Genomic DNA, 121,896 nt, shown 5'->3' with positions numbered 1-121,896 from the left:
TGTGAGGTATCTGATTGTGATCTGTCAATCACCTCAAAAGAGTATCCACACATTTCAACATTGCAGGAGTCACAGCTGTGTGCGCCCAGCTGGCATGTGGGAGTTTGTACAGGTTTGCACAACTTTGTTGCAATGATGACAGATACCTCGCCCAACAGCTCACCATGCTTTTATTCACTGCCAGGTCTCCATAGAGATTTTGCAAGCACCTGCGAGTGTCTACAATGCTATGGCATTCCACCTAAAGAAACTCAATGACAGATCTTTGCTTGGAAAGCACCTCCATTACAGACACCATTTTGAAGGCTATGTATAGCACCATCACCTATTTAAACTTCATGAAACTATAGGAGCTGAAGCGGAAATATTCAACCTTATCTCACAACAAATTCCATATTTCTTCAACTGAAACTGGCTGAGAAAAAAAATGTGTTGCATTACTTATTGAATGTGCTCGTACTACTTCAAACAGCAATGACATCTAAATGGATGCTGCCATGTGGAGTCAAATTTGAGCATATGCATAAGATTAGGATCCATACAATATTTATTTTTACTGAATAGGAGTTTTCGCACACATTAAGGGCTGCAAAAAGGTAATCATGGGCTTTGAAATATTTTACAGATGTTTGGAACAGTGAACTTACATTCAAGAGAACTCTTAATTTTGTCATTTCTGTAATGTAGAGAATTGTTCAGTGAAAAACACTGTGTGTCTGAATATCATTTCAAATGTAATTTGTCATTTGTGACAAGATCATGTCACTGTGTAGAAGAATCCTCTGCTATGTACTGATAGACGTTCCCACATCACTGGCTGCCTGGAGTTATGCTTAACCACATGACTGCCTATATAGTAGGATGTAGTTCAGGCAGCAAGAAGGTTCTGCCTGCATTTCACACACTGATTAACGGCTTGTTATCTAAATGCAAATAAATCAAATATGAGACTACTTATACATCAATCCCCCTACGAAAACATTATCTTGCAGATTCCTGGGAAGAGTCGAGGAGGAGGTTGCTTTATTGCCTTTATATATTTCTCAACAAATTAAGTTATATGAAAAGGGTGACTGAAGATTTGCAAAGGCACACAAAGCTCTTAGGGAAGTTCTTAATGGGTTAGTATCAGTATCAGGCTTCACCTAGAGTAGTCATGGCCATGACAGGATAAGCTATTTATTTTGTTGTATATATTGAAATTCAGTAGCTACAAGTGTCATAAGAAATGTAATTTCATAATTAAATTATTTCAAAAAAATGATTACTCTGACTAATCCTGAAATAACACTATTATTGACAACGGTTTGGGCTGTTCTTGCTCAAATGGCCCAAAGGTACTTCGCAATATGACAGCTCTCTACTAGCGATTTTTATCTTGGCTTAAATTCCTGGCAGCAGAAACTAAACACATGAAAGGGGCAGAAGAGGAGGGGAAGTATGAGGAAAATATGTAACACCCGGAAAAATGCGTAAAGCAATACAAATTTCAATGTAACTAAACATTTTGAAGAAAACTATGACAAATAAGATACAGGCAAGTGCATATAGATCTTAAGTTTACAGCATATTATTTATGCAAAGAAAATTTCTGAATTGCAGGTGCTCATAATCTACATGTGAAAAAAATGTACATGACATGTTTATAATTATTTTATTAACTGTTTCACAGTTTGTTACATAATTGCATTTTCTGTCATTTACATCACTTCTTGTGTTTTATTTTCCACTTAAATCACTTCTGTAGCTCATTGAAGCTGCAGCATAACATATTTCATTGAATATGATACCATTCAGTCTCAAGGAAAGTTCCAGGAAAGGAATAACAATTTTTAATCTATCACAGTGTGAAGCACTGATGTATCTTAGCTGAAACTTCAGACATTACAGCTGACACATAAAGGCATAAAAATGATGTCTTCACAAAAAGTCTTTAATATGTAACCATGCAGGAGTATAAATATAAAAATGAAAGATGACAAAAATTAATGTAACATGCACTCCCTACACAGTACAAACAATGCAACAGGCACTGCTAGGAAGCTTTCCATTAAAGAGCATCGGTTTTACTCATTACTCTGGACCCACTGTCAGTCTCTGCAAAAGAGCAGTCAGCAAGTATTCTACACATCAGATATGAAGTACCGTCTCATCTGTGTCAGAATTCAACACCTCTCGCAATCAGCACTTCAATGATCTAATGCCACTTCTACTTACTTCTACACTGTAACATGACAATGAGACACTTCTACATAACATGCCTAATGTGTCTGAATGCACAAGACAAAATGTTTCAGTGCAGTGGACACCACCATCCTAAATGATATTAGTCTCATATAGTAACTGTTGCCAAGAGCACTGTTATATCATCTGGCTTCCCACCTGAAAATAAGACAGTTACATACGTAATTCAGAAATACCTTAACATTCAGGAGGAAAAACAAATATACAGAACAGAATTATATAAAACATAGTGAAAGAGGTTTATATTGTAGATTGTATAATGCAGTTTATGGACAGAAATAATTAATAGCTCTTTTACCAACGAAACCTATAAAACACTTTTGTATTACATGTATGTAAGTCATCAACAGTTACATAAAAAAGAATTAAAACTTATCCTTTAAACACACACACACAGTACAGTGTACATAACTTCCTCCCCTTCCATTCCCACAACGTCACCAAGGTGAAAACCTAAATGGCTCAGACGTTTCAACTGATCACCTTCAATTTAAGACTAGTGAAATTATGTACTAAGTAATCACCTGGAATGACCATGGCTAGGTTAGTCTTTGATAGAATAATTGATGGCAAATCTGCCTATCCCTTATTTAATTCTTAATAATACAGTCACTATGCAGTATTTGGATGTCAAAATTAAAACACTGCTGCACACTGTGCATCAAATGTCATTTGACTAGTTCAAGAAAGTAAACTAATCATAAATGTCATTCAAACTGTGAAGATAATTGCTATTATTTTATCTGAAAATGAATGGTGATTTCAATGACAATGGAAACTTGCAGCTGGCACTATTCAGCTCAGAAGACAACTATGCTGAACAGTCTGAATTACAGAGTCAGGACTAACTTGGACAAGGAGCACCTTGACTCCAAGATGAACAACACAGGAAAATTAAAGAAATGCTGTGATCTATTAAAATATAATCTCAAGCTGAGAATGCTATGGATTTATAATATTCTTGTGAGAGTAGCAACAGTTACGTGAGTTAAAGGACTATTGTTGATCACTGTGCTTAACATCAGCATCACCTGAAGTAAAGGAATTTTGAAAAATATGCTGTGCCTGTTACATAAAAAAAGCTTCGCATTTTATCCAAATTAGATGCTGCAAGTTTATTGAGCCCTGGGCTCCATAGATCTGAATCAATCGAAGTATTAAATTAGAACAATTTATGCCACAAGTGCTTTGTCTCCTAAGACTGGCAGCCTAAAAAACTTTACTTTTGTTTAGCATTGTTCATAGTTAAGTTACTGAACAAAGTGTTGAACGGGGCTTAATTTCAGTATTAAACGGAAGGAGGTTATCAAGAATAAACAAGAGCAAGAGCCTCTTGCAAAAAACAACATGGGAATAATTGGTGTATTACTTCACTAAAAATGCAGTAACTTTAATTTGCAGGGAGGCATTATGAACTGATGTTTTGAGCGAGGTTTTTGTTCGAAACATACAGCAATTTTCAAGTTGGTGGTTAGATAGATTGCAATCTAAAAGTACAGCTTAAGTAGCTGTGAGTGAAACAGTGATATTTAAATACAATCTCAATCATCCATATTTCTGGTGCTTCGTTGAGCTGGGACCTGACAATGGAGCTAAGATTTAACTGCACATTCTGCTCCATATTAAGTTCTATATATGTACATGTCGCATATCAAGTTTAATATACATGGTATGTGTAAAAATTTCGGTGAATGCTATCAGACAGCAAACAAAACGTAAGATACAAACAAATGTTCTTTATTGCCCTTCAAAATAGTTTCCACGCAGTACAACACACTTTTGACAGCACTCTTACAGCTTCTGGAAACTATCAGCAAAGGCCTCCTGTGGAATCGATCACAGAATGGCTGTCACATGATGTCTGATGGCATTCACGTCCACACAACGTTCACCTTTCATGGCCACCTTCAAGTAGGCAAACAGGAAGACGTCTGCAGGAGCCAAATAAGGGGAGTACAGAGGGTGTTCAAGAACAGTTACCACCTTCTGCACCATGTATTGGCACACACAGCTCATACAGCGTGTAGGGCACATTGTTGTGGACTAGCATCCATTTTCCAGTCCTTTGCAACTATGGCCAAACCTGCCAGATATGCTGTAGCAATCTGTTCAAAACAAACCGGTAAAATGCAGCATTAATGGCTTGAGTTGCAGGAATAACTTCCTTGTGGATGATGCAGTTATTGCCAAAGAAGGTGATCAACAGTGTTTTCACCTTGTATTTTTGCAGACAGCTTTCTTTGGTTACGGGGAGGATGGTGAACACCATGACATCGATTGCCATTTTTATTCTGGATCGAACTGATAGCACCATGTGTCACATTCTTGACAATGGTGTTCAGAACCAATGAATCCTGGTCACACATGAAAGTGTTTTTTTTTTTGTTTTCTTGTTTTTTTTTTGTTTTAGGGAGCAAAAACAACCAGAGTCATATGCGCCCATGTGAAAACTATAGAACACGTAGACAGAGAGGAGTTAAAAACTGACTACATCTCAATCCCAATTAATGTAAGAGAAGACAGCTAAAAACAGGGACATGGAGAAAAGTCTATCAAAATCCACCATAAAGAAACGGAGGTCCAGACTAAAATTTGAATGGCCTTAACCATACTTCTAGGATAGATGAAAAGTGAAACACAGTCAATAGCCTGTGTGTCCTTTGCTAAAATGGCCGATAACTCAGACAGCAAACTAAAGTGGGGATTCTGTCCGGAAATGGCAGACAGTTAAAACTTGGGCGCAATGTGTAAAAACTGGTGGAGAAGTGCCACTTAACAAATGATTGCTCAAAAGGCAGTGCTCAATATGCAATCTAGTTAAAATGACCTCCATGTGGTGAGAGGGCTGAGAGGAGGCCATCCAAGCCGCTGGGAAGGACTTAATAACCTGAAGCTTATTCCCATGAAGGGAGGACCAGTGGTGATGGTAAAGTGATGCTGCCTCCTGACAGATGGCAACACCGAGATCATCGGAGGTTATATAAGAACTAGTGGGCTGAGGTACAAGGACTGCAGCCTTGGCAGCAGGGTCAGCAGTCTTGTTTCCTGTTGGACTGACATGACCAAGAACCCACATAAACAACACAGTGGCTCCACCAAGAGTGAGCAAGTGACTGTTTTCCTGGACCCATTGCACTAAGGGATGACCAGTGTACAGAGGATTTGAAGTGTGCTGAGGGAGTTTGAGCATATGACAACTCTACTGCGTGGCCCTATACAGGGTGAAGAGATCTACTGTAAATATTGAGCACTTTGACCGAAGCCAATGCTTGAAAATTCTGCGCCAATGACTCGACACCACAGTCAGTCAGAGCCATTGGTGTACACAAAGGTACTGTCGTGAAGTTCCATGTGAAACTGAAGGTGATAGAGCAAGGCTAGAGTAGTGTCCTTAGGAAGGACACAAAGGTCAAGGTGAACACGGGCTGCCGCATGAAGCCAAGGTGGTAAAGGGTTCACACCCACCAGGAAAGATGCAGGGAGTGAAAAGTTAAGCTGCTGTAGCAAGAGCCAAAAAAAGAACTCCAGGAGCTAACAGAAGAGGGACATGCCCCACACTGGCGATCAAAGGTGTCATCGAAGGAGGAGGCACAGCATGGGTGGCCACGCATGGCTGACAAACCGCATGCATACCTCTGAGGAGAAAGTCACAGTGGTAGGACAGCAGTAACAGTACCAGTGACCAAACAGATGCCACAATGGTAGATAGTATCGAGACATCATAAGAGGGATGGACACGCAGATGCATAAACAAAGCACCCATAATGTAGTTTCAAACAGACAAGGGACAAGTAAAAACGGAGGGGAGTGGTTCAATCTGCATCCCATGAAGTGCCATTGAGGACACAGGACATCGAGGGATCACGTACAGCGAGACATACACAGAAAAATGGTTGGTAGTGCACTCAAGCAACTTGGAGGCCGGCTGGGTGAATATATCACATGGTGACACCGTCAGAGAGGATCTTCAAGTCAGTGAAGGAGAAGACTCTTTGCCTTCTTGGAGCATTTCCACTTGGCAGAGGAATACTCAGATGTTGGTTGGCTGAAGGGAAGTAGGAAGTCTTCACGGGAGTATTCCTTCTGTCCTTTCTGGCCTGCCGGTTGTGTAGCTGGTGACTTCACCCATTGAGAAGAGAAATTAACGGCTTGTTGCACAGCTGGACGAGGGGACAGTGATGGTACCTTCACAATTTCACAACCTCAGAGCTGAACTTGAGGTCACATGACTGCATGGCCATGTCCCTTATAGAGTGAGACATAGCACAAACAGTACTGTAAGTACCAAACAGTAGAATGCAGGGTTTGCAACTAGCAATAACTTGCAAGTGACTGGGTACGGAACTTTTTTCTTTTATCCAATCTCCTGGACAGCCCTCTTGTCAAGATACACGGAACAATCTCTAGCAGAGGTGGCATTGTCACCATTGAAGTTGATACATAGGGGAGGAGGAGGCTGACAATCGCCCTCATGTGCATCACTACCACAGGTTACACATTGGCCAGGTGTCAATAAAACATTTGAGTGTGGTTGAAACGATGACACTGGTAGCAGTGCATCAGGATCAGAATGTACAGTCTGACTTTGGTAACTTGATAGCCTGCTTTGATCTTTGATGGAAGCACCACACACTGAAAGGTGAGGAAAAGGATACGTTTGGGAACTACGGAGGAATCTACCTTCAACAGATGGATGGCAATGACCCCCTGATCAGAGAGGTATGTTTGGATTTTGGCCTCAGTCCGTCAGCCTGTCGAGCAGCCTAGTGTAAATAACACCATTGGAAGAATTCAGAGTTCTATGAGCCTCAACACAAACAGGATAGCTGTGGAGAAGCGTATCAACAAGCAGTAGTTGTGCTTGGGAATCAGAAGTAGTTTCCAAATGCAAAGTGCCATTCTACAAACAAGAGCAAGATTTCACAGTGCCGGCAATTGCATCAATGCACGTGGAAGTGAAATCACCATCAGTTTTCATCCGTTTTGCTTTCTCCTTGTCTGCGAGCTTGTGCAGCACAAATCGGGAGCACATCTTCCGCTTACCTAAATCATTGCGAACGATGTGTATCAAGACCTTGCTTATGCCCAATTCTTCCACAATCAATCTCAGAGTGCGTCACTGATCTTTGTCGCACTTTCTCTATATTTTCTGGGGTTCTGCTTGTCAATGGCAGACCTGAATGTGGCTCATCCTTAGTTGTTTCCTTCCCTTCACAGAACTGTTTAAACCATTCGTAGACAATTTTTCTGCTCATGGATTCCCTCCCGTACATCTGCATTAACATTCCGTGTGTGTGTGTGTGTGTGTGTGTGTGTGTGTGTGTGTGTGTGTGTGTGTGTGTGTGTGTGTGTGTGTTCAGTCTTCCCCAATTTGTAGCCGAACTTTATGTTTACATGTTGCTCCATTGCACTGTGACACTTCCTCTCACACTGACCATGTTCAACTGGTCACAGTCTGTTTACACAGCCAGACACATGCAGTGCATGCCATGTATTGATTCTCCTAAAGTCTCTGAAGACCAATGCGCATGCACGCACAGATGTGCCAAGTTGCCGTTCAGATACAACACCATTCACCGAAATTTTTAGACACAAGATGTATGTATCTGTCATTAATTGAATATTAATTTTATATTTCAAGAAATTGCATGGGAACTATAATTCTGGATTTTTTGCTACAAACGTATGAACTACATATGTGTTAATCAAATTAAAATCTTATGAGAGACCAAAGGCATGAAATGTTCTTAAAAAGTAATTTCATATCAATTATATTATCCCGGATTTACTCAGTTTTTAAATGATCCCCTAACAAGTGTAAAACACACCTCAAGTTTTAAGCAGTTTTTTCAAATCACTATTAAACTGATTTAGCGCAAGAAGAGAACTGTTTCAATAATGCACCTTTCCTTCTCTCCCACACACTGTTAAATTCATAATTTCATAACAGCCTCGTCCATCCAACCCTTGTCATGTACGTTAACACCACCACCTGATTTTGGCTCTGTTTTGCACTTGAGAATTATCACTCGAGTACATTTAGTGGACAACAGTCCAGTGCATTTTTTCGTGTTCACTTGTTTTTATAGTTATAGCACCTTTCATGGAAACAGGTTTGTTACTAAGCCCATCAAGTGTCAGAAGTTTCATCCATACTCACTATTTGACTTAGTTCCAAACGAGTTTTCTTTCAGTGTTGAATAATAAAGAGATGAAAATATAATATTATGGTTTTAGTTTGCATGCTAAGTCCACGATGCTTCATAAACCTGTAGCACCAAACAACTCCATATTTAAAGTCTGGTAAGCTCCACTGTAGCACTAGCTTATGAGCATTTGTTTCAATCATTTTTGTATCAATTCCAATGCCATTTTGATGGTGTCCTTGAATCAATTTCATTACATTATCTTCTAGTTTTGGCCATTTTGCATTCAGTCGTCCTCTTTTTCAGTTCTTCTTTAATAACCTGCCAATTGTAAATGTTTTTTTTTTCTGTTGGTGGAGAGCCAAAATGCTGCTCTGTTGCCATTTCTTTTGCATGTGCCATTACTTTCCATTCATAGCTTGTGTAATACATTTTATTTTCTTCCATTACAAAAATAGCTACTAACAAAAATATTGTACTATTATTGATAACAGAAATCACTTTCAATTCAGTTCACTAGCACCACACACTGAAATGGCTACACCGTGTTCTGGGTTTGTGATGGTGGGGCAGGAGATAGACGGCGTTAGCAAGCTTGTGAATCCCTACAACTCATGTCATTGCATTGGTGCACTGGTGCTGCCAGTTGAATCCAGTGTTGCCAGATAGATAGACAGATGTTTCACACAGCATCAAATATATGGCCATTTCTAAGACTGGCCGTAATTTTAAATCAAACACTGGACATTTTATATTAATTTTGAGTACAAGATGCACCTGAATTTTGGAGGCAATTTTTTGAAGAAAAAAGCTCATTTTATAGTCTGTAAAATAGCACATACCAAATCTCTATAACAGCACTGCAAGGCACTGGGTATATCAAGAATAACATATTTCCTCCACATTTTCTAGATTTAAAACAGCTAGACCTCTTGACAGAATCCTAGAGAAGGATTATGACATCAAAGAAAACCAAATACAAATACAAAGCTTTAGGAAAGAGTCTTAATAAAGCATTTGAAGCAACAGAACTGGAAATTTTGACTAATGCAATTCCTCGAGCAGTTCATTGTAACTGTGTTTTCAGGAGTACTGGTCATTGAGAAACAATAGTATCAGTTGGAGAGGAATTCAAGACAAAAAGTATTCATTCCATTTACTATAATCATTTGGACACTGTTTTTGATAGGAGTGAGACTTAAGAGGAAGCCATGAAATGACATTATAATACCTTTTCTGATATTTACAGGAATTGTTGCATTATTTTTGACGTAGGTACACCACTTTGCTATAATGTTAGTCCACCTGTTTTGTAGGTTGTAATCAAAATGTCTGACCCAAAAAATGTTCTTTCAAGAATCTAAAATGAAAAATATGATGCCACCATGCTCATGTCATATGATGGCTGTTGCAACCCTTTAAATTTCTGCAAAACATAGTTTATTCTCAGTAAGTTCAGCTGTATGAATGTGGGTATTTCTTGTCATAGAGGAGCAGTATTCTTTGTTAGGGAAGTCCCTGGCATTTTGATCTGGAAGTTACCTGGAGACTGCCATCTCACGTCACAGTGGCAAGCACAGATTAGTGTCTTCTCCTGGAAGTACCTCGCTGTAGACAATTAGCTTAACTTTCCAGTAGAAACAGTGTGTTTGTTTATCTTTTGACTGGAGCAGATTGGTCCTTTCATTCCACAGACTACACCACAAAGTACTCAAGAGCACTTTCCTACCATAATCTGATTGGGAAAACACCTCTTTCACAAGCACAGTCATTTCAAGTGCTTCCAAAATGTTATCTTCTAAGTACAACTGTGATTGTTCAACAGCCACCTTGATCCTTATTGGCTAACTACTTCCCCCAAAAGTAAAGGTCATCGTAGATCATACTGTATGCAGATTCATAATTCTGCAGCAGTTTCATGAACAATGGCATCTGTTTGTGCAGAGCCACCGATTTATCTGATCTTTGGTTCATTGGTTGTTGGAGTTAAAGGGACCAAACAGCGATGCCATTTGTCCATTCATCCTTTATGTGTCAAACCAGGAATAACCCTCAAAAGAAGCATACAAAAGGCAAATCCTGGGAAGCCCAACTGTAAGCAAGATACAATACGAGAAAGATAAAATCAGGGAGAAGTAGGAGGAGAGGGGCGGGGTGCGGTGGGGGAGGGAGGGGGGGGGAGAGAGAGAGAGAGAGAGAGAGAGAGAGAGAGAGAGAGAGAGAGAGAGAGAGAGAGAGAGATGGGGGGGAGGAGGGGAGAGGGTAAGGTGGGAGAGTCTCTCTGCCCAGAATGCAGTTGGAGTACCCCAGAACACGGTATGTGGTGGGAGAGACACCCTCTGCATCTGACCAGTACCACCTCACCAGCCATTACCCCACGATAACGAGCAGCATAGATGAGATGATTGAATTGTGAAAAGATAAAACATTTAAAAATGGTGAACATAAAAGGACAAGCAGAATAAAAAGGTATGATGGGTAGGGGCTAGGACAGACTGCTGAGGAGCCAGAGCAGGTGGTCCAAGCCTTCAGGCAGTCAATGAGGCCAAAGTGCCCCACCTCACAGATGAGCAGAAATCACCACAATGGGAGAAATGTAAAACCAGGTCAGCCGCTTTGGCATCGCCTGCCAGCACCAGAAGCAGTGCATCAGGAAGGTTAATACATTGCTACAAAGCAGCCAAATTTGGAGAGTCCAGCAGGATGTGGGCCACTGTCAGGTGGGCACCACATCGGCAATAAGGTGGGTCCTCACGTCAGAAAATGTGATTGTGGGTAAACCAAGTGTGGCTAATGTGCAACCGACAAAGGACGGGAGATACCCTGTGAGACTTGAAGAGGAAAGGCTGCCATGTGGTTGGGGCCTCCTTTATTGCTCCCAGTTTGGGAAGTCAAGGGCAAACCTTTTCAAGTTCCAGACATCCAACAATTGATGGCATAGAGCCAACAGAAGTCCAGTTCTAGGATTCCTATTTCCAAAATCAGCATCCTGGTAGCCAACTTTGGCAAGTGATCGGCATGTTCATCCCCTCAGATCCCAACATATCCAGGGCTCCAAACAATCCAACTTGATGGAGGTCACAAGGAAGATCCTGGATAACTGTGACTAATGAGTGAGAAGGGTAGCACTGGTCTATATCCTGAATTCTCCTCAGGGACTCGATGCAGATAAGAAGCATTTTCCCAGTGCAAGAGTGAGCATGGCCTGGGCTTGTCTGATGACTACCAATTCAGCAGTGAAGACACTGAATCCATTTGGCAAGAAGCACAGTTCACTGCACCTTGCACATGTGAATGCATAGCCGGTTTGTACACCGATCTTTGAGCCATTGGTGTACACAATTTCTGAACCTAGAAATACATTTACATTGAGAACAGCCAGACACCATGGGGTCAACTGAATCTTTCAGGCCAAAGGATAAATCAAGACAGATCCAAGGTCAGGGTACACGTCATGGCGGTGTATGCGATTGCTCTCTGACAAGGTGTGCCACGGAGAGAAGGTAGAGTTCAGAGCAGAGACACTACAGCCTAACTCCAATTGTGACTCCAGTTATGGGTCTCTGTTATGGGAGGTTGAGCTTCCTACTAGGGAAAAGGACAATTGTTTGTGTGCCTATTAAAGGAGGTGCGAATGCGTATGGCATAACTCAGTAGCTGTTGCTGGCACCTGAGCCGCGAGTAGGCTCTTCACGGGGCTAGTTCAAAAGGCTCTTGTTGCACGTCTGAGTCCATAATGGATTATCAGGTCCAGTGACTGCAATGCTGAGGGCAATGCCAAACCATATGCGAGACTAACATAATCGAGATGGGACAGTATTGGGACTTTGTAAAGCTGCAGAGAATCTGGTCTTTCATAATCTTAGTTTGAATGCACACTTTTCTTCCAGTCTGCTGTTGGTCACTTAGACTATGTCTTCAGTTTTTGATCCTTTCCACCCACAGACTTCTGTATTTCTTAACCTACTGTAAGCATTCCTGTAAAGTTCATACTGTTTCACCATCTCAGTGATGTGGTAGGATGCACCAAATTTTACAGTCTTCTATGCAGAAGCACCTAATGAACCAACACTCCACTGGTGTAAGTAAGACATTTCCAAGTCAGCTGTAGTGAAGTTCCTGATATTTCCAGTCTTTTCCTCATAATCTGGCATTCTCTGTAAAACTTTCTTTTTCTTGTGTAAGACAATATCAACACATATTTATGACTTATGTCAGGTGGTGTTCTAAATGTTTGCTCTCACATCTTGAGGATGATAGTCTAACCCAATAATCTCATTTCACCTTCAAGCACTGCCAGTCACTTAGTTTAGACTGTAGAATGACATTTCTTGTTTCATCATGACAGATGATCTAATCTCATCTGAATATTTTGGGACGAGGAGGTGGAAGTATTAAACTGCATGTAATCTTATTTATGTGTGAGTTAAATGGGCATAAACGTCAGTACAGGTTTGGCTGATGTGGATGCTCATTTCCAGGAAAAATTTATGAGCTCTGGAGATGAGGCAGTTGAGGTACAGTTGATAGAACTAATTTAGGCATTAAAGTTAAACTCCTCTGCTTTCTTAAACAACAGCCCAGACTGCAAATAATGGCAGCAATACCTCCGCTAAAATAAGGAAATGGAATGCATGTTCTGAAAGGTGAGTGAAACACTATTGTTAACTAATTAATTTTCAAATCTGCAGTGTAGGAGTAGTTGTATCAACAGAAAAGCATATCAAAAATCATCCTCTATTATCATCTAATACACTTAACTTACCAATTGCTTCAATACCATTGTGGCGTGCATTCTGGGCAAATGGTGACAAGAAATTACTATCAAATGCTAGTGCACGGGCCATGAGAGCAATGGAATTTGCAACACCCTGAATCTTCAGTGGGTCACTTTCTCCTTGGATCTTGCACAACTCTGCCAGCAGTAACTGGTCAGGCACATTGTCAAAAACGCCATCTGTTGCCAATAGGATGACATCGCCATCTTCAACAGGAAAATTGGATGTATCTGCAGCTTCAGGCCTGGAAGGAGGAGAGAGAGTAATAAGTACTGTAAAATACTGGAATGATTAATAACTGAAACATCCTGGCAGATTAAAACTGTGTCCTAGTATAGAATACTAACTCTAAACCTTTGCATTTCATGGGCAGATTCTCTACTGCTCACACACCACTCTCATAGAAGTAAGTTGTGAACTGCATCTGGATAGCTCAGTTGGTAGAGCATTTGCCAGCAACAGGCACAGCTCTCTGGCTTGAAACACTTTTGGTATACAATTTCAGTCTGCCAAGAAGGCTCAGCTCCAATGCAAACTGAAAACTAATAATTGCTAGTATTTTCTTCCTCTGTCATCCTTTGCTATCACTTATCGATTCACACCGTTTTCCTGGATCGAGGTGTCCAACAAGGCAGAACCCATACACACCTTGACAACTTGGTCTGTTAAAAATTCCTGAAGGAAACAGGGCAGTCTGCCATGGAAACCCCACCTTTAAAAAGTACATAGGATACCAGTTCTCCAGCAGGTGTCGTAGGTCTTCTCCAAATCTAAAAACATGGCCACTGTCTGGGATTTCAGCAGAAAACCATTCATGTCATAGGTGGACAAAGTAACGAGATAGTAAACTGCAGAATGCTGCACTCTAAATCCATACTGTGCATTAATTAGTTAATTGCACGACACAAGCCACCATACTAGCTGGGCATGAATCATATGTTCCACCACCTTGCAAACACAACTGGTGAGAGAGATGAGGCGGTAGCTAGAAGGAAGGTTTTTGTCCATACTGGGCTTAGGTATGTGTATAATGGTGGATTCGCGCCAAAGCCCGGAAAAAGTGCCCTCTGCCCAGATGTGGTTGTCCCTGTTAAGCAGAAAATGCTTGTCCACAAGAGAAAGGTTCTGCAACATCTGAATGCGGACAGTGTCTGACCCTGGGGTGGAGGATCGGAATACATTGAGAGCATGATCTAGCTCCCTCATAGTAAAGGCAGCATTGTAGCACTCACAATTCAGAGAAGACAACAGTATCACCCGAGCCTCCTCCTTGTTTCCGATGGAAGAAGGTACGGTCATAGTGGGGAGAGCTCAGAACTTCCACAAAATGGTGGCCCACGGTGCAGGAGATAGCAATAGGGTCCATCGTAACAGTCTGCTACCTGTAAGACCGAAATTGGCGAATGGATCTTAGTCCCAGATAGCCAATGGAAGATGGCCCACACAACACAGGAAGGGGTGAAACTGTTTAAAGAACTAGTGAATGAAATTAAGCTAGCTTTTTTGTTATCCCAAAGAACATGACGGCACTTTGCACACGCCTGTTTAGGATGTCTGTTAAAAACGAGGAGAGCACATTTTGGTGCACGAATTGCATTGCGTCACACTTCTGTCCACCAAGGGACTGGGACATGATGTGGTAAAGAGGATGTGCAAGGAATGGAATGTTCCTCAGCAGTAAGCAGAACGTATGTGAGGTATTCCAGCTGGTCATCACAACTGGGTAAATCTTGTGCTTCGAAAGTCACCAGGGAGGAGTAAAACTGCCAGTCAGCATTAGGCCGGTATTAAACTATCAAATTTCTTTGTTAAAATTGATATGTCAAATATTTATGTCAAAGAAGTTTGATAGTGTAATAGGGCACTTTGTCAAATATCGTCTGTTGTCAAATAAATTGATCAAATCTTAGGGCCTTGCTGTAGTTTTGGTCATAAAAGTCGCTTGTCTTCTGTTCACTGCAATGTGACATGTTACCTCATGGAGCACTAGCATTTTAACAGTTTCGAAAACTTCAAAATTAATAGAGATGTATGAAGCTGATGAGGCGCTTTACAACATGAGGCACCTTTAATAAAAAAAAAAAAAAAAAAAATAGATTTAGAAGATTGAAGACCTAACCTAACCTAACCTAACCCAAACCTCTCCTGTAGCAAGGAATCTGGGTGTTACAGTAAGCCTGTCTTCTGCAGATATAGCAGTTCTTAAGTGAGTATTGTGCTTTGTGATACGAGGACACACTTCACTGAGCAAATACTGAAATGTATGCTCATCCATTCTTAAGTAATTTATGTACAACTTTATGTCCTCCACTACAAGCTCACGTAACAAGTTTTTTTGAATGCTTTTATCGTCTTGTTGTAAAACACAAGGCTTCACCAAGGTATGTTTAATTTTTCCCCCCGCTTCTCTTCCACATGTACACACAGTGCAATTGAGGTACATGCAACTGCTGCGATTAATAACAAGTTGTTGTTGTCACCCATCGTGAACTTTGACGAAAAAAAATGATGACAGTGTAATACCCCTTTTTGCACCATGTCAAAGATCTTTGTCAAATAAATTTGATGAATATTTGATCATATCTTCGATCAAGTCTTTCACAAAGAAATTTGACAGTGTAATACCAGCCTTAGTTAGCTGCCATTTGGGTGTGCACAGAGGTGGTGTAGGTATCATCAAACGGATAGCACATGGGAAATGTTTGCTCGAGTAGGCATCAGAAAGAACAGACCACTCAAGATGATGGGCAAGCTGGGCAGTGCAGAAGGAGAGATCCAAATGGGAATAGATGTGTGAGGAGTCAGAAAGGAAAGTGGGTGCTCCAGTGTTAAGGCAGAAGAGGTTGAGTTGATTAAGAAGATCAGCCAAGAAGGCATCTCTGACAGCACAGGTTCTGGGAGAACCAGAAAGGGGATGATGCACATTAAAGTCACTGAGTAGCAGAAATGGGGGGATATATATGCCCAATTAGCTGAAGGAAGTCTCCTCTGGTGACATCGAATGCCTGAGGGACATAAATGATAGAGAGGGAAAAAGTCAGGTGTGGAAGGACAAGGCAAACTGCAACAGATTGAAAAGGAGAGATGGGTTGACTGGTTGTCATCCCATATGAGCAGTATGATGCCCCCATGAAGTGGGATGCCAACCTCAAAGGGAAGATCATGAAGAGGAAGAGATGTAGGGGTGTCATCTCAGCGACTGCCAAGTGACATCCTGTGAAGAGCCACTACTACAGGACACAGAAACAGGAGGATCCTGCTCCATGAGGTCCACACAAGCATCTGCTTGCTTCTGCAGTTGGTCTGTGGAGTCCAATGCTGAAAAAAGGTTGATAGTGTGCACCACCGAGATGGAGGCCAGCCAGGCTAAGATATCATGTGGCGACCCCATCGAAGAGTATATTTGAGTCTGTGAAGGAGATCATTTGCCTTTGGTGGACTTAGAGCGATTCCAGTTAGAGGAAGACTCTGGTGTTGGTTGGCTGGAGTGACATAGGAAGTCATTGCGGGAGTACTCCTATCCTTTCCAGCCAACCAGTTTTGTAGCTGGTGGCTTCGCCTTTTGAGACGAGAGAGTTAGGCTTCTTGCACAGTTGCAGGGGGAGATGACAGTATTACCTTGATACTGAGCGGTTTCACAACCTCAGAGCTGAATCTGAAGTTTTATGTCAGCATGGCCTTGTCCTTCAAGGAGTGAGGGGTAACAAGAACAGAACTATAGGTGCCGGACAGGAGCATGCAGAGTTCATGACTAGCTAGCCAATAACTTGTGAGTGACTGGGTAAGGCACTTTTTCATTTACCTGCATCTCTTTGACAGCCCACTCATCAAGATACATGGGACAATCCCGAAACGAGGCAGCATGGCCGCCATTGCAGTTGATACAGCAGGGAGGAGGCGGCAGAATCGTCATCACACGCATCCCTACCACAGGTTACGCATCCCTGCCACAGGTTACACATTTGGCTGTGTGTCGACAAGGCGTTGGAGTGTGGTTGAAACTATGATACTGGTAGCAGTGCATTGGGTTCAGAATGTATGGCTGGACTGAATTTCATAGCCTGCTTTGATCTTGGAAGGAAGCACCACTATATCAAAGGTGAGAGAAAGAGTGCAGGTGGGCACTAAGGAGGAATCTACCTTTCTCGTTACCTGGTGGATGGCAATGGCACCATAAGCAGAGAGGCAAGATTGGCTTTTGGCTTCGGTTAGACCGCCGAACAGCCATGTGTAAATAACATTATGGGAAGAATTCAAAGTTATATGGGCCTCGACACAAACAGGGTAGCCGTAGATAAGTGAGGAGGCAATCAGTCATTATGCTTGAGAATCAGAACTAGTCTCCGAAAGCAAAGTGCCATTCCATAAACAAGGGCAGGAATTCACAACAGGGCCAGCAATTGCATCAACACCTTTGTGAATAATAACCAGCTTCACCATGGCAAAGGACTGACCATCTTCAGTATGCAACACAATCAGGAACAACAGTGCAACGGGAAGGGTCTAGATTATTCTCTCATTGCAGAAAATCCCCATGATTTCCAATGTGTCTGATGACATGCTCCTTCTTTGAAGGGCTCGCACCCGCCTTAGGTGATTGTTCACACCTCACAAACACCTGACAGAGGGACCAATCGACAATATGGGAAAGTTGCAGCTTTGGCAATCACCCCTCCCTGGGCCTGGCCTGTAACACGGTGTAAGTGCTAACCCTACCTGTTGACCTGGGGCTGGGAATTGCGCATTACCCAGTCACTTGTTTTTTCGTCAGACACGTGGGTCGGCCTTCACGAGCACACAGGAGAGAAGGGAAACAAAGGTAGGGAAAGGAATCAAAAAACAATGATGAAACTGTCTTACATCATTGACAGACAATGTGGAACATTCCCTATTACACCCCATATATGTTCCCCAAGAGAGGGGAAAAAGAATAGCAAGAGGATAGACATGCAGTGTGGAAGGGAAAGATGCTGCAAAGGCTGGGGCCCCATAGTAGCCAAGCATGAAGCCACCAAAGAGTGACGAGCCCCCTGGGTGGCTGTTCTTTCATATTAACATAGGGTGGTGGTGGTGTGTTAAAAAGGGACTAAACTACTGGCTCATCAGTCCCTCCATGTCACGAGATGAACACGTAAAAAGCTAAAAAGCAAAAGAAGCTGGGACTTGGCTGCTCCAACTACACTCCTGGAAATTGAAATAAGAACACCGTGAATTCATTGTCCCAGGAAGGGGAAACTTTATTGACACACTCCTGGGGCCATATACATCACATGATCACACTGACAGAACCACAGGCACATAGACACAGGCAACAGAGCATGCACAATGTCAGCACTAGTACAGTGTATATCCACCTTTTGCAGCAATGCAGGCTGCTATTCTCCCATGGAGACGACCGTAGAGCTGCTGGATGTAGTCCTGTGGAACGGCTTGCCATGCCATTTCCACCTGGCGCCTCAGTTGGACCAGCGTTCGTGCTGGATGTGCAGACCGCGTGAGACGACGCTTCATCCAGTCCCAAACATGCTCAATGGGGGGACAGATCTGGAGATCTTGCTGGCCAAGGTAGTTGACTTACACCTTCTAGAGCACGTTGGGTGGCACGGGATACATGCGGACGTGCATTGTCCTGTTGGAACAGCAAGTTCCCTTGCCGGTCTAGGAATGGTAGAACGATGGGTTCGATGACGGTTTGGATGTACCGTGCACTATTCAGTATCCCCTCGACGATCACCAGAGGTGTACGGCCAGTGTAGGAGATCGCTCCCCACACCATGATGCCGGGTGTTGGCCCTGTGTGCCTCTGTCGTATGCAGTCATGATTGTGGCGCTCACCTGCACGGCGCCAAACACGCATACGACCATCATTGGCACCAAGGCAGAAGCGACTCATCGCTGAAGACGACACGTCTCCATTTGTCCCTCCATTCACGCCTGTCGCGACACCAATGGAGGCGGGCTGCACGGTGTTGGGGCGTGAGCAGAAGACGGCCTAACGGTGTGCGGGACCGTAGCCCAGCTTCATGGAGACGGTTGCAAAGGATCCTACGGTCTTGGCGTGCATCCGTGCGTCACTGCGGTCCGGTCCCAGGTCGACGGGCACGTGCACCTTCCGTCGACCACTGGCGACAACATCGATGTACAGTGGAGACCTCACGCCCCACGTGTTGAGCAATTCGGCGGTACGTCGACCCGGCCTCCCGCATGCCCGCTATACGCCCTCGCTCAAAGTCCGTCAACTGCACATACGGTTCACGTCCACGCTGTCGCGGCATGCTACCAGTGTTAAAGACTGCGATGGAGCTCCTTATGCCACGGCAAACTGGCTGACACTGACAGCGGCGGTGCACAAATGCTGCACTGACAGCGGCGGTGCACAAATGCTGCGCGGCTAGCGCCATTCGACGGCCAACACCGCGGTTCCTGGTGTGTCCGCTGTGCCGTGCGTGTGATCATTGCTTGTACAGCCCTCTCGCAGTGTCCGGAGCAAGTATGGCGGGTCTGACACACCGGTGTCAATGTGTTCTTTTTTCCATTTCCAGGAGTGTATATAAGTAAGTCAAAGAGTTTAAAAAAGTGCATGACAATAGCTGTAATACGATTGGTAGAAGATAATTGATATAATCAAGGCAGTATCATGCACAAGAGGGTCTAAAGGCAAAACAAGGTGACGGTGGGGGGGGGGGGGGGTGTCAGAATGTTACCAGCAGTCACATGGGGGGGGTACCCACCACAGAGTGAGGCTCTCCCCCCACAACCACCCCTGACACAAAGTGGGAGAAGAGTTATAGTTTAGTGTCAAATCCGCTGTTTCTCTCAGGAAATACCACACTTTGGTAGTGGCTGTCTTGTCATCTGCAAGCACCTCAGGGAGAAAGGTAAGCAAGCTGGGAACGTGCCATAGCTTGGCCAGCAGGGCACAGTCAACAAGAGCATGTGCTATTCTCAGTAGACTACCACAACTGCAATGAGCAGGATTCTACCAACACAGAAGGACCTCTGTGGTTAGCCTCATGTGGCCGAAGTCTAGTCAGCATGACACAATGGCACCTTTCCGAGAGGCCTGGAAGATGTATGCCACACCTTACTAGATGTCTTAATTGCTCTTAACTTGTTTTGGTTCCTAGTAGCCTGCCATTCCAATTCCCAGAGCCTCAAAATACTGTGTCAAAGTTGTAATCTTAAATCTGTGCTCAGTATTCTGATGTCAAGATGTTCTCCTGTAGTTGCATCTTTCGCTAGATTGGTGGTGAGTTCATTTCTTGAAATGAAATGCATATTTGGCTCAGTGCCCAGATGAAGGTCACTGACTTTCCAGGGATGTAGAGGTCAACCAGGTCCCAGATGTTGGCGACCAAAAGATTTTTGAGATAACACAGGGATATTCCTTTTAAGCAATTCAGGAAATGGCTACAGATCGGACAGTTTGTCGTGGCCAGGTATCTGACATACCACAAAGCCTGAGATATGGCAACCAACTCTGCAGTGTATACACTGCAGGCACTCGGCAGAGAGTGCTGCTCGTGTCCTATTGCATGTGCAAAAGCATAACGAATCTTGTCATTGACTTTCGATCCATCGTTTAGATGCATACTGAATTAGAATAATCATGGAGGATTGAACAAAACAAGTGTCAGAAGGGTAGAATCAGCATCCTGCTTGGAACAAAAAAAGGTCTATTTGTATCGTAGGACAGGGTACAAGTGGGGTGTGTTGAGAGGGAGCCCTAGGAACAGAGTAAAGGAGGCTGTTTGAGGTCCTTCAGTAGAGTATCAAGTCAGATCCCAGTTGTCTACCCAGTTTTAGGCAATGCACAAACAGTTTGAAATGTTCGTCATGGAACAGAGTTGAGTGACATACAGTGTAATTAGCCAGATACTGTTGTTATCTAAACCGCAGTGATGGGGCACCAGCTTACACCAGGTGGCTCTTAACAGGGCTTGTATGGAAGGCTCCTGTTGGCAACCTCATGTTAGTGTGGTGAATACGATCCAGCAGGCTCAGCACCGATGGTGCTGCTGACCCAGAGGCAACGCATCCATGGTCCAGAGCAGGATAAAATCAGTGCTTTGTAATCTCTGAAGAATTATACAGTCCGCGTCCCACAAGGAGTTACTAATGAAACTGTGAGAATTTAGCTTCTTCACGCAAGTTGTCTTGAACCAGCGGACATGTGGCAACCAAGTTAGGTTGTTGACTAAAAAAATACCAAAGAATTGAAAAGTTTCAGTGACTTCAAGGAACTGGTCACCAAGATAAATTTCTGGGTGTGAGTGGTCGGAAAACATGGAAAAGTTGGAGAGATAGGAAATTCTGGATCAAAATGGGTAAACTGCCCCGGAAACGTCACTCATGCAGTGCAGATAGTATGCCAAGACACCAGGTGGTATCATTATGCCTTCTGTAGGTCAAAGAACGCAGAAATCAGATGTTTGTGATGGGTGAAGCTTTGCACACTGCACATTCCAGACAATCCATATGTTCTGTGGTGGACTGGAAAGCCTGAAAGCCACTTTGGAATCGTGATATATGCCCTTCAGCTTCAAAGTACCAACAAAGATGGCAGTCAACCATACATTCATATATCTTACACAGCCCATTCATCAGAAAGACTGGCCAGTACTTAGTTAAAATATGTGGGTACTTTCCCAGTTTCAGGACAGAAACAATAATATCTTCTCACCACTGAGAAGGAAATTCTCCTTCCCGCCAAATACGATTGAAAAGCCTGAGGGTATGTTTCATGCTGTTGGCACAAAAATGTTTCAGAACTTGATTGAGGATTTTGTAGGGTCCATGGGCCGTATCTCGAAACTCTGCCAAAGCACTACGAAACACCTTCACTAAGAGGAACACTGTATGACAGGATAACAGGCAGCACTCAGTGAGGATGGTAATCACTGCAAGTGGACACTTCAGTGAAGTGTGGCGCATAACATTAGACAAGTACCATGGGATCGGTTCAGATATTACTATTGACACGGATGTGAGGAACCCATCATGGGTGGTGGATGGCCATGTATTTGGAGGAGTTTAGTCCATACTTGGAATGATGGGGTGTGAAATTGCATAGATGATACATATTACTCCCAACACTCCTGCTTCCTTTCCTTTATTAAAAATCACACTTTCACCCGGAGTCCCTTGAATGCTGTTAAATAATCCAGAGATGGACAGTGCTTGTGCCACTCAACTGCCCTGTGGTTTTCCCCAACAGCTGCAGCTATATCTTCAGACCACCACAGCACCAGCGGTCGTTGGAATGAGCTGGAGGAATACGGCATCATTGCTGCAGCAGCACGAATAATATTATCAACAATATCCTGTACAACTTTGTCAATATCTGTCACATGAATAGCTGCAAATGTGGCTGCAGTGAAGAAAACCTGTCAGTCAGCTAGAAAGCTGCAACCAACACAGCACATGTTCCAGATTTCTGTGAGTGAAGAGGGGGAGAACCATACGAAAATGATCACTGTCACAAAGATTGTCATGGACACACCACTGAATCGGGGATAAGATATTCAGGCTGCAAACTGAGAGATCAATAGTTGAGTATCTTCCATGGGCTGCACTGAAATGTGTTGTAGCTGCAGTGTCGAGTCAGCAGACATCCACTTCTGAAAGGTCTCTCTTTGAGACATAGTGTCACTCCTCCACAGAGGATTATGAGCATTAAAATCCCTCAGTACGATGACTGAGGAGGTAGCTATTCCAGTAACTCTGGAAACTGATGGTAATGGAAAGGTCCGCCTGGGGATGGGTACACATTAAAGACTGCCACCCAAATTGACCAGCAGACACTAATGACCACGGCCTCTAGCTCAATGGTAAGGGGCACCTGCTCACTGAAAATATCAGAGCGTATGAGGGAACAATCCCCACCACACGTTCTCTCAACAGTAACATGACTGGTACAGTAGGGTTTGTAGTTTTTCAGAGCAGCGAGATGTGTTGCCATAAATCATGTTTCCTGAAGTGCTATGTGCCAGTTACGAAATAAGTAGCCCTTAAATGACAGTTAGGTCAGATGGTGACAGTAGCTGCTACTGAAGGGGCTTTGGAGTCAGGTCTGATAAATTGGCAAATGAAAAAGATGGGTGTGATTACTCCTCTGACAGGTCACAGTCCACCTTATTGTGTGATACAACATCAAGGTGCAGGGTTGGGGAGCAGAACATCAGAAACCTCTGAAAGCTCATCAGGTCAGGTCAAAGGCTGATAGTTTTCTTGGACTTTGAAGGATTAGTACCTCATGAATTCGTGCCACAGGTACAAACTGTTAATCAATGATACTATTGGGGCGTGTTGCAATACATGCGAGAAAACGTGAGAACGGTTGGCCTGAAATGGGGTGAGACAATTCACGGCTCTTATATCATGATAAAGCAACCATACATTCATCCCCTTGGCACATGACTATTGCACAAAAAACGTGCAGCCTCATTCTTCATACTCTCCAGACCTAGTACATAATAGTACATGAGAAGCACACACTTGAGTGGCCCTTACTTACACAAATTCATTTGAATATTTTGATATCAGTATTTTCTATGGTACACAATGTCCATAGCTAATTTATCTCAATATTAAGTTATGGTCAACTGAAGTGCCTCACTCATGCATAAACACCTCTGGATTACAAAATTTAAGTATGTTATGTAATAAGGAGGGCTACAACCACTATAAATATTTGTTATTTCATCTCAGTCAGAGATCACCAGACAGCTAAATAAAAAACTTTTATTGACTTCTAGATTATCTAGAAGCTTCTAACTGATAGTTACCTGTCAGAGAGGACAAGCCCAGTGTGGCCAGGTGGTGGCATTGACAGCTGGAAAGGTGTATTGAAGTAGTGCTGCTGTTCTTCAGATCTGTGCACCACCTGTCCACGGCGTACGACAACGAACCCAGAGTCTCCAATGTTCGCTGTGTATGCCATGTGTGTCTCACGATTCAGCACAACCACGCATGCTGTGGTACTACCTGCAACACGTTTGAGAATATTTTACCCATGTCTGATAAGACAATTATTGTCAGACTTTTGTTCCTGTTCCCACTGGGAAACATATTATATATACTGAAAATCTATATTGACTTAAGTTTATATACGGCACTGCATTTGTATATCTTTTCACTAATTATAAAACACAAATACTATTAAGGATACTAGCTGAAAATTAAACCCAATTAGCTTGGTCATTTTCATTTATTTTCTGAATTCCAACTAACAATCTCAAGTGTGTATCATTAGCTTATTCAAATTATTGTTATAAACTGGATTTGATGTTCTGCTTTTAGGTAAAATGAAGAATAAGTTTTGTGGCTATACAACACCCATACATGCTACATATATGTCTCTGTGCAAGAAACAAGAGTAAGTTCCTCTGCAACAATGGAATGTTTTCCCTAGTGCCTCATTGATTGATATTCAACATATTATATGCCAATCTTACCAGCCCTTTAAAGCCAAATGCCAAGTCAGTTGAAATAAGTAGAATTTTTGTACAAATACTGACTTGCCTTTTCAGGTTACTATTTCCATTCAATATGGCCGTAGGACAAAGGAAAGAACTTGAAAAGGAAATGATCAATGAGAAGATTGTTTCAGCATATAGAAAAATCAAAACAACTTTCATTGAACTTAATACCAAGTAGTATGAATGCAAGAGGAATTCTAGTGTCAAGCACAGAAGAGAGAGTGAGTAAATGAAAAGCATACACAATTTGCTACCAAGGGACTATTCAAGTTGCTTCCTGTCTGGAGACATAGAAGCAGACTTTTTGAGAAGTATAATGCACAAAATCTCAAAGGTAACAAGGGCAGATAGATCAAGAACGAAGTGCTCAGATTAAAGAGGATCCAAGGTAACTATTTTGTCTTCCACCCCTACTGTTCAAGTCAATGCACTGAAGAAGCAATGACTAAAATAAAGATTCAAGTGTGGGATTAAAATTCAGAGTGAAAGTGTATCAATTATCAGAGTCGATGACATTTATATCCTCAGTGAAATTAAGACTTGTAGGACTTGCTGAATGGAATGAACAGATTAATGGGTGTGGAATACTGATGAGGGTAAAAGTTATGAGTAGTAGCAGAAATGATATTTAATTACTATCAAAAACAGTCTCTATCACAATTTATTATTACAGTGACCGGTTTCAACCACTACTGTGGTCATCTTCAGACCTACAAGTCATATACAAAGCTTTAGTTAGAGGGCTATGTACACTAAAGAAAATACATGAAGTTACAAAGCTATAAAACAAAGAATTACCAATGGTAAGAACCTCCTTCTGATAGTAAATCACTACAGGAGAAACCAGTGCACATCTTAATATATATATTAGAGGCTCCACCAACTTCGAACGGGATGATGTCATTGCTAACCAATGGGTTATAGGTTGAATAACAATGTAAAATTTCTTAGTTAAAAGAACATTGTCAAGAAATGAAAATAAACACACACTAAACTCAGCTTGTTCGAAAGCTATTGTCAATTAAGAAGCTTTAAAAATATTTAAACATGTACGATATATGAACTTTGCTTTGACAGTACATGAGTTGCCCTCTCAAGGCCTGTTAGTGAAGCATTTGGAGCCACTGGTTGCCATGGTGAAGTTGGACGCTGTTCCAAAGACGTGGCAGCAGGCTTCTTTCCACTGAAGTTGATGTTAAGTTAATAGGCAAACTAGTGGTTACCATGGTTAGGATAACTGCCAGTCCAAAGATGAGGCACCAGGCTTCTTTCTAACAAAGTTGTTGCGAAAGTGGAACGGTGAGGACTGTCACGTCAGATGATGTATCATTGAGCAGCAACATGTCTTTATTGAAATGATTTTCAATAAGTAGGCTGCAATAATCGTTAACTGACATGTGCAGTACATGCTGCACAGATACGATTTACTGGTGTAATAAGAGACTTTCATTTACATAGATTAATTCTTACAGATCAATACTAAGAAGAAGGAGGGAAAAAAAAGGAAAGAAAAAAAAAAGAAAAAAAGAGTCAAGAGGGAACAGTAGTTGTGCAAATTTATGAAATACTGTCTATGAAGTTCATATGTAGATTCCACTTTTTTATTGTTAATGAAAATGAAAGGAATTTAAAATTATAATACTACAAGCCATAGTGTCAAAAATAAAGGAATGTGAATTAGCAACATGCAGTCTTGAAGCATATAAGCAAACATTATAAAAACATATAGCCAGTCATAAATAATGTTTGGCGAAATAAAATTACGAAGTAAAGATAAAATATTTCCTAAAGGTCTTGATAATTTTAAAAACGAGGGACATATAAGTGAACATTCTAAAGCAGATCGTCAAAAAGCTCATAGAAATGATTGTCTTTGAATTCAAGTTGCTCATTTAAAACAGATAATAGTTTACTTCTGTGAAGTGAACAGATTTCAGTTTCTTCTAAAGTATTTAGCATTACTCCTTTAGGCACAGTATGTAATATTTTCAAATTGTTAGAAATGCAACCCTCAGAATGACTGTACCCATCAAGATGTTTACCAAATATTGATTTGGTACGTGCAGTACCAGTAGTATGTTCCTTAAAGTGTTGGAAAGTTATGGCCAGTTTGGCCAATATACTGTTTCTCACAGTCATTACATAGTATTTTGTAAACACCTGACTTTTGGTATATATTTGATTCCCCAATTGTGTGTTTCGGTTCATCTGTAGTGGGTTATTGGTTTTGAATGCAATTGTCACACTTGTATTCTTAAATAATTTATTTATTTTATCTGAAATAGGTCCCATGTATTCATTTTAGTAAATCTCTTCTTGGAATTTATAAAAGCATCGTTTGTTTGTTGCATTTTTTGATATAACAGATCTGATGGGCATTGTTTGATTATTAAATAATTTACATCCAAAACTTGTATTTACAGTGGAACACAAAAGCAACAATAGTATTAATTTCCTGGACCTCACAACTGCAAACAGGAATGGAAAACAATTTCTATTTATAGAAAACCCACATCAACCGACATGATAATAAATGATTCATCATGCCATCCATTAAAATACAAAATGGCATTTTTTAAAACAATGATACATAGGATACTGAAATTACCTCTTCAACCCGATGCAATCCAAAAGGAAATTGATACCTTGAAACAGATAGCAGTTGCTAACAATTATAATGCCCATCAAGTTGATCTGTTATATCAAAATACAACATACAAATGACACTGTTATAAATTCCAAGAAGAGATTTACTAAAATGACATACTTGGGACTTATTTCAGAAGTTATTAAAGATGTCATTAAAGAAGACGATGAATGTTATTGTTATTTTGGATTTCAGGGTGATGTAACTCCACATCATAATTTGTACACGGGTCCAGAAGGTGCACTTTGAAGAGAAAACAGCTGAACTGCTGAGAGCATTCTCTTGCTGGGAGCCATCCACATGAACAACGATAAAACTGTGGATTGCACTTAAGTGAAGAAAACAGTTGTAAAAACATAATCTGGAATATAAATTTTCTTGTACTGCATCACATTTAAAATTATACTGAGCCTCTGTAGATGCCAATGCATCAATTTATTTCATCCCTGGCTGTTTATTTGGAGGTCTGATACATCCAGATCCTTGAGATGGTCAGTAGTACATATTCTGAATGGCTTGGTCACTTGAGGTAGGAGATACGGGCTGATCCATAAACCAAGCTGCCCTAGTGTAAATGTGATCTGAAAAATGCCTTATAAAACTGTAAAGACATTTTGAACATACAACGATTTGAAGCCCTTTGTTCACAGCAATTTCAAGTGTGGAAGCCAGGCTAATTTTGAGTCAAATAATAGCCTCAAAAGCACACACTGCAGTTAAAATGTAAAATATTGCCCCCAATCGTGAGCTATGGCTAGTTAAACCTTTGGTGAGCATGGTTAAAATTGAAACACTTAAGTTTCTATGCTGAGAACCGAAAATCAGTTACATTGGCACAAGCTTCCAGCCTCTTGACAGTCAGCCGAAATTGCCTCACTGTTGTATGTCATCATCTCCAGTACAATTAAACTGTCAAGGGCAAAACAGTAGCACCTGAAACTGCACTGTGAGTGGCACAGGTTACCTCAGGATTCAGAAGCCAGACGAGGCATCATCTGACCCCGCATTGGAGTGTCTTACCGATGTAACTGGCATGGGCTACACTCTGATAACTGGTATGGTTGGCAAGATCCTTGCCTGGCTTCCATAATGGAATTAATATTGCCTCCTTCCAAGTCGTGGGGCACTGTCCACCAAACCAGATCTGATTAAAACAAGATAAAAGTTTTGCTTTGGCTTCAGGATGCAAATGATGCATGATGAATCTCATCAGGTCCTGGAGCAGTGTCTTTGGCCAAAGACAGCCAATTTGAGTTCCCAGATGGAGAATGTAAGATTGTAGACCTCATCACATGGGTTACACAAGAAGAAGTGGAACCACCTACTATCTCTCTGGTTCTACAAAACACTTGCAATGCAGGAGTTTGTCTGCTAAAAACAGAGCCATGTCTTTAGGTGCATCCACCAAGACTCCATTTCTCAATATGACCATAAGTGAGGTGTACCGCCCTTGCCTGAAATCCACCTTACTGAGTCCCAAACAGACTGATTAACCGAAGTTGTATATTCCTTCCAGGAGTTCCCCTTCTGCTCATTTATCACTTGCCTTACTTGTGCTCTCACAGATCAGAAACCATAAAGGTTTTCTCTGATTGGATGATGTTTTAATTTCCACAAAGCTGTGCATCAGGTTATGATTACCAAGTGGTATTAACTATTCCATCAAGGGACAGACTGTCATCTGAGGTGGTTGCTATATTATGGAATGGAATCTGCAGCAACCTATTTGATGTCACAGCTGATGTGGTCCTCCATCTCCTGGGCACAATTGTGTTGAAACTTCCTGGCAGAATGAAACTGTGTGCCGGACCGAGACTCGAACTCTGGACCTTTGCCTTTCGCAGGCAAGTGCTCTACCAACTGAGCTATCCAAGCACGACTCATGCCCCATCCTCACAGCTTTACTTCTGCCAGTACCTCACCTCCTTCCTTCCAAACTTTACAGAAGCTCTCCTGCAAACCTTGCAGAACTAGCACCCCTGAAAGAAAGGATATTGCGGAGACATGGCTTAGCCACAGCCTGGGGGATGTTTCCAGAATCAGATTTTCACTCTGTAGCAGAGTGTGCGCTGAAATGTTGGTCTCCACTTACATAGATGAGAAATGGCCATCATAATAAAACAAGAGAAATCAGAGTATGCACAGGAATATTTAAGTGTTCATTTTTCCCATGCCCTGTTTGAGTGTGGAACGGAAGAGAAATAGCTTGAAGGTGCTTTGATGAACCCTCTGCTAGGCACTTAATTGTGAACTGCATAGTGATCATGTAGATGTATAAATAGACTTCAGTTCACCTGAGAAAATCATGGTCACATCTGCAACAATATGTGTTCACAAGAATAAGTAACTGACAAGTAATTTTTATGAAACTTCAGCTGTCAGCCATCTGTGTCCATGGAATCCTGCAAATCAGTGAGAAGGAGATTTAAAGAATAGAAGAAGTGTAGAGTAAGCACTCACCAAGCACAGGCCGCTTGTCTTCGAGCAGCTCATAGTACGAGCTGGCAAGCAGCGCCGCTGGCTCAGATGGCGCAAACCTGCCGTTGCAGACAAGCCGCTCACAGGCACACATCAGTGACGATGAGAACTCTCCCGGATCGATTCCATAATGCCTCCAACCACCAACACCGTCCGCCACACCTGTGACATAACGGACAACCCAGACAGTCAAGTATACGTTGTGACACACACTGTGGAAGAGAAATTAAAATCTGACTACATAAGTGCAATCGTGCATCCCTCTTATATTTTCTTGTCATGTAAAATATCACATCCAGGAAAAATGTAAGAAAGCTATCATCAGCCTTTAAAAGAGGCCATCTGGAATTATTCAGATTCAAAACCATTAAAAGTCCATGTTTGCCCCTGATAAATGAATTCCTACACAATCCATACTTGTGAAAGTCTATTGTCAATATCCGAGCCATTGACGACTTAGCATCAGATCAGGTGAAGAATGTGTGTGACATATATTGAACTCAAGTACATAATCATGTCAGCAATGTGAATCTGGTCCAGCACCAAAGGAGTCACAAAAAACACTAATATCTTAACTACTATACAGCTTGGAATGTTTGCTGCTAAGTCACACCACCACCACCACCACCACCACCACCACCACCACCACCACCACCACCACCAATGGAATAAATGTTCTAGTAAATATGATATTTTAATTTGTGGTCCATAAAGGTGCACAGACAGCTGTAACTCAAAAATATTAATTATAAGTAAATGACTCAACATATTAAAAATCAGTGCCACAAACTAAACAAGTCTGATAACTCTGAATGAAAGAAAATACAAGGGACTGGTAACCTCGCAGACTACCTGTGAAGGTAGGAAGGGCATTACTACAAGATTATCTTATTTAGAAGAAAACTACATTAGTACCTGAAATTAGATAATCAAGGAATTGTTAAGAACCCTACAGCTAGAGTGATATTAAGGGAATATCGAGTGTTAATGTGAAGAGAAACATAGATTATGATAGGTGCCAATTTGCATTGTTGATTGTTATAAGAGTGTGGTATCTATTAAGCAATATGTTGACAGGAAACTTGCCAAAATAATCCCTCAATATAATGAATACTCAGACTTGAGAACACTATCTGGGCAATTAGCTGAAAAAGTCTGCTATCTCAACTCCTGAAGTTCTAAATTTTGCAATTATACTATGTTAGGTTGAAATTGACACATACAAAAATATTTATTCGCAGATGAATGCCACATATACTAAAACACAAAGTGCAACACATTATTCTATAACATTGTCAAGCAACGACAGCAACTAGTACATTGGCAGCCTCTTCTCATGTGCTAATATGCTAAAGCACAGTGTAAATATATCACTAAAATTATGTCATTTCACTTTGAATGAGAGCCAAAAATTGCACTATAATTGTGCCATTTTCCTGTAAATGCATATTGGTATGCAAATAAAACAGAAGAAAACTTGTGTAGTGCTCTTTCTGTGATAACTAGAAACCAGTGTCGAGCACTGAAATGACAGTCAGCTGCACTATTATCAACCCAGAGGAGCAACACAGCTATCTGTTTTCTACTGCACATGCTCTGATGTAATATCATCCCTTCTGCCACTCCAAGTGCTACATTGCTCTCAGCACCAGGTCAGTATTTTTCTTTGAAACTGCATGTAGCGTGTGGTGCAAGTGTAGGTATGAGAACTCTTTAAGGGTAGCTGTCATGACTTGTCCTACATCAGAATGTACTGTTTATTTACTATATGATTACCAGGACTAAAAACTCTACTCTAGCACTTTGGGTGAGGCGTCTAAGGTAGAGTCTTAAATTTTGGACCTGGGTTCAATTCCTGCTAATACTTTTTTCCCCATTTTATTTTATTCCTCACAATCATAAAATTTAAAAATAACTGTTCAATTTATGGACATAAAATTAATATATTCAATTTAGTTAGAATTACTACACTTTTAAATCAAAAAGTAATTGATTGGATGCTGGTAAAACAAGTCAGAATATGAGAAAATTTCGAATGAAAGTGTTTTCTGCACATGACCTGCTAAAGAGGCCCTTTTCCAGTAGATCTTTGCAGAACAAAGTGCGATTTAAAGTGTTAGGCAAATGTACTTGAAACGTGAATCTAACAAAAGAGCGTGGGACTAGGCACACCGATCTGGGTTACGTAACACTGAAAATTTCGAACATTTTGATCAGCTTCTTAAATGTTCTGAACCAATCCACAAGTCTGAATAATCAAACACTCACAGAAATCTGGAAGATGATTTATCCCTAACTATCAAAGAAACTGAAGAAGCTTAACACCTTATAAAGCCAGATGAGAAGAGACTATTACAGCAAAACTTCTGAAATGGTCCCAACCAAAAATTAAAAAATGAACTAAAAATCTTTGAGAAATCTTGGAAAACAGAAAACCTCCAGGAGAGTACCAAGTGGTACTGATACATTCACTGCATAAGAAATATGATGACAAGGTGTAAATAATAACAACAGTGAAATTTGTTACGAGTTTTATATAACCTATGTTCTCAAATTACACTAAACAGGATAGAAAAGCAACACTGGAGACTAATTTACGTATCAAGAAATTTTTGGAAAGGAAGATCATGGGCTGAACAAATGTTTCATCTTAAGCCAATAATTTGCCACAGATTAGTGAATTCAAAAGTTCAATATTTTTCTCCCGAAATTGTGTGTAGTGTAACAGATTTTTTTTTTAAAGGAACTGTTATCGTGATTTCATTATAGACGAGTGGTCCAAAGCATAGAATGTTAATTTATGGATCCAGGTTTTATTCCCGCAGATACTAACGCATTTTATTTCATTCCTTGCAAAGTTAAGTTGTTGACCTTAAAATTTCAATATAAGATGTAGTCAAAACATGACGGTATTTACTTTTTTTTAAATAGAATTTACTTGTATTCACCAACATCAATTTTGTCTCCCTCCGATACAATACACTTGAGCCAGTGCTTTTTCCAATCTTGGAAGCACTTCTGGAAATTACTTTTCGTTATGGCGTTCAGCTCCTTCGGCAATTCTGTTTTTATCCCATCGAAGGTGGCAGAACGACGTCCTTTCAGGGTTCTCTTCAGCCTCGGGAATAGAAAGATTCCCGAAAAGGGGGGGGGGGGGGTGCACGTCCTGCAAATACGATGGCTGGAGCAACACAACGGTCATATTCTTTGGGGGAAAAAAAAAAAAAAAAGACACATTGCTGTGTGAGTGGGAGCGTTATAGTGATGCAATTACCAAGAGTGGTTTTGCCAAAATTCTGGATTGCTTCACTCAAACGGCGCATAATTTCCAGATATTATCCTCTATCGACCATACGACCATAACGCAAAAAAAAAAGTGAGAAGAATCTTCATATGTGATAGAACTTGTCGAACTTTTTTTCGATCTTGGTTCTTCATGCAGTTTCCATTGGGACGACTGGATCTTTGTTTCGACATCTTTTCCTTATACCGATGTTTCGTCGCCTTTTATAATCTTTATAAGTTCTGGGTCATTATCGACATCAATCACCAATTCCTGAGTGTTGTCCACGCGACGTCGTTTCTGGGCGAAATTCTAAGAGTTCGGAAGAAACTTTGCTGCGACACGTTTCATGGCAAAACACCTGAAAAAAATTTGCTTGGCATGAGGCAGGGGAAATGCCGACGTCATCTGCAACATCTCTGATGGAGATTCGGCAATTTTCCAGAACCATTTTCTTTATACTCCCACAATGTCGTCAGTAATTTATGTGCTAGAGCATCCAGGGCGGCCGCCATCGTCTTCAATATCATCTCGACTCTTTGAAACGTTTATATCACTCGTAATCTCTGACTTATTCATGATGGACTCGCCAAAAATCAAAGTTTTCGAATTCGGTGCTGCACTTTATTCTCTTTTTCAAGGGAAATTCTGTAGGAAACGGCATAGGTTTCGAAAAAGACGATCGTGTGAAACCCAGCTCGGATCGTGTGAAACCCAGCTCGCGCTATTCGTCCACGAGGCTCACAGGGCCATAGACACGGGTTCCCAGGTAGATACAGTGCTTCTTGACTTCCGCAAGACGTTCGATACAGTTCCCCCACAGTCGTTTAATGAACAAAGTAAGAGCATATCGACTATCAGACCATTTGTGTGATTGGATTGAAGAGTTCCTAGATAACAGAACGCAACATGTCATTATCAATGGAGAGAAGTCTTCCGAAGTAAGAGTGATTTCAGGTTTGCGGCAGGGGAGTGTCGTAGGACCGTTTCTATTCACAATATACATGAATGACCTGGTGGATGACATCCGAAGTTCACTGAGGCTTTTTGCAGATGATGCTGTGGTGTATCGAGAGGTTGCAACAATGGAAAATTGTACTGAAATGCAGGAGGATCTGCAGCGAATTGACGCATGGTGCAGGGAATGGTAATTGAATCTCAATGTAGCAAGTGTAATGTGCTGCTAATACATATAAAGATAGATCCCTTATCATTTAGCTACAATATAGCAGGTCAGCAACTGGAAGCAGTTAATTCCATAAATTAACTGGGAGTACGCATTAGGAGTGATTTAAAATGCAATGATCATATTAAGTTGATCGTCGGTAAAGCAGATGCCAGCCAGATTCATTGGAAGAATCCTAAGGAAATGCAATCCGAAAACAAAGGAAGTAGTTTATAGTACGCTTGTTCGCCCAATGCTTGAATACTGCTCAGCAGTGTGGGGTCCGTACCAGATAGTGTTGATAGAAGAGAGAGAGATGATCCAACGGAGAGCAGCGCGCTTCGTTACAGGATCATTTAGTAAACGCGAAAGCGTTACGGAGATGAACTCCAGTGGAAGACTCTTGAGGAGAGACGCTCAGTAGCTCGGTACGGGCTTTTGTTGAAGTTTCGAGAGCAAACCTTCACCGAGGAGTCGAGCAGTATATTGCTCCCTCCTACGTATATCTCGCGAAGAGACCATGAGGATAAAATAAGAGAGATTAGAGCCCACACACAGGCATACCGACAATCCTTCTTTCCATGAACAATACGAGACTGTAACAGAAGGGAGAACAGATAGAGTTACGCAAGGCACCATCCGCCACACACCGTCAGGTGACTTGCGGATTATGGATGTAGATGTAGAATGCAAGTTCTCTGGATCCATCTTATTCGGAAGAGAAAAAAAATTGCCCGAACACTCGAAAACAAGTACAACCTTTCCGACTGTCAACAATAAACTAAAGACTCAAAACAGGTGAAGATGCAAACATATCAGAAACACGTGTACCAATAAGAGATTTTTCCGAAAATCGGATATATAAAAACCTCGAAATTGAAGAAAAAATTCCGTTGCTTTTTGATCACACCTCGTATATTTAAAGTTACATTTACGTACGTAACATGAATAAATGAAATTTAGTTACGATTATTACCCTTAAAGTCAAAAGTCCACAGGCTATCGTATTTTAACACGTTGGCGTCGCGAGTAGAGGGCTCTTTGTTGCGAGAGCGCGGCCGCTACTTGGCTCCCGGCGTCGGCACCGGCCGGCGCTCGCGCTGGCACGGCGCCCTGCGTCACGAGGCGGCGTCCCACGCGTCGTCACGCGGTCCGACCGACGCCAACAGACGCGCGTGCTCCCTCACGTGACTGGCACGGCGCCCGTGATCTAACAGCGCCGCGTCCACTTAGGTGGTGCGCTCCCCTTATGCCTCGTGTTCGAAGTGAACCGCCCTCTATTCCCCGACAATTGCAGCGCAAATACACTACTGGCCATTAAAATTACTACACCATGAAGATGAGTTGCTACAGACGCGAAATTTAACAGACAGTAAGAATATGCTGTGATATGCAAATAGTTAGCTTTTCAGAGCATTCACACAAGGTTGGTGCCAGTGGAGACACCTACAACGTTCTGACATGAGGAAAGTTTCCAACCGTTTTCTCATACACAAACAGCAGTTGACCGGCGTTGCGTGGTGAAGCGTTGTTGTGATGCCTTGTATAAGGATGAGAAACGCGTAAAAACACGTTTCCGACTTTGATAAAGATAGGATTGTAGCCTATCGCGATTGCGGTTTATCGTATCGCAACATTGCTGCTCGCGTTGGTCGAGATCCAATGACAGTTAGCAGAATATGGATTCAGTGGGTTCAGGAGGGTAATACGGAACGCCGTGCTGGATACCAACGGCGTCGTATCACTAGCAGTCGAGATGACAGGCATCTTATCCGCATGGCTGTAACGGATCGTGCAGCCTCGTCTCGATCCCTGAGTCAACAGATGGGGAAGTTTGCAAGACAACAACCATCTGCACGAACAGTTCGACAACGTTTGCAGCAGCATGGACTATCAGCTCTGAGACCATGACTGCGGCTACCCTTGACGCTGCATCACAGACAGGAGCGCCTGCGATGGTGTACTCAACGACGAACCTGGGTGCACGAATGGCAAAACCTCATTTTTTCGGATGAATCCAGGTTCTGTTTACGATATCATGATGGTCGCATCCGTGTTTGGCGACATCGCGGTGTACGCACATTGGAAGCGTGTATTCGTCATGGCCATACTGGCGTATCACCGGGCGTGATGGTATGAGGTGCCATTGGTTACACGTCTCGGTAACCTCTTGTTCGCATTGACGGCACTTTGAGCAGTGGACGTTACATTTCAGATATGTTACGACCCGTGGCTCTACCCTTCATTCGATCCCTGCGAAACCCTACATTTCAGCAGGATAATGCACGACTGTATGTTGCAGGTCCTGTACGAGCCTTTCTGGATGCAGAAAATGTTTGACTGCTGCACTGGCCAGTACATTCTCCAGATCGCTCACCAACTGAAAACGTCTGGTCAATGGCAACTGGCTCGTCACAATACGCCAGTCACTACTGTCGATAAACTGTACTATCGTGTTTAAGCTGCATGGGCAGCTGTACCTATACACGCCATCCCAAGCTCTTTAACTCAATGCCCAGGCATATCAAGGCCGTTATTACGGCCAGAGGCCGTTGTTCTGGGTACTGATTTCTCAGGATCTATGCACCCAAATTGCGTGAAAATGTAATCACATGTCAGTTCTAGTATAAAATATTTGTCCAATGAATAGCCGTTTATTATCTGCATTTCTTCTTGATGTAGCTATTTTAATGGCCAGTAGTGTATTTTCTGAATTTAACATTTTACTACCGTCTGCGTTATTTTTTTGTTTGTCCCATGATAAGCCTTATTTCCTCAATAAACAGTTTCCCTAGCGTTACTAACTGTTCGAGCGAATAGAAACAAATTTTAATGCTTGTTTTGCAGTTTGATTTAAGTTAACAGTTAGGGAGAAAAATGTCGTTACTTTCTTCTGGCCAGAATTCTAATTGACTAGAACTGTCTTCAGTGATGACACTCGCTTAGAACCGAGCCCCGATGACCAGAGAAATCGTGTCTGGAGACGCGCTAGACGGTGGTCAGATACCAAGCTGACAGTCTCCCGCCATACGGCCACGCCACCAGGAGTGGTGCTCTGGGGTGCCATTTCATTTCACCGCACGACCCCTTAGGTTTTTATCTGCGGCGTCCTTGGAGCACAGCGGTACGTCGTTGATATACTACGACCCGTTTTGTTGGCGTTCATGGCAAGCCATCCTGGGCTTACATTTCAGCAAGATAATGCACCCCCGCACACGGAGAGTGTTTATACTGCTTGTCTTCGTGCTTGCCAAACCCTACCCTGGTCAGCAAGGTCGCCGGACCTCTCCCCAACTGAGACTGTTTTGAGCATTAATGGCAGAGCCCCATGACTAGCTCAGGATTTTAACGACCTACACACCAGATTATACAGCATTTGGCACGATATCCCTCAGGAAGACATCCAACAATAATCAATATCAGGCCGAATAACTGCTTGGAAATGGACCCTAGGTGGACCAATGCATTACTGACTTGCTCTTCTCTTGAGTAAATGACTCAATTTTTCTGACATTTTAATCATTTGTTTATCTGTACATGCACATTCTAGTTTTCGATATTCATCCCATTCGGATAATTCCTTAGTGTGTGCCTTTTTTCGTCTTATAGAATGCATGTCATTGCAATGAAATGGACGTACTATTATTAAAATCTTACGCGTATGAGCGCGCACGGCGTGGGGAGGTTGTGGGAGTACGGGCGGGGAAGAGGGCAAAACTGGGGCTACGGAGTTATTTCTCAAGTCTGACAGCATGGGCAGTTCTATCGTGTAAACGCTATAGGCTAATGTTCAGATCATGTCTCAGAAACGAATCTGACGACTGGCGCTAGTCTGTAATACGTCTTTCGAACAGGAACAGCAACATTCTCTAATCACGAAGCAGTTACCTGTTCCTGCAATAAAACAAAAAAAGTAAATATCGAACAAGATAGCGTTACAATCAATAATCAAGATAACACAATAGACTATTACTTGTACCTTAAATCGGGACGACTTGCGAGTTGCGATATTAGGCCCTCTTAAGAGGATCAAAAGCTTAATTTCCAAAACTTGGTAAATAATGAAACTTCGACAAAAAGTCATTGCGGTCTAAGGACTATTCTATCTAGCTATTGATGGTTTAAGGCGCTGCGCAACGTAACTTTACTTTACTTTGGAGAATATATACTTCATTAAAAAACTCAATCTAGATTAAGTTTATCTCTTCCTTCTAGTACTATTACATGTCTCATACTTTTAACAGAATCCCCTTCTCCTCTAATACTATTACTTTAAAATTTCATTTCGCCGACGCAGAAACAGTTCCTTGTATTGGACTATCCTCTGACCTATTTTTCTATGTAACACTTGTTTCTTACTTTGTTACAAGTTTCTCTCCTCCGTAGAACTACACTGATACGATACGTCTCTTCAGATACCAATCTTGTTCAACAAAATTATTGACGCGCATATTTCAAGTACAGCCAGGTGTGACATTTGAAAATCAAAACTACATTTCCATACACTACAGCGGTTCGGGCTATATAAGCAGGGGAACACAGCAACAGAAACTTTTACCAAAGTAGAGGTTGAAAATACCGCTTCAGCTGTAAATTTCTTTATTTTCACACGACCGATTTTGGACTGTTATAATCCTATCCTCAGGTGTCGTACTGGGAATAGCAAAAGACGGGAGATAATTTTGACACGCCACGACACACAAGAAACAAACAAAAAATCCCTAAAAAGTTTTCAAGACTTTAAAAAACATTTTGAAATCGCTGGTCGGGCTAGGTGCTGTGAAACCTATGTCAATGCGCAAGTGGCGCCAGGGAGTACTACGGACGACTGCATGGGCAAGGAATATATCCAAATGATATCACGACACTTAACGCTGCGCTGTGGTCCCCGAGCGCCGCGTGTACTATGCGCGGTGTGCTGCCTACGAGCGCAGAACAGGGAGCAGCGGATGCGAACGAGGAGGCAAATTAGTAAACCAGAGTGGCAAAAGTGCTGCCATCTACTGAAGATAAGAACGCGGGGCCACTAGCCCGGCAGTTCACAATTTGAGTTTAGTGGTTTACATTTAAACTGAAGAGAAGCAAAAAAAATACATAGAAAAGTACATAATATAAGTCAAAAGTGCATTGTGCGTAGTAAAGAAGAGTATTGAACAGGTCGGGACAGAACTGTGGTAAAACTGAGTGGAGGGTGTGATATAAAATTATTATATAAACCATAAGGCGCAATGAACTTTCCTTTTACACGAGTGGCAAACAAGTTTTAAATTTAGTGGGGATACAAGTGGCAACGTGGAACAATGCGCCAGTCATCAGTTAAAAGAACATGCACATGTACCACTCCTATTTACCAGCTCTCGTTACTGATCAACAAGGAAAGAAGCGAAACCTTACCGTCTATACTGTCAGAAAGTAATATATCAATTAATAGCTAGCAGCGATAGCATTAAAAGGACACATTAAAAGTCGGGTCATTTTAAAACTGCTAACCAACAGTCGACAACTAATCGAGGCTTACATTAGATAAGACCTGAAACGCACTTTACATAATGAAAGAAAGGGATTTTTTTTTAATTAGTGAGGGCACAGATAATGCCACAGTACTATAATGCGCCATAGTCATAGGATAAAATGCAAACATGCAACTTTTATAACGAGACAACAATTTTACATCTATGTAAAATGAACTGAGTGGACCTTGCGGACCTCACCATAAGAAACAGGCATATGCCGTACATCTGTTACGCCTATTTAAGGCCACAAAGAAAAATGACCCGATAAAAAATATTGTACACGTACGGCGTACAATAATCAGGAACCAGAAAGAGAAGGAAATGAGGCTGGACGCTGCTTCAGAAAAGAAAAGGTTATTCAGCAGGACTGCGTGCTTAAGCGCAGTTTGCTCGTTGAAAATGCCAGGTGGGTCACGGCAAATGCTGCGGATGATTTCTATTTCTTCTAAAATGTTTAAAACCGAGCCCTTACGTTGAATATGTAGAATCCTGCAATGTGTGTTTAATTTGAAATGGAATGTTTATGATCCTTCAGGTGTTATTGAGAGCGGATTTGAAATTGCTAAGATCCTGATGTTCTCTGAACTATATGTTAAAGGAACGGCCAGTTTGGCCTATGTATGGGGAAGGGCACTCACTCCACTGGATGCGATAGACGCCCGATTGTGCGTAACAATTGTTTTCTCTGGTTTCGTGATGCTTCAATAGGTGCCCGACCTCATGCGGGGTGTAGAAGGCGGGTATACCCCTCTTCCTAAGCCCTTTGCCAATCCTGTTAAATAACACCTACACATGGGATACCGAAAAAAAAGTGTTATTATTAGAAGATGACAGGGTAATCCCGTACAGATCGTTGGAAGTGCCTTTCGATTGCATTTGCTGTTGAACATCAACATCATTTGGCTGACAGCCATTAACATGTGCTATGAATTTAATGGTATCCAACTCGCACTGGTGATTTTCTTTTGAGAGAGGGACTCTGTCCGCACGGTAAAGCATAGCACGAAGAGCTGCCACTTTTTGCTGCTTTGGGTGAACTGACGAGCAATGAATAATAGAACTAGTCGTAATTGGTTTTCTGTCCGCCCACGGTAGCTGAGTGGTCAGCGTGACAGACTGTCAATCCTTAGGGCCCGGGTTCGATTCCCGGCTGGGTCGGAGATTTTCTCCGCTCAGGGACTGGGTGTTGTGTTGTCCCAATCATCATCATTTCATCCCCATCGACGCGCAGGTCGCCGAAGTGACGTCAAATCGAAAGACCTGCACCAGGCGGACGGTCTACCCGACGGGAGGCCCTAGCCACACGACATTTCATTTCAATTGGTTTTCTAAACATGTTGAAGTGAGCATTTCCATATCTAAAAATGGGAGTGTAAGGCCAGAGTGGTACTCAATGGTACACTGAATCTTGGCGTGCATTTTGTTAAAGTTGTGTTGAAAAAGTTGCAGCTGGGCGTCGGTCCCATTATAGAAAAGTATGATGCCATCGACGTATCTTTTGTAGCATACTACTCTTTGAAGATGTTGTGGGTGGGAAAAAAAAAAACGTATGTTCAATGTGATTTTTGTAAATATTAGATACTATACTAGCAATGAGGGATCCCATATATGGTGTCTTTGAAGACAAAGTAATTATGGCCCAGGACAATTCTGAGCAAATATAGGAATTCGGTAATTTTTTGTGAAGCTAGACGAGAGAACATCCGTAAGTTTCATTGAATAAAAACAATCACCTCTTTAATGGGAATATTGGTGTACATGCATACGATGCCGAAACTTGCTAGATTCGTATCACTGGTTACAGTTACATGTTTGAGGTGGGTAATTAACTCATCTCCGTTCTTAGTGACATGATTATCATGGAAAAAATAATGCTTACTGAGGACACTTTGCAATTCCTTAGCCATAAGTAATCTGGGGCATTAATAGCGTTATGACTGGCCTTACAGGAGCTTGTGGCTTATGAAGTTTCACGACCACCCTGAAAGTTGGCGTTTTCGGATTCTTCGGTATTAAAGTTTTTTTTTTTTTTTAATGGGGTGAAATCGCATCTGTTGCTTTAAATGTCTTCTTAATTTCCGCGATGAAATTAGCTGAGGGGTTAAATGAGTATTTTTTGAACTTAGGGCTGGAGAGGAAGTCCTGTGCTTTTCGTACGTAGTCAGCCTCGTATAGGGCTACTGATGTGTGGCCTTTGTCTCCCCGCACAATTATGGCTTGGTTCTCATGAAACTTCCTGTTAATGTCGCTCAAAATGGATTGGTCCCGTGCGTGGGATTCCTCCTCCTCGTGAGGACCCCAATGTCTCTGATTTTTATGATTTACTGTGCCAAGTTCTAGTGCAATGGCTTTATTCAATTTTTGACAGACTGCGTATTTTGTGGCGTTGTCTGATTTAGCCTCCTCCAGGGCAACGATGGCATGGGTCACCAACGAAGAGGCCCAATGTTGATTAAATGGGGACCCGAGACTGGGTTAGCCGCCTTTTATTTAGAAAACACATTTCCTCGCGATTAAAAACGATGCTAGTTTGGTTCTCAACAGAATGGCAAAAATTAAAATTACATTCAGTAGCTACTTCTAAAGCAGAGTCAAATCTCACACCTAATCTTTCCAGCTTCCTGGCATGAGAACTAGTAATATTATCCTTCATACAATCAACGCGATACATAATATGCGCATATGCGTCGTCAAAAATAAAATGCGTCAGTTCATTAGAAAATTTAGGATGCGTTACATAGACTTTCTTATTTAAGACTATCTTTTTCTGAATACAAACGTCTAATTTCTTTAATTACAGCAGTTTTCATGAGCTGCTGAATGTTAACATGGTGAGCTACCAGTAATGCAATTGAACAGTTTTCTGATAAAATTGGGGGGATCACGTTATATGCCAGACACATTTTATTAAAATTAATGGCGTAAATTCAGAAATTAGTAATATATTCCAATTGCCCTGCGCGACATTTTACTACAAAGAATCCTGTTAGAAGAACATCCGCAACTTAAGTATTATAGCAGAAGTTGGAAATACCGCTTCAGTTATAAATTTCTTTATTTTCACACGACCGGTTCCGTACTGTTATAAGCCCATCCTCTGGTGTCTTACTGGAAATAGCAAAAGACTTTTACCAAAGTGGTTCACATAAGATCATAACACTGAACTTCTCAATCCTTAGACCGCCAGCTGGCTTCTAGTAGCTATCCCACAGAAGCCGCTGCTGGCGTTGAGTATTTTTGTTCTCTAATTGAAGATGTGTCGACACTACACCTGCAACACGTTTAAGTCTGAGCAGCAGCTCTTGGGAGGATATTATACGATCCACGTTCAACACAGACCAGAAAGAATCCAAGGCAGTTTGAAAAATTAAAGAGTGAAAACGTATTAATGAGCGTATGCTGCGGTGACAATCTTTTCAGGGCTTCATACATTCCGAACACTGCATTACTATTTACGAATTTCACCACATATTATACGCAGACTGGTGACTAAAGACGAAAAAAATATTCCATTTCTTCCTTCATGCGAATGTAAACTCATAACAGCGTTCACAAGCTTGATGTTCACAGCGGAAGGTCGTTTGCATTAGGTCACGGTAGAGTGAAACTCTATACACATTTCCTTGGTAGTTGAAGGCCGAAAATATTTAATGTACGAACAAATACATCGATTGTAACATTTCTCACAATGGCTCAAATGGCTCTGAGCACTATGGGACTTAACATCTGAGGTCATCAGTGCCCTAGAAATTAGAACTACTGAAACCTAACTAACCTAAGGACATCACACACATCCATGCCCGAGGCAGGATTCGAACCTGCGACCGCAGCGGTCTCACGGTTCCAGACTGAAGAGCCTAGAACCGCTCCGCCACTTCGGTCTCTCATGCGCCTTTGTGATTAGGTTAAATGATTAGGACAACACAAAAATTCAGTCTCTGATTGAAGAAAACCTCCGATCCAGTCGGGGATCAAACCTGGGACCGAGCGATCTGGTGTCAGTGACGCTAACTACTACAGTGGTGTAAAGGCACGTGGTTAAATGTGGAAAAAACATGATTATTCACATATTTGGTACTGCACGCATTTTCCTCGCACAGCTTACAACAAAGCTAAACAAAAAACATTTCTCATTTTACCATTAGCACTGATACTTAAGAAATTTAGAGAAACTATACAATCTTAGGGGGGTGGAAATTTATGTAAAGGCGCTGAAGAATTATTGTTAGAATAACCCAACGCAAACGGTAGAGAGATCACAACTATGACCGTGTATCTAGTAGTTCCTCCATTGTTCTTAGCAACTGCAAAATTCCTCTTAGGTATTAATTGTATAGGGCAGCGGAGTGATCTCTTCTTCCGTAACTGAGGTCCACTCCATTCGACTTTAAGTTTAGAGACCGGCCACAGTCTCAAACTGTCGTGCACAGCGATAAACAGGTCGTGCTGGAATACCCCATAGATCCTCTATAGAATTTAACGCCGGACTTCTCGATGACCAGCTCAGAAGTCGAATTCCTTTATCTTGCAACCACAACTTTGTTTTGACGACATGTGAATCTCTGCGCTATCATACTCACACAGTAAATTATCATCGTCAAATTCCTCATACATTCGAACCAATTCAATTTCCAGAATTCCTATATAACCATCGGACTTCACTTTGGAGTGCAACCATGCTATGTTGGTCTTGCCTTTAGTACAAAATGCTGCCCAGATAGTAACGTTGTCCCCGCCACAGTTTCTACTCATTCGAACGTGTTATTCTGTGCATAGATCATGCCAGGAATACTGAAAGCCATCTGGCCCATCCAAATTCAACTACTAATCATCAATGAAAATTAGTTTGTTCGACTCTTAGTGTCCACGACGTATGTTCTTCCGCAAACTTCGGTCGAGCCTCCTTACGCGCTTTGTTTAAAAGTGGCTTATGAAGCAGTTTCTTGAGCGCCAGCTTCGTATCTTGAGCCAGTATTTGCCTGGTGTGTCTGTCAAGCAGCCACTCTTTGAGAGGAACACTATCTGTTGACTTTTGCTTTACGCAGAATCAAACGCGCATCTTACTCTGGCAATTTTCGTGTCCGGCCGTTTTTGCCATACTGTGTACCCTATCTGACAAAATTATCAGTAACATTGCTGGAACGCCCATATTTTAGCCATCTTGCTATTATACAGGCCCATTTCTTTGTACGCTTTAAGTTTGCTTGCTCGTAACCCGACAGAAGCTTTCCATGCAGCATTATCAGAGTAATTGCTGTACGCCGTTAGCAGACAACATACTGTAACCGTAGCGACATGTAGCGAACCTGCCTTTATACCAATTTCCCTCCTTCCTACCCGAAAGACTGCCTTTTTCCAATTTTTAAGTACTCGGCCTAATTCTAATGGTGAAGTGAGAATGTATTTTGTTTTGCTTGGTTGTAAACTGTACGGGAAAATGCGTGCAATACCAACACATAAATAAACATGATTTTTCCACAAATAACCACGTGCTTAGGTATAGATATAGCTTTGTACGACTTTTCGGATAACACTTTAAAGCCTTTCATGTGACTCGCTTTCTCAGACGAAACTAACATAATTGATGTACAACTCCAGCATCTGGAATGGCACTTCGCGCATGGGAATAAATCACTGTAACGCACGTTTAGCAGTAGGCAATTTTTCTTCTGAATAGTTTAACTTGCTGATGTAAATTTGAGATCGATCTACAGGTAGCCGACTTTGATCAATGTGGCGGAAGAAATTTTCATCGCTAGAAATTAGTATACGATAAAATGTAGCAAATTATGTCACATACAAATTGTAGTTTCCTCGGCCGGTCTCAGTGAGTGATGGCACAGGCTACTTTATTTTGGCCCGATCACCAAATTTGAATATTTTTGTTTTGAAGACACCATGACGAGTTTGGAGAGGCGGTGACTATGACCGCCAGTGTCCTCCTCGCCCCCTCGCCTTCTCTTTGAACAGTTACATTATATACAGTAGCCTTACTCCGCAAAGGTGCGCACCGACGAAGAAAGCAGTTTATGCACGCTTCTGAATTATTATCCAGCAGTACTTTCCAGCATTTCTCCTAAATTTGATGGATAACATTCCACCTCGCTGCATTTAAAATATTTTACTTGCACTAGTTTAGTGCACTGCCCATTCTCAAGTGGATCCATAGTAACAGATGTGGACACATTGTCTTCGTTTCATTAAAAAACCGCGTTCCATCCATATTGGTGCACAGCACGGTCGCCAATGGCCACCATTTTTAATGTTTACCACAGATCAAGCTGTAGAGTGTGTTTGGAAATTCCCGTTACAAACTTCTAGGGCCTGCAAATGGTTCAAATGGCTCTGAGCACTATGGGACTTAACAGCTGAGGTCATCAGTCCCCTCAACTTAGAACTACTTAAACCTAACTAACCTAATGACATCTCACACATCCATGCCCGATGCAGGATTCGAACCTGCGACCGTAACGGTCGCGCGGTTCCAGAGTGAAGCGCCTAGAGCCTTTCGGCCACACGGCCGGCTAGGGCTTGCATAACAGAGTGAGCATATAATACTTCGAATAACAACACATGTTCAGTAACATAGCGTTACCGTGCTACATCCGTCTGAAAACACGTTTCGTAGGTAGGTTTGCAACAGGGTAGTCATGGTTGGCGGTGGTTACGTTGGATTGGCTTATGTCATCTGAGGTCTATTGGTACTGTAACCTGTTTCGAACCTCAGTCACGTGTCTGTGAATGTTCAACAACATGGCCGAGTACCGTTTGCCGAAGACACAGACATGATCCTTCGGAATGGCGAAGCTCACGGTAATGAAAGAACTGCACGACGCCTTTATCAAGATAGTTCTTCACATCGTCCAACTCCATTGCATACCCTTTTGGCAACAATTATGCAACGGCGTGACTGGGGTGCTCCAAGGAGACGCAGCACACCCGAATTAGAAGAGCCTGTACCGCATCACGTTGAAAAGAACCTGTCAACGAGCACATGAGCAATTTCTGTGGCTACTGATGAGTGGAGATGTAAAACCAGTGATGTGATCGTTAACGCTTAATCAGTAACTTGTAAAAGTGATCGTATTAGCAAAAAGGTTTTAAATGGTTGTGGAACGGAAACCGAACGTTTCCGGACATTAGCTCAAATTCAAAATTCACTCCCCTCTACAAGTCCTAGAAGTTTGTAACGGGAATTTCCGAACACCCTGTATACACTTGTGGTTCATGGCACTGCCATATATGTATGACTGCATGGGAAAATCTTAACTCGAGTTACAGGGATCTGTGGTAAACACATCAAGAATATGACTGCTGACCACCGTTCTGTGCACAAATAGTGCATGCCACACGATTATTTAATGTAACGACGACGAGGTATCCACATGTGTTACTATAGATGCATAGGGAATGAGCAGTGCCTGAAACTAGCAGTGCAAGTAAAATATTTTAAACACAGCCCTGGTGGAATAATGTTGTTCTTCAAATTCAATGAGGTTGGGCCCACCCAGAAGGAAATGAATAATTCTAAACCCCTACCTAGACTACATTGTCACTACAGTGAGTAAAAAAAAGTATGACAATCTGTAAGTTATTTTTTACCTTTCCGCATTCAAGCCAGCATCTCTTCAGCTAATCGTTCTTAGTCTTTGACGTGGAGTTCTGAACTATTTTATTCGTTGAGTAGCAGTGTGTCATTCTTTAGAGGCCTGCGTCAGCGACGCCACCTAAAGCCTAGGGCCTTCTGGCCTCGGGCTGCAGCTTCTTTAGACCGGACTCTGCTGCCTCCGGGTCACAGCAGCGACTGTGGCCGCTGCTGCGTGAACACAGGCGGCGCCATCCCCACCAGATAGCACACAGCCAGCTTGCCTGCCTGCCCGCCCGCCCCCAGTATTACTGCATCACGGGCGTCGCCTTGCGCAACGAACAGCGCGCCACGCTAAGCCACACAAGTTAGCTGGTGCGCGTGCAGACGCAAATAAACATCCTCCATCGCACCGTCAGCGGCTACTGCGAGTGCATCTGGCTCCGCGGATGGGCAATCGGTTGATTACGCATTACGCATTATGAGCCAATTTCGGACAGTGTGGTACTGAAGTACTGTGCTACTTCACCTCTGCAGTATGTCAGAAACTGTTGGACACGCTAAGGAGACACCTTAAAGGTAAAAATATAGTGGACTAACCAGGAAATAACTGCGGCAGTTTAGTCAACTGCATACCGCTAACTGGAACGTTTTTAAGCAATGGTCGTCAAACTGCGGCGCGAACCAAATGTTCGTGCGAAACGCACTTCTCAAACGCGTTTTATGCTACAGCAATATGCATCTAGTAGCAAACAGTCGAATCCAAAAATATCAGCTACCGTTAAGAGTCCGGAGTGGTGTTCTCCTGCTCAGCAACAAACGAAAATACTTACAGTGACTGTAACATTTTAAGATGTGCTTCATTTTAACTGACGTTATTAGGTATAGTTGTCCGCTTCTCTCATGGGAAGAGAGGTAGACTTAGCATGGCCACTGCGGGGTTAAAGGATATGAGGTGTGTGTGTGTGTGTGTGTGTGTGTGTGTGTGTGTGTGTTGGAGTAATGTTTTCTAGTTTGTCTTTCAGTACTGGCAACTTACGGGCGTGCGTGACTCGTACCGATCAGAAGCTATGTTATAAATTTCAGACGGAAGTAAAGTGGTTTCGTGAATGCGCATTATAAAGCATCTTCAAATGTGGTACACATTTCCAGCAAGGAAGACGAAATTAAATTAAGGCTGTTGTAATACAACGCAATGGCTAGAAGAAAAGTGACATTCAAATCATTTGGTAAATGTCTGTGGTCGGGTCTCACATTGCATAATGCATTTAAATGTAAGCATAATTACTGTTAATAACCAATTAATCATCCACTCACACAACAGCAACAGGCAATTACAGCGCGACTAATTTAGGGTCGTTGAGGGACGCGGCAGTCTCGAACAGTTGACACGAAGTGATCCGCGTGGTGCTGACTTAACGATCTGTACTTCCGGCGGCCTTACTATATCTAGTCTATAGGAGACCTATAACATACAAACTTATGTAGGTTACCAGTTAGTAATAAGATCGATACATGTACGGCTCGAGGTGCCGCCACACAATGTCAGCAAGAAAGCTCGACGACCACTGGTTTCAATAAATCAGCCCACAAGCTTTCCTTACTGCGGTGTGCACTGACTTTGGATCAGTGTAGAAGTGCATGGCGTCACTGCACTGAGGGGCACTCGCCTTTATTTATTCAATTGTTTTTCTTCAGTATGCAGTTTATTCACTGCGAACAGGAGCTCCTATGTTGCAGACAGCTCGATTTGGTCATTTTCAAGGCGAATCAGTATGGAGTGTCATGTATATGGAACTGAACACTTACATTTTACTCCCCGACTTTAATCGAGGATCTACTGAGGCAGAAGCCACGAAAAGAATTTGTGGTGTTTACAGGAGGGACGCCTTTGCTAAGAGGACGGCGCGGACATGATTTTCTTGTTTCCGAGAAGGAAATTTCGAATTGGGCAATGAACTACGTTCTGAATACATCTTTTTGATGAAAACCTAAATCAGTTGGTTCACAACAATCCCCACCAAACAACGCGGGAGTTAGGAAAACTTATGGAATGTGATCATATCACACAAGTATTGTGCCCCCTTTTACATTCATTAGGTACGGTGCAAAAATTGGATGCATAGATATTACCAGTATAGTACCCACATTTACTTCGCTGACTTTTCCGTTTGACTTTTAGTCAAAACCAATTCCTTGAGAACACATACAACACACCCTGTTAAGGATGTTTGGTGCATATCCTCAAAAAAATCATGTTGTGCGTTTGGTGAACCAAACCGGCATTCTTCATTATGGATTGCTACCAAGAAATGAATGCAGCGTATACTGAACAGCTACGACGACTCAGTGTTGCAACTGAAAATAAAACAGTTAGTAAACGTATTGTTACCCTACGATATGCACACCCACATAAGGCCAGAATCAACACACATGTGATTGCTCAACTTTGTTAGGAACCACGTCCTCATCCTCCAGATTCACCAGACTTAGTCCCTTCTGGCCTCTCTCTAACAACATTCAGAACAAGCGTTTCATGATTAACCTTTCCTTGGCATATGGATAACACAGTTCAACTCTCAACCATAACAGTTCCGCAAGAGAGACACTGAACTTTTATCTGAACGCTGGCAGGTGGTCACTGACAAAGATGGTGATTATGTCACTGAGTGAACTGTGAGAGTTATGATGTGGTGCGTCAATCTTGTTATTGTGTTGCAATGTAATATACTGTAATAAAAGAAAGGCGTTGTAAAAAGGGTACAAACTTCTGCATCGATCCAATACTTAATGTGTGTCCATTCAATAGATATTTTACTGCGCCAGTGTACGTTTTGAAGTAATAATTTCACCATCACAGCTTCAATTGTTACGAACGAAGTTTAAGAACACTGGTAATTGCAAATTGTGAAATTGTGGAACATATAAGGCGATTCATCTGCCCCTACCTTTCAGTTTTTTGTAACCCGCAGTGCCTTCAAATACTATGTGCAAGATTTTCATATTCTGTCACATGCTAAATGCAAATTATTAGTCCAGCAGAAAAAATAAACTGGACTTACTTTGGAGGAAATCTAAAGTAATTGCATTTTTTACTGGCATACGTTTTTACTAGATGCTGTAGTTATTTACGAAAAACGGAAAAACGTACAAAAGTGACCTTCAAACATGTTCTTGAGTAACAAACTGTGGCCTCCAGCGAAAACATACAAGGACAAAATTTAACTAGATTAAATTTACTACAGAAAGGTACTGTTCATTTTTCTGTGGGGCTAATAGTTTACACAGAGTAAGCGAGAAAATGTGATACCCTTGTGTGTGGTATTTGAAGACACTGCAGGTTGCATAAAACACAACAGTAGGGCAGGTGACTCACCCTGTGTAAGAATTACAGTTTCTGGCGAACTGCCATAGCAATGAAAGTCGTCACATAATGACCGAGGCGCCGATATCATTCCGTAATTTCGAAATGTGTGTGCGCGCGCGTGAAAGAGAGAGAGAGAGAGAGAGAGAGAGAGAGAGAGAGAGAGAGAGAGGAGGGGGCGGGGCGTGAGGGGGGGCGACTGAACGACGAGGTTATCAACGCAATGGGGTAGTAAAGACGTTGTTGGAAGGACAATAGACACTATGACTTCCACTTTGTTTACAGTGGCTGTTTTGCCAAGAATGGTCACTATAGCTACCAAGAAGTTAATTTATGTCTTTCAGCTGCGCTGTTATTTTGCCAGTAACATGATTAAATATTTTACTTAGTTTTCAGGATATACTAAAATGAATTTAACATTCTCGGTTCCAAGAGACATCCCTATTATAGATAGACTGCTATATTTATAATTTTTATCACAACGAGACAAAGTCGATGTCGACATCATGCAGTACGGAGAGCGCAATATTAAACACGGGAGCACATTGCACTATAATTTCGACAACTAACACTGCCGGTAGCTGTTTCTTCTGGTGTCGTTCCTCCATGTTCCCCTGTAGTGAAGATTACTTTGATGTATTCTTTAAACGTCGAGCTTTCTGCCCATCTTTATAATCACAAAAAGATATATGAAGTTGGCCGAATTCTACTACTAGTAGGAAGCAGTGGGAGTACGACATTAATAAGATTTTGAGTTTACAAAACTTCCTGAAGCATTTTATCTCGTTCAAGCACTACTACTAAATCTCACGTTCAGTCCTTTGTATCTGAATTATCCATTGCAAGGTACCAACATTTAAACTCATTAATTCTGCCTCATTGAACAAAACGTTCTTTTATTGTGTATTACGACATCAGCAACAACAAAGTCCATAACAAAGTTAAACACTCTTTTACAGTACAAGTAACACTGTGTGTATCAGTAGGTTATGGGCGAATGAAAAATGCGCCCTGAAATGAACTAGATAAACACTTGAAGCAATGACGGCATGAGGGTGGATGGGTCGCATTATATATATCACACAACACATTCAAGCACTTCCGCACTTAACGGACATTAGTAGGAGCATATTACGGATGACTGCTCCTGAATAAATCAGATTCATCCAATCTCCGCAGAATGACAAGTTTCAGACGGCTTTGAAACTAATACGTTCAACCAGCGAACTGGTTCACTGAAGTAGAGCAAAGCATCCACGAGAACACACACGATCAACACTTGGGTCAACCGCTATGTCTTGCCACTAGACGACGAAAGTGGGTTTGTAAGTCTAACACTAACCTCCTAAGTAGTTAGTATAGTTAGCAGTGCACTGTGAATGGCTACTCGCAACAGTTGTGTTTAGTCTTCTGTCACTAGAGTTCGTGTGAACATACGCCCGGAAAACCCGGATTGTTAGGGTTTTTCATCATAACATACAGTGTCCCAAAAAATTGTTTCCGGAAGCTCAAAAATTCCAGGAATTAAATTTATATTTTGTGTAATTTTACATGTTTTTAGAGACTTCGCTCGATTAAATGGAATAGACGGGATACATAATTAAACTATCAGTATTGGCACTCAAACACTATTATGAGCGGTACTGCGCCTGGAGTGCAGTTGTATTGTTGTAGCAGTTCAGTTCAGAACTTGCAACTTGATGCGAGTTATAAAAATCTGTCCGATAGTCGCGTCACTTAGCACTGTCATTGTCAGAATAGTGTAGTATAGTTAATGTAGTGTAGTGGCTGATGCTATGTCACACAAACTGTACCAGTGGCTTCCCGTATTATTCGTTCACAGATATCGTAATAATTGCAAAATACTTGTTTGCAACACCAGCCCATAATGCCAAGGCAGAAAGGACATTTTCGTTCACAGTTATTCATCGGACTGATGAAACGTACAGAATGGAGATGGACCCTTTCGAAGCAATGCTGCACGTCTTTTACAACTATGAAATCGACTGTGTACGTCTCAAGGAACAAATAGACAACCAAGAACGATGAAAGAAGTGAAAAATATCCTGTTCTCCGAGGACAATTAGCCCATCTACAAACGGTCAGAAGTATTTAAAGCCTGTGTCAATTTTATTTTATTAAAAGTTCGAATGCCTATAATTTTAGAAATCATAAATTTGTTTTTAGTATGTATGTTAAATAATGTTAGTTAAAGACAATTTAGGAATCACATTAAATTTGTTTTCATCCTTTTTCCGACCAGTAAATAGGTAGTCACTGTGTTAACAAAATGTATTAACAAAACAATATTAAAAATTAAAATACCTGGGTACATTTGAGGGCAGGCTCCATTGGAACCTGGATGCTTGTCATGGATTTCTCCGAAAATGATTTGGTCATCATAAATACAAAGCAATATCACTGATCGTGACACATTCTTCTTGGCTTAGGAAATATTTCTGCATTTTTTCGAGATAAGTTTTCTGCAGGAACAAAGGTTTGTGTAATATCCACACTTACATACGTAGTTACAAAATTTATTTTGTGTCACAAATATCTGGTTATTTATCGGTTTCCTGTATCGCTTTAACAATAATGTAAGAATTACACTGCGTCTTTTAGCATCATTAGGCAGCAATGGATGACGAGACTATCACTTAGTTGATAATGCTCTTTTACTCTGACAGAGTACACGCCGACTTGATCATTTGTAACAACTGTATGACGGACCGAGACTAAGGACACCTTCCTTTCGAGGGCACTTTTCTTTCCTGTACAGTTAGGCAAATACACAATACAGCATAGAGCAAACATACATGTCAGTTAGTCGCAGACTTTTCTCAATTTTTTTGTGAAACATCTTTGCACTTCCGAGCGGGGAAGAGTTGGCGGAAATGTGAAGTTTCTAGCTCTAGTCGTTCTATGGCTGTGCTACACGACTTAGTTACTAAAAAAGGGTGCTCCTCGCAAAAAGCAGGTTTTTTAGTTTGAGTCCACGACTAGTAAATTTTTGTCAATCTAAAACTGAAATTAACCATCCCATTATCGTGCTTACTAACTAGTTTTGAACATGCACAACGTACTTCTGTCAAAGCAATCAGCATACACCGATGGAAAGAGTTACACCACGAAGCACAAGTTCGATGTTTATCCAGCTTTCTAGAGATGTTTATTAAACAATTCAACTCTCATTCCATTCGGAATGATGTCCATCACCAACATCTGAGTGAACCCGACACGCATGAACACACATTTGCCTTCATTGTAGCATGGAAGAAAACACCACTCTCCATATGTTATATCGAGGAATTTCTTGCTGTGCTTGAAACACAGGCAGCCAATGTTCATAAAGATTGCTGGCTGAAGATTCATATCTGTCTTACCATCGCACTCCAGACACCATGTGTGACAAAAAGGGACCGAGCACGCACGCATCTGTGGTGTGAACTGCAATGGAGGGTCTTCCATTATCCTCCTGTAATATGCCATTTGGTAACCTGGTCATGAACGGTACAATAATATTACCATTTTCACCAGATATGGTAATTCTTGAAAGGCGGTTGAATGTTAGCATATCAGTCCTGTTGTCATATCTAGTAAGCAATCGCACGAAGGCTCCAGGGGTTGAACAGGCGCAGATCTCGACAAACTTTGCTTCTGATTACCTTTCACCAGGTCTTCCACGTACACATTGGCGTCGATCTGACCGACACAGACAAAAGTGAGACTCTTAGCTGATCATACCAGTGAGTGCCGCAGCTGACTGGCTCTACTCCGAGCAAAGTCTCTGTTGCCCTAGTATGGCGTTAACTGTCAACGACGAACAATATTCGAGAGCTCCACCCAGCTCCCACTTCTCTTTTCGTCACAGTTCGTAGCGACACACTGCCTGTAACTTCTACTCTGACTGTCGCCATCCTTCTATTCATCAGAACCAGAAGAACAATCCTACAAACTTTTCGTGATGGGCTATTGGTTAAGCGTATGGACTCACAGAAGGCAAAATGAAAGGACAGCACAGGGTCTGTAGTGAGCACAGAAAAATTTACTCCTGCGCCTGACAGGCGCTTACATAACAACAAAGAAAGGTCCATAATGGTGCTCATAAAGGGCGAATATGATACGGTAAAGGAGATGGTGGACACAAGAACGACCTCGAACATGGAAGTAATAGCTTGCACTGACAGACAATGGAAAGACTGTGGCACAGGGCAGAAACTGAGAAGATAACATACCATTCCTTCCTAACAAAGGAAAGATTACTGAAAATACGACTACGCATCACACAGTTGTGATGATAATCAGCACCCGAGATCACATCCTCTGGAAATGTGCCATTAGGCAAGGTGTTACAGACCTGTACAGCCAAATGAGAAATGACGTAAGGAATGAGGAACTGTGGTATAAGTGACATCGGTACCAGCTGAAAGTATCAGCTTAATGAACTACAAGCCTATGTGGTTGAAAAACAACCTAGAAGAGGCCATACAGTACGACAACGAGACGCACCAAGGCAGAACGTCCACCTACAGCAACCTTCGAGAAACAGTGAGGAGATGAGCCTTGGGGGAGGACCAGAGACTAACAGCAATTTCCCAATCTCTATCTGTTGTATCTGTATCTTAGAAAGCCAGGCGCTAAATATCCAAACAAATGAGAAAATTAGGTTTCTGATACGAAATAGTGTACTATAGAATACTAAAAATATAAAGTGCAAAATTTGTGATCCAGCAATGTAGCATGATGCAGCAGGCAAGTACCTTCTGGATTCCAGATGAATATTTCTCTCTGTGACAGATAGGCAAGCGGCAGCATATAGACTTTCTTTTTAAAACCAATTTTTTTCTTTTTATTCAAGTATTTTATGTAGATTTTCCGCCCATAAACACTATTATACTAACACATTTGAAATTATGTTAAATATTAGGTGCTATATTCATGCCAATTCATGTGCGACATTTGGTGTTTTTTGCATCCAGATAACAGACTAAAAGAAAGAGCAAATATATAAATACAGATCTTCAGATAAGAACTGTGCCGATGCTTCTAGCCACACTGCTGTCCTACCTAGTCACCAGCCGGTCAGCTGCCACCTGTATTTGCGATATGCCAGCATGATGCCCCATATCTCAAAGAAGGTGATTAGTTCTACACGCACGTTTCCTGGGCATGCTGTATTGCCATCTCCTGGCGAAAAACATCGGTAAACGTCAGACACACCCAACAGCCATCCTTCATCTAAACGAATGGCTCTTTCTGCACTGTAAATAATTTCGCATAACGATGTAATTTTAACCAATATATCCTGCGGGCATGGAAATCCTCGAGTATCAGTTTGGTGGTGTTAGGTCAAGGTGTTCATGGTGTAACGCTTCTCATTTCCAGCAGTGTACCTTAGGTCATTTCAGAGCTCTTAGTCGTGCAATGACACTGGGTAAAGAAAGAGACACAGCAAACTACTGATGACTGGGAACATTATTCGGGGACGCGACTTGTTTCGCTAAAAGTGCAATGAAATTCGGCATTATGTGCATCACACTACACAGCGTGAATTCGTGGAGAACAGCATCTGATTCGTGGTGCAGGCTGTAAATGAAGACGTGAATTTCTAGACATTGTTTTAAAATCTGGAAAACAGGCCATCTAGTCGAAATAATAGTTAACAAATCTAAGCGCCGTAAATCTCAACAACACCACATATCTACCCGAATTCAGTCTTGCAACTGTAACTGATGCGCATAGAGAGTGCTGACGAGCAGTGACATTATACCTGACAGCAACTGAAAACCTAAGGATTTACGAAGTGTCAAACGTTAAATAAGGTACCCTGCAAACCTAAGATGATATAATAATTATTTAAAAAAAGAATCTTTCACTTTTTTCTTCGTACAGGTGCAGTAGGTCATACTCGATGTGTCCAAACATACGTTTATATCTGAGTGGATTAATAGTCTGCTGTGGGTTGTGCCGGTACACGGAGGGTCTACTATTCCACTATATTTTTAACTTACAGAGAAGATATTCAAGTTTTTCTTTTCAATAATCTGTACCTGGGAACAGACCGATATACGGGGTGATTCCGTGATGTTACAAAATTTCAGGGGTCATGGAGAAGGTTAAATGCATCAATTTGAAGTAAAGAACCCTGTTCGGAAACGACCTAGTCGAAAGTTATAAGTGAAAATCGTTGTCATGGCTCTGAAGGTGGAATGTGTGTACCGGAGCTGTTGCTGCTAAAAATGTACAGTACACAACTTTCAGAGTTGATAGTATGGACCAAAGAAGAAAAATATGGGCTCTAAAATGCATACCTTAAGAGCTATGGGCACTTGTCCATTACAAGAGATGTGTCTCGCAGTAGCGAATATGAACAAGTGCTTATAGCTCTTAAGGTATGCACTTTAGAGCCCTTCCTTACTGGATATTTCTTCTTGTTTTGGTCCATCATATCCATTTCTCGAAAAATATTCATGGTTGTTTTTCTGTAGAAAAATGTAAATGTTCAATGGCCTTGCTGGTTGGGATATTCTACATGCGTCTTCAGCCAATCCTCTTCTCGTCTTGCTCAATGACACCTTTCCTTGCGGATGTCGGAGAGACCTCTGAAAGTGGTCTGGCCCTCAACAACAACGGCATCTGTACATGTATCCCACTGTCACAGGTATCAGAACAATTTTCGCTTTTAACTTTCGATTGGGCAGCTCCCGGACCAGGGTCTCTTCTCAAATTGGTACATTTACCCTTCTCCATTATCCCTGAAAGTTTTTAAAATCACGGAGTCACCCTGTATCAATCAAGAATAAGTAGCAAGCGTTGTAAGAATTCAAAAACTTACTGTAACAAACTGAACTGTTCTTTGTTTGCCACAGTTACGGCGACTGACGAAGTTGAAAATTGCAGGAATAGCGTGCGGTAAGCGTAGTGTGGTGCGCCTGTTATAATTCTCCCGCGGTGGCGTACATTCCCACAATTTCTCTCCCACGAACGTACTTTCACTGCAATGTTTACTCCTCACACTTAAATCTCTTACAACTTTTATTTCATAACGATGTAAGACTGTGATAACGCAACGTGGTAATCCGAGTACTTCTGATTATTCACTGACTCTTAGTTACTGACCAACAGGAGCTACCGATGTAGGAACAGAGTCTTATTTTCACGTAGCCTTGTGCATATGTAAGCGCGTTACAGAGAACACACGAACTCAAGAGCTACATGCACGTTACGAGAATATTGCAACGACGACCAAACTTACGTGACCGATAACAGACGCCTCAAGCGCCAGTACATAAAAAGCAACGAACTGACAAACTTATGAAGTATGTTGAGTTAGCTGTTAGCATTGCGCAGCCTCCAGTAACTTGGCACCTGATTTTCCACGCTGCAGACGCTTTCATTACCACTGGGCTTCCAGCAATACGTTCCGCAATAATAATCGAGTTACAAATGAACGTTTTTATACGTTCACGCATGATGAACAGTCGACAAAAAAGAGACTTGTCTTTTTCTTTTAAAAACTTCCGGGAATTTGAGTTTTTAATATCGGTAGCTCGTTAAGAAAGAGACAAGTACTTATTCACACATGCACGCGTCTGCAGAACTTCAACTCCCGCTGTGGTATGAAAGCTGTGTGATGGATTGTACTAGCTGCGATAACCTAGGTTTTCGCCAGAAACACAGGGTATAGACAAGCATCCGATACTTTCTGGATAACACTTTCGCTCCCAAGGGAATGGAGTGGAGTTAGCTCTGGGCTTCAACCAGAAGCACACAAATTGATGAGACCAAACACTTTGCTCATCGCTTCCTGTAGTGCTGATCGAGTCTTGTCCGTAAAACATGGAATGACAAACAGCACATAAAATTGAGAGTCTGGTTTACGCTAGGCCTGAGCGCAGATTTTGGCGTCAGTCGGTGAGAGTTGCCACTTGCTGTAACTGTTCATTATAAACCATCACCTATCAGCCAGCAAGTGGAACCGGCTTGAACTAGCTCCACTTTGGTGAACAGGACTGCCGGCCCAATTCGCTGTCTTATTTCAGGCTGGCAGTGCTCCGTACATCAGGAGCAACAATTTCAATCCACACATGGACAAGTTCACTCTTCGTAACAACATTATACAACTATAATTGCATAGGCTTCCGCTGCCAGAGTCAGTCGACATAAAAGTTTTCTGGATATGGTACCGCGTCATGATGTACAAAACTACTGCTGCTGGAGAAAAACCAACGTTTCGGCCACGCGGCCTTCTTCTAGGTCTAATGGTGAGTTCTATGCAATATCCTTTATATTCTGTTGTTACTATTCACTGCGCATGCCATTACGTCAATTTTAAACAGGTAGTTAGTTTCATTGGTCACTTAAGGAAAAAGGAGAGTGAACTTCATTAGCCTCCCTCCACCGCAATAACCTATTTTAATAAAGTTCCCTCTCCTCCTTCCTTGAGTGACCAATGAAGCTAACTACCTGTTTAAAATTATGACGTAATGGCATGCGCAGTGAACAGTAACAACATAATATAAAGGGCACTGCATAGGTAGAACACACCATTAGACCCAGAAGAAGACCGCTGCAACCGAGGCAGAAACGTTGGTTTTTCTCCAGCGGCAGTAGTGTTTTACATCATGACGCGGTACCATACCCAGAAAACTTTTATGTCGATTATGCAACTAGCATTATGATAGCTGCTCTAACTTAAGTGGGAAAGGTGTTATCCCACATACTGACGGCGGAACGGAAATAGCTAATAAAATTAAGCTAGTACACAATGTTACCAAGCATTCCAACAGTCACAGTAAAAGAAAATTACTTCTACAATAACACACTTCAAACCAAAAAAGCAAAGAATAATTTCTGGAAATCAGGAAACAATTGCATCTAGATCTGAACTTTTCAAGTTTGTTCTTCCGCACTGACTGAATTTCTATTAAAAGTATTTAATACCAGAAAACTTTCTGTTGTCCTGAACCCCAAAGAAACGTTTTACAGCCTTGCATATTTAGTTAATATTTAACCAGTTAGATAGTGTCCTCTGTTAATTATGAGAGGGTGGAACAGATTGCATCGCGTAAATAGGCACAGGATGAAATTTGCAGCAGAGAGCTACCGAAAAAATCTTCGAATATGGAAAAGCAATCAATGACCCGAAGGATCACACCACAGAGTTTTACAAGAGGTGGCCCAATTGGATACTGTATCTTCTTGACTAACTTCGACCGAAAGGCGGAGTAATCTAGTAACTTATTGGAGCAGTTATAGTTTGTACATACCACAGCCCAAGCTGATATTTTCACACGCACAGAGCAATATGAGTGTCAGAAAAAATGCTGTGTACACGCATGCATTCAACAACCAACTTTTGCGTTTCCCGAAATCGCTTAAGGCAAATGTCGCAAAGTTGCTTCGAAAAGACACATCCGATTTCCTTCCTTATCATTCCGTAATCCGAGCTTGTGCTCCATTAATAATGACCTCGTTGTCGATGGGACGTTAAATTCTACGTCTTCTTTCCTGAGCTACAGTCAATCTCGCTCTGAAAATAAATACAGGAAGTTGGAAATGCCGGACTGCATCAGTCACAACAGCGTATGTAGCTAATGAGACACTTTTGCATTAGACTCGACCTGTGCATAACCGGTTCATATCCCTGAGGTGGAAGAAAGGTTAACGCTAGAATTAGGCTGGAGAGGGAGATACAGGATATACGGTGGCTGACAGACAGCATCACAATGATCTAGGTTTAATTCCACATTTTGCAATATTAAATGGAATGAGGCTATGAGACTACTGTTGATTCGACTATTAGCTGAAGGAGTCACGTTCAGTGGCTCCTTCGGAGTAATCCAAGGGTTAGGGATATGTAGACACAAAACTTTATCTCATCAATGCCATCATCACAATATCGCTGCCCTCTCCACTAAGCAGCGGCACGAAAGACAACTCACACGTCGTGATGGAAAGGTGCCAAAGTGACACACGAGAGAAGGCCTTTCCTTCTAACATTGCAGAACCTAACTTCTGCAGTTTTCCAGACAATAAAAGAAGGAAACTTTACTTCCGAAAAATAAATAGCGACAAACTGGTTAAGTCTCATCTAAAAAAAAAACCGCATCCTCTGCTTTTTTCAAGAGCTACTGGTTTAGCGCTAAAATTGAAGGATGAGAATGTTTTCTCTGTTTTTGCTGAATAATCATGAGAGCATCTTAAAGCACTTCAATGAATGTTAAAAGTGTAAAACACGTTTATTTTTTGTTGAACCAAACGAATCACGATCTATGCAACAGCTTGTGAAATATCTCAATCTTCTATTAAATCCTCGTCGCTCTGAGAGTTAATGAACATGATTTTACAAATGGTGATTTCGCCGGATCATTAGGAACACGAGAAGATTTTGCTATATGGACATGCCGAGAAAACCATCACATACACAACACTTATATACCGTTAGTAGGTTTCAACATATTCATCTTTTGCACAGGTGTTATGTTACAGTCATAACTCAACAGACGCCATAAGCACTTCTTTGCCTGCGCACATCATTGACACGGGAACAAATAATCATGAAATTTTATAGCTGTTTTAAATTTGTAATACATTTTTGCGAAGTTTCAGCGAAAGATATTTAATTCTGTCTATGAAAAAAAAATTAAGTATAGCGTTATGCCGTTGGGAAAAAGTGATTACTGTTAAACTCCGTACTTTAATAATAGTTTACTTAGATTACACAATTTTTAATTACTGGACAGTTTCGACTTTTATCTTCATATCAGTGCAGCATAAAAACAAAAAAACAGAAGCGATAAAACATACCCACAAAAATACATGAAACATACAAATTGCTGTGTACAGCTCATGAATAAACACATCATAAAGGTCACTGCAAAATGCAGTGCGTTTCGGAGTTTAGTACTGCACGACATTCGTATAAATATCGAATAACGCAAGAGAGGTAATCAGTAAATTGGTCGTCTTTTGACATATGATAGAACACGCGGCCTACTGTCTCCTAATACACTGTACATAAAACTACATGTAAACAATCTAAAAAAAAGACAAGTTGAATCAGTAGTTGTAATGATCTGCATTTTGCAGTTTTTTAAAAGTATGTTTATGCATTAGTATACTGCAGCGTTATTTCATTACGTATTCTTTTTTTAAGTACGTTTAATCGTTTTACGTAATTCCTTTTACTAAGTCTGTTAAAATAATCACAGCTGTCCTCTGGTATGGCTGCAGTAAACTTTGCAAATATTTCCGCAAATTCATAATACACTTTGACTGCCAAAAAGCTTTAAAGTTGGCCAATTTGGAAGAAAATTGGTGATGTGGGGCGCATGTGTCCCACTAACCTGACTGCGTTCATGTTTTCTTGTGAACTTAAAATTTTCAAAATTATACTTTTGTTTGTAGCACGATTTTATCAGGATGGAAAATATGGAAGCAAATATAACAAATCAGTATCATATCATTTATTTTTGTGACAGTCAAAAACATGGAATATCGCACTATAATTTTCGACTTAAAATTTCGAGATGGCTCTGACGTATCTCATAGCAATGTTTTCTACAGTCTATGAAGTTTTTCAGGCATATTCCACTAAATATAAATTATGCACAAACAGAATTAGGAGCTTAGATGCTTTATTGGGACATTGTCCCATAAACAACGAAAAAATTAAAAGGAAGAAAATCAAAACCACCACCACCACCACCCACCACCGTTCTGTCGAGTGGTGATAAACAGTTACTGCAGATAACTTAGTGCCTTAAAAATTCCCTTTTCCACATGCATGACCTGACATGTTTTCTGCTTTCCACACTTATAAATCATTATAATCATAAATGTATCTTTTGGGTTGCCAACAAACTTTTTTTTAGCATTTAACCGCAATGAACATTGTTTCTAAATGTTTAGACCTTGTAAATTGATTTAAAAACGGTCTCCCATCCACACAATCACATGAAACAGGACGGAATTGGGGGCAATGGTATCGGGGTGATGCCGGGTAATTATTTAACTATAAACACAAATTTTAATGAGTTGTCATTCCACCACAAAATGGGATTATATAGTAGTATGATAGTATGGTCCTGGGCGTTAGAAACAGAACTACGATGTAACGATGACTGGAAGAATTTATTGGCACCAAAATAGTAGTTTAGCTGTACTGCCTCCATGAAGAAGTAAGTCAATGTCTACCTCTTGAAGTAGTACAGTGACAAGTACGAAATTTTTTAAGTTGGAGACAGTAGATGAACGTCATACTAAAGCTCGGCCACATGCAAGTTGTCTCACCACAGACCAAACTATATATACTAGGGTAGCAAAATGTTAACGTCAAGTCAGTGTTCTTGAACAATCTGGATGAGAAGAAAAAGGCGATAATTATTATCTTCTTAGATAATGGCTTTTCGGATGTTTAACTAGATGGACGATTCCTTTCTAGGATAGACCTAGTTCTCCTTTACAAGACAAGGCGAACCATTGTCATATTTTTTAAACACTAAAGCCACGTATCACTGAGAAAAGAAGACGTCACTGTCATAACTGGCCGGCCTGTGTGGCCGAGCGGTCATCACTGGAATGAGCTCTGCACAAGGAAACTGAAGCAATGGAGAGCGGTCTGGCATCATCAACACTTCAAATATTTGTCTTCTTTATTTCCGTGAACTCACTTCGGAAACGGAGCCATAAATACTGAGTAATAAATTTTTAGACCAGTAAATCGACAATATAAGCATTAGCCATCGAATTCTTCACATTTTGTGAAGTCTCAACACATTTATTACAAGAACGAGAATTATTTCATCAGACTGAGTCAACTACTTCAGATCACTGCCAAAGGTGAAAGATGCGATACGTGAAAAAATTCTGGGACGGACTGAGTACTGAACTCCAGACTTTTGAATTGCATGCTTGACACTTAATAACCATCAAGTCACGTTATCGGCGCAATGTTCTTTTTTATATGGAGTATACGTTCTCTTTCCCTTGACATTAACTCGCGATGGTAAATAAACACACATATTTAACAATAGCTCAAGAGAATAAACAAAAAGATTTACTAAATTTAAACATTTTTGAGCAAACTTAGTCTGGTACCCCAAATCAGGGTCTAGGAATTCCGCGGAGATATTCCCAACAACCACAGCTGAAATTTGTTGCTACGTTAACTCCTTTCGATACGGCATGTAACACAACAATCATCAGACTACCCATGAGAATCGCGTCTGCGAGAGAGAGCTAACTTCCCACAGTAAACATCGAGAATGACGTCATGCAAGCGGCTAGCGCTTGACAGCAAGCGCTCAGAGTGCATTTCAATGAAGCTGTTCACAGCGAGAGCCGCAAACGCAGCTGTGGTCCTCTTTCGAGGAAGCTAATGTCATTCTAATTGGTGTGCACATCTCTTCTTTCAAGTAAAGATACTATACTGAACGTTATCTCGCGGATAGATGGAAAAGCTACAACGAAGCCTCATCGAAGGAAGGATTATCAAGTAAAATCTCGACTAGCGGTTCCAAAAAGTTTTCGGATGTACAGGAAATGTGTTGAGCGGGGTGGTACGGGGCGCAACTAATGTGTTTCGCGTTGAATGACGAAACAGTTTCAATATTTCACGATAAACTGCTTCTGCTAGTCAGTATACATTATATGTTATGGCTTTCTTCAAACTAATCTTGAATTAACGCGTCTGTGTTTCGAGGCGCAAGATGTTTGTTTGGTTCACTAAAAATTGCTTCTAGGATGGAGAGGAGGGGTAAAATCAGTGGGTCAAGGGACAACCGCCACTTCTTGTGTTAGTTTTATATCTAAACACGCATGTAACAAAATTTTCAAAGTATTGCTGATGGTGCTTACTTTAATAGTAAAAAACAAATGGAAGTTTATCACGAGTTTCAGGGCAAAACATAAAATTCCAATGAACAATATGGCAATGCTACCATGGTTGCAGTTCTCATGAAAGAGACGTGGAGACAGGTAACATTCACCTTCCAGTGGTATAGGACAGTGAGTTGCAATTACAGCTGCTACCTCGGGGACTGAACACTAAAAATGGAACACAATTAAAGACCGCAATAGTCGCACGGGAACCTGGACAGCCGAAGAAACGTTTAGTCCCGAATCAACTACAATCGCACTTGTCACCACAGTTTTGTGAGTAAGTACTATTTTAAGCAGTGTTTTGTGGGAGCACAGGAGTCAGAAGACAGTCAAAAGTACTGAAATATTCTCATGTTAGTAGCTTAACAAAAGGAAAACATAAATCACAAAGACTTACTATAGAAACGTGTTTAATGAGGGCAGGTTGTCCCAAGTGCCCTTGTTGAAGGAACCATCTTGGCATTTGCCTAAAATTACTTAGAAACATCACGGACAATCTAAAACAGCGTGGCTCGAAAGGGTATGAGTCTCTATTCACCCGGATTTCGGGCCAGTGTCGTAAATACTCTATCTCATTCGGTGCTAACAAACGTACAATAGTCTTGCGTTTCTATATACTTTGCGTAAGTTAGCTGAACACATGAAAAATAGTTCTACACTATTGGTTTACTCTCCCCACACTTTTCGCTGCACGCCCCACTCACACTTGCAATTGACTTTGGGCCCACGACCATGCCATCACGACTGTAACATCTCGATGTCTTCCTTTCTGCCTGTCTGAAACTGAGTCATTATCCCATTATGATGTGAAAGAAGTTTAATTCAGGAAAATAGTGAAACACTCGGTACTATGCACTGGTGGTGGTGGTGATATCATCATCATCATCATCATCATCATCATCATCAATTCAGTTCTATTATGCTAATGTAAGCAGCTGAGATAGATCATTGTTTCTGTACCGAAGTCAGTAGCAAAATATCAGTACAGCAGCTCTGGTGGTTTTAAAACGTTATTTGTAAAAAATCATTCGTGTGAAAGGTGGGAGGCGAACATCACAACACTATGACGTGGTTCGGCAGCCCGGGCTTGAACGGTTAAAACAATTTTAAAAATCAATTGTTTGGGTTAAAATGTTTTACGGCTTTTCCTCAATTCACCAAAAGTGGCTTAGAATCTACACCACGTACAATGCAATGATATTATGATCCTCTATCATCATCATTTTTAAGAAATAGCGACGAACGTTGCAGAAATCCTTCTGGGAGAACGTTCGTTTCCCTGTTCCGTGGTGAATGAGCGACAGGTGACGCCATCTTCTATTACGTCATGCGTTGCGTAGCTGCCCCAGGAGGAAGTTGTCGACCCGCCTTCACAGGGGAATCACATCCACCAGTACGGCACGTAGCCTATACATCGGCTTTACACACAACGCTCCGACATTTCAGCTCATTCGTGCGCTAGGGCAGTTTCGCATCGTTGAAAGGTACCGAAGAAGAGACTAAACGAGATACAATGTTATAGTTTTCGACTAATTTCGACAAACATTCCTCTGCTGTATGGAATATTTCATTCCGAAAGGAAGTTGACCGCCTGTAAAGACCTTTAGTCCCGCGCAATCGCACTGAGCGGCTAAGGACACTGATCAGTTTTGGAAGAGTAGGGGGGGGGGGGAGGGGGGGGAGGCTAGACAGCAGTGGAGTGAAGCTTCCAGTCGGTCCTTCAGATATCTTCCAGTGCCGCAAACACATATTCGGGTGCAGGTTTGTCCAATGCAACCACTTTCGAACTGCGTGCCACTTGACGTCCGCTTGAAATGCCACTCCATGTTAAAACTTTTCGTTCCAGGATGCGACATATTTACAAGCTTGTACTAAATCTGCTCTACGCTCTCTACTTTTCTTCGAAGAGAAAATAACGCGCAATATCCAGTACAAACAAAAAAAAAACATAATCGGGGTTTGGAGTGCACCATTCTCTAAATTTCGATTGCTCAGTAGTTCACAAGCATGATCTAACACTGCAGAAATTGAGCCTATGAAGCACTGATCTGTATTTCTTTCTAACGAAATTACGAAATGATACGAGAACAGTGCTTAGAAATTCCGATGGGCAATGTGGCATAATGCAAAAACTGTTCGGCGTGATTTTAGTTGGCTGTTTTTCCAAATTCTGCTAGCTGCTGTAGTCACGTGACCACCTGTCTATGACGACGAGGTTAATAGGTTCCCGGAAGCAATGAATGAGAGGAGCCTCGGTGACGCAGCTAGGCGGATAAACTGTTCTGTACTATTTACGCGACAGGGGAAAAGATAGCGCCGCGCTATAACTATCGGAAATCACTTTACAGAGTCTGGCGGGGGGGGGGGGGGGGACAATTCGCATCCCACTAACATTTTCCCCCGCCCTCTCCACTTTTCTGTCCCATTTATGAAAGTTGGATGGAAAGATTATCAGTAAGCCTCGATGTGAGCTCCAATTAAATTTTTTTCCCCTGTCTTAGTCATTTCTCGAGATGTATGTGTAAGTAATGGGTTTCCTGATTCTTCTTGGATGTACACACACAAAATTTTAACGTAAACCTCTACGTGATGCGTAACACCCGTCGTCCCTCGTTGGCGACTAGTTGACTGTCTCCGTAACGCCCTCGCGAACACTAAACGGATTGGTGATGAAACACGTCGATAGTGTCTAAATTTTCCTTCCTCTCCCCCCGCCCTCTGCTAATCCTACCGTAAGGGTTCCCGGCTTACATGCAATACCAGCGCTCACATATTGGGCATGGAACTGACTGAATGTTGAGCAGCAGACAGACGCCTAATGTTCTCAACACGCCATGTATCTGAATAAAATCTCTGCACTGTAAAATCATGTAGAGTAAGTTCTGAAAGATTTCGTCTGCAGTGGACTACATTGTGGGTGGAAAAAGAAACAAATTGTTCGCCATCACTTTTCAACACATTAACTGAAAAACGATCCCTAAGAAAACATTCCCACATAATACAGACTGTCGAGAGAAATACCCAAGACCAGGAAAAGTGAAGTGACAAGCTTCAACATCCACTTGTTTGTTTACTCTCTTAAAATGCAGAATGTAGATAGCTTGTAGTATTACTTCAGTTATTGGCCATCATTCGGGTGTAATACATGTCAATGACGTTTAGATCCATGCACACCAATGGAAATACCGTCTAGGTCCGCTGTTTAGCACAAACCAGGGAAAAATCAAACTCTTCAGCTGGCGTAACTATGCCGACAATTGGTCACCACTGAGGTTCTCTCCGTTTTTTACAATTTTAAGACTATACTGGGATGTGCAATTAGACAAGGTAGGACGGAGTACAATCATGACAGTGGGGGCAAAATACAATCTTATGAGAAACTGTCAAACGCAGCAAATTTTCCAAACCCTTTGGCCTGACAAGGGTTTCGCAATCCTAGAACAGCCATCAGCCGTGAGCGTGCGTAGTGAACCTGATGGTGCGCACATAGCTTGTTCGGCTCGATATGGTGAAAAACGCTTGCTTCGTACCGGGGAGCTGAGGTCTCTGTTAGTAATGCTGCTTGTTAGACACAGCGAGGTTGTGCAATGCCAACATACTGGGCTCAAATTCGGGAGGACGGCGATTAAAGTCCCCGTTCGGTCACCCAATTACGGGTTTTCCGCGTTTCCCATCAATTACTTAATGCAAATGCCGGGTTGTTCCCTTTGTTCCGGACACGTCAGATTTCCCATCGCTATCCTTCCCCAATCTGCGCTTATCACGTAGTCGACGGGAAGTTAAACTGCGATCTTCGTTCGACAAATAATTATTTTTAAATTATAAGAATTAACCATTTATGCCGTGTCATTCTTCTAGGCTTACGGTAGTGCTCATCTTTAGTCCAGTTACGATCAACTTTATATGTGACAGTTTCCTGCCATTTTGCGTATCAGAAAATGCTACAAGAAATCGTGTGGCCAAACAATATTTGTCACTGACAGTCGTGACAGCAGTAACAAGTATTATGTTCCAATAACACAGTACAAAAGGTTGTGAAATCAACGTCAGAAGCCAGCAAGACGTTTATCATGCGGCAAACACGCGAACATTCGTTTTATGATTGAATGAATCACTCAACAACCTATTATTCTTTGGCAGTTATGTCATCTTCGGACTTGTTCGTAAAACTATGAACGTCAGCATATGGAAAACTGACACCAGTGTTAGTTAAGTTAGATAACGCCCAAACTATTTGGCGAAGGTGCGAAACACGTGTCACTAGGAAATAAAATTTAATTATCAAACAGCGTGCAGATGGTGGCATGTAATTTTTATATTTATTAGCCTGTGGTGTGCATACCAGACAGCTAGAAGGTTATGACGCCGGCAATAGTACAGCTGACGTTTAAAAAACGTGTTATTCATAAATTTAAGATTTATCACATAAACATTACAACAGAGAAAGCAAACTAGTCTGACATCCAAATAAGCATGTATTTGTAAAAATTTGAAAAAGGAATACGGATTAAGTCAAACAACGTAGAAGTACATAATACAGAGGAAAATACATCACAAACTAAATCTACACAACTTTAACAGCAACGTTGCTTCATCACTACAAAAAGCCAAAAATCCACTGTTTATTTAAACATTTCATCAGTGTCTAATGCTAGAAACATAAGTTGCATTAAAGGTTTGGCAGAAATGTAAAAATACAGTCAGCCTCATAATATTATACGAAAGTACATCGAAGTAAACTATCTGCTTAGAAGTATCCCAACGCCTATTAATGGAAGTTAACATGAGATGGTTCAGCATTCTCCTTTATGACGACTTGAACTCTGCTAGAGACATTTTCAGTGAGGTGCCTGAATGTTTGTGGAGGAGTGGCGGCCCAGTCTTCCTCAAGAGGTGAGACCAGAGAAGGTAGTGTTGTTGGACGCTAGAGCGAAGTTTAATTCTTAACTCATCCCAAAGCTGTTCCACTGGTCTCAGGTCGGGAATTTTATTCTCCACACACTACTGCCTCACACATTCTGCTTTCTGCCACAGAGCACTTTCATGCTGACACAATCATCTCCGGGCTATTCCTCTACTGTATGCAGTACACAATGCTGTTAAATATGTTCACATACTTTCACATTTAGTGTTTTCTCAAGTGCAGTAAGGAGACTAACTCCTAACTGCAAAAAAAAAAAAAAAAAAAAAAAAAAAAAAAAAAAAAAAAAACATACCGTAACACACCACCTCCATACTTCACTGTTGGGACTACACATGACGGGAGATAATTTTTTTTTTCTTCAGGCAGTCAACAAATCCAAATCCTTCCATCAGATTGCCACAAGATATGGAGTGATTCATCATTTCAAAACACTCGTTTCCAGTCATCCAGTTTCCAGTGGCGTAACTCTTTACACCACCTGAAGTGTCAGTATTGGCAACAAGAATGCATGGTTTATGAGGACATGCTAGATCCGGTGACACTGCTATCTGAACTACTGCTGGCTTGTAGAACTCCCGAGTGATTCCTACCGCTGATTTCACGCAATGTTTTATAACCACGCTCTACCATGCTCGACGGTGTCTGTCCGTCATGACATAAGGTCTGTCTTGTCTCAGTTGATACGTCTTTGTTCCTTTTGCGTTTTCACTTCATAGTCACATCTCCAACGGTCGACTTGGGCAGCTCTGAAAGGGTTGAAATGTCCGTAATGGACATGTTACTCCGGTAGCTTCCAATGACGCTGAGAGCTCTCCTGACTGACCCATTCTCCTGTTGCCGCTTCTCGACTGACAACACAATATCCCATTTACCTTTACACAGGCGGGTCAGTTCCGCAAAATGTTGGAGTGTTCGGACTTTTACAGCATACTATACCTATTCATTTGCATATGTTTACATTGTGCGCTCTGAGTGCTTAGATAAATGCCTAGTTTACGAGTAGGTAAATCAATTCATGAACTGTAAGCAAGTATGTATGGTAAAAGGCGAGAAATATCAGCTGAAATTTGCAGTATAACATAGCTCAGTTCACTGGAGCTGCAGCACGATCTAAGAATTGGAGGGCAATCGGCTGTGGTTTCATTCACGCAAAAATACCACTGTGCGCCTGATTTAGGAAAAGCATACGAAATTTATAGCAAAATGGCTGGACAAGGGTTAGAAGCTTCCTCCCTGCGAAGACTGAGTGAATGCCCCAGCAGGAGACTGCAAATTGATTAACAACAAGAAAGCGATATTCTCCTGAGAAAGGAAATGGGGACCCTCGTATTCTATCGGAGCAAACAGGCTGGAAATTAACAAAAAGTTAATGTCTGCGCCGTGTCATTCAGAAGCAACAAGAGTGCTTTAGCGAGCAACTGCCTCACAGAAGGTCCGGTTTCACTCTCCGCAAGTATCGAGATTTCTCCTTGTTGATAGGACGATAGGATCTGCTTACCGTCATTGAGTACAAATGAGAAGAGTCTTGAAGAGGCAGCGGCTCTGGTTTCGAAATCCGCCATTAATGAGAGAGAGTTACGTGCTAACCACAGCCCTTATAAGTGCCAAGACACCTCACGGAAGAGGAGGACGCAGATACCCGAATGCCGTGAGCAGTCTCTTGAGTCTGGGTCTGGTTGCGGAATTTAGTTAATACGCCTAAAATCTTCCTCTCATTTCTCAGGAATTATTTCCACTTCATTACATGAGACACTACGCGACTTTCACCATACTGTGTGTTCAGTATCTCCGTGATAATCATACCAAAAAATCAGCGAAATAACCTCCCGCAGAAAGTCAGACTAAAACCACCTTCCCGCCGCCTCACTGTCCAAGAGGCTGCATTTTCTGTTTAAACAATAGAATGTCCAGTCGATTCGATTACTGGGCCAGCACCGAAATATCGCATAGGCACAGAATCGGTGGATTGATCGAGAAAGTTCTCGTCAGTACCAAAACACTAAATTTACATTTACTGCATTACATTTGATCCTGTGTGAACAAACTGATGGAAATAGCTATGCAGCTAATCGTTTGCTGCACATTTCGTTCCGGAATAGAGAAAACGTAACTGTGCTTTTAAATACAACCCGAGATACACAGTGGAGTTTTCAGCGTACTGGCATATGAATGAACTTTGATATCGTTACAGATCCGTGTCGAAACGCATATTTACTAGTGAATTCTTTGTGACATTTTAGCCCTCTATTTCGCAACGCACTCACTATCCCAGTTAACTTAGCCTTTCACTCCCAGACAAATGTTAAGCAACGATATCGGTATTCTCAGGAGTCACGATCCCGAGGCATTTTTAAAAGTACTTTCCTTCCATATCAATGGAACTACTACGTTTAATACCGGAACTCCGAGAAAACGATACTCCCATTTTAAAACACATATAGCAACAAATAGCGAAGAAATCAACCTACGACGGCCGATTTATACAAAGCGAAGTCTCTCCCAACTCCCATACATCGTTAAGCTTTTGCTCCCCGTTCCTAGACTGTCAAATATTACACTTTTTGATCTTAGTAATTTATTTTCTTATTATACATGGTCCAGTCACCTTATATAACCACCATCTATGTTCGACGTCAACGTGCAACAACCACTCACAGACTGAAGGTGGCAGCATTGGCAATGTAGGTATTAGGTATCTTGCGTGTCGGGGGGTGGGGGTGGGGGTGGGGGGGAGGCGACGCGAGGAGAGAGAGGAGACATTGTCGTAATGCAGAAACGGAGCTATTTATCGGACGTCCAAAAGGGCATGACAATGGCTTTGGCGCTATCCAAAACCGGTGCCGAGGGAACTGCGGTGAACCACAGGCCACAGATGACAACAGTTAACGACGTCTGCGGAAATGTGTACTGGTTGACAGACATGCAATTACTGAGCAATTGATCGCTCAGATGAACCAAGCGGTTACCAACAACGTCTCCTCAACGACCGTTCAGTGAACGTTGCTGTGTATGGACATCCGCAGTAAGTAGGCGACGGGGTCATGCACCCATACCAATGTTTTTCATGGACGACGTAGACTGGAATTTGCATGCCAATACCGCAACTGGACGTCCAGTGTGCGGCAGGGGGCCTTTACAGATGAATCACGTGTTATGCTCCAATGAACAAGATTCGTGGCCAGGGGAGGGAGCGTTATGGTCTGGGCAATGTTTTCATAGCATTCCCTGGATGTTCTCGTCATTCTAGAAGGCACTATGCATCTATCCTTGGGGACGATGTCTACCCTTACATGCTGTTATTTTTTCCTGAGCACGATACCATTTACTATCAAGATGGCGCAACGAGTCACAAAGCTCGCAGTGTACGCCCATGGTTTGAAGAACACCAGGATGAGTGTACTGTACTCCCCTGGCGACCAAACAAGCCAAATTTTAAACCCAATCGAGAATCTGTGAGGCCTCGTCGATCAGGGCCTTACGCGCCATGGATCCTCGACCTAGAAACCTAGTGTAGCTGGTGACGGCACGGGAGTCAGCATGGCTGCACATCTCTGTCGATACCTTCCAGAACCTAACAGACTCTTCTTGTACGTCTCGCTGCGGTCTCCGCTAGCCAAAGATGGTTACTCAGGCTGTTCACAGGTGCTCACATTAATGTGACTGGGCACTGTATTTAATACTAGTTTATACTGATGTTTAAGTGGTCATGTTACAGTTAATAGTTCAGTGATAAGTGCATACAAATATACAACTAAATGCTCATCTGCTTAGAGTTGCAAGAGAGCGTCAAAAATAAAAGTTGTTCATTCTAATATTTGTGGAAGTGATTACATTTAAGGACACAAATCTAAATTCAAATCGAACACATTATCATGCAAAAATATTATTACTAGGACGCCTATTACTCAAATGAACGAAATGAGGAAGAGAACGAAAAGAACAAATAACGTACAAAAATACAAGTCTGTACTGAGATTCCTTTTGCGACAATTTCAGACCGCTTAGAACGACTTTCCGGCTGTTCACGAAAATCCCATCAGGCAATTCTGTCAGTCTCTAAACAGCGAATAATGAATTTCTAACAATATTGTGTGGGGCAGTGGGGGGTTCAAAAAACACGAGTAAAACATTTTAAAACTCTTCAGGTTCCTGTTTGTTCATTCCTATAATGCAATTTCACAGACTGCAAATGTTGCATAAGAATTTAAATTATCAGCAACTTGCGTTAATTCATATTTTCGCAACTTAGAGAGTTCGCATCTAGTTCCCTTCATACTCTATGTCGCAACTTTCGGTGATTGAATTTAGGGTTACTGATAATTCGATATGCATTTTAATTAGAGAATACTGCAAGCTTTCCACACATGTGGTTAAGAGAGAGAGTACTCAGAACTGAGCCACAGAACGTCAGGGACTCGTTCGGCGCCCTTCGCACTCTCTTCCTCTCTGTAATTCGGTCTCCTGTCTTTCGTCCATTGTGTCACTTTCGGCTTGAGGTCTGTTTTCAGTTATAAGTAGTAGTAGTAGTAGTAGTAGTAGTAGTAGTTGTTGTTGTTGTTGTTGTTGTTGTTAACTAGTCCGCAGCTCTTAACTTTATTTTCTCCTTTCTCTGTTGACTCTTGTCTACGTAGGACATAGCGCAAGGCCCCCCACACACACACATATCCGGAGGAGGAACTTAAACCGGTGGCCTCTTGTTTACGAAACTAAAATGTTAATAGACAGGCACGAATATCAACCGGGAACAATATGACATAGCAATGTCATGTCTGATGGCCACATTGACGGGATTTTTAACTCTTGAGAAAAATGACGTCTGACAACATGCAACATCCTCACTCAGAATTTCACATGGGACAATTACTGTCGCAAACAGTGTAGGAGCCCTAAGAGGTATGCGTCTTTCCACTCTTACTGGTTAAGAACTACCTGTTCAATTCTTCATCTGTCGTGACTTCAATCATCATATGAGAAATCTAAACCCCCAGTTGCCTATAAACGTTTCCAGTCTTACGCTGCTCACTCTAAATTTAACAGGGAAGTAAACAGTGCACGTGTATTTCTCCGCATTTTTTCTACATCTACATACACACACTGCAAACCAGCGCGTGGTATGTGGCGGATGGTACCCTGTACCATTACTAGTCATTTCCTTTCCTGTTCCACTCGCCAATTGAGCGAGGAAGAAGGGGAAAAAAGCGACCATCTACATGCCTCCGCATGCCTCTCTTATTTTCGTGGATCCTATGTGAAATTTATGTTGGCAGCAGTAGAATCGTTCTGCAGTCAGCTTCAAATGCCGGTTCTCTCCATTTTCTCAATAGCGTTCCTCGAAAATAAAGTCGCCTTTCCTCCAGGGATTCACATCTGAGTTTCCAAAGTATCTCCGCAATACTTGTGTTTGTTAGAAGCTACCGGTAACAGCCCGCCTCTGAACTGCTTCGGTATCCTTTAACGTGACCTGGTGCGGATCCCAAACACTACAGCGGTACTCGAGAATCGATCGCACTGGTACCATCCTGCACATAAACAACGCCATGTTGAACACAGACACGTACGTGCTGTTATAGGCCAATAGCAGGTTGGGGTTGCAATCATGTCGCTTACACATAGCCTTAGCGATTGATACATGCGCGATTCGTTAAAAGAAATGAACTGCAGGCGCACAGAATATGCCTAACTTCAAATTTCATTTAGGACTATTTGTAAGAACAACGAAACAGTATCGGTAAAAACCCATATTTGTGAATTCTGTAGTGTCAGTAGCGACTTTCTTTTTTTTAGAAAAAACTTCTCGTACACGTCAACCACAGTCTTTCTCGTTACCGGTACTTTTTAGCGACTTCCCTAGCATATGTTTAACAACAAAATACGAAACAGCGAAACGATACGAACGTGACTAGAGGGGTACAGGAAGCTACTGGCAATGAGATTTGAAGCAAAAACTACACGAGTTAAACATTTAACGCGGTGATTGGCGAAACGAGGGAAGACGTTCAGTGCATCAGCAGACCTCGTTCCGTCATTCACACTAGAATAACAACGAGATAACTTATACACAGTGTTGCAGCAGTGGACTTCCATTCGCAGGAGGTGTGAGGCCTGCATCACGATTCGGCGTCATAATTTCGAACACACTCTTATGACAATCGTTTGTCCTTATTTCTTGGTTACTACTGTACTAAGCGTAATAAACATGTTTTTTTCACCCTGTTCGTGTCCTTCCTTTCTTGCATTCTGTGTCCGTCACCACCGCGCCAGCAAAGTGTTTCGACCATGCGCTGTTACGTGATTTTCCATCGTCTAGGTGTACGCTCACTCCCTCCCTTCCTCTCCTGAAAATTTGTAACCGCTGTGTTGAGACACCCTGTATAAGTAAGGCTTATTTCGTGAAGCGCGACAAGATGTAGCGTAGCTATACTGCGCCTGACGGCCAATCACAGACTGCTGAGCGGGGGATTGTTTCATTAAGGGTAAACTTAGGATGAATACATTGCAGGTGTTCTGGGGTTCATCACAGGTTTTTTTTTTAGTACTTTACATTCCGTACCTCTGATGGCAGAGTGGACTGTTGTAGTAGTGACCCACTGGAGAGTTGGGGAATTTTCAACGAAGCATCGGCAAGCCGGTCGAGGGAAATACCTGGGAGGGTATTACTAGTTCAAGTACTTGCCTTACAAACGGAAAACATTGATAAAAATAGGGGGATTGCAACTATTTAATTTAGCACTCTGACACCTCACAGACAAAAAAAAAATTGAGAGCCAGCCTGATGTATGTGAAAGTATGTTTTGCGCACACAATGTAGCGTCTATCATTGCTCCACATGTGGAGTGTACCTATGCAGTGCACACTGAGCGCGATTAATCGGCAGTGTGGGTGCATCATTTCTTCAAGTGAGCTGTGCTTCGAAAACTGAAGACGTTTGCATCAACGCTCTCTTCACTTCATCTGACAACTTCCGTTAAGTTAATACACGATTTCTGTCAGTAATCAAGTTTTGAAAGGAAATTAAAACCCTGCACAAGAGATATTCCTTGTGTTACTAGCAAAAATGTACACAAGACGAAGTTAATTGTATAGCGTTACTTAAGCTCTAATACTATAGGCAAGAATGCGCCCGTATAAAAATATGCACCCAGCATGGAAGTAATAAAGCGCATCTGAATAAAAGAGCAAGTATAACAATTGTAGAGCAACGATGATGTAAGGCTGTCAGCCTAGCAGTGACATCATTCTGATGTGCGCCCTCTGAACTGCCATCATCGATACATGCGGCGTTGGTGCCACCTTTGGAAGTGCTGGGTGCGTAGCTGCGACCGGAAATTCCACCGGTAGTTTGATCGGTGAGGCGCCTCCATCGCGCGCTCCTCGGGACTACTGCAGAACCTCTGAAGACCCATATCATGCCCACGCCGGTAACACCAACACAAACTGTGATGAATCCTGTAAGAGTTTAGATACAGATCTGACAACGTGACGAATCGAAAGCACTAAGGTGCAGCTCCATGATTCGATTCTTTGTGATGGGGTGGGGAGGTGTGGGGGTGCGTCACAATTTGTTACTTCCCGACTGTCTAGTGAACATAGGTCTGCCGATTATGGCTATGCGAGCGTGTAACTGGGGAATACGATTTCGATGGGTAGTGTCTGCCGACATTCGTGAAAGCTAATTATTTTTTCTTGGCGGATGGTCTCAACTTCCTGTAGTTTGCCGGTTCTGCCCGCGGACTGTGTCGAATTTGTTGTTAGCAGCACATACAGTCAGTCTGAATACATACATGGAAGATAGCACTCAGAGAAGCGTTGGAAACTGTTCTGTGTTACACATTCGAGGGTGATTCCAAAGTAAGGTCCCAATTTAAAAAATATAAAGCAACGTTTATTTACAATAAATTGTACATTGTTCTGAAGGTTGAACATTTTTCTATTTTTCCACATAATCGACATTTCGATCGATGCATTTTGTATGCTCATGTCATACTAGCCCGCCGCATTGTTGTTGGAGAAGCGTGGGCCCTCATCTAAGTCACTAATGCGTCTTTCCAGCCAAGGTTTTTTTTTCCCCTCCATCTCGGGGAACAAGTGCTACTTACTGGACGCGAAGTGTGGACTATACTGTGGATGTTGCAGAAGAGCCACGGTTTGACGTGCATAGTAAGGAGGTGGGAGGGAGGGAGGGAGGGAGGGAGGGAGCATTGTCGTGTGTCGTGGAGAAGGCTTGCTCAACATTCCTCTTATTCGATTCTGAATTGCCCGTCCGAGATTTTTTAATTTCTGACAATACATGTCGGCATTTATTGTTGTCCCAGGAAACATGAAGTCAGCCAGCAATATCCACTTTCGATTCCAAAATACAGTTGCCATGACTTTACAGGGCAGACTGCGTTCTTTTGAATTTTCGCGGCTTCGATGAATCTGAATGCCGCCACTCGCCTGACTGCTGTTTGATCTTAGGTTTGAAGTGAAAAGGCCAGGTTTCATCACCGTGTGTGACCATTGAATCCGAAAGTTATCCTTTACATCTGCATAGCTTTGAATTGAGAAAGTTTCGACGCGTTGCCGTTCGTGGTCTTCTTTCAGCGTTCTTGAGAACCATCTTGCACACACCTTCCGAAATTTCAACACTTCAGTCAAAAGTGGTCTCCGAGGAACAACACTGCAGAGCTCACAGAGTGTGATCCGTCTATCCTGAAGCACGATTTGTTCAACCTTTGAGGGATACCACCTGCGAACTCTTGCGGAAATTTCTGACATCCATTAACGACTCCCCACACGCTTCCATCAACTATCGATGAATGTCAATTGGTTTAACGCCTTTTGCACTCAAAAAACCGAATAACCGAATAACTGAACCAACTTCGCACCTGGCGGTAGTGGCTAACGGGAGCTCCATTACAAATGGCTGGCAAGGCAAGACTGAAAGCTCAAGCGGATTTGCGGTGGTTTCTGAAGAGGTTAGTGGGCGCAAGGAAAAAAAAACAGTGTGGCCAACAGCCACGCAAACAGTTTCCCTGCGTCCCCTGTGGTTTGGAGACAGTAATTCTGGAATTAACATCGTTGTTCCCCTAATGCCTCGCTTGTCAGGGTAGTAATCTAATAGTTTCATGGGGTCAAACTACTTTCGCGCGCGATCCAGGAAGTGGATCCGCGTCTCTAAGTGCTATGATTGCATAACATTTATTCGACTGCTATTCTAACAGTAAAGTGCGATACGTATCTTCAACGTCAGCTGTCCTTATTCGTCAATACAATCAAGCTTTTTGTTCAACCAAGTATGGACGATACGTTATTGCACAGAATGTAAAGACGGGCAAAACAAGCTTGTGGAAAATTAAGAGCCATTAGCAGACAAGGAAAAGAAACGTCAAAACAATGACATACGCCTGCGTTATGTTAATCGAGAATTACAAAACACCTACCACGCAGAAAGATTGAAAAAAATTAGTAGTTATTGAGTTTAACGTTCAGTCGGCATCGATATCATTAGATTCTGAATATTAGCGCGAATTCATTTGGTAAGGGATCGCCTTTGCTGGCAGACACCTGGATTGAGATATCAACAAAAAAAACCTTACTCTCAATGGTCGGACAGACATTTCAACCTCGTTTTTCCCCAACTGTGCCGTCTTTATGACAGTGCCTCCGGCGACGACATGGACGTGTTCCATTACTTTCGATTACATTGTTGTTGTTGTTGTTGTCTTCAGTCCTGAGACTGGTTTGATGCAGCTCTCCATGCTACTCTATCCTGTGCAAGCTGCTTCATCTCCCAGTACCTACTGCAACCTACATCATTCTGAATCTGCTTAGTGTACTCATCTCTCGGTCTCCCTCTACGATTCCTACCCTCCACGCTGCCCTCCAATGCTAAATTTGTGATCCCTTGATGCCTCAAAACATGTCCTACCAACCGATCCCTTCTTCTAGTCAAGTTGTGCCACAAACTTCTCTTCTCCCCAATCCTATTCAATACCTCCTCATTAGTTACGTGATCTATCCACCTTATCTTCAGTATTCTTCTGTAGCACCACATTTCGAAAGCTTCTATTCTCTTCTTGTCCAAACTAGTTATCGTCCATGTTTCACTTCCATACATGGCTACACTCCAAACAAATACTTTCAGAAACGACTTCCTGATACATAAATCTATATTCGATGTTAACAAATTTCTCTTCTTCAGAAACGCTTTCCTTGCCATTGCCAGTCTACATTTTATATCCTCTCTACTTCGACCATCATCAGTTATTTTACTTCCTAAATAGCAAAACTCCTTTACTACTTTAAGTGTCTCATTTCCTAATCTAATTCCCTCAGCATCACCCGATTTAATTTGACTACATTCCATTATCCTCGTTTTGCTTTTGTTAATGTTCATCTTATATCCTTCTTTCAAGACACTGTCCATTCCGTTCAACTGCTCTTCCAGGTCCTTTGCTGTCTCTGACAGAATTACAATGTCATCGGCGAACCTCAAAGTTTTTACTTCTTCTCCATGAATTTTAATACCTACTCCGAATTTTTCTTTTGTTTCCTTTACTGCTTGCTCAATATACAGATTGAATAACATCGGGGAGAGGCTACAACCCTGTCTCCCTCCTTTCCCAACCACTGCTTCCCTTTCATGCCCCTCGACTCTTATTACTGCCATCTGGTTTCTGTACAAATTATAAATAGCCTTTCGCTCCCTGTATTTTACCCCTGCCACCTTTAGAATTTGAAAGAGAGTATTCCAGTCAACATTGTCAAAAGCTTTCTCTAAGTCTACAAATGCTAGAAACGTAGGTTTGCCTTTTCTTAATCTTTCTTCTAAGATAAGTCGTAAGGTCAGTATTGCCTCACGTGTTCCAACATTTCGACGGAATCCAAACTGATCGATTACATTATAAGTTGAATTTTCGAAATACTACGCGACATCACGTGTGAGGCACTTAAACATTCAGAAGTGGAAAGAATTTACCGATGTATGGCTTCCCATTACTAGCAATATTACAGTACTAAATTTCGCCACCATAGCCCAAGTAAGAAACAGCGTTAGTGACAATTGCTAGGGATGGAGAAGTGACGCATGTTCGCGAAGTTCGAAGACTGGCACACTTAACAACTAGAAGTCTTAAGAGAGAAAGTTCAGTTTAGTCCATGAGTTAAACGATGTTGTCTAGGCTGGAATGGCACTATTTCTGTAATATCGCTGAGTATTCACGTTCCATTCTGGTCCTCAGGAAATGGAAAGCTGTCTGTACTGCATGGCTCCTGTACACTGAAACTGCTTCGAGGCAAATCTCCATACTGATGTAACATACGCGAAAGAGAAGTGTTTTCATTTGGTAGTGCGCTAATAGTAATATTTGATAAACCATCTTGTAAACCAGGAATCAGAACAATATGGGGTTGATCAGTTTAAAATTGAAAGGGTAAGGGGCTTTCAATGGCCAGAAAAAGAAAAGATTTGTAATTAGCGACAACACAAATCCAACACATCCACCACACTGGTCACATCCGAGGAAGTCAATCGACAACCGCTTGCATTTGATCTGTTTTTGCAACTTTGTTCAATATGGCTCTCAGACACTTCGGAAAGACGTCGCTTGACGAACTCTGGTAGTGACCTGTCCCTGAAACCGTAAACTCTGAAGATTTTCTCCAGTATAATTGCCCCATTTCAAAGTTGTTTCAGTGTGGGCCGATTTCCCATTTCATTCGGCGGTTCTCTGCACATTATCTTCCTTTAGTTCAACGAATTAACGGACTAGCATCAAACATTATTAGTGCAAGCAAGTATACAGGGTGGTCCATAGGAGTGGAACCGCCATTCTAAAAAAAAGTGGATGACCAGAAATTTGAAGTCAAGTAACATGAAATGGGAGAGGCAATATGGCACCAACATGGCGACCATTTCAGATGATGTCTTTGACGCAACCCGTAATTTTGAAACGGAAAGAGTGTCACGTAACACAAGATAATTGCGCGGGAAACACAATGACCTCTCATCTGAGTATAGCTTTAGTCATTCTCAAGCTATGGCTGAAGTTTCTTCCTTACAGGTACTATGAAAGCTTGTGGTGTCAAGTCTGACGCATTGAAATCGTCATGACAACGGGAGAGAGCGAATGCAAATAATTTCAACCAACGCCACTCCCAAGGACCACTAATCCATTACTCAGCGCAGTAGTGAAACTTCTCGCTATATTCCGCGAAACTGGCTGTCGCAGGCAAACCGAAAGCTGGACGATCGAAAACGGCTGCGGGGATGAAGCAACATAAATTGCCGCTGAGGTATCGTTCCGCAAGAGAACAGATGCCGTATTCGCCACATCTCGCAAGGAACAGAACGGCCGTACATCAATAAGGATAATTCTGGCCACACAAGTGTAATCGTTAAAAATGCAAATGTGTCAACATTTCACAGATGACGATCTTGGTTGTCGGGTTCAGCCAGCGAAAGTGTGATAAGCTGGACGAAAACCACTACGATGTACTGTTTACGGATGAAGCTAATTTATAGTATGTATGAACGGAGAGGTAAATACACAAATCACAGATACTGGTCAGATGTCAATCCTTGCTGGGTGGCTCCATCGAAGATTGTTGGTTTATCGAAAGTGATGATTTGGTCATAGTTAATACCTTCTACAACTAAAGTGTAGCGAAATCTGGTAGAAAGTCCAAAAATATTCTTGTCATGCGTGAAGTACACCAGGATCATTAAAACCTTAATCGTGATATTACCGATGACAGTGCCACTACAGTGGCGTTACTAAACAGATTTTCGAAATTCCTTCATCAAAGAAGACGAAGTAAATACTCAGAATTCGAATCAAGAACAGCTACAAACATGCGTAACTTAGTTGCCTGAAAATCTATTTCGTTAGCTCTGCTCTTCGCTGGCTTGCTTCTTGTCCTGTGCATATTATTCCATTGTCTTTCCAATAAGAATTTTTTGCACAGTCGCTGAACTATCTTGTTGGACACCGTCTGTCGGTACACCTTATTGGGTACAACTTAACTGTTCTGCACGCGTTATTTCTCGAATCTCCACAAAAGTAGCATATCTAGTTTCTCTTGGCTTGTCTACGACAATTACGTTTTAAGACTAATCAGCACTATGTAATTGAACGAGACAGGCAGAATGAAAGTTACATTTCCGCTATGCCCCTCTCATACCGGTATTCCGGTGGCGCAACACTGTTTCCTCCTTATTTGACAAGATAATGAACCTTATTGGGCAATGAAATTGAGAGAACAACCGCATAAGATAGCAGTCAGTTTCATACGTAACACAGATAAAGTTTAACTTCCAAACATTGTAATTACTCAAACCAATAATCCTATTTTGAATGAGTGTGCTTTAGAATTACTATAATACCATTTTACAAACATAGCCATCAAAATAGGCTATAAATAGTATAGTGGGGACTTACACTTCATGTTGGTGAAAACAATTACGATATCTTAAATGCACAAACCTTTCCCCGCCTGTTTGTGACTCCTCCCTGAGCAAACCGTCCGGCGGTTGCTTTAAGTACGTTATGCTGTAAGACGCGAGGCCACAGCACGTCGTGCAATACTAGAGTTGTCCCTACAACAGTAAACAGGCTTCATAACATGTAACTTAAACTAGCGTGTCAAGTGACTGAGCATTTTTTGTTTTGCTGATGCTCTTCTGGTTTCACCGTCGCATGTATGCCTTCCCTTCCCCTTCGATGCAGCGCGGAGCAGACAGACACCAAGAAAAGTAGCCTACCAAATTTTAATATGACGACGGAGAGAAGTGTCAAGTATATTATTACTATCTTCTATCTGCGGCTGCACTTGCGTATAGGTAGTTTTGTTCTGATGAGTGATGGTAAATAAGCTACTGTAACTGCAATAACGTTAGCGGGCCTCTGTGTGCATGTTAGGATAAGCATAGCTAGTGACGTGCTCGGGATGTACTCAGCCACAATAACGTTGACTGGTAAGTGTACCGTGTCCAAAGATTTGGAGGTTAGTATGCCCATGCACCATTTGACTCACCTGGACGACCAAATACATCAAGTACCACCATCTTGCTGGCTGCATTACGCGTTCTCACCTCTTAGCACACGAGGTTACGTCCAGAATCACTAGTCACACTGAATCTGCCCTCGTCGGAGAACAGCAACATGACACCACTCCTTGATGGTCCAGTCCCCATGCGGGTGTCAATGGAACACAACGTACTGGTCGCCAAACAAAGAGAACCCTGCACCCCAAAGCAGGTGACGTGCCACGGTGGAGAGAGAGAGAGATTGGGTGGATTTTAGTCCTCTTAAATGCAATTGCGACTGCTTTGGCTGTCTGACGTGCGTCCTCCTTGCCTGCAGCACAAAGTAGCGGTCGTCTGCTGCTTTAGGTGACGACGGACGAGCAGCATATCTTTCAGGAAACAGTGCCAGTGGTTCGGAACGCTCCCCATGCTCGTGAAACAAAGTTGTGAGTAATACCTAACTCCTGGCCTACACACTAACACTTCTTCCAGTGTCACGATGATTCTTCCCAATGTGGAATCATTCAAATATTGTCTCCGGACCATGTTGAAATGAAGACCACCACCAGAGGGTACTGTAACTGCTCACTGATCTCTCTCTCTCTCTCTCTCTCTCTCTCTCTCTCTCTCTCTCTCTCTCTCTCTCTCTCTCTCTCTCTCTCTTCCGTGCACGACTGGGAGACCTCTGGCAATAACGCTCCCGCACTGTCATTCGTTCCCACCGTGTAGTTAATCTATATGTTACTTTATCTCTCCAGCCCTTAAAATTTCGCAGAGCAGTGTAGTTTTAACTAAATTCAAAAATATCTGTACTACCAATATTTGTGAAACACGTCACTTATTCAACAAACGTAAACATGCCGTCGAACATATACACCAGTAAGCTCATATTACACTTCGTCAGGGTAGTGGAAAATTCAGTTATGAAAGATGTCATGCAGGGGGATTTCATAAGAAAACTATTCTCAGGAACACTTTAAGAATAATGCTGTTGATTCCTAAACTGAAAAAATAAGGAACACACATCTGCAGAAGATATCTTAAATCATGTTCGTTTTGTTAGGTACGAAGTTACTGTTCGCTTCTTGTGCCAATAAACAAGAATGGTTCGAAAAACTTAACTGGATAAATTTTAAATTATAGTAAGACCAATACATCGTATACTACCTGACAAAACAAATTGGGGATTCAGAAGACATGATAGGATGTCAATGTACACTAAGTGATCGAAAGTATCCAGACATCTGACTGAAAATGACTTACAAGTTTGTGGCGCTCTCCATCGGTAATGGTGGATTCGATACGGTGTTGGCCTACCCTTAGCCTTGGTGGCAGCTTCCACTCTCGCAGGTATACGTTCAGACAAGTACTGGAAGGTTTCCTGAGGAATGACAGCCCATTCTTCACGGAGTGCTGCACTGGGGAGAGCTATCTATGTCTGTCGGTGAGGCGTGACTCGAAGTCGGCGTTCCAAAACATCTTAAAGGTGTTCTATAGGATTAAGGTCAGGATTCTGCGCAGCCCAGCCTATAACAGGGATCTTATTGTCGTGTAACCACTCCGCCACAGGCCCTGCATTATGAACGTGTGCTCGATCGTGTTGAAAGATGCAATCGCTGTCCCCGAATTGCTCTTCAACAATGGGAAGCATGAAGGTGCTTAAAACATCAATTTAGGCGTCTGCTGTGATAGTACCGCGGAAAACAACAAGGGGGTAAAAAACCCTTCCATGAAAAACACCACCACACCATAACATCACCGCCTCCGAATTTTACTGTTGACACTACACACACTGCCAGATGGAGTTCACCAGGCATTCACCATACCCACACCCTGCCATCGGATCGCCAAATGTGTACCGTGATTCGTCACTCCACACGTTTTTCCACTTTTCAATCGTCCAATGTTTACGCTCCTTACAGCAAGCGAGGCGTCGTTTGGCGTTTACCAGTGTGGTGTGTGGCTTATGAGTTGCCGCTTGACTATGAAATTCAAGTTTTCTAACCTCCCCCTAACTGTTATAGTACTTGGTGTGGATCCTGATGCAGTTTGGAATTCCTGTGTGATGATCTGGATAGATGTAAGCCTATTACACATTACGACCCTCTTCAACTGTCGGCAATCTGTCAGACGAGGGCGGCCTGAACGCTTTTGTGCTGTATGTGTCCCTTCACGTGTCCACTTTACTACCACATTGGAAACAGTGGGCCTAGGTATGTTTAGGAGTGTGGAAATCTCGTGTACAGACATATGGCACAAGTGACACCCAATCATCTGACCACGTTCGAAGTCCGTGAGTTCCGCGGAGCGCCCCATTCTGCTCTCTCACGATGTCTAATGATTACTGAGGTCGCTGATATGGGGTACCTGTCAGTAGGTGGCAGCACAATGCACCTAATATGAAAACATGTTTTCGGGGGTGTCTGGATGCTTTTGATCACATAGTGTAGCTTCGTACGCGTGCACATCATCTGACAGCCACCAGAGCTACTTAGTACTGTTACATTTAGTATTGTTATCAGGCAATATCGAGACTTGCGGGTCATTCAGACGTGATAATTGCCCAAGAGTAGACTGCACCGGACCGCCAGGGTACGCATACTCCTCGACAAGGCTCCGGTCGACCACATCTGACCACCTCAAGGAAAGATCAGCGTATTGTGCACCGAGAACATCGTGATACACAGCTGTGCCTGTCATCCGAGAGAAAGTAATGGACTCTCTGCAGAATACCCTGAGATCCTTCAGCACTTGCCGGACCAGGGAATTACCATCCCATGCGTAGGTTGCCGTTGACACAGTATAAATGGCTGCATTCAGGCTGCGGCGTAACCAGGAAGCGCGGACTGCTGATTAATGGCGCTGCATTGTGTTAAGCGATAATAGTAGTTGTACACTACCCCAGAGGGCCACCGTCGGAGAGTATGGCGGCGACCTGGTGTGAGGTCCCATTCTTCCAATGTTCTGGTAAGGTGTAGCAGTGTTATTCCCGGCGTTACGGCGGGGAGCCGTTGCGTGGGTTAATGCGGCAGTTATTGAGGGAGCTCTGACGGCCCAAACGAATCAGCACACGCATCCAGACCAGAGGGGGTGTAGCATCATACTTACAAGACGGCTCATACTGCCAAGTTATTCGTAAATTTTAGTCGATTTTGTAAGCACCGCAATAACAAACACACTGTGAACCTGAGAAGTTTCGCTTCTCCTTTCTCTTGTGGGTGCTTATTTTCTTTTACAGGCTATGTATATGCAACATTCCAAAGGACAAGGTACAAATGACAACATAAAAGAGTTAATGCGTTTATTGTCCGAAATGTTTACAACAAGTGTAAATTAACAGCTTTGACTTGGGAATATCGACTGTTAATGCACAAGCCTATTCAACATCAGTCAAATGTATACACATGTTTTAACTAACTGTATAAAGTTTTAACATTTAACATTTTCACCGAGGCAAAAGATTCATACTATTTAAGGGGTATCAGCCGTGATTGGCCATTGTCATAACAGCAGCAGCAGCAGCAGCAGCAACAACAACAACAATAATGATGATAATCTACTTTATGAGCTCTATACGCCAATGGATAGCATAGAAATGAAAATTTTCATATCAACTGAAGCAGCATCAGGATGGGATCAAAGTAACGTTTGTCAGACTGGATAAGTCGCAGGATGTAAGTGTCATACGGGAGAAAATTACCCCATGTTTTACGCGCAGACGAGAGAAGTCTGGGCGCAGAGTTGGAGTTTTAATTAAAAGATTTCTTTAAAAAGTTTTAAGAACCCATGACTCTATAAAAGACTTTGAAACAAATGGGATGTAAAGATGAATTACAGTACCAAAACGATACACCAAAATATCAAGGTAGAAGTTTTTGGTGATGTAAACATCAAGAAATACGAAGGTTATTCAGTAGGCTAATATAAGTGTAAGTATTTGATGGTGCATGTTGTGACAGCATGAATAAAAACATCAGTTGCATAATAAACATGGAATAGAATGCACCGACATTTGAAAACTGGGTGGTGCTTGCGTTCAAGCCCCACAGCGTGCCAGGTGACAACCACACTCTTTGAGGACGTCGCTGGAAGGACTCCTCCTCGCGGTCAACAGGGTAACAGCGGCTTCATTTTCTCCACTGAGAAACTTACATGTTTCCTACTTTTCGCTGTATAAAAGGAACGTCTTCTAGGATGTCTACTCTGCTTAACTGCATGTAGAATTTGGACATTTTCTTTGATAGGTCCGGTGTTATGTCCCTCCTTTTCAGTGTGTAGACCCCGTTCTCAGGACACGAATGCTTTTTAATAAAACGCCTGTTGAATACTCGGCCAGTCTGGAACTATATTCTGTGGACTCTTGGATTTTTCGTAATTTTACTTGAAAGAGTAGGGCGAATTTTAGATTTCGGGTTACTGGCCGTTTTAAAAGCGACATTAAATTTTTTTCCTGCTAAAGATATGAGCCGCCTTATGCGATGTGTTGCCGGTGTATTTGTTTATCCCTTTACAACAAACTTTCTTTCCAGATTTTTTATGTAGTCTATTGTTTTTGTCTGTAATTGCATCTATCGTTTTATCTCATTTGAAAATGCATTATCCTGAGAATCCTGATGCTGCTTCAATTGGTATGAAAAATTTATTTTTGTTAGCCCAAATTCCTAGACTTAACAGACACCTGTCTCTTCTAGTTCTGATTATGGTTAACAACATAAAACTTTTGTGTAATTGCGCTAATGAAAATATTCAATGTGCAAAGTAGGGTAGAAATCATGCTCGGAAGGTATTCAAGTAACTTAACACACAGTTCGGCGGTTACATGGATCCGTAAGTTTATTCTAGGTTCAAAATACAGTAATGTCTGCCCGTAGCACATCTTTATTCTGGTAGAGGTCACTCAAATTACAGCAATGTCAGTTTCCCTCTATGAAAATATGACATGTGACCGTGTTCTTTTGCTTGTGGTTCTGGCGAATGCTATGGAATATGATCGTGTTCCGTTTGCTACCACGATGACACCGTCTGTGGTGATACTATTGTATACATTAGTGTTATAATGACGGAGACACGCAGTCACAACAGAAGAATGTCTTCTTAGCGCACGGATGCATGAAAGGAACCAACGGGTGGGGCATACGATGGACGCAAGGAAAAAAATTTTTTTCGCTTCAAGAAAGAATCCCAAGGGACGCTAATTTTCAGAAACTGAAAAGAAAAGCCTCTACAAGTGGGTCTGTGACAGATGCACAATGCAGTGGAAGACCCAAGAAATATGATAACGATACTGAAATAACTGGGTGTTTAAATGAATCACTGTTTCGTTCCCCAGCAAAATCAACACGGAAGTAGTTGGCGGAACCTCTATGCGTCGTTGGGTGAAGAAAGAAGGTTACCATTTATTTCGACCTGACAGTATCTATGAATTTCGTGATCATGATACGAATACGCGATGTGATTCGTGCGAACAGTTACTTGCAGTTTTTCCAACATTAGTGGCTCGTCGCAAAGTTATGATGAGTGATGAATGTGCTGTGTATATCTGGGCGAAAGACAACACTGACTATGATCACTCGCGAAAATCTGCGCCGGGCAAGCAGACGCATATGGCAGCGAATCCAACTCAGCGCCGAGAACGATGTTCAGCATAGACAGAAAGTTTAAAATATATATGTAGTGTATAAGAACATTCGTTTCTGTGTTAGTCTAGTCTTGAATGTATCTTCCTGTCAAATACAATGTCTTCCAGAGCTAGAGAGTCGTTTCATGTTCCTGTTTGCCTTTCATGTTGCTATTGTTTCAACACAATAACGTTAAACATTTCCGATCGCGACTTCTAGCCCACCCTGTACAAACAAAAAGTCAATCACTGTCTCGCCAAGAAGATGTGATTCTGATATACATAGGGGGCTGAGTTCTTGAAACATAGACTTTCTCAGGATAGTTTTCGTCAATCTTCAAGAGGACGCCAGTTCACTTTCTTCAGCATCTCTGGGACACACTCCCACAGGTCAAACAAACCTGTGATCATTCGTGCTGCCCTTCTCTATATACGTTTAATATCCCCCGTTTGTCCCATCTGGTATGGGTCCCATACACTCGAGCAATATCCTAGAATGCGTTGCACAAGTGATTTGTAAGCTATCTCCTTCGTAGACTGTCTACATTTCCCTAGTATTCTACCAATAAACCGAAATCTACCACCTGCTTTAGCCAACACTGATCGTATATAGCAATTCCATTTAATATCTCTACAAATTGTCATACCCACGTACTTTTATGAGTTGGCCGATTCAAACTGTGAATTATTGACATTACCGTCATAGGATAGTATGTTTTTTTTTCATTTTGTGAAGCGTACAATTTTACATTTCCGAAAAGCTGCCAATGTTTGTACCACTTTGAAATTTTATCAAGATATGACAATATTCATCCCGCTTCTTTCAGACTTTACTAGGGACCGATGACCGTAGCAGTCTGGTCCCTTTAACCCCCCCCCCCCCCCCCCCACACACACACACACAAACCAACCAGACTTTATTTCGTTATAGATAACTGCATCATCTGTAAAATCTCTGAGGTTACTATTAATGTTGTCTGCAATGTCATTAACAGACAACACGAACAGCAAGTGTTCCAACACACTTCCCTGGGGCACACCATAATATGAAGTTTAATTATATTAAGTTTTAAGATGGAACATCAATATTTGTTTTGGTTACTAATTCTTAACATGTCACTGTCTATTCCTTGCTTCTTATCACAATGCCATGCATTAAACTCCTAAGTAACTTAGACAGTCTTCACTGTGCAGCAACAGTTGCACCTGCCTATCTTATCTGAGGCTCCACGTGATTTCAGGAGAAGGCTAGGCGCACTCTTACAAAAACTTCAAAAACTTCGCGGCCGCCGAATGCTTCCGCTTCCCCATCTGAGATAGTGTTTACTCTGTAATTTAGCTACGGTGGGAAGAAAAATGTTTTGCATACTGTGGTTGATGAATAGTGCCAAATACTGTAAGAATACTATCGGCCTGAAAACAGAGATTCCGAACAAAAGTATTCAGATGTAAGCACGAAACGCAATTAACAATCTAATCAAAAGCGAAACTGAAAGAAAATCATAAGACGGTGCTGTTCACTTGCCATTAAGGACACAAGCCGAATCTGCCGAAGCTTTTTTTTTTGTTGGTGAACAAGGGGCGCAAATCTCTCTTGCAAGATGCGCATGCCAAACTTTTCTTAACGTGTTTCACCAGTGCTAAGGGACACCAAGACGCTTCATGACATTAGCTAAGCAGCGGTACAGTGGCAATATCTCTGATAGTGAGCTATGTCGTTAAGGGAGCTATTTGCGGAGCGCAAGTTCTTAGCCAAGAGCTATGTCAACGAACCATGCGGATTAACTGTCTTAGACTATGCTGTTACTAGCCAGTCTTGAAATGGATGGATATTTAACTTTCACAGCTGAAAATACGTTTGCCATTAACTTTCTTCGTGTCTTATTGGTAGACATGAGAACTACACATGTCGCGCCGAAATTGCTTCGTCAGTAACAATTACTGTAACCAGTAATACATGTGAGACAGACACAAATGCCTTGGCCTATCATTTTTTATGTTTCTTTTAAATCAAAATATGTCTTATACAGTCTCCTTGGTAATACGGAATTAAGAAACCAGTTTAAGTGAGGGTTAACAAGTAAATGATGCGCGCTGCTCTTTATCGAAGGTGCTGCTAAAGTGAAAAACTGTTTTTCTTTCCATTACGACTAAATTTGGTTGAACTATTTGTACAAAATGTACCTGGGCGAGGAGATTTCGATGTAACAAACATTTTAAACACTTCCGTCACCACACTAGATAAATATAGGACGGAAACCTAAACAAGAAACAGCTCAAAAAACAGAGCGGCAAGAAGAGATCTGCGAGAACAAGACTAGTAGATGATAGAAGGCAAAGTTCCCGAGTTCGAGTCTCGGTCCGGCACACAGTTTTAATCTGCCAGGAAGTTTCTTATCAGCGCACACTCCGCTGCAGAGTGAAAATCTCATTCTAGTAGATGACAGGTTTGACGTCGATCTGATGAACGGTTGTGAAGCCTTTTCATGGACGATGAAGTGGAATGGCACTAAAGACACCAGAAGGAAGAAAAATATGAGCGAATACACTCTCTGCCAATCACGTTTCTCGCTTAGCGAAGGATTCACAAAAACGAGAGATTCCACACAACATTTTTACAACAGCTCAGTACTTCGTCGAGGTATCATCAGTTGGATGGAGCTGATACAGTAAAGGTACACGCGAACAACCAGAAAAAAATATTAACACTAGTAGGGCCTTCCCTGCCATTTAAAGCAGCCCGAATCATCGTGGGGATGTATACTAAATAGTAATCAATGCCATTTGATATCACTTTCACATTTAAATGTTTCCAATTCCAAGGAGAATCCTGAAGGGAGTAAAGAGTGCTCAGCTATCTCCTCCCCCTTCAACATGAATCACAGTGGTTCGACAATATTTAAATCCATTGTTCGTGGAGGCTACGAAAGGCGAGCTATTTCCGCCTCATGCTCATCAAGCCAATCTTTGACATCTCCTAGGCATATGAGGAGGGGGGTTATCTTGGAAAACGCACACTTCTTGTTGGAAATAATACTGAACGAAAGTATTAATATTACTTTTCCATTCTGACTGGCCACACCCATTAGAAACTCCAAACTCTCCCCCTACTTGCACCAACCATTACAGATCATCTACTTCGCCTCAGTTTTAAGACTATAGCCTGGATCGCTCGCGTCTTCAACCGGAAACAGTAAAATGAGTGTTGTACGAACAACTGAACGATAGTAGAGATCGTTTCAGTTAAGTGTATGTGTAGAGCAAATTTGTCAGCAGGCGTGTAGGCAGTTCTAAAGGCTCGCCCTCGTATGAGGACCGGTTTGACGAACTGGCTGGCTCAAGCGACTCCAAGACGCTTCTGCTTTTGTGTGGGGGTTAGTAAGCGGCCGAGTACGCTGTCCCAGGTCCGTTCTTCTTACCAGCAGACACATTTAGCGCAGGATCGAATGGAAACAAACAGCAAGGGGCTGCGGCCAAAAAATTTAAATTCTACATCTTAATTACACACAAAATATCAGCAATTATGATTTACCACAACAGAATAAATTCAACAAGAGAAATTAGTATATAGAGTAATACATATGTTCTGTTGTTTAAGTCTTCATACTAAATTTAATTTAGGAGAACTATTCCGCAACAGTTGACGAGGTCAACTATGTAAGAAATAACAGCAACTGGAAATCAAGGTTGGAGAGATTGTGTTTCATAGAAGAACAAACACTTTCGTAACTGCAGTGCAGTGCAGTGAAGAGTGTACCGACTTCCATAAATCCTAAAATGGTGTGTGTGGAGGGTGGGGATGGGGGTGGGGGGTGGGGAGGAGGAGAGATCTTGGATCATCGCAGGGCGGATATAATAACCAAAAGGGAGACAATCGTTCGTCGTACGTCCCACATGTAGTTCTGCTGTTATTTCACGCAACGTTGCTCGTGTGTCAGCACACCGCTGCTCTCGGTCGTTAAGTGAGGGCCGTCGGCCACTGCGTTGTCCATGGTGAGAGTAATGAGTGCAATGCATTCTCGCCCCGCTCATGACACTGGACCTCTGAATATTGGATTCCTTAACGAGTCCCGGTAGAGTTTTCCATGTGTCTAGCGCCAACCAACACTCCGCGTTCAAAATCCGTTAATTCCGGTGAGAAACCTTTTCACACGAGTCATTCGAGTGCAAATGACAGCTCTGTTTATGCACTTCCCCTTTATACCTTGTGTATGCGATACTACCGCCTGTTCATGTGCATATCGCTATCACACGACTTTGTCACCTCAGTGTGTTATCCTGATGCCCCTCCACAACTACACTAAACCGGCGTATGACGAAACCCTTTAGTTCCCTACAATTCAAAGTGTTTAACAGAATCACTTCTAAGCTATGAAAAACTATCTAGGAAGAAACTAAAGGGAAACCAATTCCAAAACGCAAGATTTAGTTGCGCTGTCGTAGAATTTTTACGTCGCAAGGGCAAGTCATTGCTGTAGTTACGAATGACACTACGCACGTAATACCCTTCCTTCAATTTGATAAAAATGCCAATCAAGCAAAGTTGCAACAAAGACACATTCTTAAAGCGAGAAAGTAGAGCTCCAAATACAGTGTCTTGCAGTCAAAGATAAGGCGTTGCCTTGCTGTGATATTCCGAAGGGAACAAGACTACTCTTTCTGTTCGTCTTGTACCATTCTCTACAGGATCGACACAGTTATACGTGTTCTGGCAATGCTGATGACAGATGGTAATCGGATGCTCCTCCTGACACCACCCTTTTTCACCAGGGACAGGAGCAGTGTAGCACATTGTTTCTGGATAGATCTCATATGCAAGTGTGAGAACGTTTTCTAAATGTTTTCGAATCGTGTATTTGAGGAGGGACATGGGTATCAGCCTAAAAGCCGCATATACAGACCGGCCGGCTAAACAGCCATAGTCGTTAATCCGCGAGACGGATTCGATCCGGGGCAGGCTCGCCTCCTATCGGGTCATGAAACGGACTATTAGAAACATAACAAGCGCGCCTAATTATCGGATCTTTCGGGTTTTCTGTTTATATACAGTCAATGTTTCCTCACTTGGAACACATTGATATCAAACTTCGAAACAGTGAAAACTTCAATATGTATTCATCTTCCAAGCAAAGAACGTCCGTGTCAAGGACTTTCTGAAATGCCAGCGTGTGCCAGCAACAACCACACAACACTATTTTTCAAAATTTGATTTAATTTAATGATCGATTCAACAAATCCATTAAATAGATTTTCACAACTTCATGTCGTGTTTTATGCGTTAAATAAGACAGATACTACAAATGCTGCCTCACTGATAAAGACAAACGAGACAGTCACTATAATTAAAAATGCAGGAAGAAACCTGTCCAAATTAAGCAAACTTTGTGTCATCTAAGGAGCTGAAAGCTTCGAGACTTTGGAAATTGAGTATTTTCATCACCACTTACTAATAAGAAACAAAACTGAAATCATCATTAGTATTTATATAAAATCCTTAGCAGCTTGCAAAGAAAAATACTTGCACTGTAAATACATCAATATTTTAAAAAAGTTATTGTTTTGGTGGCCTTAGGTCCACAGAGTGGTTCTGTTTCACTCTCCACTCTGGCCTATTCCGTACATTCCTCTTCATCTCTGTAACAACTGCAACCTTCATCCATTTTAACCTGCTTACCATAGTAAAAGCCTACATTCCCTCTTTAATTTTTACTGAACTTCCCTCATTTACCAAAACCGACAATTCCTTGATATCTAAGGATACTCCCTGTCAATTCCTTAATATGGTCAAGTTGTACCATTAATTTCTCTTCTCTCCAATTCAGTTCAGTTCCTCTCCATTCATTATCTCATCTAAGCATTTTCAGTATCCTCATGTAGCATCACATTTGAAACGCACCTAATCTCTTCTTCTTTAACTGTTTATCAACCAGTATAAACAAAATTATCAATTATAATTAGAGCTATGTTGCAGCTCCCTAAAATAGTTGCACGTCTGGAATGACAGAAGGGAAAGTGGTATAAGCTGGTGATACAGTGAGCTGAGTCACATCAAATTAAATCTGCATGCTACATTGACTTTAATACACGTGAGGTGAAAGACAAACATACCATTTTACACATTATGGAAACAGAATGGGCTTGAAGATTTTTCCTCGATGACTGCCAGAAATATTGCAGAAATGTCAAGACAAGATCACTATGAAGGCCACCTTCAGAGTGCAGTCCCGGGAACTCCAATACCATACAAAACTTAATGACAGATTAAAACTGTGTACAGACTGGGACTCAAACCAGGGACCTGCTCTACTGACCGAGCTACCCAAGCACAACTAACAACCTATCCTCATAGCTGTACATCTGTCAGTACCTCACTATCCTACCTTCCATACTTCACAGTTCTTCCACTGAATTTACAGGACTAGCATACCGTTCTTCCTGGAAAGCTAGTGTCGCAAGTTTCACGGGAGAACTTCTGTGATATGTGGAAAATAGGAGATGAAGTATTGGTGGGTCATGATTTGAGCTTGAGTAGATTTGTCACTAGAGGACTTACCTACAAAAGACAAAGTTAGCAGGTTTAAGTCCAAGTCCGAAGCACAGCTTTAATCTGCCAGAAAATATACTATCAGCACACAAACTGCTGCAGTGTGAAAAATTCATTCTTGTAGCTATCATATAATCAGCAGATGATTGGGAAAACTGTTGCACAATTATAGTTTACTTAGAGAAAATGAATACAGGATAAGCAGTATAGTAATTTTCCTCCTCAAGCTAATCACTAGCTGAAAGCATGACAAACAATTCTCACTGTAGAATAAAATTTTCCAAGTATATGAGCTGAGGCGCTAAGAGAAAGTGATTTAGCAGAAACACTACAAGATCAGCTATTAATTATACAGTAGGCCTAAATAAAATTTAGGCTTCGTCTGCAAACCCTTGTAATAGGCTGCCTGTTCAGAATAGAGCAGATACACACTAAAAAAGATATGACTTCTTTAAGAATTACTACCCATGAATGATATTTAATATCTCATCAATAGCCATTAACTTGGGTATCATGAAGTGTAGTGAATCCCAAATTGCAGATGTCAATAAAGGAAAATACAATGATTTCATGTGTGCAAAAGTGCAGCACTTTTCACTCCACTGATCTCAATGTACAGCTTAATCTTGTGAACAGCATTTGAGAAGTTTATCTATCTGCATCTCAAGAACTATTTTGTGGTACAAATGTCGCCATGTTTGAGAAAAATAACCATTCAGTAACCCCCCCTACACACACACACACACACACACACACACACACACACACACACACACACACAGAGAGAGAGAGAGAGAGAGAGAGAGAGAGAGAGAGAGAGAGAGAGAGAGAGAGAGAGAGACCCTTTTAGTCAACTGTAACTGGCACCTGAATGTTTGTAAACACAATGGTTTTCTTTTTAACACCAAAATGTTTGTCATACACACTTTTGTTAGGAGTATTACTTTATAGTAAGAAAAATTGTCCATATACATGCATCATTTCTTATGTTAGATGTAGCATGGGTGGTTCTGTAGATACCTACATACACCACAGAGAACGCAATTCGTTCTTTCGCGTTTAGCAGTACTACTTCAAATTCTGCTGTATATTGAACACTATGCGTTACAGAGTGAAAATAATCTGCTCTCACAGACTAAATGAATGGGCAACTCAATGAACGGTTCAGATTTATAGAAAAGAACCAATTACTCAACAATATGACTAACTGCGATTGTTGAATAACGCAAGAGACGGAATGTCATTGAAGTGACCCACTGTTTTGAAACGCCGTTAATGAACAAATATTGTCGTGAAGGGGTGAGGGGTGGTTAAATGCGGTGTACAATCTTACTTACAGTACAAATAGTAAACTGTCACTTAACGCATAAATTACGATTTTAACCACGTTAGATTACGGTAACAATTGTGTTAGTGGACACAGTGAACCTGCGCCCATGACCTGTGAGTAGTTTAAACCCGTACTATCGGTATCACAGGAGTACAAGGCGTGTGATTCGTTCAGGGTAAAGCTACAGCGATCAGTGAATGTCTTTCATGAACCACACTATATGGGATGTAAACAGATGTAAGACTATTGCCTCAAACGCACCGATAAAGTCTATGTTTACGTTGAGTTCTAGCACAATGATTGACGTAACTTTTTATTCACTGTACTAGTTTAATTAACAGCAAACGTTACTGCTACAACGAGGGCGTGATTGGTTTTAACGTGAATCTAAATTTTAAGCCGAGGATAAATCATTTTTTTTACTTTTCTTTCGGCGCTGAAATATACTACCTTCAGTAATCAGTAAACGAGACAAGTATTTAGTCCGCTGATTACAGAAGCCAAACATTTCTTCAAGATAACAATATTTAGAGATCAGCATTAAGTCGGCAGAACTTACACAAATCCCAATCACGGGCCATATCGATCACCGACACCCTCGTCGTTAAAGGTCCTCGATAACGCAACACATTATGTAGTGCATACTCACCAATAACCTCCGCGGACTTGTACTTTGCAGTAAAGTAGGCATCATCACCAAACTGTCCTTTCCTAAACTTGGCGTGAGAAAGTTCTTTTGGAAAACCACACACCGCAGACACTATTCGGGATTCACGTTTTCTGCTGAGATTCTGTTCACCGCAGTTCGTATAATTCGACAAGCCATTCCACAAGGCTCGAGACAAAAGTCTCCCAGTCCAGACAATGGACTGCATTATCTAGAAGCCGAAGTCTTACTACAAACACTGCATTTTCACCTAACCTCATGCACTCTCACAAACACGCACGACACAAACCACTACTTGACCTCAACAGCCATCAATTCGCGATCGGAACTTTACATTCGCAGACATAACACACTCTTTGGTATAGCAAAGATAATATTAGAAGAGTTTCGGAAGATATGCAACACCTTTATATTAAGCCTATTAGCAATTGTTTGCGTCTATTCCCTGCCTTCTATCTAATGCTCCGTCATCTGAATTCTTATGAATATCGCACGGCTACCATTCCATGGTTAAAATCTCAAACGAACATCGGCAGGCCGAAGAAAGATCAGTGATATGACGCGGCTAGTAACATATGCCAACCTGATAATTATTAGTCCGGGTTCACACACGCAACAAAAGTATCGTCACAGCTAGTCGCATCTGCAGTTGCATGTGTCAACTCCCAGTTTTTAGTGACGAAACTTAAGAGACGACACTTTTGTCACGCCACATGAAGTTTAGCTTGGTTGTAGTTCGTTGCGTCAGTTTCCTACCACTACTGCTTCCTGGTGACAGTATTTCGAAACACGAGCATTCTGTCACTGTTATCGTGTAGTAGTTGCTGCTGTAATCCATTCGATTTCAGTGTGTTTCTATTTTATTAGTGAAAACAATGGTCAGCAGGTATAATTTCGCATGTTCTATAAATATAAGAGCAGCAACGAATATTTTATTTTCTGCGTATGTATGTGGGGGAGGTACTATGTGCAAACCAATGACATGTCTCACAGTCTTGAAAGATTTTCGAATGACTGAATAAATAAACTTACGGTATGTAACCAAAAAGGGCACATCGTATAAACTTCGTATTTCGTGAGACCATGCTGTATACAGATTGTGGATTTTATGCAAGACATAGCTCCAGACTGAGATGTGGCAGATGTTAAAGTAACAATTAGGTATTCAGTTTGCCTATATCAACGAATTCCATAAGATTCTAAAATCTTGGAAGATTGTCGTGTCTGCAGATGATACTTACATGCTAGCTGTTCTTTGGTTTTCCATTGCAAACAGCATTTTCGTCTATGAGTACTATTTCATTTCTAAATGTGCTTGTTTCCCCTAATTCATCCCTGTGCTAAATTTATTTTCGAATCCAACATTTGGATTTCGTCTTCGTTTTGTTTAACTCTTGTCACAATTCTAAGTCTATAATCTGCACTACAACTTTCAGTTGGCTCCATGTTGAAAACTGTGGAACTACGTAGAATTTGTGGCATCCTGTGTGAACGGTAGCTCACGATATCACTACAGCAAGCCACAAGCTGTGGCGCCGTATTAGATGCGTGTGTGAACCTGCTTTAAGCCAGGTTTCTTATGGCATGGATTATTTGGACGTGCATGCCCACACCACCACTCAAGAAAGTGAGCTTAGATGTGAAACCACACTATTTGTACACTATCATGCCAATATATTCATAAGTTACGAAAGTTAAAAGACGTTAATTTTTTTGCACGATTTCGATTCCCTACCATCGTCCAGGCGTCAACACCCGCCGCTAGGTGTCACTGCTTTATTCTGTTTTCGTTCCTTCGAAAACACATTTATTTAGCCATCTGTGGACATTTTAAAATGAATGGATGTTGTCAGTTTGCGTACATACACATACTTATACATTTTGTTCCTGCAAAAACAATTTAAGATTTTTACTAAAGCGGTACATGTTATCTGTTTCTTTTATTTTCTGTGGTGGTTTGTTATACAGTTTTTCACTTTCATACAAGAAGCTATTTTGAGTCTTATGTTTATTCTTGCTGCCTAGGTGAAGACAGTCACTTGTTCTTGTACTATAGTTATGAAAACAGCTATTTGTGCTATATTTTTTTATATTTTTCTTGATGTACACTATGGTTTGGAATATACGTTCACAAGGAACAGTTAGAATTTCTAACATTTTGAAAAATTCTCTGTTGTGGGCCCTCTTATTGCTTTTCGTTATAATTCTTACTGCTCTCTTTGCATTTTAAATACTGTTTGTAAATTCTGTGCACTGTGTCATCAGAAAATAATACTATATCTGATCACTGAATGAACATAACTAAAGTATACAGTTCTCAAACATTCATTATTGCATGCAGATACAAGGATTCTAAGTGTATAACACATTGTTGATACCTTTTTCGAGAGTTTCGTAGCATGTTCATTCCACTTCATTTGGCTGTCGATGTGCAACCCTAAGAATTTTGTTGTAGGTACATCATCTATGGAGATGTTATCTAGTTTTAAATTTAAGGGACTATGTTTTCTGTTCATTCTAAAGCATATTGTATTTCTTTTCTTTATGTCGAGAGTTACTTTGTTTTCCTGAGATCAGTTGTGAACGTCCCTCAGAACTTCAGTAGAATTTTCCAGCATTTGTGCTAGTGTCGTACTGGTGATCGCTGTGTTGCTGTCATCAGCAAAGCAATATCATTTCTCCACGGCTGATAATGTGTGGGAAATCATTTATATACTCCAGAAACAATACTGGGTCCAGTACACTTCCTTGATGGACCCCAGTATTGATATATTGTGGATCACATATATGTTTCTCAATGTACTTTGAGCCACTGGATACATGTGTGATCTCTGCTGACTGTACTCTGTTTTCTGGATGTGAAGGAAACCATTTGAGAACCATTCCCCTTACTCCTAGTGCCTCTAACTTATGCAACAACTTCTGGTGGTCAACTGTGTCAAATGCCTTAGACAGGTCTAGTGAAAGGCCGGATACATTGCAGTTCTCATCTAGTGCTCCTAAAACTGTTTTTGTAAATTGTGCTATTGCAGATTCTGTTCCTCTGCAAGGCCTCAAACCATGCTGGTCATCGCAAGGGAGGTTGAATTTACTACCTCATAAGCCTGTTTTACATTATTGGAAAAGCATGACAATAGGGCTATTGGTCTGTAGTTCCCAACCTTTTCTATGTCATCTTTCTTGTGCAATGGTAAAATTTTGGCGTGCTTCAGGTAGTCAGGGAAGTAACCAATTTGAAACATTCATTTATGATTTCTATTAGTGGAGCTTTGATACCACTCATGCATTTTTTCAGGACACACACTGTAATTTCATCTAAACCTCCGAGTTTTTTTTCTTTAACTGCCTTACAATATTGCATGCGTCCTTATCAGTAGTTGGAAGCAATACCACTGAGTTTTCTATATGCTTCTTTGTTGGTTGATTAGCACTTTTTGGAAAAAAATTTCTGTAACGTCGTTGCAATGCTGCTAAAGTAGGTGTTGACATAATTTGCTAATTCTTTTGGGCTACTTTCTAAGTTCTCCTTGTTCTTGATTTGTGTGTTTGTACCTCTCTTCTTCACAGTTCCTGTTTCTTGTTTCACTACAGCTCATGTAGCTTTACTTTTATTATAGGCTAAATTTATGAACCTATCGGTGGCGTATTTTTTTGCAGTTTGAGTACCTTCCTGTAGATCCTTTTGTAGTTTTTGTAGTAGTGCAAGAAAACTGAATCACTATTGTCCATTTTAGTGTAGTTTTGGTATTTACAAGTTTTAGCACATTTTCTAATTCCTTTAGTAATCCATTTAGTTTTGGTAGGTGTTCCAAAATAAATTAATGCTTTGGGGATTGTTTGTTCAAATTTTAATTTAAACTCAGATATAAAATTGGAGAATTTGCAATTCACTTTAGTTCCTGTATATACTCCTTCCCAACTTAAATGTGTTAACTTTAAGGAAAACTTTTGCAAAGCTGTTGGAGAGTAGACTGACTCTTTTATATATGTACAGTTTTCAATCTTTTTTGCACAAGCTTTTACTGTTATAATCTGACATAAATGGTCAGACAGTCCCAGATTTTTAACAAGTACATCACAGTTTTCTCTGACTGTATCTAGGTACACGGTGTAATGGTACTTGAATTACATAACCATTACAGCACCTCAACTCAACCTATCGATACCAGCAGTATTCTACTGAGTTTCTGTAAAGTAGCTGGCATATTTCTGAGACAACATTCAGATTTGATTTCATTAATGTACAGGTACTTTGATACATAGATATGTTTCAAAGTACCTCTACATTAATGAAATCTATTCTGAATGTTGTACTTTGATAAATAGATATGTTTCAAAGTACCTCTACATTAATGAAATCAAATCTGAATGTTGTCTCAGAAATATGCCAACTACTCTCCAGAAATACAATAGAATAGAATATTGCTGGTATCGAGAGATTGAGTTGAGGTGCCATAAGGGTCATGTAATTCAAGTACCATTAAAACGGTCAATGGTAGATGATGAATGTGTGGTTATTCTTGTTGCACAGTTGACTAGTGATGACATGCCAAAACTATGCAGGATATTCATAAATGTGTTACTGGTGTCATCTGTTTAAGCTGTATTTATGTTAAAGTCCCCACACAAAAGGATATAATGTTTCAGAGTCAACGCTAGTTCTAGGCTTTCTATAAGTTTTGAAAAGAATGTATCTAAATTACCACTGGGAGAATGGTATACACATAATATACTTAGTTTGTTGGGCATATTTATAGCAACTATCTTTATTGCTGACACTTCAAAGTCTTTGTCTACACTTAGCATGATAATATCACTTCTGGCCTTAAATTCAATACCGTTCTTAACATAAATACATGATGCTCACCCTTTCATTGTGTTTCTGCAATAAACACATGCTTCGACATATCTTGAATCATTTGATTATGTCATAAACTTTCTAAGTATAAGGGGTTTGTGTACATGAAACATTAGCTTTGTGCCAAAATAATGCACTTCACCTAAGAAAATAATACCTTGTAAAGTGAAAAATATTCTTACACCATGCGTCAGAAACCTTATTCCAACATTGAACAGTATCTTATAATCGCTTATTTAAAATACGGTTCTTCACAGCGTCAATATAAATATTACAGTGAAGTTGAAATACAAAGTTTATCTGTGCCTTTAAATATCTAGGACCATTCTTGATTCTAATAGAAATCCTACATATCGGCACAATCACTGTGTAATGACTATTCTTCACAGTAGTACTAAATTTAATTAGAAATATCTAATATGGAAATTTGGCTCGCTCTTCAGCAGCCGCAATTTTTCTTGTTTTGTTACCCAAACATGTTTCAGAGAAGATCCTCCATCTTCAGTGGTTTTATTTGTTCACGTTATAGCATATAACAATTTTTGCATGATAATACGTAACAATTACTGAGATTACAGTATTACATTAGTGAAACTACCAACAGAAACATTAGTAGCATTACATACTGGTGTTCATATGACTGCCTGATATTCGCATTACAGCTCTAATTATTGCCCCAATTATTGTCCTCCAGTAAGACATCTGCAATTAATAATGATTTTCAGCGTTATTTTTAAGCCTAATATGAAATAATCGTTTTACTGTCGTTATTTTACGTTATGTTGTCAACAAAATTGACTGTTTTATGCTCAGACTATCGTTCTTTAGGTTACAGTACTATTTTTGGAACCTGTGTTGGAGAATACGCTGATTGTGAATAGGCTCTGTGAAATGGCGAGTTGGGGGAGGGATCTATGTTAATTGTGTATTATTACATTTGTACATACATAGCTCTCCCCCCTCCATCCAACTCACCATTTCACAAAGCATATTCACAATCAGTGCATTCTCCAACACATTTTTTAAAAATATGAGGGAAGATCGAAAAGTAATTTACAATAATTTAATTACTAACAAGTTTAATCGGTAGAAAAACAAAAAATCACCAATTAACTTACATCTTTTACCGAATTTTATACATTTCACCAACATTCTCAACACGTTTCTCCCATCACTATAGTACTTTCCGTCCGCCCTGTTAATAGAAGCCCATTTGGTTGGACCATAGCCATCTGTGAACTGCTGATTTCACTTCCACGTCTGCTACATAGTGCTTATTGGCCAGGAAGCTCTTCATGTAACCATAGAAATGAAAGTCCGATAGTACAAAGTCAGGTCTGTATGGTGGATGGTGGAGCACCTCCTACCCAAATGTGGCGATTTTCTCATGGACAGGAGAAGAAACATGACTTTTGTCATGAAGGACGCAATGCAACTTAACCAGTGTTTTAGTGTAGCAACAGCATTCACAGTGGTCCTGTGTTCAGCAAAGTCTGCCAGCAACATAATATGCATATCCCAGAACACTGTCACAAGTACTTTACTACCAGCACTCACTTTGAATTGTTTTCATACTGGAGAAATCAGCATGTTTCCACTCCATAGAGCCCTGCTTGGTTTTGGGTGTCTAGTGGCATTCCACAACACATCACCAGTCTGGCAGTCCTGGAAGATTAAAACTGTGTGTTGGACTGAGGCTAGAACCCAGGACCATTGATTTTTGTGGTCAAGTGCTCTACCAACTGAGCTACCGAAGCACGACTCATGATCTGTCCTCACAGCTCTATTTTTACGAATATCTGATCTCCTACCTTCCAAACTTCAAAGAAGCTCTCCTGCAAAAATTACAAGGCTAGCACTCCTGGAAGAAGAAGAGTATTTGGGAGACATGGTTTAGCCACATGATGGAGGATATTTGCAGAATTTCATTCTGGACATACATATTGCTGTACAGTGAATTTAAAACAGACACATGAACATCAGTATGTAATAGTAGAGTATACTGGGTGTTACAAAAACGTACGCCAAACTTTCAGGAAACATTCCTCACACACAAATAAAGAAAATATGTTATGTGGACATGTGTTTGGAAACGCTTACTTTCCATGTTAGAGCTCATTTCATTACATCTCTTCAAATCACATTAATCATGGAATGGTAACACACAGCAACAGAACGCACCAGCGTGACTTCAAACACTCTGTTACAGGAAATGTTCAAAATGTCCTCTGTTAGCGAGGATACATGCATCCACCCTCTGTCGAATGGAATCCCTGATGCGCTCATGCATCCTTGGAGAATGGCGTATTGTATCACAGCCGTCCACAATATGAGCACGAAGAGTCTCTACATTTGGTACCGCGGCTGTGTAGACAAGAGCTTTCAAATACCCCCATAAATGAAAGTCAAGAGGGTTGAGGTCAGGAGAGCGTGGAGGCCATGGAATTGGTCCGCCTCTACCAATCCATCAGTCACCGAATCTGTTGATGAGATGCGTACGAACACTTTGACTGAAATGTGCAGGAGTTCCATTGTGCATGAACCACATGATGTGTCGTACTTGTAAAGGCACATGTTCTAGCAGCACAGGTAGAGTATACTGTATGAAATCATGATAACGTGCTCCATTGAGCGTTGTTGTTGTTGTGGTCTTCAGTCCTGAGACTGGTTTGATGCAGATCTCCATGCTACTCTATCCTGTGTTAGCTTCTTCATCTCCCAGTACCTACTGCAACTTACATCCTTCTGAATCTGCTTAGTGTATTCATCTCTTGGTCTCCCTCTACGATTTTTACCCTCCACACTGCCCTCCAATGCTAAATTGGTCATCCCTTGATGCGTCAGAACATGTCCTACCAACCGATCCCTTCTTCTGGCCAAGTTGTGCCACAAACTCCTCTTCTCCCCAATCCTATTCAATACCTTCTCATTAGTTATGTGATCTATCCATCTAATCTTCAGTATTCTTCTATAGCACCACATTTCGAAAGCTTCTATTCTCTTCTTGTGCAAACTATTTATCGTCCATGTTTCACTTCCATACATGGCTACACTCCATACAAATACTTTCAGAAATGACTTCCTGACACTTAAATCTATACTCGATGTTAACAAATTTCTCTTCTTCAGAAACGCTTTCCTTGCCATTGCCAGTCTACATTTTATATCCTCTCTACTTCGACCATCATCAGTTATTTTGCTCCCCAAATAGCAAAACACCTTTACTACTTTAAGTGTCTCATTTCCTAATCTAATTCCCTCAGCATCACCCGACTTAATTCGACTACATTCCATTATCCTCGTTTTGCTTTGGTTAATGTTCATCTTATATCCTCCTTTCAGGACACTGTCCATTCCATTCAACTGCTCTTCCAAGTCCTTTGCTGTCTCTGACAGAATTACAATGTCATCGGCGAACCTCAAAGTTTTTATTTCTTCTCCATGGACTTTGATACCTACTCCGAAATTTTCTTTTGTTTCCTTTACTGCTTGCTCAATATACAGATTGAATAACATCGGGGAGAGGTTACAACCCTGCCTCCCTTTCATGTCCCTCGACTCTTATAACTGCCATCTGGTTTCTGTACAAATTGTAAATAGCCTTTCGCTCCCTGTATTTTACTCCTGCCACCTTCAGAATTTGAAAGAGAGTATTCCAGTCAACATTGTCAAAAGCTTTCTCTAAGTCTACAAATGCTAGAAACGTAGGATTGCCTTTCCTTAATCTTTCTTCTAAGATAAGTCGTAAGGTCAGTATTGCCTCACGTGTTCCAGTGTTTCTACGGAATCCAAACTGATCTTCCCCGAGGTCGGCTTCTACTAGTTTTTCCATTCGTCTGTAAAGAATTCGTGTTAATATTTTGCAGCTGTGGCATATTAAACTGATAGTTCGGTAATTTTCACATCTGTCAACACCTGCTTTCTTTGGGATTGGAATTATTATATTCTTCTTGAAGTCTGAGGGTATTTCGCCTGTTTCACACATCTTGCTCACCAGATGGAAGAGTTTTGTCAGGACTGGCTCTCCCAAGGCCGTCAGTAGTTCCAATGGAATGCTGTCTACTCCCGGGGCCTCGACTCAGATCTTTCAGTGCTCTGTCAAACTCTTCACGTACTATCGTATCTCCAATTTTATCTTCATCTACACTCCTGGAAATGGAAAAAAGAACACATTGACACCGGTGTGTCAGACCCACCATACTTGCTCCGAACACTGCGAGAGGGCTGTACAAGCAATGATCACACGCACGGCACAGCGGACACACCAGGAACCGCGGTGTTGGCCGTCGAATGGCGCTAGCTGCGCAGCATTTGTGCACCGCCGCCGTCAGTGTCAGCCAGTTTGCCGTGGCATACGGAGCTCCATCGCAGTCCTTAACACTGGTAGCATGCCGCGACAGCGTGGACGTGAACCGTATGTGCAGTTGACGGACTTTGAGCGAGGGCGTATAGTGGGCATGCGGGAGGCCGGGTGGACGTACCGCCGAATTGCTCAACACGTGGGGCGTGAGGTCTCGTCAGTACATCGATGTTGTCGCCAGTGGTCGGCGGAAGGTGCACGTGCCCGTCGACCTGGGACCGGACCGCAGCGACGCACGGATGCACGCCAAGACCGTAGGATCCTACGCAGTGCCATAGGGGACCGCACAGCCACTTCCCAGCAAATTAGGGACACTGTTGCTGCTGGGGTATCGGCGAGGACCATTCGCAACCGTCTCCATGAAGCTGGGCTACGGTCCCACACACCGTTAGGCCGTCTTCCGCTCACGCCCCAACATCGTGCAGCCCGCCTCCAGTGGTGTCGCGACAGGCGTGAATGGAGGGACGAATGGAGACGTGTCGTCTTCAGCGATGAGAGTCGCTTCTGCCTTGTTGCCAATGATGGTCGTTTGCGTGTTTGGCGCCGTGCAGGTGAGTGCCACAATCAGGACGGCATACGACCGAGGCACACAGGGTCAACACCCGGCATCATGGTGTGGGGAGCGATCTCCTACACTGGCCGTACACCTCTGGTGATCGTCAAGGGGACACTGAATAGTGCACGGTACATCTAAAGCGTCATCGAACCCATCGTTCTACCATACCCAGACCGGCAAGGGATCTTGCTGTTCCAACAGGACAATGCACGTCCGCATGTATCCCGTGCCACCCAACGTGCTCTAGAAGGTGTAAGTCAACTACCCTGGCCAGCAAGATCTCCGGATCTGTCCCCCATTGAGCATGTTTGGGACTGGATGAAGCGTCGTCTCACGCGGTCTGCACGTCCATCACGAACGCTGGTCCAACTGCGGCGCCAGGTGGAAATGGCATGGCAAGCCGTTCCACAGGACTACATCCAGCATCTCTACGATCGTCTCCATGGGAGAATAGCAGCCTGCATTGCTGCGAAAGGTGGATATACACTGTACTAGTGCCGACATTGTGCATGCTCTGTTGCCTGTGTCTATGTGCCTGTGGTTCTGTCAGTGTGATCATGTGATGTATCTGACCCCAGGATTGTGTCAATAAAGTTTCCCCTTCCTGGGACAATGAATTCATGGTGTTCTTATTTCAATTTCCAGGAGTTTACATCCTCTTCCATTTCCATAATATTGTCCTCAAGTACATCGCCCTTGTGTAGATCCTCTATATACTCCTTCCACCTTTCTGCTCTTCCTTCTTTGCTATGTGGAAGAAAATGGGGCCCAATCAAGACATTACCATCAATGCCTGCCCAAACGTTCACAGAAAATCTGTGTTGATGGCGTGATTGCACAATTGGCGCGGAATCTCGTTAGACCACACATGTTGATTGTGAAAATTTACAATTTGATCATGTTGGAATGAAGCCTCATCCGTAAAGAGAACATTTGCACTGAAATGAGGATTGACACATTGTTGGATGAACCATTCGCTGAAGTGTACCCGTGGAGACCAATCAGCTGCTGATAGTGCCTGCACATGCTGTACATGGTACGGAAACAACTGGTTCTCCCGTAGCACTCTCCATTCAGTGACGTGGTCAACGTTACCTTGTAGAGCACCAACTTCTCTGACGCTGACAGTAGGGTTATCGTCAACTGTACGAAGAATTGCCTCGTCCATTGCAGGTGTCCTCGTCGTTCTAGGTCTTCCCCAGTCGTGGGTTGTAGGCTGGAATATTCCGTGCTCCCTAAGACGCCGATCAATTGCTTCGAACGTCTTCCTGTTGAGACACCTTCATTCTGGAAATCTGTCTTGACACAAATGTACCGCGCCGCGGCTATTGCCCTGTGCTAATCCATACATCAAATGGGCATCTGCCAACTCCGGATTTGTAAACATTGCACTGACTGCAAAACCACTTTCGCGATGAACACTAACCTGTTGATGCTACGTACTTATGTGCTTGATGCTAGAACTGTTGAGCCATGAGTCGCATGTCTACACAAGCACCATACCGTCCTTCAATTGGGCCAACTGGCGGTGAATCGAGGAAGTACAATACATACTGACGAAACTAAAATGAGCTCTAATATGGAAATTAAGCATTTCCGGACACATATCCACATAAAATCTTTTCTTTATTTGTACGTGAGGAATGTTTCTTGAAAGTTGGGATGTACCTTTCTGTAACACCCTGTATATTTTTCCTGTGAATATTTCTGTTAATAATTTTATTAATGTAATACTATAATCTCAAAAACTGATATGTATTACGATTCAAAATTCTTTACATGTTATTTGTCAAAGAATAAATGAACCTGCCAAAAATGGATAAACGTATCTCCTTCACAAACAAAACTTGGTCCTCAGGAGATACTCACTTGTTACTGTATTGGATGGCCCCAAACGTTTCCTGTGAGATGCCCATTTCTGTACCCAACATTTTTGGGTCCGTTTTCGTATTATTTATTTTTTAAATGAAGGCGGCGTAACTCTGATATGAATAACTGCACTTGTCGCCATCTTAAAAGTTGCACAAATTATGTTTCCAACTTTGGTGTGTGGAAACGCTAACTGGCATATAAGGCTAGTGGTGGGGGATACAGATTTAAGTAAAACATGCCTGCAGAAACCAGGCTTAAAAATCTGTTCACAATGGAGTCTGGACGTGAATGGAACAAAATAGAAATATATGCCATTGTGAAATAGATATGAATGTAATGTCACTTTGCTTAGTCCATTACATCCCCAACAGTGAACATGAGGATATGAGACACTTTGTGTGATACCTAATAGTGAAAGTGAGGTTATGAGAAAGCATCCATGCCATAAAAGTGGTAATACAGTACCAGAAATAATGAACATGGGATTATGGATTTTATTAATGGCAAAAAGGACCTATGGCCCTAGTAGTCTGGTCCCTTCAAGCCCAGAAACCAACCAACCATTAATGGCAAAGCAAAGATTATAACTGATGTTATTGAGACAGGTTGTATAGGAAATTTTCCATAGTGTTACGGATAGGGACATCAAAATATTTACAAACATCAACCTTTATCTTCTCAAGAAAACATAAATATATATACACAACAAAAATATTCAGAAGGCTTTTAGAGATTTTTATCTTATCAGTTGTGTTTTGCTTTCTTTCTAATTCCAAATAACGTCAAAAACAACTATATTTTTCACTGTCCATATAGCTGACTCGTAAATAAAGATTTTTTTATGATTACTTTTTGTAAATTTATGTCCTAGTTTATGCACACTGTAGGGTTAGTCTTTGACTACTTTAAAGTATTTTTCGCTTTCAAATATTTGGCAGCTTTTATGGAAGATTATTCATAGGTAAAAAATACCAAAGTCCTCCTGGAATCTTCACAAAGTATCATGAAAAATAAGCAAACAATAAAATCTAGATTAAGAAGTCAGAAATGTATAGACTTTACTGCCTTAACACGAATGAGTGCAAAATTAATAGGTTAACTTCGAGTGTGAGCTGATACTGCTGCTGTCCCCCTACTAGCATCAGGGTCAAAACTTCCTTCCCAAGACTCCTTGGCATTAACATCCCATTCTGTTCCATTTATCATTTGTGTTATTGCCGCTCTTTTAAATGCATCATGGAATGTTTCGATGTTCCATTCCATTCCATAACATCCAGCTTGAATTGAACTACGCAGACTACTATGTTGTAGTGAAAGTGAGTTGATATAAAATCTTACTCAATTTAGTGCTTTTTGGTTCATCCTGTTAGTATTCTGGTAGCAGATACTGATCCCAAAAGTATATTATGAGAAGTCACTTCATATTACGAAGCACTGCACTGCTCTGGCTTGTGACCATTTCAAATCATTCTAACCCAGATTATAGCATACCACAAAAACGTATAAATCAGAAATAGGATGCCATTGTCAGGCACCATAAAAAGAACTTATCTCTTAGCAGAAGTGCAGTTTTGTCTTTACCAGTGTTGTCAATAGCACCATAAAATTCATCTGTGGGTTCTCTACATAAAGTCTGCCATATTCGCTAGAAGTAAATGGTTTGAAGCTGTAAATTATTTATTTATTCGCCTTCTAACTAAAACTTAAATATAGCCCCATGTTGATAGTCTGTTCTGAAATGCTGATGCTGGTTGCCTAATGTTCATGATGTCATCCAGCCAATCAAGATTGGTGCTCGTTTTTGAAATGAAGCTGCTTCGAAAGGATTTTGTTGTAATGGCAGATCTGAATGTGCGCAGTGCAGGCAATAATAATACTACGTTTTCCTGAAAGACTAGAGAATTCCAAACGATTACAGAAAACGCCTTTTATTTGAAGCAAAGAAAATCACATGTCGCTCTGACTAGACTTCAGTATTAAATCAGGTGAAGGAGAGTTGGCAAAAATAGGTCAGGGACATAGATACAGAGTGCTGACATTTTGAATTCCTTCAGCGCTAATACACTGACATGTAATGTATAAAGTAAAAGGAAGAGAGACAACACAGCTTCCTATAAATATGAGCAATTGAGGCAGTGTATGACAGATGATATATGAGACACACACATACGTGACTGAAATTTCAGGAAGTCACAGCTCAGTTCACAATTAGTTGTTAATAATGGTGAGGACTTTTCCATTAAAGGAACAAGTTGTAGATACACTGAATCATTACAGACAAATGGGTATAACTTAGCTTCACATAAACATAATAGTGCAACAGGGCTACTCAGTCATTTCTCGAGTTGTAATCATGTATAACATTTACTCCAAAGCAATTTTCAGGCTAGTGTTGGTAGGAGAAACTAACAGGATCATTATAGATAGAAAGATAATTAATAATATTAGATTTTACAGATGACACTGTTGCCATAGTAAATAATCTACCTTCCCTCCAACATATGACAGACAATATAGTACCATTCACTGAAGAGTTTGGCATGTTTGCCAATAGTTCCAAGACCAAAGTTGTCTTCTTTAAGAGAAGAATTCAAGCAACCTTATCAACGAAAGGAAAAAATATTGAACAAGAATCCTTGTTGAAGTACTTGGACACTGTTGTAGATAAGCAGTGTGAGAGACCAGATCTGGAATAGAATAGGCCAAGAGACAATTTATTACCATGAAACAACTTTTTGTAAGATCTTATTATGCATCTGGGAATGGGAAAAAGTCATTGCCATACGTTGACTATTTTTCTCTATTGATGCGAAAGCTATATCCTTCACCAACATCTAAAGAAAATGATTGATGCTTTTGAAATGTATCTATATCACTGTCTCTTATGCATACTGGGTGCTGAAAATTTTAAACTTAGAAATATTTCATTGGATGAAAAAAGAAAAAGAATGATTGCTCACTATAAAACAAAGGAAGACTCAACATCTAGGACACATTACAAGAGGCGAAAGGTATCAATTATTACAACTTATCGTTGAACAGAAAAATAGAAGGGTAAATGTCTGTTGGGAGACGAATGAAATCGTAGCTGAAAGATATTCAGAGATGGTATAATTGCATGTCAGAACAGGTCTTCCATTCTGCAACGTCACATCCAGTTTGGCTATGTGCATCACAAGCCTCCATCAGGAGAAGGCGCCTTAAGAAGAATAATCATGATGCAGAGGAGAAATTGATAGGTACAGCATGCTTAACTAATTTATGTATAAACTGCATCAGTGAAGTGATCACATTGTTAAAGAAATCTCTGCATTCTGGTCTAATGACATAAACCCGTAGCACTACGTAGTTATGGAAACATTTGTTTGCTCAGTGACATCAAATGTAAATGAGTCATTCAGAATCCACTCATAGAAGGTAAGAAAGCTAGACTTTCCTATCCACATTCGACGTCTAAGGGTAAAAGGATTTTGGAATCAACGCACTCACATTTGCATCTACATCTATACTCTGAAAACCACTGTGAGGTGCATGGCAGAAGGTACATCTCATTGTATCAGTTATTAGGGTTTCTTCCTATTCCATTCATGTATGGAGCATTGGAAAAATTATTGTTTGAATACCTCTGTGCGTGCAGTAATTCTAATCTTATCCTCATGATCCCTATGTGAGCAATAAATACGGGGTTGTAGTATATTCCTAGACTAATCATTTAAGGCTAGTTCTTGGAACTTTGTTGATAGACTTTCTTGGGATATCTTACATCTGTCATTGGACAAACCTGTGACCATTTGTGCTGTCCCTCTCTACATATGTTTAATATCCCCTGTTAGTCCTATCTGGTACAGGCCCCACGCACTTGAGCAATATTCTAGGTTGGGCCACATAAGTGATTTTTAAGCAATCTCCTTTGCAGACTGACTGCATTTCCCCAGTTTTCTACCAATAGACCGATGTCTAACATCTGCTTTACCTATGACTGAACCTATGTGATCCATATTCCTACAAAGTGTTACACCAAGTTATTCGTATGAGTTAACCAATTTCACAACGTGTTACATCCAGGTATTTGTACGAGTTTGTCCGATTCAAACAGTGACTTATTGATACTATAGTCATAGGATACTGCATTTTCTCGTTTTGTGAAGTTCATAATTTTATATTTCTGAATGTTTAGAGGAAGTTGCCAATACCTGCACCATCTTGAAATCTGACTGAATATTTATACACATTCTTTTATATAGTACTTCATTATAGATAACTGCATCATCTGGAAAAGCCTGATTTTACTAGTAATATTGTCTGTGATATCATTAACATGCAATATCAACAACAATGGCCCCAACACAGTTCCCTGGGGCGCACTCAAAGTTACTTCTATATGTCACAATTACTCTCCATCAAAGATCACATGCTGTATCCTCCCTACCAAAAAGTCCTCAATCCAGTCATTAATTTAACTTGATACCCCATATGATTGTACTTTTGACAATAAGCATACATGTGGTACTATGTCAAATACTTTTCTGAAATCAAGAAATACTTCATCTACCTGGTTGCCTTGATCCAAAGCTCTCAGTGTGTCATCTGAGAAAAGTGCGTATTTGGTTGTACATGATCGATGTTTTCGAAATCCTTGCTGGTTGACATTGAGGAGGTCATTCTGTTCAGCATTCCTCATTACATTGAGCTCAGAATATGTTCTATGATTCTACAACAAGCAGATATCAGGTCTACAGTGCGCTAGTTTTGTGGATCACTTCTACCACCCTTCCTATACAAGAGAGTGAGCTGTGCTTTTTTCCAGTGTCTTGTTTGAGGGATCTAGAATAGATTTTAATTAGAAGAGGGGGTAACGCAGCCACAATTTTGTATGGAATATGACAGTGATTTCATCAGGCCCTAGAGCTTCGTTCAATTTTAACCATTTCAACTGCTTCTCAACACCACTGACACTAATACTTATGTCATTCATTTCTTCACTGTTACGAGAAGTAGATTGGGGCGGTTCTCCTGGGTTATCCTTTGCAAAGGAACATTTCAAAACTGAGTTAAGAATTTCAGCTTTTGCGTTGCTGCCCTTAGCTTCAGTTCCTGTCTCGTTCGCTAGGACTAACTGTGGTGCCACTAACAAGCTTTAAATACGATCAGAATTTCTTTGAGTTCTGTGAAAGATCACTAGACAATATTCTGCTGTGGTACTCAATGAAGGTTTCATGCATTACTCCCTTGACAGGCAAACATGTTTCATTCAGCATATCTCTATCTATAGCACTACAATATGTTTTACACCTATTATGCAGTAATCTCTATTCCTTTAGAAGTTTCTTTAAGCTGACTGTTATACCACAGAGGTTCCCTATCATCATTAACTGTTCTACTGGGTACATATCTGTAGAGTACATGGTCAACTAAACTTTTAAACTTGAACCAGAGTTCCTCTACATGCTCCAGCCATGTGCTGAAAGTTCCTCGCTGGGATATGACACTACTGACTTTTTATCTAGTTTACTGAAAATTTATATCTTTCTGCTTGTTTTAGTTGTCCTTTGTACTTTGGTAATCATTATTGGCATAACCATGTCATAGTCACTGATACCAGTTTCGATGTGAACATCCTCAAAGAAGTCAGGTGTATTTTTTGGCATTAGATCCAGAGTAATTCCATCATGAGTGGGGTTCCTAACTATATGTTTTAGGCAGTTTTCTGAGAAGGCCTTTCGTAAAGTTGAACTGCATGTCTTACCATGCCCCTCCCTAACATTATTGTAATTTTCCCAATTAATTGTCGGATGATTAAAGTCACCACCGATGATTGCAGTATGATTGGGAAACTTAACCTACATGTGAACTGAGGTTTTCTCTAAAGTCATCAGGATGTGCATCTGGTGGGTGACAGAACATCTATATCTACATCTACATGGTTACTCTGCAATTTTCATAGTACTTCTCTACCATTCTACTCTCGAATGGTGTGTGGGTAAAAGGTATACCTAAACCTAAATTTTTCCGTTCTGAAGTATCCTATAAGCATTTTATGCAAACCGCTGATATTGAGTCTTCCCCTAACAGTCTCTCATATAGCTTCAATTTCCACTTCAGTGGATTTGAGTTTCTTGTCTACTGTGACAAATACACCACCTCTATTACCTATTTACCTATCCTTTCGATATACACTTAAATTTTCTCAAAATTCTCACTGCTATCAGTTTCAGTTTTCAATCAGCTTTCTGTACCTAGTATTATGGGAGCTTCACTACTTTTTATGAGCACTTCAAACTCTGGCACATTGTTCTGAATTCTTTGGCTTTTTACCATTTGTATTTTAATACTCTCATCTGTGGGAGGCATTTCTATCGATCTTAAACTGATACTTCTGGGTTTCCTACAGCTATCGTTTCCTGGATTTGATAGAGTATCACCTAATCTAAAAAAGTCTTGTGTGCACCCCACACACAGCCAGCTGCCTAAGTAGCAGCCTGGAATGTACAGTGCACACCTGACTATTTAGGGGAATCTTACAATTCTCAAAATTATGGCGCAAGTCCAGGAAGTCACAGCCCAGCATGTCACAGAACCTTCGAAATCATTGGTTCAATCCATCCACTCAACTCAGAACCAAAGGACCATGATCAGTTCTGGAGAAAATTCTGCCAATTTTAAGCTTCGTTGAAACTCCAAACTCCACATGCAAGGCTGATCTTATCAAGTTTCCCTCACTGGAGTGACCCATGGATGACCTCAGAGACCAGACATAAATAAGAAACCATACTTATTCTTGAAGGCCAAAGGAATTAAGCATCAAACCCTGCACTGCAGAGCAAAATAATATTGCCAGTAGTATGATAATAGAAAACATGATATGTTTAATATTTAATGTGAAATAATCTGTGAAATTTAGGGAGAGAACAGATCCCCACCGCAGCTTGTCTTATTAAAAGGTTTTCGACAAAAGCTTTGAACTGTCTGATGCCAGGAGAAGCTTTCTTGGAGAAGAAACCAAACCTGAGATTATTCGATAACACTGTGCATGTTAACAAACTGATAACAAAAACGCCCAAATGGGACAGAAAATGTGCTGAGTGCATACTTGTCAAAAACTGTGAAGATAACAATGTGTATCCATTGTTACTACCCATTGAACAAAGAAATGTAGAAGCAAGAGACATAATATTTAAGCAAGAAAGAAGGGAAATGACAAGCCAGGAACCTTTTGTGATTCATTGAAACCAAGTTGAATATTTATTTTATTCACAGAGGAGAAAAATAATTAATTAGTCATTTACATGTATGTAATCAAGAGAAAAGGTCCAAACACTGACCATTGTGATAAACTTTGCGTGATATCCCAGACATTATATCTCATTTTGTTAAACCAAACAATTTTTTGTTACTCAGGTAGAATCTGATCAGAGATAGTTCTGAGTCACTAAAACCAAAGTAGTAGCATTTTTCTGGCGGAGTTCTATGGCTGACAGAGTCAAATATTTTGCTGATATCGATAAAATATAGCATTAACAGATAATATCGATTGGTGTAAAGGAAATAGTATTTTCAGCTGATTTTACTATTGACAAGCTGGCCCTGAACAACCCATATAGTGATCACTAATAACATTATTTACAAATTGTAAATGCAAACTGTATGCAATATGACAACGCATTCGAAAGGATGGGTACAAGAAAGACTGAGCAGTAATTATTAGGTCAAAACTTGTCAACTTTTTTGTGCAGAGGAGTAACGACTGCCATTTTTAAGGATGAAGGGCAACAGCCACCAACAAACATCCACATTGTAAGAAAACGTGATGTTTGTACTATTATAACAACAATCTTCTGATCAAAAAAGTGGAAAGACCATAAATGTCTTCTGATTTTAAGTGACTTAACTTTGCTGTTCCATTTGTAATCTCGCTTACTTTTACTACATTCCATTTAAAGACAGTGGCTACAACTTCAAAATTTAGTAGAAAAGAGTGTCATGCACGAATATAATTTATTTGTTCAACACATCATCAGCAATTACTTATAACCTCTACCTGTGAGGCTGCAAGGAGCATCTATATCTATCATTTGTTTTTAGTGCAGCGGCAGTGTGACGACTCACCGAGCTTACAGTACACACACATAAAATGTAGCAGAGGATTCACTGTCAACATCACCCTCCCCCCCACCCCAAGTGTCAACGACACATTGCGACTTGAGGCTTACTTGGAGACATTAGCTAAGGAAGACTGCTGTCTCAGTACCAGTGTAAGTCTCAGTGGGGTACTGGCTTGAGTCTTTCAGCAGGCATTGTGATGGAAGAGGCATTGATGTCAATATCGAATGTTTCATCGTGACATGCCAATACCGTGTATAGAGCATCATATGGTGGTTGGAGAGGTTTCTGAATGGCTCCACGTGAGACGAAAACCTGTTTGCAGGACTGTAAGTCGTAAAGAATGAATGGCCGCTATTCTTTCGAAACAACAACACAGACATTGCAGATCAGTAAGTGAAGATAGTAATACTGTTTGATGTGTTAGTAAAGAACTCCCCAGCAGTCCAAGTGTTTGACTACACACTAAGTCCGCCGTTATTGCGCTGAGAAACATTGCACTGGCGAACAGGTCCCTTGCAATGTTTCTCAATGTTTTGAGAACAAATGCTCTCTTCACAAGTCGTTCAGTGGCCCTTACTCCTCAATGAGAGAGGCTATTAAGAGGGAATATTACGTGTCTGTGGAAAACTGGCATAACGAACCGCCGCGCTTATGGTGTTGACACATCGCAGTACAGCGCAACATTCCAACGCGCTATTTGAGTGCGTCAGAGCTGCAAGTCTGACGATGTTTAAGGTGTAAAGTATACCTTCAATTTGCTGTCTCCTTCCTGGATGTTGGCAAGACTATGAAGCCAAGTCTCTTTGCGATGGCATCAATACAAAATCGTGCATCAGCTGCTCTATTCTTCCCACCATCAACATGTTGACTATCCACTGTATATTACACAATGAAGTCCAAATGCTGTATTTGGCGCAGTATTGCCTTATCTGGCTGGCTCCTGATGGAAAGCGAACACAATTGACTTCTGGTCTATGAGAAGCATAAAATGTGTACCTTCAAATATGTAATTAAATATTTTGATTGGGACATATGGTGCATAGAGCTCGTGGTCACACGATAACCAGTCTGGTTGCGGTGCTGATAATTTGTTGATGAGCAAAACTATAGATTGGCAGTCATGTTTCACATGTCGTTGTTAGGCAGCTCCGGTTGCAGTTGATGATGCATTCATCTGAACTGCAAGAGTTGCATTGGGTAGAGGACGAGCTAACAATGCAGCCTCTGCAGTAGCAGATATCACTCTGGCCAAAGATTCTTTCTTTTCATCATTCTACTGTAGTGTGTCTCCAGATTTAGGCAAATCAGGCAGCATTTCATTGAGACGTGCTGCCAACAATGTACAGTTGTGCACAAAAGTCGATAAAAGGTTGTTAAACACAAGAAACGGTGTGATTATTATATATAGAGGGCTGGGGAATCTGAGGAATAGCTGCCACTTTTTCTTTAAATGGAAGATTTCTTGTGTGTTGATGAGGTACTCCAATAATTTTGTTTCTGTCGTTTTGAAGATACGTTTTTGCAGTTTAATCACTAAAACAAGTTCTTGTAGTCTAGTGAACATCTCGCTATATGACTTACTGTTAGGTCATCAGTGTAGACCTAACAGGACCCGAAGTGTTTAGTTACTTCCTCCACTTCTGGGCGGCATTGCATAGTCTGAATGGCATTCACACTAATTCGTAAACTCCTAATTTACAAATGGAATTCAACCACAGGTTTTGGGTATGTCTTATGATGTAACTGTATACGATAAATTATTACTGAGAAAAACTAAGTCTTCAATATGTGGCATCGAATAATGATCAGATATCGTTCTGGCGATAAGCTGATGATAGTCGCCACAACGACGCTACCCATTACGCTTCATTGTGACAATATAGAGTGGAGAGGCCCAGCTACTATTTTAAGGACGACGGATCCCATCTACTAACATGAAAGATGAGTCTTGCTTTGCGCTTTTTACTTCTTCTCGTCGCTGACAATGAGGCTATGTGTGAACTGGCGGTCCTGCCATAGTGACGATGTGATGGATCGCTGGGTGTCTAGCTGGTGCTGGAGTAGTCAATGGACAGGTTTAGCTACCTGATAAAGCAAATTATTGTATGGTGAATTACTTGTAATCACCTATGTATAGGTATCTGTGACTAGGCAACTGCCTTGTAGAGCCAAGCACACATCGGTTGCGAAGATCTGCGCGCAAGCTCTAGAACAATAAGAAACGTGCTCTAACAATCGGGTACATCATAACGACTCTCCATACGAATTCACGTCGAAGATTGAGGTTTAGATGTAAGTTGCTATAGATGTATTTCGTGATGGAAGATCCATTCACAGTACACAGATAACTTCCAACGGTATTCCTCCGTGGAAGAGGAGAAGAGTGGTAAACTGAGCGATCAGCATCTGTATCAAGGACAAATTGCTGTTTGGTAGGGCGCTCTGTTATAAACAGTCACTAACGGTCCAATTTGAAATCAATCGGCTACTGAATTCCCGCGGTGTGCCTTTGTCACAGAGTGGTCGACACTGCCAAGGCGCAACTCCAAATTGTTGGTGATGCCAACAGCTATTCTTCCAGGTGGCCAATTGCCTGTTTCTCTTGGAAGGGCGTCGACGTACAACACACGTATCTGTAGGGATGCAGCTTGCTCAGACAGTTCAGTAACTAGTGCTTGCAGTGTTTCCAGAGAAGTCTTCGTTCTGGTGAAGATGGTTTTGACGCCATTTGATGGATACATTTCGACTATTCGGTCAGCAGTTTGAGCGAGAGCGTTGATGGCACTACCACAAACTGTAAGTATTCTCTGCGTGTCTGCAGGCATGTGCGACAACTATGCATTCCACAGAATATCGTTGTCAGTTGCGCTGGCTGCCAGCATGCGAAAATGATGAAGTAGTTGAGATGGTATTCAGTTGCTGAGTTATTCTGTGCAGAGAAATGTTTCAATCCGCTTTACTTTTGTCTGCAACATGTGCATTGCAAGCGAATGCTTGATGGAGGCATATTTTTAGTGCCTTGCAGTGAAACTAGGTTGACTTGCATAGCCATTTGATTGTTTAGTGCAGCTACCACATAACTACAGTATATTCCGTTTTGATTGAGGTGATGTGGCCCAAGCCGAATTGGCTCTAAAGTTGGGCAAACCAGAATACTGGATTATCCAGCCAGAAGGGCAGGGGTTTCACCACAACTGTACTGAGGATGATGTTCTTTGCTGGTAAGTAAACACTTGCAGGGTTCTGTGTGTTTGTCATGGTAGGCATTGATTATTGGCGCAAGCAGGCAGGCGTGCATCTTTCATCAGATTGGGACAATTAATCCACAACAAGAGTACCATAGTATCAACCCTAGGGCTTGCCGACTGTAGTCTTGGGGTGTGCTTCATAGTTCAGCTTCTCGTGTGTTTGGTGTTGTTTTGGGTGCATGTCTTATCGAAGGTTAAATCGACGTCAGAGGGCACAGCCTGTCGACAGACTGGCTGTTCATAACAGTCTCTTCGCCACATGTTGGCATTTCTCAAGGACATAGGGCTCGAAAGCCAAGTCAAGCAGATAGTGTGCCAGAAAGTTGTAGGGCACATGAAACACTTGCCACAGGATTTTGTTCTAGATAGCCAGTAGTTGCTTGATGCCTCAAGCTGGTGGCAAATATCTTGCAGTCAACGCTGGACAGCTACATGTGAGAATCATAGTATCATCGGTGTCTGTAGCACTGATGATTTTCAGTGATTCTAAAAGGTCTGCTGTAAAGGCTATATACAGCACTGGACCTAAATAGAGCCCTGGGGCGATTATATGATGTAGTTGTCCCTGAGCGATTCTACATGGCGCGTTTGATGTGAAAACTTATGTAAGATGTGTTGTATCACCCTGGCATGCAGTTCAAGTTTCTGTCTTGTGTTGCGATCACTTCGGCACATGGTTTGGAAATTCAGGGTCACGAAATGTCATGTGTAAATACGATTTATTTGCTCAATGCAACATAAGCAATTGATTTCTATATATAAATATAAGACTGCAAGGAGGCTCTACAGCTATCATTTGTTTTTACTTAAGAGGCAACAAGGAATCAGAGACTTCTCTGAATGCACAAAATGTACCAGACAATGCACTATCCACAGGAGTTTCGATGATTTGAGTTACATATGGTGTCAGATTTATGGCTATGTTCAGTTGCAGTAGTGTTATTCATACTGCCAACATCTACCCAGATGAGTCTTGATATCACTTCAGGCTGTTAATAAAATTCCCAGAATTAATAAACAATGTGTTGAAATCATCTGATGTGATTCAAAAATCATAAAAATTACTTTGTCTGATAATTTTACTTCTACTGATACGTGTCTTCAGGCTGGTTTATATTTATTTTATAACTTATTAATGTAATCGTCATTCACCTTGTACTTGCTTAACCAGTATCATATTTGTTCTTCAAATTTATATAGTTTGCTTTTTCTGCATAAATACTCCTTGATTTGTCATAGAAA

General features: G+C 41.4%; 1 protein-coding gene across 1 annotated transcript; it reads right to left on the bottom strand.

Annotated features, from left to right (window-relative positions):
- Positions 1 to 1,640: 1,640 nt before the first annotated feature.
- Positions 1,641 to 98,184, bottom strand: LOC126334841 (protein phosphatase PTC7 homolog). Its single transcript, XM_049997509.1, has 5 exons — positions 97,640 to 98,184; positions 29,756 to 29,935; positions 23,956 to 24,154; positions 13,156 to 13,412; positions 1,641 to 2,382 (listed from the first exon to the last, which is right to left on the bottom strand). The coding sequence occupies exons 1-5, from the start codon at positions 97,863 to 97,865 to the stop codon at positions 2,333 to 2,335; spliced, it is 912 nt and encodes a 303-aa protein (XP_049853466.1). The 5' UTR covers positions 97,866 to 98,184; the 3' UTR covers positions 1,641 to 2,332.
- Positions 98,185 to 121,896: the final 23,712 nt, after the last annotated feature.

Source organism: Schistocerca gregaria, chromosome 1 (genome assembly GCF_023897955.1).
Source record: "Schistocerca gregaria isolate iqSchGreg1 chromosome 1, iqSchGreg1.2, whole genome shotgun sequence".
In the NCBI taxonomy this organism is placed as follows: domain Eukaryota; kingdom Metazoa; phylum Arthropoda; class Insecta; order Orthoptera; family Acrididae; genus Schistocerca; species Schistocerca gregaria.
This window is presented reverse-complemented; position numbering and strand designations above follow the sequence as displayed.

What these genes read in the sequence shown, in the direction of transcription:
- LOC126334841 (XM_049997509.1), bottom strand. Translation starts at nt 97,865, where the DNA reads ATGCAGTCCATTGTCTGGACTGGGAGACTTTTGTCTCGAGCCTTGTGG. An exon ending in GGGCTTGTCCTCTCTGACAG is followed by an intron (nt 13,413 to 23,955) that starts GTAACTATCAGT and finishes TCCTCCTTCCAG; the next exon opens with GCCTGAAGCTGCAGATACAT. An exon ending in CAATGGTATTGAAGCAATTG is followed by an intron (nt 2,383 to 13,155) that starts GTAAGTTAAGTG and finishes TCTTATTTTCAG; the next exon opens with GTGGGAAGCCAGATGATATA.